The 123,367-nt window shown below is 28.0% G+C and overlaps 1 protein-coding gene and 1 long non-coding RNA gene across 5 annotated transcripts; both read left to right on the top strand.

The window, feature by feature from the left end:
* Positions 1 to 2,699: 2,699 nt before the first annotated feature.
* On the top strand, positions 2,700 to 89,621 carry LOC114130025 (neurotrimin-like). Of its 2 annotated transcripts, XM_027994908.2 has the most exons (10): positions 2,700 to 3,046; positions 31,331 to 31,437; positions 36,894 to 37,101; positions 55,872 to 56,030; positions 57,057 to 57,185; positions 67,118 to 67,411; positions 73,308 to 73,382; positions 74,720 to 74,800; positions 75,735 to 75,812; positions 88,407 to 89,621. In XM_027994908.2, the coding sequence occupies exons 1-10, from the start codon at positions 2,938 to 2,940 to the stop codon at positions 88,496 to 88,498; spliced, it is 1,332 nt and encodes a 443-aa protein (XP_027850709.1). In that variant the 5' UTR covers positions 2,700 to 2,937; the 3' UTR covers positions 88,499 to 89,621. The 2 variants fall into 2 exon arrangements, with proteins under 2 accessions (XP_027850709.1, XP_027850711.1); XM_027994910.2 differs by lacking the exon at positions 73,308 to 73,382.
* Positions 89,622 to 104,978: 15,357 nt separating this feature from the next.
* On the top strand, positions 104,979 to 109,275 carry LOC126549088 (uncharacterized). 3 transcript variants are annotated; one of them, XR_007603235.1, is made up of 4 exons: positions 104,979 to 105,161; positions 106,858 to 107,022; positions 107,640 to 107,742; positions 109,127 to 109,265. It is a non-coding gene; the product is annotated as an uncharacterized LOC126549088 (long non-coding RNA). The 3 variants fall into 3 exon arrangements; XR_007603234.1 differs by lacking the exon at positions 107,640 to 107,742 and having other exon boundaries at positions 109,127 to 109,275; XR_007603233.1 differs by lacking the exon at positions 109,127 to 109,265 and having other exon boundaries at positions 107,640 to 107,779.
* Positions 109,276 to 123,367: the final 14,092 nt, after the last annotated feature.

Raw genomic sequence — 123,367 nt, forward strand, 5'->3', positions numbered from 1 at the left:
AATTTTATAGTTGTATACTCGTATAAACCGAATTTTTATTAAAAGTGTATTGTTTACTTCTAATATTTTATTATTTTTTTTTTATATAAGAATATTTGATTAATTATGGTACATGATCTTTCACAAGTATTTGTGAATTCCTATTTGTTTATGAAAAAGAAGTTATTAATTTTCATTTTAACTTATTATAATATAATGCTAAACCGTAATTTCATATTTTCTACATATTATAATGTCAAAAGGTTAAATGGACCACTGAGTAGTAGATTTATATTCCTTGTTTTCCTTTTGCACAACATTTATATGATTGTCAACCGTCAAGTAGTTTTATTGTGTATCCATTATAAATTGTATAAAGTACACTTGAAAAATTTTCGTTTGACTTTAATTTATTGTATTTGTTTTTATTTCTTAAACAAAATGCGTGTTAAAAATTGTTTAGATTTATACTTAGGTATGTAATATTTTTATGAATACATTTTTTACTTTTTTTACTCGTTGTATTTTAAATTTAAATTCATTGCCTTTACTTTAGCATTATTTATGTTTAAATAACTCTTAAATGAAAAGTCAACTCGAGTGTTATTTTTTCAATCGCGAAAGCGTGTGTAACACAATAGGTAATCAAATTATATAGATATATATTTTTTAAATTTTTATTGTAATAATAGATAACATAATATAAAATATAATATGCAAATGGTTCATAATCTTTAGTTACAAAAAATATCTACCTTCTGTAAGCAATGCTTGTGGTAGAGGTGGAGAGTTACATTAATATGTGAGAACAAAATTAGTATTTTTGGAATAAATATCATTAAGAACTAAAAAGTATAAAGTAACAGACTACATGCATAGAATAAAATACTAATACTAATTAACTTATTATAGTTATATGAAAATAGATAGTAATAAGTATGGCTTGGATTTGCATGTGGTTCTTTTTAAATATATGAGATAGAGATCTTATTTTTATACATAAATTTGTTTCACGACATTCTGGTTCCAAATAAATCGATTTATTTTGCTTTTTTCGGTTATTGCAGCTGTAGAATTTTTATATGTTTTTTTGCTACTATAGTAATAATAAAAAAATTAATTAATAAGAAACGTAAAAACCCAGAATGTGGACTAAATATTATATTGGATTTATATTGTTTTCGTTATCGGCTTGTTTATTAAATATATTAAACGTAGAGATTATCGATTTACATATAGCCTGCAGTACCTATAGGGTCAGTATGCCTGTAACATCAATATCGATCGTTTCAATATTTATGATTTAGTGTTATTATTACTTCATTATGCTCCTATCACTTTGGTGGATATAGAGATTTCGTTTTCTATGTACCTATAAAAATATTCTGTCGCACAATAGAGTCAGTTTCCTTACTGTAAAGCTAGAGAGATATATTATAGTAAATAATTCTTTTTTTGTTATTTGAATTAATTTTTCAAATTTTATTTTTATTTTTTAAACTAGTTCATGTTAATTTTTGGTCATGTTTTTTTTTTTAAAAATAAATATGCTTCATTTTTGCATTTTTAAAACAATTGTGCGTGCTTTTTTGTTGCTTGTTATGCTTTAAAATCTTAGCCATAGTAACAAATATACTCGGATGATGACTCATAATAGGTACATCTATTATGCTATAGTTCCACATATATATTATATATTATATATAGATAAACAGATTGACTATATCGTAGTAATATAAACATAGTTTAAATATTTTGAAAATTGATGAAATTAAAATTATGTGCCTTCATGATCTATTCTCACTGTTATTAGGTGAAATTACTATGATTACAATTATTAATTATATTATATTATGATCTGATGTATAGGTATGTCGTTAATATTATTTATGTGTAGGAAAACATTTATGCCATTAATAATAGGCATATTATCGGCGGTACCTATAGGCTATAATAGTATTTGTTACGTGATTTTAATTTTAACGTCATTTAAAATGAATGCATCTTGATTAGACTCTGATTAAGTTGTCTTTCTTTCTTTCTTTTTTTTTCTTCTTTACACCGAACAAGCTCACGAAGGTTGACAGGATACTTTTTTTCGTCAGACATCGTGGCGCGGTAGAGAATGAAAAAAATTACTATAGTAATAATAATAATAATAATAATAAATAAACACATTAATAAGCGTTCAAAAAACGAGATCCGGTTACGAAATGCCGACAAAGACCACGGGACAGGGCTTGAAACCAGTGGTGTTTTAAATTTTTTTTTTATGTTTGTTTATCTCGATTTTTGCATCTTTTTCACCCGCCGACCACCGTGCACAGTGTCAATTTGTCTTTTTGCCCCGCGTCCACAAAATCGTAAACACACACACACACATATTCTCTCTCACTCGTTCTTTCGCACACACACACTCATTTACCCACACGTAGGTATCCGTATACACATATACACACACTCACACATGTATACGTACCCACACACCCACACACCCACACATGTACACACACACACACACAAGTGCGAGCGGCTCGTTGTCCACCGGCACCCGTCGCGGCCTCAAGTCGTAGGCCACGCCCACGCGACGTTTGCGCACCGCGTTTGTCGCCTGTAATTGGTTTAGCCGCCGGTGGGGCGACACGCACGGCCCGCGGCGGTCTCGTCTTAGGCAGTGTGGGTTGGCGGGGGGGCATCGCCTCCGGACCGCCACGGTCGCGGGCCTGTTAGTCGCGTGCCGCCGCGGGGACATTGTAGACGATACGCCGTCTCGTGGCCGACCGCCCGCTGCCGACGCCGTCGACGACGACGACGACGAGACGACAGAGATCGTCACTTTATCGCGCGAGTTCACGAGGCGCGCATGTTGTTGTAACCGTCCGCAGCAAACGTTATCAATTTTTTTTTAATTTTTTTTTTTTTTTTTTTTTTATTTGGTCCGCGGACTGCGATGCGACGATGAATAGTAATAAGCCACGTGGACGCCGCGCACCGCCGATGTGGTGCAAGGCGTTCTTCGTCACAGTCGGATTGCTCTGCGAGTTGGCACTGTCGGCCTCGCCACCAGGTCAGTGCCACTGCTATGTTCTCGTCAAATCATAATAATATAATACTATATAATAATAATTATCACTCCCTTCACACGTTTATACCTACATTATACATTTATACCTTTATACAATACAAAGTCTTGTTGTTATGTATCCGTTTCACACCATCCCGAGCCAATACGTGTGAATAGCAAAAGTATTAACTGTCACAAGGCAATCGCAAAAAACTCAAATTTTAGAGTATTAAAAAATAAGAATCTAACATTAAATCCATAAGTAGACAGTTGGAATTTAGAAATCACACGATATCTGTATAATGCCTATTTACGATTCCTCGGTAAAACATATTGTTTATAAAAAAAATAAGTAGGTACCTTTGTATGATAATATAGTTACATACGTATTAGGTATATATAATATTATGATAATTTTAGTTCTCATTTTACCTTTAATCTTTATATTAATACAGTATTATAAATTGTTTATTGTTGTAATATAATGTCGTTTTTATGATTAAATGTATTTGTTTTATTGAAAAAAAATTAAGTAGTTTTATTATACGTTTTGTTTTTTTTGTTAGAATTTGATAAAACTTCCATCAATCTATCAGAAATAACGCTAATTTGTATGACATAAATCCTATTGTATAGTAATCGTCGACTATTATCAGGGCATACAATACAACATGATAGCGTAATAATAACGATTAATTAAATAATAATTAAATTACATAATTTATAATAGATTACATGTTAGGTATTCAAGTTTTTGAACCCTTTTTCCAAAAAATAATTTTTATTCCTTGTTATATATTAAATTATGTTTTAAATTTTATACTAGGATTCCTTAAAACAAATTTATTAAAATTTAAAAATAAAAATTAAAAAAAGTAGTATTTAAGACTATTTAGAACGTTATTTTATGTTTATAAACTGTATGATACAATATAGTATGGAATTATGAAAACCACTGTAACTTAATTTGAAGAGAATTGTTGTTTACAGTGATGCATATGATATGATTATATGATTAAAAAATTAGTATCCTTCAATATTTATGTTAAACTTTTGAATAATATATAATTTTATGCATAGGTATAAAGTTAAAAATAACGTATGTATTTAGAATTTATAACTAGTACATTTTTTTTTTTTTTTTATATAAAAGCTTAGGGGATTTAACTTTTTTATTGTGGCTATTTTAAGTTATTATAATAATCTTGATAAGTAAATGCTAGTTAAATTATGAAAAAATAATATTATGTTTTATTAATTTAAAAATATATATATATGTATATATACATTTTTAAACTGAAAAGTATGATTTAATCTTGAGAAAAATATAAATTATTAAAATTGCTACCTTTATATATTATATATTTATTAATGTAAGTTAAATTTAATCAATTGAATGTAAAATAATTAAACAATATATAATATAATATATAATTATCAATTTATTGTTAGGCGAAAACAATAATAGTATATTATGTGTTGTATAGAATAGTTCACTAATATTTTTTAAACTAATTTACTAATTAAAAATAAGTGTTCTATTCATTCTTTTCTCATTTATTATTCATATTATTAAATATTCAGGTTATATTCATTTATTCATCAAGTAATTTCCATTTACGCATAATTCTTTCTGAAATCTACATACTAAAAAGGGTTGTAATTATTTTGTTATAGGTATCTTATAAAATTAAACACCATATATTTTTATCATACGTTTCGATGTAGACTTATGGCTAATATTTTATAGTCTTATATGATAACAAAATACTTACAGTAAATACCATTTTTTATTTTCAATTTTGTAATAAAATTTGTTTTTATGTAAAAATAGATAATTAAGTTACGGATACTAAATATCACGTGAGAGTAGTATGACATAGATTCTTATGTAAAAATGCATCACATATGTAAATCGAAAGGCATATCGGTAAATGGTAAAACTAAAAGATGGGAATTTGATAAAAAGTTTCAAATTATTCTTGTATGTTCTAAAATAATGTATATTGTATCATGCAGACATTCTTAATGTTTTTAAAAGTTTTTTTGTTAGATTTCCTAACTCTAATATGTTAATTTTTTTATATTGCTATAGGTTTTTCTTGTTTTTATTCCATATGTTATCTCCTTTTAGAACAGTAAAAAGGCTTCAATTTTAAACTGGTGATTTTGATTGAAATTTTGATTTTATTAGAACTTTAGGTGATTAAAAGTAAAAATATTTTAGTACTCTCCATCATTGGGAAAAACAAAACAAAAAAAAACTAAGAAAAAATGAAAATTTTTACAGAAAATCAGTTTTTGATTAAGTTGTTTTTTTTTTTTATTATTATTAAGATTCAAAAACGAATAACTGTAGAAACTTGAAATTTTCATCAAATTTTATGCTATAATTTTATAAAAACGGTACAATTTTTAAAATATTTTGAATATTTTTGAGTTACTTATGAAATGTATTTAATAATAAAGACCATCTTTCATAAGTATTGCGTATTTTGTATTTAATGAATCATTAATAAATCAAGGATTCAAATTTAGCACACGTATTACAGTTACTCACTTACCTACCATTTTTAAAATTAAAATTTGACAGAGGTTGTTATATTTAAAATATCTTTATTATTTGTAAAATATTTTTAATTTAACTTTAATGTGAGAATAATATTATGTTTTACTTTTTATTGTCAATCGGAGTTGTCATTAATTACAAAAGTTCTATAGGCAATTTAGAATAATATTTTAGATTAAAGAATATTAATATTTTTTTTTACAATAGGAGTACTTATATTTATTCAACTTATTGTATGTATGTATGTATGTATGTATGTATGTGTGTAACATGAATACACAAAATGCAAACGTCTCAGGATTAATTTAACACGAGCACAATGTAATATATGAAATAAATATAATTCCTATAGTTACATTCTCTGTAAGGAAAGTAGCAGGACTTTAAAAAAGGAATTAAGTCTGATTAGGTATGTCGAAACATCCCTTTAAGGATTAACGATAAACAACACATGTTAAACATTGTTTTAGCTCTTTTGGTCGAGTTTGTATGGTTTTATTTTACGAATAAAAATATTTATGTATATTGTATAGTATTATGATGATGATGGTATTCACGGACGTTAGTCGGTTGAATAGTATATACATATAGCATGAATATTCATTCACCACCCGGTGTATAAATAACGTGACCACTTTTGTGGTGGGTACTAGTTTTCCGGATGGAGCTCTTTTTAGAGGGGTTGATTTTTTTCTTTGGATTTAATTTTTTTACCTTATCATCATACTTTTTTACAGACTTTAAATAGTTCATGCGTGTCATCTGTATCTACTGTCTAGGTAGAGGAAACAATTTCTGATCTTTGTATGCATTCAAATTTAAAAACATCAGTTTTTTTTTTAATGTGTAATTGAATGTACTTACATATTGGTAATTATTTATACTAATAAAATTTGATTTATTATTTAGTAATTAATTTAAACTATTCTATACAATGTTAATGTTATAGTTTAAAGAAGTATTCTATCAAATAATATTTCAGGACGTTAATGTACCTAAATTGCCTAATCGAACCGCCGTGTATACAATTCTATATACCGATCATTAAAATAATTTTTTAAAATTATTATGAAAAGGAAAAGATAAAAAAGTTGAAATAATAAGACTTAAAGTCACACACCATTTAAATATAACTTTTGCTTACCTTTCTGACCGCTTTATAATAATACGATAATAACATGGACGGCCAAGGTCCGATCCATATATTCCCTTGTGGTCCAATTATTTATCTGTCAAATAATATGATTTTGCTTTTGTGATAATGCTGTTTAATGAAGTATGAAATGATGACGGATTATTTGGTATATACACACGAGATAATCGGCTTTAAGTGCAATACGCCAACGGCGTGTAATATAATGCCTTTCCCAGCCAACCCGTTTCCTGAAGGATTAACCAGGAAAATTACTAAAATACGCTTGTTTTATCATGCACGATATGCAGTTACACGGCATATTAGAGGGTTAACAAGTAATGCGATGATTATAATTGTACTTGAAATTATAAAAATAATAAATATAGTGAATGATTTATAAAAAAAAACGAAGTTAAAACGAACGTTTTTAAATTTGAGAGTTGATGAACATAATCATAATAAGTTGATTAACATATTAACATAATCAATACTGAACATAGCGACTCAACATTATGTAATCTAGTTATGCAGCTAGGTTTAAAATCCATAGCGTATATGTGTATGTACTATATTTAGTAATATAATTAATAAATGACAAATGTAAATTATAATGTTTATCGTAGACATATATTATATAGTATATTTTACTAATTAAATAATTTAAAATTATATATGATATATATTGTTATAGAGATTTTGTTATTTAGCCCATTATCAGTTTAAAATATAATCTTATCCTGATTTGTGTCTTGATACAATACATTAAGGTGTAAGAGTTAAAATATTGGAATTACTAATTAACTATAGATATAAATGAAATATATCAGAATCAATATTTTTTTATACATATTATTTTGAAAAATATTTTAAATTTATATTTATTTTGGTACTCTAAAATAAATTAATATTATACCTATACTTATTTTGGCCTTCGTTTTTTTCAAAACTGAATCATTACATTTTTATTACATTAAAATTAATATTTCGTTTCTTATGTGCATAGATACACTGAAAGTTTTTAAAATATAATCTGTAGCTGTGATTAACATTAACAAAAAAAAAAAAAAAAATATATATGTTTATACTCAAAATATTTATTTAATTCTATTAATAAAATAATATTATATATTTTATTATTTTATGATTAAATTGTTATTTTTTAATATTTTATATATTATTTTCAATAAAATAATGTACCTATTTATTTTTATTAAATAACAAAATTGATAGTATCAGTAAGTTCGAGTAAAATAAATGTTTCTTTTTCTTTTTTTCTGTGTTCACTTGGCGCCATAATATTGTGGTAATGTAGAATTTGTATATTTATTTATTTACTTTTTTGTACAATATTCTTGTTATAGACATTAAATCTGGTTTTTAAATTATAAATAGATGTATGTAACTTAAATGCATTAGATTTATTTTTACAATTTTATATTTTTTAAGCCTCGGAATACACAAGTCATAAAGTGAAACTCCCTCAAATGAAAAAGGTTTTTATTATTAAGGGGCCGCGTAGTTGCTATAAAATATATATCAAAAGACACTGACAGGACATTTTCAAAATAACGAGGGCACATGTTATTTTATTTTATTTTTAATACAGCTTTTAAATTGTTATAATATAATTTATTGGTCAATGTTATAATTTTGTATTTTTGTATAAACCGTATCAAGACTGGATAATTGTAATGTCTGAGTTGGTTCAAAGATGTATACATTTGTTTTTTGATATTTCATATAGCATGCATATTTTACTAATATTAATCAAAAATTGAATGTCAGCTATAAATTTAATCCGTTAGTTTTCTAATTCTTTAGTATTTAAATTAATATTTCAATTTTCGGTTTGACTAATTCTAGTGCAAATTATTGGTTCGTCAGGTATTTCATTGTTAACAAGTTTAATAGTAGTGGCTAGTAACAATATGAACTTAGCCACCCTTCCCCAGGGATTCGAATAGGCGTTAGTAGATATTCTGCTTTTGGACACACGCAATTTACATTTCAAAGGCACATTAGTTCATCGTACGAACCAATACTATTAATCAAAAATTGTAATATTCGTGGATGGAGGGGGGATCAAAAAGCTCTTTCAAACCTAGTCCCGAGGGATTTTTTTTGTTTTGGTGATTTTCAATTTTTTTTACTCTGAACTTTGTTTCATCGGTAGGTACTTATATGATAATTTTTACCCATATACATTTCTATTTTGTGCACAACATTGGAATACACTGGCAACTAATGAAGTTGTAACCAGAAAATTGTTATATTTGTTTTAAAATTATTTGAAAAAATAATTTTGACTCTCAATTTAAGCATGTAAATTCAACACATATTTTAAAGTCAAGTCTAATAATTAATTTAAATATATATATTTATATAATATATTATATTTCGATTAATAAATGTAATTAAATAATTTCCATTTGGTTACTTACAGGTTATATTTTTGTGAAGCTTTTTATCTCACAATGCTTTTTTCTTACCTATATAATTTAATCATAATATAATCATAAAATAACTCGTATTGGGCGCTATTAGATATTTTGAATTGTATATATTATAATTATGTATATAATATATATTTATAAAACATCTTTATGATTTTTATTTTTATTATGACAGTATTTAATTAATTTTCTTGATAATTAAGAATCAGAATCATGATAATTTAAATTTATTTCTATGTGAAAAAAAATGGTAAGTACTCATTCATTTGTCAGCAATTAAAACGTTGCACCGTGTCCGTTAAATATCAGAACTACGTGTACTTTATGTGCCATTCATATACCTATAGTTGAAATCTACGTAACAGGTGGTTGGAAATTTCCAATCCAAAATGATTATTGCTGTTGAGTTGTACTACTCATGTTTTACTTTAAGGCATTTGAACGAAATGTATTTTTAAACTCGTACAATATTCAGTTGCCATTTGTTGAGATCGTGTCATAAAGTAAATATTGAGAAAAAAATACACACAAATATTTTGTTCTGGAGAAAGGGTACATTTTCGATGTATTTACTTTACAAAGAGAATGCAAGTGCCGAAAGATTAAGCGGATACGGGAAGCATAAAGTGTTTGAAAAAATATGAAACATAATATATATACATGTTTAGACTTCTTATTTTTCCCAAGTTTCAACGTAGTAAGTAAACAACGTGTTTTCAAATTTGAATTTTCATAATGTAATATTTTTTCAAACGTTGTTTTTCCCCTTTATTTTACATCTCACTGCAAATGCTAAATATTGTTTTACGGTCAGACTACATAACGAAAAAATAGAGGGTTTTATTGTTTTTTATTTTTGTTTTTTTGGAGAATGTGAAGAGTGGTCGGATGATTTAAAATGAAGATATAAAATAAATAATATATTTAGTAAACATTCTATGAGTTTGAAGAAATGTTATGAAAATAATATAAATAGTTATACTCTATGGCATACATGGAATTAATTTTTTTTCTTTTGTGGTTTCAAAAAATAAGTACATTATCAAGAAATTAATTGAAAATAAAAATGCTTTCAAATTTAATTACTAAAATCATAAGAACTATGATTATTTCATTTTGAACATAATAAAAGTTATTTCTAAAAAGAAGTAAAATTATAATGAAATGTCGTAATGTACCGTAGTATTAGTTTCATAGTGAATTAACATTTTTATAGAATTATGTATCATAATAAGTTTGATACATTATATATTACCTTAATAAATAATAACTATTGACCCATTGAAGGATAAATGTCATGAAAATAATATGAGGTTTTAATTGGTTTAATGGTTTGAAATATTATAATATTTCTGACCAAATCTATAATATTATTTATTTGAATTCATTTATATGTATATTTTTATTTCCCAATATATTAACAGTAAAGTGATTGCTTGTTTAATTTTTATTGAAGATTTTGAGGAATTGATCATAATTAATATACACCTACTCAGTATTCATATATTCAATTACCTATCATATTGTATTCGTTATTTATCTAATTTTATTTAAGTTGAGCTAATGTTATTGACTGTATTTTAAAAGTATATTATAATCAATATTAAGCTAAATATTATAATGACAATTATTGTTTGTGTTTTACTACCATGATTAAGTTCAAATATCTATTATATTTTAATTTAGTTATGCTTATTTGGTATAAAATGGAATTAATATGTTGGGTTACATAATAACATTCGATAATGTGCAAACTAGATGAAATTAATTATTTTCGATAAAGTTGTTTTGTGAATATTTTGTCGGGCTCCTACCATAAGCAATAGTGAAATACTAAATATAAATTTGTAAAATCAAAATAATTTTTACTTAGCTTGGAGATTAAACTATGCATTGATAATTTATTATTATACTATTTTATAATAATATTGTATTATTAATACGACATTTAAGTATAACTATTGTGTTATATGTAATATCTAACAATTTAAATTTGAATTAATTTCTCATACAAGCAGTAGTCAATAGCTCATAACTGATAGTGGTATTCGAATTTATATTAATAATTTAATACGATTTAGAGAAATATAATATGATGCACTATTTTTGCGTCGACGTATATTAAATACTAATTACTAATGATGTTTAAAAAATCCCATGGTATAATATACTACGTCATCGGTAGAATCATATTCGAATACTATATACATTATACACCCTGCAGCATTAGCTGTCTAAAAATGATCAATTCCCAAATGTCAAAAAAATAAAAATAAAAAATAAAAAAAATAATATCCTTCTTTATTTCCACTGGGTGCAGTACTCTAGACGTATATTGACGTTTAAACGTACAAAACCACATCGTCGAGCCTATATAGTGGTAAAGGTCGTTCTCATTAGAGTGCACACGTACACACGCACGCATTATATGTATCTATACGGACCGGAAATAACGTGTAGGAGTGAATGGGTCGTAGTTGTCCAAAGGCGGCTGGGGGGAGGCAATGGGTTCACAGGCAACAGATACATCATATTATACTCCCCGAGGGTGTGTGTGTGTGTGTGTGTGTGTACGGGCACGTGTATAGGTTGTCCGGGATTGCGTTTTTCGCTTTGATGAATCGTACATTTGGGACGACTCAAGCGCGGGCACACATTCTACATTACATATCCCTTTCCCGATATAATGTGGGAACGCGAACAGGACGATTGATATGCATAATATTATTTGACTCTCAATAATAATGTGTGTCCATGTTATATACGATACATAATATCAATGTTTGTCCTTTAAAAACGCTCGTAAATTTCGGCTGACGGTGTGTGTGTGTGGTAGGGTGAGTTGTGTGTTGTTTTTGAGGTACCGGTAGCGAGCCACAATTTCCGTTCTCTCCGAGAGTTGGGAGACAAGGACGAAAATAAATAAGCTCACACCCGGACGTCTGGTAATGCGGCATCGGAAGGGGGACTGTGTGATGTATTGGCGAGACGCATGACGCCGGGTCAACTGTTTTCCCTAACTGTATTACCGACCCTGGTTGCCGGCCGGACTGCATCGTGAATTTTAATGCTGGTCGTAGTGTACAATTTTTCGGGTGGTGCACCGTGCACCTACGAAACGGAATAAATAGAACCACAAAAATGCGACACGATCACTTTGTATCCATCCGCAGAAATGGTTGGTTTTTATCATCGATTCTAATAATAGTGTCATTTCACCCTTTTTGCAAAAAGTAATTTTTTTTAACAAGCCTTATTATATTTATTGCATATTATATTATAGACATAAATGTTAACACATTATAATGTATAAAATAAGTAATTCTAAATTCTAATAAGATTACCTAGTGATTATAATTACTTTATTATATAATATTACAAAATGCATTCTTTTCTATTTTTTTTTTTTTTTTTAGTTTAATTCATTTAAAACTGTAATTTGAATATTACATACATACATTTAGATAAATATTGTGTAAATATTTAATTTTCAAGTTTATCTAATATGATTAAAATTTAAAAAAAAAAAAATCAAGAAATATGTTTAAAAGTGTCTATTTTTATTTAATATGTAAAAAATTATCTGTAGAATCATGACATATTTGCGGAATTTTAAAGATATTTTATATAAATATGTTATATAATGAACGTTATTTATGTAAAGCTCATATTTATAACTCTAGCTTTCAATATTTACGTAAAAGTATATCAGATTTCATACATAAGTTGTATTTATTTCTGGAGTTAAATTTGAGTAAATGGAAAAAGTTTAATACAAAAATAATGATATACCATTATTCTCATCAGTATGATTAAAGCGTGTCCAAATGCTTCTTATCCCTGCCGAACCTAGGGATTATCCGCCACATCGCGGTGGTTGTTGCATCGGCATGCACAACGCGCTCCCAAAAGATTGATGGTCTCTGCCACACGTTGCCGCCAAAATGTACTGCTTCTTCCATTCACTTCCGGTTGACGGACGTTTATTGAAGGATTTTTTTCTTTACACTTCCGGTGTATAATTTTATTCTTTTAAATATTTCTCAGTACTGTGGTGTTTTATTTATTCATTCGTTGAAACTTGTTCGTTTGGAAAAATATGAAAGAGCTAAGAGTATATTTCAGACCCGTCCGGAAGTCCGGCGTTGCGGCGAAATGCGTCAAAAACATTGCACTCCATGCTCTGGGCATTAATGCTACATAATATTATCGTTTTAGGAGCACGAGGTAGGGCGTTGTGGTTTTTAATCAAAACCTGTGCCATTTTATTCTACATCCCCTCTCTATGTACAGATAATCTTGCAGTATATCTATTTGTATATGGCAAATAACAGTCATCGTAATAAACGTCGTCTGCTCCCTGTGTAACAGTTTGCAAGACATATTATATATTTCGTTATGCTATTTCCACACTGGCAAATAAAAGTGGTGTTGAATCATTCAAATTAGTTAGATTTTTTAGATATGATTTATAGGTATGTTTTTTTTTATATCTTACAATGTTTAACAAAATGTATACAAACCATTTTTATAAAAACAGAATATAAAAATATTAGTTAAAAAACTAATGATTTCATGAATGTAAATTTAATAGAATTAAATATTTGTAATAATTACTTTTTTATTTGTTAAAATTAATATTTTTACTAATAATATAAATATACCAATTTCAAATTATAACTTAAAATCAATATTTTATGTTACATAGTTAAGAATTAGCTTATTGTTCTTATCAACTTAAAAACTTTTCAAGTAAGCATGGTTATAAGTAATATACGCGTAGATTAAAATTAATAAATTCATAATTATAATACAGAAAACAAGTCAGCCATTAAAATAATGTTGGTAATTTGATTATTTTAATTGTAAGACTTATATTATATTAGTATTATATTATACTACTTGGGTTATTGTGTTAATATTTTCTGGAGTTTTTAAAGTACATTAACGAAAATATTTAGTTTTTACAACGATTTTATTTTTAATAATTTTTATAGTTATTTACTATCTGTATAAGCTGGTGTATGGGTTTTTCTTATATTATATAATATGTATATGGATTGGTTTATTCAGCTTCAATGAATTTTCCTTTGAAAAAGATTATTTAATATATTTCTTTAAAAAATAAATGAGAAAACTAAACGGTATATTAAAATATAATGTGAATGCATTATATATGTAACAAAAATTTTTGGAAGAAATTTGAATTGAGAACGAAAATACCTGTATGATTATATTATAAATAATATTCATAATAATATTATGTTTTATATAAACCATACAGATATCTTACAATGTATATTCTTTTAATATCATTCTTTATTTTTAAGACCTAGCAATTTTCTTTATGTAGAATGTATTTATAAACGTTACTTAATTATCTTATTTTGAATTCATAATTTGTGAACATGCATTTTTTGCATACTTATTTTCAATATATTTTGAAGTTTTTCTGACGTATTGTTCTGGAATATATAGGTTTGAACACAAATGAGATATAACTTATAAGTGTAAGTCATAACTAATAAGCAAATAGATGAATGGTAACAATATAATAATGTAAATTTCCTGATACGCCTGAATACACATAAATATATCTTTATGTTGCAGGAATTGATGAAATATATTATTATTTTAGTATAAGGTTTCACAAGACTACTGTATTTCATGCCAAATTATAATTGGAAGATATTATTAACAAAACATACTTAACATACATATCCCCTCCATTGTTTATTAATACGAGTAGTGTCGTAGTAATAAACTGATAGAAAATAATGTTAATGGAAATAGCTTTGTGTTGGATTCAAAAAAATTGTCGTCTCTTTGATTTATTTTATTGTGTAATTTTGTATTTTATCTTTTGTTACCGGGTTATACATTGTTTAGCACTAAGTATTATAAATTATAATTGATAAAACCATAAACTTATAGCATTGAAGCCATGATATTTTATAACTAAATTGTTTTGTGTATACATTCATTGAAACAATTTGTTCAATAAACTATTCAAGGTTACTTTACAATAAGACTCATATTTTTACAATTATTAAGCATACTAATAAAACATACTACTATAATTGATTTTATATTAAATTAAAACAATGATGAGACTAACATTTGCATAGATTACTTTCGAAAAAAAAATCATATTTATAAACAATTTAATTATATTTTAGTTGATATTATATTTACACGAATGTATATCATATGAGTATTGAGTAGTGTTTAATAGTAAATAATTCCAAAACTATTTGTATCACTATGACAATGATAAATAAATCTCATAGCATTTGCATTAATTTCCTAATGAATAACGATAAAATTATGCGAAAGTGAGTTTAAAAACGTTTTACAGTGTATAATCGTTTTAAAAGCCACTCAAAAATGTGCTAAGGTGATATTTTCGCTTGTTAAGTTTTTTTTTGCACATCGTTTTCCTTCGCATTATTATTTTTTTTCCCAAGGAGTTGTTGACACCATTAATTATGGTACACGACTAACACGGAGAAAGATCGTCGTATGCCGTTTATGTTTTGTCGAACAAATGACATCCTCTTCTCCTCCTGTTCACACTCTTTTTTTATGTCTCCCTTGTCATTGCACAATTACCCCACGTAGAGGGGTAAAACTATCCATGTTTTCGTCCCTTCTTGTGTATTTTCGGTATGAGATTTAAGCAGGATTTGCTCGGTCCTGTGATTAACGAGATATTGTGGAAATTAGCGTTGTTGGCCGTCTAAGTAGAAAATGGACGTGCCTTTAAATTTTATAAGGAAACTACTGTTTATGTTTATTTTTTTGAAATGTGTATGGGAAGGAATGATTAATGTAACACTTGTTCCCGAGCGCTATTTGGACAAATTTATTTTAGAAATGTATAACTAGATATATAATATCCCACGTATATTGCTTATAGACTATATTCTAACATTTCTAACCTAAATTTGATTACAGTCTTTAACTGCTTTAAAAATAATATAATTAATATCAACTAATATACTTAATTAGTAATTTATTATTCTTTGTCTGTGAACTAGAGTGATGCAGTTTAACTGATAGTTGTGAAATTATTAATTGTTGTAATAAGTTATTATTAATAACTAATAAAATATTTGGATATATTTTTATTAAGTGTTTATAAATTATTAGAAACTAATTTTAGAAAAAAAAATAATAAAGTGACAAAATAATGAACATTTCTAACGTTAGATGTTAATGTATTTTGTACTGATTGTTGATTATTTGAGTATTTAATATTTTAATAACCATTTGAGAAATCGTATTAGAAATTTAGAAATTGCATTTAATACGAATGTCTTTATTTTTATTTAATCACGTTATATTATATATTTTGTATATTTACATTTGTAAATCTTAAAGCTTAAGATGTCCTACACGTCGCTTTAGAATTTTCTCTTTTCTATAGTTATCCTATACATACATGTACAGCGTATATACAGAGTCGACTACAGTAATTAATAATATAGTATTTTTGAAACTTTTTGTACGATTTAATAGTTGTTGTACTTGTATACAAACATATTAAGCAGCATATACTCTCTCGCCGAGAGTTCGTATACCGGAGGATGTTACCGAATCATTCGTTCCGCACCGTGATGCACCGTCAAATTTTGTTCCTCTCTATAGAAGGTACCGGTAACAGAAGTCGGTCGGTCGGGGGAGAGGTAAAGAAAGACATTTATTATAGAAAGCGACGGAAAGAGAGGGTTGTCGGACAAAGAGACGCGAAACGGCGAGGGTTGGAAAGATAGGGCGAGGGCATACAGAGCGACGATCGTGGTGTGTCGTCATTGCCACGTGCGTTGTAACATGCACACACACACAACAATCGCCTCCACCACCCAAAGTCGTCCCGCGCACTTTAATTTGCATAATTGAAATCGCCTTCCTCTTTTTGCGGTATCGCGACGTGTCGCATCCGCTGCAACAGCGACAACAGCTCGGAGTATTAGGGTCGAGGCCTTAAAATTATGTATTATAAAATGCCCGCGCAAGTCATGTATAATAGTGTGCACGAAGGGATGTCGGAGACCGCAATAGCGGATACGATTACGTCTGATCGACAGAACGACCGTTTGACCAACCGAACTTACGTCAACCGCCAAAACAACGACATCGACATTAATGCACCGTTGTCGCACACCGCCGCGGTAATTATCATTATTATTATTGTTATTATATATTATGTACCGATGCCAGGGAAATCTACCTCAACGTTAGCGGGGATAGCAGTCGCAACGGAAGTGGGGTTGCATGTTAGGGGATTTCGCATCCTCTTCGGCGTGTCAACAACGGAATTTATATGCGCCTCAGGGTGTGCAAACTTCCGGACTGCAGGGGCGCAGTGTGTATATATAAAGAGAACAGCTAGTGCGCGCGCGTGTGTGTGTGCATAGTGACGTGTATGCAGCGTACACTCATAAATATATACACGATATACTCGCATATCGGCATATTAGGTACAGTGTGTACTGTATATAATAACAGGACTTATCGTGATATTGAAATTATATATAATATGAGTACATTGCTCTGAAGCCATCGCCACGAGATCGATCGCATGTATACATTGTTTTTATCCTTTTTGCTTTTATAATATATACTTTATATAAGTTTATATACAACGTAAACTTTATAGTTTATATACTTACTTATACTTTGTTCTATAGTCGCGAGCGACGACAAATGCTCTTTATTATTATCTTTCCCCTTTCCGTTTGTGGTTTCGACGGTCGTAAAAAAAAAAAAAAATATAATTAGTATAAATAACTATTATGTTATATAAACACAAGCAAATCTATGCCGAACTCAAACCGCCGACTTACAGTCTCATCTCACACCGTCATCGATTCATCACAAACCCAGTGTATCCACGAAGGGTGCGTGTGTGCCGTTGCAGAATTTTTTTCGATTGCGCCTTTGAAAATTTTCTCGCGGCTAATAATTCAGCTACCACCGTCGACGGGTAGTTTCACGGGTATGCCACGATTTTCGTTTCCATCCTGCTGCTGCAGTCGAAAATATTAAAATTATCTGTAAAACGATATTATTTATATATAATGCGTTTATTAATTATAATGTTAATATCTATTAACGTTATAACTCTATTAAGTTATATCTTAGTTTTTAAGAGGTATTCATTTCAGTTCAACGCACCGATAAATGTCTGACAATAAATCAAATTTCAACAGATCGATTAATCGTTGCGTGATTTTTATCCTTTAAAAGTCACAATCGTTGCTTGATTATTAAATTGCAAATACATTCTAATCAGATTATAGGTTATCATATTATGAGGATTACACAATATTAATTAAATTACTAATAGTAATATAGTCATTATTATGATACAATTTATTCCACCATATATAAAAGCTCTTTTTAACGCGTTGAGTATATACTATCCATGTGAAATAAATACTTCATTCGCTTCATATGTAATAATAAAATGTAGTTTGGAAATGTATTGTTATCAAAATTCAAAATAATCATTAGTAAAAATGAGAATTATTGTATACATATATAATATTAGACCTCTCTTGTTAAATTTTTGTTTTATTATGCAAAAAAATCCAAAAATATACAAGCTGTTACTCAACTACAATATAATATATACAGACAACAGACTCAAAGTGTGTTTTATATGAAAGAGAAATAAAAACAGTAGTAGAGAATAAACCGAACACCAAGTTATTTGTTGCTAAAATAAAAATAAAAAAATCGATTTTAATTATTTGACATTTAAAATGTTATTCAAACATTTTCAAAATAACTTGAATACTAGTACTGTACTCCATATGATAATTAAAATAATAATTTATAGAAACTGTATATTTTTAGGAATCTTTAAATTAATTCAAATATTTGTTTTACATTACAGCTTAAGACTCGAAAGTAATAATTCAGCTGTTGTTTGTAAAACTATAAAAATGTATAAAAGATAATTTTTTGAAACTTAAAAATAATATCTATGTTAAATTTTCAATTTATACTTATTGAAAAATTATGGTTTTTGGTGCATTTATGATATCCAGAAGTACGAGTACATAAAAAAAAAAAAAATATAAAAATAAACAAAATACAATATTAAACCACCCACATAACAATACAATATTGTAAAATGTGAACATCCATTTGTAGGCTTAATTAAGAATTTAGAGATTTAAATTAAATATAAAATATATAATTATATCTATTGTACAAAAGTTGTTTTTTCATTAATTGTTAGAATTCGAACAATTTAAATTTGATTCTTATTATGGTATTATAGAGCTTGAATCGATAGCTAAAGAGGGTTAATTTTAAAACGTAATACCCTTTTTTAATAATAAATTCTTGTAAAATGTATACTTCCAACTATTCCAAATTATGAACGTCGAAATAACTAAATAACTGTCTTAAGTAATGTCAACGGGGTATTAATTTTGTATAATATTTTAAAGCTACGTATAACATATTTATATATATATATACAGTTTTAGGTAGGTGTATGTAATAATTAATAATATTATACAAAACATTGTTTTGTTAAAAGAAATATCATGAAGTCATATAGATAATATTATATGAGTAGGTATGTTAGAATATAATGCTTTAATTAAAAATATTAAAACATTTTTCAAATTACTTTTTTGAGAAATTCGTTTAGTAATCGGAATTTTGAAATTCTAATAAAAATAACAACGCAATCGAATCACTAAACATAAATAATAATATCATTCTTTTTTTTATTAGTATTACCCATATTTTTATGAATAATATCATATATTAATAAGTGTATCCATCCGATATGCTTATATTATATGGCATATGTATAATCCTACTTACTGAATGCGTTCAGAATAAAGTGATTTTTTTTTCTGTTTGGAATATTATATTAATTTTTTTTTTTTTGTACTTTCAATTTCGTCGCAAGGGGAAAACAAGTCGTTATCCGCGTTCGTATCGAGAACCGTATACACCATATTATATGAATACAGTCCACTCGGAAACATAAATGCATGGCAATACCACTGTACACATTTACTATTACCCACCTATATAACGTATGCGGAATTTACTGACTGGATGAGTAATCGATTTTAATTTCCGGCGTTATATTGGATCTCCTAGGGCAATCGGCTGTACCATTATTTCGTGAAAACAGCAGACATATGAAATGAAACCATTTTTTTACCGTGTTCATATAAATAAAAAGAGAATGATATACTTTTTTTCTTTTATGTAAAATTATTTTCACCGTACTCAGATTGTATTAGCTATACATTTAATATATTATTATGATATTCCTAACTTCATTATATCTAGTTAAATATCTAGTCTGAAACCTGCGAAACTCCTTCCGGCCTCTGAACACATTTCGTAATTTTTTCACCAAGTAAAGTTAATATGGTAAACTGTTTACTTAAGTATTGAGTAATTTCATATTGGGTACACAATATTTTAAGAATATGACTGTAAAATTGGAAACACATGACGTTATTTATTACAAAATATTGTAGTGTATGGATTTATTTTAATGTATTTTAGTCTGTTTAGATGCTGAGCAAAGTGATATATTGATTTTATAATTTCATGAATGATGAGTTTTTTTTTGTGGATAAGTAAATGCTTCGATTTTTAAAAACAGGGGTAGTTTTGTATACGAAATTATATCTAATTTGAACTTTAAAGATGTCAAATTTAAAAATTACAAGTACTTATTTTTATAATCAGAAAAACAAACAGGGTTAAATTAAATAAAAACGGAATATTTTACGAAAATCCAATTTTCGACAAAAAATTATTTTTTTTATGTAACTCAAAAACCAATAACTATATAGACAATTGCAATTTTTATCAAATGTTAAATAGTTTTTTAATTACGATAATATTATTAAAATATTTCAACTATTTTCAAGTTATTTAAAGATATAAGACATTTTTTATTTTATTTTTTTTATAAATGCTGATTGTGAGTTGAAATGCTAGAAAAATGTAATATAAAGCTTCTCATAAGTTGTTAATTTTTCAATTAAAAAATATCTATTAAAATAATTAGTTTATAGTCACAATACTCCTTTATGAGCGTTTAAAATGAGAATTTCAATAAAATTCATAAAATCACAAAGTGTAAAAAATAATTTTGTGGTTAAAAATGTATACAAAAATGTTCTGTTTATATAGTTTTATGATTTGAAAATTAAATGAAAAGCATTTTATAAAAGTATTTATTAGTTTTTCTATCTATGAATTAACAAAAAATCTGCTGGAAAACCAAATCAATTGTATATGAGCATTATAAAATTAAATGTTTACAATAATAATAAAACTAATAGATACACTTAATTTTCATCACTTATATATTATTGTTATTGTAAATATGATAAAGTTTTAATTTTTAGTTTTTATTTCTTTAAATGTCATTAAAAAATTATTTGAAGTTCCAATTTGGATGAAATTACTTATTTAAACAATAAATAATGATATGTTAATTATTTTTTTATGATTTCAAAACATAATAAATTTTTTTAAGCATTTATGTATTTTATGTATTTTATACTATTATGAATTTTACTATACATAATAATATTTTTAATTTATCTTAAAAGATTATTTATTTATATTTTATATGTACTATAAATCTATTTTTATTGTTTTATAGTATTTACAGAAATATGTTATTACATTCTGTGTTGTTTAAGTTGATATAATATGATATAAATAATAAATATATATATATAATATAATTAATACAATAATTTTGAAAAATTATATCAACTAACAATAATACTAAAAGTAAAATAAATTACTATAATTTCAAAAAAAAAAAAAAACAAAAACAAAAACAAAAGTACTTGATAATATACAAGCTGATAGACCGTTTATGCTCAGAATCATTTTTCGTATATAATAGTACATCATTGAATTCAAATTTAATACACCTATAATAGTGACCTACTCGACATCCAATGTACAATAGAATGATATCCATTTTTTATTATTTTTTTAATAGTAATAATAATTCAGATGTTAAAACTTCAATAATATACCTAATAATTATCATCCAAAACATTTTTAATTTTTAACTAACTCGTTTATTGAATTTATGGTTTATAAATATAAAATATATTAAACAGATCTATGTTGTTATAATAAATTAGTAATCACTGTATAAAATTACTATTTTCTTTTTAATATACAACATAATTTTCTCTTGCTCAATCTTACACAGTCCATTAGATACTTAGTGGTTCGTTGAATGGAAACATGGCATAAACAGTATCGTTTTTATTGCGTAGAATGCGTGAATAGTTAAAACCTGATTCTTGCGTACATAATTTCTATAATAATTCATTAGATACTCAGTATAATTGATAAAATAACCCAGCAAGATACTTGTAAGTTATAATATGTTACCTGACATTTTCGATTTTTGTTTTGTTTTTATTTTTAATTAAAAATATCCGAATGTATAATATAATTTATAATAACAACAATAAATCTACGTAATATCAGTATTAATAAACTCTTTTATACTTATAATCAGTCACAAGCAATCATACTATGTTATAATGTCCCCCTCTTTTCCCCTATACATAAGTGTTCGGTTAACACGATGTTTCCGCTGTTAGTCACCGTCGTTATCGGCGTGTTGCTTTGGCACCGATGAGGCACAGTAGATCTATGTTTGTATTTAAGTCCTTAAATATTGTAAAATTACTCATTCGACTTCGAAATTGGATCACCTTACTTCAACATGTTGACTGTACCTCATGGACTTACGGCAAAGACAATGAACTTTCGACGAGGCATTCTTTTTGATTCTCTTTTCACGACCGTTGGCCTGAGCAATAGTCACCTTTCAACCCGCCGTCGTTTCAACCACATTGTCCTTTGACAATAATGGTCTAGTTCAGAATTTCTTAAATTTTTTTATTCGTGGAACCCCTTTTTGTGTACACTTTTATTAGGGAACCCAAACATTTTTTTAATATAATTTTTAACTATTTTTATTTAGCTTTCAATAATAAGTTATTACTGTTTGATAATTAGAACCTCTACTCTGTTTCAATTGTTTTAATGCATAAAACATTTTTTCCCGCTAGCCACTACTAATTTTTAGTTAGATTTTTCAAAGCAATTTTGTTGAAAATTTTCTAAAAAGCGCTTAAGTTTCGTGGAATCCTGAAGTGATTTTCGAGGAATCCTAGGGTTCCGCAGAACACAGTTTAAGAAAAATTGGTCTAGTTGACCACCGTAGATCCTCAGTAAAGCGAATAGCTGGTAAACTAGTAAACTACCAAATAACTCAATACATCATCATCGACGTTTTAATATAATATATTCTCTCTGCACCTCTAAAAAATTATTATGACTTTTAAAATTGTTATTTACTATGTAATCACATTGTTGTTATTATTATTATTATTATTATACAAAGTCCATGAGTTCTACCTATGAATCCTTAGGGACACCACACAGATCGGCTCATAGGTTACCTTGGAATTGTTTCCTTACGTGGTGGGAAGGGAGACGAGAAGTAAGCTAGCCCCTAGAAAGGTCGAAACGTCACAAGATATTATGCTTAATCGTATAATTTACTTAACAGGATTAACATATTGGTGTTTCGTAATATTCATAAATGTATTAAATACATATATATTATTACATATTATATAATACACCGAAGTGCTGTATATTCTAATATCATAAAAGTATAAAACTGAAAAGTGTTTGAACGAGTTAATTTTTGGAACTATCATTTGTATTTGATAGCCCAATTTTCGAAGGAGGTTATTTAATATCACGTTACGGTTTTTAGGAGCTGAGTTAAAAAAAAAATCTCAGAAAAAAAGGCTAAGCGAAAACGAAGTAATAACGCGGGTAGGCAATAAGACGCAATGGGTCGAGATTCTACAATGTCTAAAATGTCAGTTAATGATGAAATGAGTTTTAAAAAGTTCTATATATGAGGTGGAATTATTTTATGGTCAACGAAGTGCACGAGGACAGTTAAAAAAGTATAAAATGAATACCGCTTCGTCAGCATATGACGAGTATTAAATGACGAATTGAACAACGTTTGAATCACATAAGATGCGTCATTTTAATGGGAAACAAAATTTACGAGGATAGCTAGTAGGGTATATTTGAATTAAATATATAAATATTTAACTACGAAAAGGGTCATAAACGAAGAAATGTAATTTTTTTCAAATTTTCTGATATTAATGAAAACTCATTGAATATAAAAAGATATCATTGACGTTTGTTATACATGCAATTTACTTAAATTCACTTAAGTATAGAAGGTTTTGAATTGAATCGAACGTTAAAATAGTTATTGCTATCTTAGGAAGAGTTTTAGAATTTTAGAATCATTTTTAAAGTTGACCAGGCTTTGACCAATTTTTGAATAACTTATAAATACAGTATTATTCTGGGAATAGCGAGTGGAAAGTACTTTTGATCTTTACTAGGAAATTTATTGTTTGTACATACCGAATTCAGAACACTATGTATATATAATAAATGCATGTAGATGAGTCTGGTGGCTTTAATATAGAGTTTGATATTTATAATCAAGAGAAATTATGTTTATTTTGTGTTATTGGTAACGAACGCGATATAGTTCAATAGGTAGTAAACATTCAATTAAATGATGAAAAGCAATTTGAATTCATATCTCAAGTGCAGTTAAAAATACTTAATATTTAGCAGTTACATAATACATAATTCATTTAAGATTCTGAATGAAACGAAGAATATATTATTTGTACAATGATATATGTTTTTGATTGTGTCTTAAGACACTTTTTCTAGTAGAAAAATGCTTGAAAAATGTATCCTTTAAAATAATCGTGGAAAAATAATTAACAAAATTAGAGAAAAATGTCGATCTTCACTCAATCCTATAGTTTTTGACTAAATCGATTTTGTATTTTTGTTTAACTCAAAAATGAATTATCATAGATACTTGAAATTTTTATAATTTATGTCTGTATTAAAATTTCATATACATAGCAAAATTTTCAAAATATTTTAATTCTTGCCATATATAGACATTTGGCATTTTTCTATCCTATAAAATAAGGATAACATTTTTTGATCAAAATCGCGACCATTTTCAAACTATTTTCAATTTTGTAGTTAAGAAATTTTTAAATTTTCAATTTTTATAGCTAAACAGCCTATTCCATATTTTACTAACAGTAAAATAAATGACTAATAACAATATAAATACATCATTAAATAATGATGAATAAAAAATAATATGGACTGACAAACCACCTGCATTCAGAGCAATTTTACGTATATGCAATGATTTAACACATATCTACATACAGTGAATTATTTTCAAATGGCGATACACATTTGAAACTTACAATGTATTGTACTAAAGAGCAGTTACATATGTTCGTCTTTTTTATATTTGTTATTTATATGTATTATTAATTACTACTATACTATGTAGCTTTATATTTATATAACTTATAACTATATGAAATAAGCCTAATAGGTAATGTTAGAGTATTTTTAGTTATTATTTTAGATTCTGAGCGAAGCGATAAATGTATTGATTTTACAATGTTGTTTTTTTTTTTTTTTTTTTTTTATTTATTTTTTTTTTTGTGTCTATGTACATGAGAACGTGTCGAAATAATGCTTCGATTTTCAACTTAAGTAGCTTTTCTAGTTAATCTAGTTGGTGCATTGGGGAGGTAATTTTTTAAATTTCCAATAGTTTTCAAAATCACCAGGAAAAACCAAAAAAAAAAAATTAAGGAAAATTTTTACAAAAAACCAGTTATCGACCAAATCGATTTTTTTATATTAATGTAATTCAAAAACCAATCACTATAAATACTTGAAATTTTCACCAAATGTTTATGTTAGTATTATCTATATACAGTTCAATTTTTAAAAAATTTTGATTTTTTTTGAGTTATTTATTAACCACTGAAATTTCGGAATTTTTTTTTGAAGTGTTGATAAAATTTTTTTGGCCCAATCAAAATACTTGAAAATGTAACACAAATTTCCTCATAAGTTATTCGTATAGTGATTAAAAATTATAAGAATACATAGGCACAATTTTTTTATTAGCATTTGAAGTTCAAATATTGACAAAATTTCGTCTAAACCATGAATATTTGCAAATTATTTTGTAGGTATAATTCATAAAAATGTTTGTATAAGTAGCTAAGAGTTGAAAATTCAATACGAGATTTTCCATAAGTTTAAATTAAAATAATTATAAAAGATTCTGGTGTATTCAGGCCATTAAAACATAAACCACATTTTTCATCAACCATTTGAAATGATATCCTAGGCTGACAAATCAAACGAAATCTAACGAAGGTTCAGGATCGTTTTTCGTATACAATGATACCTATCATTGGATTCAAATTTAAGTCTCCTATAGTATATAATAATGATCCTTACGGAACTTAATAATGTACAGCAGAGCGGTACCCAATTACCCACTTTTTTTTAAACTTGTGGCTTCTTGTAATCTTTCAGGTACCAAAAAAAAAAAAAAAAATATTGTGGCCTCTAGAAAAACTTTCTTGATACTTTCTGGTCGTCTATAAGGGAAATCCGAAATCCATCAGTCACGTAATGTTCTTTAGCCGTCATGTCGATATGTGTTATTACTTATTATCGGATATCCGGTGACTGTTATTTTTCAATACATACGCCACTCCACACCACGACGAGAGATATTAAACAGCGGTTTTGCTCGTAATAACTACCGGGTTAATCATACCGGGGATTGTGCTCGGTGTTAATAATTGCCGGCGCGTCCGGAAGTCCTTTTTGGGTGCCCGCTAAATCTCCCGCACGTACTGCAGCTTCCACCCATTCTCTCTCGCTCCCGCTTTCTATCAGCTCTACCCATTCGCACCGCCGCTCTGACCAACGATACCCAACCACTGCAGTATAACGTTGAATTCCGGCAATGATAATAATATTAGTTTACTCGGACAAACTTTGAGGTGGATTGCGAGCGGATAGAGTGCCCGAACTCTCCTCCGGGGCGTCTTATTATATGTGTATAATATTGTACATAAAGTCAAAAGACAAACGTCTCGGCCAATATTAAATCGAACCTTGGGATAAACCGCGATTAAATCATGCACCCGACCGACGATATTATGCGTGTTCGTAAACGCTATTTGCTACCGTCGGGTATAGTGGTTGGTCTCCGTATATTTATATATAATATATATGTATAACGGGACGACTGCTCGTGGTCTGCAAGACGTATGCGTGGGTTATCGGCCAAATACACAAGCACTGCCCAACCTCTTCATACATTATTATGCAAATCGATAAATCGGATAATATGTGTATTCGGCGTATTTATAGTGTACTAAAGGGACACCAACTCTCGACAGTCACCGCTCTTGTAATGTGAATTTGGATTTCGTTACAAAAAAACTTTTATAAGTAAACGCAATATTATAGGGTAGTTTACCCGCGATATGTCTTATATCTCTATTGTAGTGCGTATACTAGTGTTAAATGTGAAAATATATATTACGAGTACATCATAATATATGCTATAAGCACTATTTTGAGTAATCCATATAATAAATTGTATAGTTTATATTTATATTATAGGTACTATCTATTTATATACATGTTACGTTGGATTGGTTTCAATATTTACCATGCAAACCTTTAATATCATCTCATTTGAATTTGTAATTATAGAAAGTAAACGAAGATACTAATAATTGCTGACTAATAAATCATTTAGTATTATTACTTGCGTTATTTAGAACTGTAGTCATGGGGAGGAAAGGGTAAGGGGCATTGCCCTTGGACTTGATCGTTGCCCCCAAATAAGTATTAAACGTGTATATGTAGTGGGTGGTATATGTTACGATTTATTAGTTATTAGATATGCATTTTATTGATTGAACATTTCATTGGCAGAAGAATTACTGCTGTTAGTGTGAGAAGTTATTTTTAGCAGTGTTGTAACGTTAATATTGTTTTTTCTAGTGTCTTTCTAAAATTTGGTTTACCCCATACCTGATTATTTGGTCTGGCCACAGGAGTGGGTTTACCGGTAGTTGGGTTTTCGTGTGATGTGGATTTAAATCGTAGCTTAGGTTAGGTTGTGGCATCGTTCTCGAAAAACTTCGTCAGCGTCGAAGTCGAAGCGTCAGTTCTTGTACAGAATAGTATTGTTTTAAACGCCGCTCGGGACTATCATGTATTGGAACAAATCGCTTTTTACGAGGACAGCAATATGCGTACAATACTCGTGCCCGAATATAAAACTATATAATAATACCGCGAACGTAAATCGATTAAGGTGTGTGTTTTCCGCTGTTTTATAAAGTCATATATATATATATATATATGTATTATATACATTATACACTGTTGACGATGTTGACGATTTATACGATTTACGTATATATATTTTTTTATTATTATTATTTGATGAATGCAATATTAAACCGCTGGAGGAATCAACAAGGCAAAACGCACCGGGTGACGCACCGATGGGGGGGGGGGGCTGCGGGTACGTGGTTGAATAATACAACACAAATGTCGTTGTTCCGCGGCATTTTTTTTTTCTCTTCGCTTTCTGCTGTATAATGTACGGCGTCTTCCTCATTTCGCGTTCGTGCGAGATTGATGCATCTGTCGCACATGTGCTGCTGCGTGACTGACACATGCGCCCACGAGATCACCCGGTCTGGCATTCAACCGCCGCCACCACCTCTACACCTATGAGGTGGATGGTTCTCCCGCGTTTATTAAAATATGTAAAGCATTTATTGTTCCCTTCAGGTTTTTCGTTTGCGCACTGTTAAGCGTTCGGTTTTGTATTTTTTTTTGTATTTTTTTTTTTTGTTCGTTTTCTCTACGCTTCCTACCCTCCGCCTCACCGTTACGGCCAAATCGTCTAATCGCTTTTTGATAAGATTGGCGTTTTACACACGTAGTCTCGTATCATTAGCGCGATATTCATACGTGATGCTTTCGACTAAATACCGTGTCGATACGACCGTATTACTTATAGACACTTCCTATTCATTCAACAGCCTTACGATACATTTATCAAATCGATAACGTTGCATATGAATACTTCGTTATGCATATTATAGTAACCGGATGTTTATAACTTTTGTGTAATTATAAAGCCAGGACACCAGGTATACTGTATTGCGGTGTCCAAATAAAATTTATATCTACATAATAATAAATAGATCTATCCATATTATGTTATTGGCTTAAATGTATCGAATTTCCATAGTGTAACTATTATAGTGGCTACATACGCAATACGCATATATTATATACAGCGTAAATGCAATTCTATTTACAGTTTTCGGTCAAATTATATTCCTCTGTGATGCAAATAATATGTTATGCACCGAATTTATATTATAATTTATATCGTTTCGTGTCTAATGGAAAACTTTTTATTATTTAAAAAAAAATTCCAATTTGTGAAAATCGACGTAACGTTGTGACTTGTAAAAGCTTCAATACTAATTAGGTAAAAATGGTAGTTTTTATTACCTACTTTGAAATTGTATATTATGTTATGTCTCCTCAATCATTCAATCTGAATTTTTATAAATGGTAAAGAAAATAGTCTTGAAGTATGAGTTTCCGGTCAGCTTCGAACCACTAAAAAAGTAAAAATAGACACAAATTCTAACATTGACCAAAAAAATAATGAGTTGATAAAGGGTAGTTAAAATATTTACGAATATTAGGACTCCGTGTTGCTATAATTCTTATATACTTATAATAATTATAAATAATAAATTACTTTAATTTTTGAGCTTTAAGCTATTAATTCAATCGAACTTTAATTCATCGAATTATTTTGAGTATTTCTAATAAAAGATAATGATAAAAATATTTCCAATATGACTCCCACGGTAAAAATCCTATAGACACTAATTTTGTTTGAAATGTTATGTATCTATCACTCTATAATACGGTTAGTCCTTTTATTTTTTATAATTAAAATGCATATATTCTCAAAATTAAGCTCTTGTTTGTTCTGGACAATACTATGTGTCTGCATATATATTTTATAGATCCTTTTTTTTGTATCAATTGAATCAGATAATATTATTTATGTAAATTTTCAATACATAGATATAACAATTTCCAAGTTGTCGAATTTCAACTTACGTAATAATACTATAATAATAGTAAGTATTCGCATGCTTGAAATTCATGCTTAAATATCCTTAGGTACCTACTCGTTATTTTTAATTTTAAAACAATAATTATTATTCTATTCAGCATGAAGTCAGTTTTTTAACTCAATTTTTATGAAATTTGATTATTTTTTGTTGTTGTGTGTAGTATTTTAAAATGAATATTTTTCTTTTGTTATTATGTAGGTATATCATCAGATATTCAGAAAACAGTGAAAAATTATATTTGAAAAAAAAAACTTTATTTACTTTAAGTTTGTTTATTGTAAAGTATAAATAATAAGGATGTATATATTTCTAACACGTAATTCTATTGTATAAAATACGTAGAAAATGTCTATTCAATTATATTTTTGTTAATAAGTTCGTGAATTCGTCAATTTTGGTGGCTTGGAACTTTCTTTAAATTTTAATTATTTTTTCTACAACTTGCATTATTATTTATTTATGTTAGAGATTTATGTACGCAAAATAAAATTGAAAAAAGATAAAACTAATTGAGCACACCTAATATATTAAATTAAAATACATTATTTATACACCATTAATGTGTAAAAATAGTATGGTAGAAATATTGTCTTATTTTGTAATTAGTTGTTCATGCAATTTCTTAAAATGAAGTAAAAACATGTTTATTCAAATAGGAAAATTATAATGTTAAAGTTTGATGTATATTTCATTAAGTTTGCGACTGCATTCCACATTTCTATGCAATATTTGTTTAGAAGTTAAACAAAAATTATTACTATATCGTTAGATTTCACCAGAAATTTATTGAATATTTGAATACATTTATTGTGGCTGAGTATTTATTACACAAATTTGCTAAGGAAAAAACCCTAATGTTATGTTTATTATTATTTTAATAAAATATTGAAAATACTCGTAATAAGTACGTAAAATATTTTGTTGTTTCAGTGATTGTGGGTGATCCAGAGTTTACGGAACCCATAGTGAACGTGACAGTACCTGCAGGACGTAGTGTAAAGCTAGGATGCTCCGTCAGAAATCTGGGATCATACAAGGTTTGATACTTTTTTTTTATCATCGGAAATCGAATACGTGCTTAATATTACAGATAGGTACATGTATATATATATATATTATATAAATATGATTTTTTTCCCGTTCACCAAAACCGGGATCCATTATTTTGATTGAACCCAGCGAAGAAAAAACACTCTCTTCACACACTGTCACATTATCTGGATTTGCCGAATCAACTATGAGTATACCTATGTTATTTTTCGGATGGAAAGTAATATTATTTCAATCAAATTTACCATGAGAAAATACATTTTGTCACAAAAATGAAATACGGGTTCTGACCATTCTTCGTCTCTATAATACTAAATATTATTTATTTTTTATTTCATTTAAGTAAAAAACGTAATTATTTTAAGTAGACTCTAATAAATATATATTTTATCAAATCTTAATTCCGTTTATTTGAAAAAAAAATGAGATAATAAAGTAATACATAATTTAAAATTTTTTACTTTTATAATATTTATTGCTTTTTCGACCTAACTTTTTTAAAAACAAAAAACAACATATTTGTATATTATAAACAGTAGCAATTTGTATGTACAATTAAATCACTAGTTTTGTAGATGTTTGTTACCTAGATCTGTATATTCCACATGATCGGCTAACTATGTTTAGATTTCTTATCGCACAATGAATAAAATAAATTACATTAGTCGTTGGTTCTTCCGTGGCTTTCCCAGTTGTTAGTATTATGCTAAGTTTAAATGTTTGTTTTAACATTAAGTTTAATTAGTTTTTGTATTTTCTCTCGACGCCCATCTTGAACCAGAGAGCCCTTATTTATTAGCATTGTAGACTGTTATAGAGATGAAAAAAAAATAAAAATATTTTCATTTCTTATTGTTGTACGTTTTACGTAAATTCATTTTATTTTGGTGGCTAGTGTTACTGAGAAATTCTAAGTTTATTTTAATAAGACATAAATGCAGTAATATACTCGTATGATTGAAATAATATATCGATACCTTCACATATACTTTTAATTTTTTTTTGAACGAACATTAATGTAGTATAACATATGAAACTACGATGTTTTGAAATTCAATATCTACATAAACAAATGTATATACTGTTTATTATGTCGAAATACAATCTATATAATTTATAAATGAAAGGAAAATTTACTGAGAACATATTATACGTTTACATTTTCATTCATAAATAAATGTACTTAATTTCTAATTTCTATTACATTTAATACTTTGATTTATCATTTAGTTTTACCTTAATAATGTTACATTATTGTATTTATAAGTATAAATTATTATTTTTATTTGATTAGTGTTAATCCACCAGGTATATTTGTTTAGGTCACTATTGATAAAAAATATAATAAAATTACGTATTTGCATGTGAAAAAACAATACGACGTACCTACTTTATATGACTTACAATAAACTTATCTGTATTTGCTAAAGGTTTACACGATAAAAGGTATTAACAATAAATCATATTTGTAAAAATGGTTTCTGATTGCGTTGTATATTTGTATGGTTATTAACTGTGTATCTTATTGTAAATATAAAATATATTTATAAATATTTATTTTTTAACATTTATAAACGAAATAACCATAAATTAGTTTTATTTTTTTATTTTTATTTGATTTTAGTTTCGATTCTGAATAAATAGAAATAAATACAGGTGCTTTACATTAAATTTATAAAAAATACATTTTACAATAATATTTTAAACCACTATTTTCAAGTATTGTAGTGTACTATTTTTTTAATACTTTTTGGTTTTTTGAAATTTGTAGTACTTCAGAACTTTGTCCTACGTTATATTATACTTCAACATTTAACCTTCTTGAGGCCTTTGATCCCAAAAATAAACACACTCATATTTATGTATGTATGAACATTTTTCTCGAGTGTCACGTTACGGATGTTTGCATTTGAAAAACCAAAGTCGGTATTATGCACAGACATGGTGAACATTTGAGGCGTGTGCCAGAAAAAAGGCAATTGGAGCTGTATAAGGGTGAAAAAATCCGTTCAAAAATGCCAGAGATATTCATTCTGTTTTGCACAGCTGTATAATTCTCGTCTAGCATAACGCACGTGTGTCGAATTTAAAGTTTACGAATACACCCTTTTTTTTTATAGGTAATCTCTTTACCACACGACTCAAATAACTAAGCGAACTCATACTGTGGCCATCAATTTTGATTTGAAATTATTTTCATTTTCTTGTACATTGATAAAACCCACCTTATGTGATTTGTGTTCGTTATAAAACGCGGGTTAGTCTATTTAGGTTTAAGTTTGTATTCAAAAGCGTACTGAACATCAAAACGATTGTTGAACCCAAATTTTACGATGTATACAATTTACGAATATATTTACGATACTAAATACTTAACCAATTGAGTATATTTCGGAAATGTATGTATTTAACATTTGTTTTTTAAACTATTACTTACCTAATAATTGATATAATAATCTATACCAATGTTTGTTGCATACTTATTACTTAATAACTTTTTATTTACTGGTTTTATTTATGATAGATTTTATATTGGTAAAAATGTATCGATATATTTTCTGTTAAATTAAATCGCTTCACTTTTTTAATCAAAATCAATTATCTAATGTTTATTTATTGATATAATTTTTAGAAATTATACACAGTAAATATCTTTGAATTAATAGGTCCGAGAATGTACATAGATGAAATATGTAAGTTGTTAAATGTTAGTATGGTATAAGGTTATTTATATCCAGTTCAAAGTATCTCTCTGGAGTCTATGTTTTATATTTAAATTTTATAAAAATATTTGTGTAATATTCTGACGGTTAACTGAAGTATTGTTGACAAGTAACATACTTTATTTATCTAACTTATTTAACTATACTTTTCTTATGTTTGGAATGCTTAAGTTTTTGACTAGCGTAGGACAACTAACCGATTCAATATCATAAAGGTTATGCAAAAGTTGCGGTATTAAGGTAGAGAAGGGCACCACCTGAGAGTAATTGGCCAATTTGGCCGGTGTTACCCCTCGTTTTTGATTATTATTTTCGGTAGCTGCAGGGCCGTGGGCGTTGTACATTAGTTTAACCAACCAATTTCTACCCTCTTTCACTTATTTTTATCTTAAGTACTACTCCTTTTACTCCATTGCAATAATGATAAGAGTCATAATAATAATAATTTATAGCAATAATAATTATAATAATGATAAAATAATAATACTGCAAACCAAATGTTTTTATCTTTATTATTTCAGAATTCTAAAAGTTAAATCAACTTACTGAGTCTTTTACTTCCGGTTTGCAATGATTTATTAAAATACTATAGGGACTTAAAATAAAAAAAAGTATCAGGAATACAATGGAAAAATACTAAATTTGACATCATGTGTACACTGTACTAGTACAATCATGGTTTATATTTGTCAAAAAATAAAATATTTTCAAATCACTTTTTGTATTATGCTTAGGTTTTTTATAATATTATTTCCATTTAGATTGATTTATTTTTGTCAATATGTGTCGTTAATTTGTTTCTTGAACATCTCCTTTAGGGTTGCCTCAATAAATAATACATATGTGTCGGTAAAAAAGATCTTTCGCAAATCTCAAGTCATATATTTAAACCATATTTATTTAAATATTATCGTATTCCTTATAAAACAATAATATGATATTGCTATTATGAATACTTGGTCAAAAAAAAAAAAAAAAAATAGTCATAATGTGTATAAAAAAATAGTAATAATTCTAAAATCAATATTAAACAGATTAGTCTTTTAATAATATCATTTATTAATGTAAAATAAAAAATTATTAAAGAATACTTTTTGTCAAAATATTTAACTGTATTAAAGTAGTACAAGAAACTTTCAGATAATTTTTTTGTATAATATGATTATTTATTACCTAAACATTAACTTCACAATCAAAAAAGTTACTGGCTTACTATTCTTGTATATATATATATATATATATATTTTTTTTTTAATATATTATTTTATTTAGTTATAAAGTTAAAATAAAACCACATTAGTTTTTATAGTATTATATAATAATTGTAATTGTTAATTTTATTAATACAAAGTAAGAATCGACATTATACGTTGGTAAAATAGAAATAAAAACATACGCGTTGATGTTTTTAAAAATGAAAATATAAATTATTTTTAATTTTTATAAATTTTCATAATTTCTTTATATATTTAAGAAGAATTTAATCATACCGTATCTATTTCTATTATGATGATTTTCATTTATTAAATCACCATATTGAATGTTATATTAATGTTATTATTCGTTAGTCATTTTTTTCAATGCAACTGTGAATTTTTCCCACTTAAAAAAAAAAGTTTGTAGACGAGTTAAAGTGATGAAAGTAGTTTTTAAAAAATTCTATTAATATCGAAACACACGTATTGTCCAATCTCAGTTTAGCATTAACCTTTTTAAAAATGTTATCATGAAAATATTTTTATCAGAATCACGAAAAATGGAAAAAAATGGGTTAAATTTAATCACTCTTTTTTTATATATTATGTATATTGTATATGGCTAGAGTCTTCGGACCTATTTACTTTTTTCAAAGTTTGATTTTAATACTTATATTTTGTTTTCATAGGTAATTGTTCATAGAATAATAATATTTGATGTTAAATTTCACGAAATTTAATGTGTACCTATATTTAATTTCTTTATTAATAATAATTTATGCAAAACATATAATTTAATAGAACTATATAACTTTTATATAAATTATATAATATGTACAATTATATTATATTAAAATTTCAACAGTAAAATAATTTATTTTACATCGACGATGATATAAAAATATAGATATAAGTTTATAGATTATTCTTGATGTAATTTTATTACTTCAAGTAATACAGTATAATATCATACTTTATCTGTTTATCAAACCACAAAAGATGATTGGCACAAAATAATCGTGCTTCGTCATATAATAGATAGATAATGTTATGTCTTAATGATACGAAATTATTATTTTTTTTTTCTTTGAACGACACCTTTAAACTTTTGATAACAGTTTTTGATGGACAATTATTTATCAGAAAAATGTCATAACCTTATAAATTAAATGATATATTTCCCAAAAATAAGAAATAACTTTTTTTGTATTAAAAGTGTCGCCGAAACGTTCTTGTCAGAAAAAAAAAACAACACCAATTACTAGCACTAAAAGTCCACTTTTCAAAATCAAATTTCGATTAGTATCATTCTGTCAATGTTACATTTTTCTAAAAATAAAAGGTGCTAAATCATTATTTTTTTTAAATAGTTGTTTATAAACTCAATGATACTAATAATATTAATAATTTTTTATTATCGATGGCTTTGGAAGAAGATATTACATAACACAACAATTTTAAAAAAGTCATAAAATATTTCCATAACTTTATTACTATTGTTTATTTAAATATTTTGGTTCACAGGTAGCTTGGATGCACTTTGAACAGTCTGCCATATTGACCGTGAATAGCCACGTGATTACTAGAAACCCAAGAATAACTGTATCCCACGATAAGCACCGTACATGGTTTTTGCATATTAATAATGTGCAGCAAGAAGATCGAGGTCGTTATATGTGTCAAATAAATACGATCACTGCTAAAACCCAAATCGGATTTCTAAATGTTGTCGGTAAGTAATTGATATTTCCCTTGTATTTATATTTTAAATATTTGGAAACAAAATTATATAGTTCTTAATGGTGGTTTATTATAATAAAATATGATTGTTACGCTAAATATAAAAATTTAAATTCTAATTCTTAATACTGCTATGTACCAATATTATATTATGAATTTAGTACCAATAGTTTTGTATACTACCATATAGTCATACATTTTGTACGACTTTTTATAGCATGTGTTTGTTACGTGACTGGTCTATATAATAATAAATATATTAAGAAAATATTTTTTATTTATTTTTTAAATTGGTGACCCTGTAGTTAAATAAGCACTCAAATCTTAATTGATACATGGGCACGCAGAGAAGGGGTGTATGAGAGAAATTGTGTTTTGATGAAAATAATTTTCTAATTTAGAAACATCATGGTCCTATAATTGTAATTGGATAATTATTGACTTTGGTTGATTTAAAGGTCTATTAATAAGGATGAAAATATCATTATACAAATTTATTGGTATTTGATTACGATTATTTGTCTTTAGTTATTTGACATCATTTTAATTTTAATTGATTTTTCTTGAATATTAATGATATTTTATAAAATCCTTTTTAATTTAAAATAAATAATATATGATAAATGATTATACATATATTAATGATACATAAAAATATATAAAATATAATATATTATACACTGTTACTTGAATTCGATCAGGTTAAAATATTTTAAAATACGTGTTATGTACTACGGATGTAGCTATATATATATTACGTCTGTTCGTTCATTACCTGTTTTGAATTGTGGTTCAATTGATGATGTCTCGATTAAATTTGTCATTCGTACTGTAAACACAACGGGCATTATGTTGATATGTAGACATGTCACCTCGATTATTTAGTTGACCGCAAAATCATAATAATACTCATTGGTATAATGGGTATGTGATTTATGATTGGGAATCCGATTATAGTTTTAATATCATTAATTTGACCTCCAAACACAGTGAGCAGTGCAAACGAGTATTATAATAGATATGGCTCTAGTAAACTTAATTAATTAACATGATTAAAACGCGTAGCTTAAAGGTGTATAAGAAACCACGGTTAAGTACACATTTTATTTTATTATCGTTACAAAAACAACCCTTGAAACTTTAACGCCACTAAAACGATAAAAAAAGAAAATCTAACTGTTCAAGTCTTAAACAGTATAAATTATATTTTAGTTTAGCCAATTTTTGTTTATAATTTTCGTTCTACAATTATCACGCGATAGGTATATATTGGTATGAATCGTGTAAATACCTGCACCGCACATTTTCACATAATATTATTAACTTGACGTATACGACGATCTGTGACAATTTTAACGTACACTATAATACGTTTTATTTATAATATCATAACATTGTTATACATTCTCGTTGGTTTATTTTTCAATTCGCGGAACACGAGAACCTCGTAAATAATAATAGGTAATACGAAAAAGCTTAAAAAATCCTTCATTAGTAAAATATTTACCCATCGGTAGTACACCAACCATTATAATTATTATAGTAAAATCAAAAACACGTGTCATCACTTGTAGCTTGTACGCGCATATAACAATATTATAGCTCGTGCGAGCGATGTACTCGAGCTTACGCGAAACGCGGACGGTCGGTCGTTTTGAGGACGTAAAAAACGTGTAATAGGTAAAATAATAATAATATTATTATCATCTATGCCGATGATGATATTATTGTTATCGTCGTCGCATTGTTGTTGTAGTCTGGGGACGAAAAACCGGAACAAATGTACGTCACCGTCACCGGTCTCCGGGTATAATTATGTGGGCCCCGTTCGTGACCGAAAATAAAGACCGTCGGTCACGTTGTCCCATAAATAACTCACCGCCCCGCCGAGTGTCCCCCCCCCCTTAATTGGCGTTGATATATATTGTTTTCGGCGCGGCGTAACGTATAATATTATATATATGACGTAATATATATAAAAGTTCCGTTTAAACTTGTAAATCCCCCGTGCGCCTATTAATTCATAATTCGCTTTCGGCCGCCACCCGCCGTGGTCCTCGTCGGGGGAACCGTGTGATAGGATTCGGGCGAGAGGGGGCCGGGTGTGCGCGAAGATGACGGCGTTCCAGGGGGGGTGGCGGGCGGCGAAAAAGACTGCTGCTCGGCGCGGTGGCGTGTGGAGGGCGACGGGATTCTATAACTTTGAATTGATTGCTTGTCACCGTCCGCGTGATATATCATTTTCAGCCGCGTTGACAACCGTAGGTACCACCTGGGAACCGCCACCGCCAACCACCACCTCTCGCCACCGATCGTTTTCGGTCCGATCCATTGCTCATTTATACATCTCCGTAGTAGGTACACAGCACACGCACGCGAGCAATAAATATATATTATAATGACGTATTATATGGCGGTGCGCACGTGTGTAAGCGTTTTTTTACGCGACGCCATCGCCGCCGCCGCCGCCGGTGTGCGCCACAAATCGTGAAATCGCGAGTTTTTCCGGACGAGTGATGTAAAACGGTTTCCGCCGATTTATTCCGACCGCGAGTTTGATTTGCCGTATAACAAACAATAACAACGCGATAGGTATACCGTCTCGTAAATAATATAATATGTTTCGAGCGACGTATTATGGTACGCTAATAAAAAGGCGTCACACGACTACGATTGATTCGCAAACGTCGTTTTTGACGATCGTCTCGACTGTTATAACAATATACGAGTATGACGGGAGATTTATCAGACGTATATAGGTACATCGTGCCGTGTATCGTCACCGCGATCGAAACCGCGCAATGACCATTGCGAATCGACGCCGTAAATTATTCACGTCGTCGTGATGTATTGTACGGTCGTTTGTGGACATTTAAAACTTTATCAACGATCGGAACCGTGTAATAATATTACAACGTTACAAAAACTAACAATATAATCCAAATTTCGAATAAATAACTACACGCCGTGCAATGCTTAAATAGTTATATCCGTTTTTAGGATCAGTATGTAGTATATACAGTGTAAAATATTGTATATTTAATAGGTTCGCCGCGTATCTTTAAAATGGAAATTAATTTTGATTACTAAAACGAAGTTAATTACTTTATTAGTAGTAATTTGATTTCCGTACCAGAGTGAACAGTAAAATAGAATTTTATTTTTGAAATCGTAAATTTATCATTCCAATGAATTTTAGCTATCGCTAGTACAGATAATATAATATTATGTTTTCTTGTTATTGTAATTGAAATATAATATACTTAAGAATATTATGTATACTCGTATATTCATTTAAAATAAAACAAATTCTACTTACAGTTAACTGATTATCACATTGAATTTTAAAAATTCTTGTTAGTCTTGTTATTATAATTTTTAACAATAAAGTAGTTATGTATTGTTATACGTATATATATTATATATACCTATACTATTTTATTTGTTTAAGCATTTTCGTTCAAGTCACAGTATGTTGCAGGGAAAATAGTTTTTCAAACATAACTTAAAACAATAAAATCATTTTGTATTATTATAATAATTGTATAATATATTTCATATATCATATATTATGCTATTAACTATTTTTAATAGCTTTAAAATCAATACCGACTTATCGTAGAACAGTTTGAACTGTTTTGTTTTATAATATTATTGTACAGTAGTATAAAATTAATTTAAATATTATGAAAATGTCATTGTTTAAACTTGAGTAAATGTATTGTTTTATGTTCTCACTAATAATATTTTTTAATTACATCATAATAACTGAAATCGTTAATATACTTTGTTAATTTAACAAATTTTGTTAAAATTTGACTACAAATGTTTGAAAAAATGTGTTAGAATAATATTTATAGATTATTTTTGATTTCAGTTTAAATTTTCTATGAAGATTTTTGTATTAAATATTCAATCTTTATCAATTAAGACCGAATATTTTATCAACTCCAAAATAATTTGCAAATTTTCGTGAACTTTGTTAAAATTTAAGCTTGAAAATTGAAACTTTTATAACAAATAAAGTCTGTATATCTTATATATTATGGTAATAAAAATAACTTATATAATCTATCATTTTTGTGACCAAGCCTTAATAACATTTTTAACAAAAAAATTTCAATTGCTTATTTATTACTGCATAAATTTAGTCTGAACTCTAAATATTTATAGATAATTCTAATTTTATTGAGTGTCGAAAATGATAATTTAAGACTTAAGTAACAATGGAATGTTTCAAGTTCCTACGATTATACTTTTTTGAATTGCAATAAAAAAAATTGAAATTGTTTCATGCGGGAAATCGTTATTTATTACGCATGAATATCCAATTTCCTCAAAATTTAAACTTTAAACGCTTATAAAAAATATATATGGAAATTCAGTTTATTTTTATTTAAAGCATTATATTATGGTTGACTTATATGAGACCATGCATTATATTTTAAGGCTTTAAAAAGGTATTCATATTGAACATTTTATGCATTTTTAATACCAAAATAATTTGACAAATTTCGTCAAATGTGTCTACCTACGATTACTGATTTTTGAATAAGACTTGCTTTGTTCAAAATTTCCAGTTTTCTCTAACCTAAAACTTTTAGCATTCAACTAAAAAATCAAATAGATTTATTTTTTACTGCATAAGATATTTAAGTTGATAATTCGTCAGAGGTAAATGGATTTTCGCAAATTCAATCTTAGTAGAATTGTTTATTTATGTATTTTGATCTTTAGCCGGAAACCCCTAATATAAATCTTTATTAAAGATGACTAAACAGTATAGCAGAAGAACAAGCTCAATGATAACAACCTTGGTACAGACAACTTTAGGAGAAAACAAAAATAACACTTATAACTAATATGGGTATAATACTTACAATTTAATATTATATATTAGTTGTACTTATATGAATACAATTTTTTTATTGCATAATTTTACATAGAGCAATATAAAGAGTGTTTGTTATGATATATATGTATACATTTTAATCATACATTTATTTCATCAAAATTTTTGAAGTTGGCATAACGGATGTGGTTAAAAAATGTTTTAACCGGAAAACCTTAACGAAGTAAAATGTCCTTCAAAGGGGTTAGGAATGATCATATTATAACTACTAAACGGCACGATAGAACGGCTGTGTCACAAATCATTGTGGACAACTGAAATGTATCTCTAATTAAGAAAACCATAATTAAATTTTAATGATTAATGTATATTTTCAAATGTCAACTGCGTATTGAAGTATTGCCTACAACGTTTCTATTTCAATTTATTTACTTACTTAAATCATAAAAAATTATTGGTCAATATTTTTTTTTTTGTTTATTTGATAGATTATTGATAATATTATTATTATTCCAAAATAGTTATGCTATCTATAAATTACAATTTATTAACGTTTAACAAGTTTATTTATTCAATGGTAGACGTAGTAACTGCCTGTTCTACGAGATATTAATTTATACCATATCAATACAATATGTGACAAGAATTAGTTGTTATTATACATTTTATATGTTTAAGCTTTTAAAAATTATTTTCACAATGTAATAATTTAGCGGACTTATGAGCATCTGATAGGTAGGTTTAATAATCCATTGAACATAAGAATGTAGCTTAAAATCATTGACTTGTATGTGAATATTTGTCAATGCTTTAAAATTAAAAGACATTAATGATAAAGTGTTACGAATTAAACCCTATTCATATAAAATTCTTGTATTATCAATAACAACTAAAAAATTTCATTTATAGTAAAACACTTTATTTAAAAAGCAATAGCACATTTTTCTTTTGTTAGGAGACTATAATTCATAATTATATATTGATATTAACCTATATTATACTTTACAAAATTATTGAATAAATATAACAATTTTACTCCATACTGATATAGTATACTATACCTACTATAGATTCTAAAATTAAAATTAATAGCACTACTGAGATACATGTCAAAGCAGTTCTCGAAAGTAATATAATCTTACTTCTACGAAATGTATTTTAGTATTTAATAATTCATTTCTCATTCATATTTACCACGAAGATGTTGATTTTACCATAATGTATGCTTTTTTTATCATAATAATAATTATAATAAATAATAATTTAGGACAGTAAAAATCATTATATTTTCTATTTTTATTTTTCATTTTTATTTTGTATGGGTAGTTTCTAGTAAACAATTTTATCTAGTACTTTAAAGGTTTAAAAGTAAAAATGTTTAGAACTTTTCAAAAAACCGAAGGGAAAAAATTATAGAAAAAGTAATTTTTACACAAAATCAGAATCTGATAAAAATGATAAAATGAATTTTGTTTTTTTGGTGTAACTTAAAAAAACGAATAACCATAAGTACGTAATTTTTACCATTTGCTTATATTAGCATTTTCTGCTTATGATAAAGTGTTTCAAATATTGTTATGTTACTATATTATAACAAAATTAGATAATCGCTCTGTAAAATAATGCTTTGATTTCATTTTTTTTTGTATTTCAAAAATACAACGTACCTAGATATTTGAAATTTTTGACATATATAAATTATTATATTTTACATACATCATGACATTTTAAAATGTTATGTTTTTGTTGAAAATTAATTCAAACATTTCTATTCTATTGTTTTTACTATTAGTAAAATAAATTACTTTAATAGCAATAAAAATACATCAAAATAGTAATATAAGCTGACAAATTTATTTAATCGTTTTTAGTATGCGATGATTTATCATTGAATTCATATTATATTTTACAGTGATTTACATAATAATGAAGTACAATCAACACTAAATATACATACAACACCAGCAAACCGGTTACTTAATTATTTTCTTTTTAAGTTTCATATTATTTAGTAAAGTCTTTAAAAATAAATAATAATTTTAATTTAGTTTATAACTTTTTATTGTATATTATCATGTTTTGTTTAAACTAAAAAAAATTGCGTCGTGATTTAATTAAATATAATAACGATTTTAATAGCAAAAAACCATTGTAATTAATCATGATATCAACATTTTTCTACTGTTATACTTTTCCAATATTTTTTAAAAAATAATGGGAAAATGCCAAGAACTGTACTCACTAAAATGCCATAATCTGATGTATAGAAATAGTGAAGTATAAAATATAAATATTAAATAATAAAATTAATATAATTTTTTAATTAATTGATTAGCAATTAACTTTGATTAGCGTTTTAGTATACAGTAATATGCATTTATACTTAATATTATATATTATTGTTTATAAACATAAAGATATTATGCCATGATAGTATTATAACGTTAAAAATTATGTTTTCGAAATAGTCCTAAATATAAAAATTATGAACTGTTGTTAGGTATTGCCATAATTCTGACTATAGAAGAAATTTTTTCCAAAATTAGTTCGTCTAAATAGGAAGGTAAAAAAATCTTGAAGTCTTAAATGAATAGGAAGTCAGACGCTAAAACGTTTAATAAATAGTCGACTTGTCAATCAGTTAATTCTCAAAAAACTCTGGCTAGGTATCTTATGACGTTCGGATATTGATTTGAGTTTAAATAGTTCATTAATAAGCATAGAGTTATGCGGCGGGTAGGCTATACCTATTTATACTGTAAGCTGCAAAATTTAAGATTCGGTTTTGAACTCTTCAAAATCCTAGGCAATATATTATAGTCATTACGTATATGCAATATTAAAAATAGATTTTATTCGATTGTGAGGAGTAACTAAAAATATAATATATTAATACGTTATAATAAAAGCATTAAATTAATTGAAATTGGTTCGTTTTTCAAACACAAAACAGTATTAATTATTATTCAATTACCTCATTTTGTTCTGAAACCTGAACCGCCAAAAACAAATAAGTAACAACTAAAATGGATTGCGATTTAAATAATAAGGATATAATATAGATTGTATAGTCTAGAATAATAATGTAAACCATCGCTGGAAATTGTTATACAGCATACAATAATACGCACAGACTATTATGTATATAGTGCACATTTGCGTTCACTATTATAGTGCAAAATGTATTTATTTTACGGTTTTTCTTTTAACCCACGAAAGTGACCGGCTGGTAACGTATTTATCCGAAATATCATTATTAATCCAGAACTCTTTCCTATAGTAGCTTAGTGTAACGAATATTATTGGCAAATATTTTTTAGACCTCATGACATGTACGCTATACATGGAACGGCTTTTAAAAGGAATGTGTGTTATGTGCTATGTGCACGCGTGTGTGTGTATGTGTACACGCTTATGATGTACCAAAAGCTCTTTGATGCGATTCATAAATAAATTGGGTATCGTTATCCCGGTATACGGAGTAAAGGTAAAAATACAAACCGGGTCGGTCAGTATATTACATTACCGATAAGGGGAGACAAAAGTCACATTTCTCGAGAGACACTTAGATTTTCCGGCCAGTGTGTCGTATAAGTGCACTTGTACGTCTCGGCTTCGTGGTCTGTGATAATGGAATACGGTAAGGTGAACGATCGTAACGGAATTCAAAGATAGGTAAGGTATTATACCTATATAATACGTGTATATATATTATTCCAACTCGGAAAGCGCATATACCCATTTATAGAGCATGCATCCTAATGCATTTTTATTTTTTGTTTTTTTGCTTTCAAATTAGATTTTATACCCTAATGTGGGTTGACATCAACAATTACGATGACGACCAACACGTTTCGACTATTTTCAAGAGTACTATTTTAATTTAAAATCTACAGATAGTGTATTATATTATATTATATAATATACAATACAATATATATAATATATTATAATATAATATATGATATTATATCTTCGCCCAATATAATAGTATAGATATCAATACAAATGATGAAGCCGCAGCATGTTAATTAATATTTGATTTTCTAAATACACGGAAACTTAATACAAAACTTTTGATGTACCCGGTAACGTATACTGAAAGACCTATTTTATGCAAAATGTAATATTTCTGCATAACGAAGGTTTCCGCACGTTATATAATAAAAATGCAATTATAATATGAATAAAACCTCTGTTATTTTCCGTGGTGGCCAATGTTATAATAAATATATAACCACACTGGTCTGAGTTTTCATCGTGGGTTTCCATCTATAATAATAATATCCACTATAATGATACATCTAAAATGTATACCGCTGGCAACTTAATTTTGGATTTTTTTCTAAGGCTTGACAAAATATTACATTAATTAAAAAAATATCTTTGTGGTCATAAAATAATGTTATTTTAGAATTCAATATCATAAAAATATAAATAAATAACAAATAATAATATAATATTATTATGTTATGCATCTGATTATCGGTGTATCTATATTGGTCATATTTCTGATAATATAGACGCGGTATAATAAAATATGTCAGTAGGTCCTATATTATTATTACGAGCATTGTAATATTATGATTTCAAATAAAAATCTGAAACATGAAATTACTTTTATTTTGCATTACGTGATACATAAAAAAAAAAAAAAAAAAAAAAATGAAAAATGAATTGGCATTTTAAACATAGAAATCCTAAAAGTTTATTGAGTTCGATTAATTTGTCTCTTCTAGATGTGATTCGTAACTTGAAGTTTTATCTGATAAAAAAAAAGAAATAATAATAATAAAATTAAAATATGGATATAAAAGTTTTAAAAGTTTTAATATTTATTTCAGAAAATCTTTGCACGTTTATAAAAAGTACAATTCTAGAAAAATGAATGTTTCATCTATATTGTTAGAGTTTTAATATTCAGAGCAATTCAATAAGAAAAGATGAATAGTATTATAATTGTTCCATAATAATAATCATTTACTTGATTATTAATTATTTAATTAATCGTTGAACCTTACAACTATAATAGTTGTAATGAATTTCCCTTTAATTTCGCTGATTTGTTTACTTATGGTCTAAACTAAGTACCTATATACTAATTTTAAAATTCATAAATGATGTTAATAACTCAGGGAAGTGTCTTACAGCAGTAACGGTGTTATGTTTCATTTTTAAATAGTTTGAAAATTATTCCATTCTGACACAGTTAACGAGCTAACAGTGAATAAAAAAGAAGTATAGGTAATATATATAAAAAAACAATAATGAATCAGTAAAATTAATTTTAAATTGTATAAAATAAAATTAACAACCTTAATATTTACTAACATTTACTACCAAAATTTAGTTAATAACCATGCAATATAATATGTTTAACTATACAAATAATTTAATGTTAATGATTTTCAAAAACATAAAACATTATTCATAAAATAATATTGTTGATTGATATTTTTAGCATTATTCACAAAAAGTAAATATTTAAACAACTTAAGCTGTTGCATAATATTAATAGTATTTTTTTTTTTTATATATATATATAATTCAAAAGCAAGTAAAGTTTGTTAATTTTAAATAATGAACTCTGCTAATACACGGTTTAGCTTAAAAAATGCAGTAATCCGAATAGATTTTAATATGGCAGTATAAGAGCTTACATAAAAAAACATTGTTATAGGAATTTGTGGAACCTTTTCCATACTATAGGTAAATATGTAGTCTTTGGTGAGTTTTATCGTTTTAAGCGTGTAATAAGGAGTTTTTAGGAAGGTAAATAAAGAATGTTTACTAAATGGATAATTTGGTTTGCATATATTATAGTTCATTTGTACATCACGAGTCGCGTTATTATACACTTTGAAGTTATTATAACAAAGAAATGTAGTAATTGTTTCTAAGTAAATATTGTCTCGTACCGTTATGGTTTGAGGCATATCGCATTATACGCACATTTACATATCCAAATCCTAATTATAGTGTAGGTAAATATGATTGTTCGTTACATAATTTTATACCTATGGTGTTAAAATGTATTCTTGCTTTGCATATGTATTTTTTTTTATCCGACCGATACTGTTATTAATTATTATATTTAAAATTAAAAATAGGTAGTCACATTTATTATATTTTATATAAACATATTCATCTATGAATTAATAGACAATTGTATTATTTTAAATACATATTATACCAGAAAATGAATGAGTATGATTACTATATATTGAAATTATTGACTATTGTAATACGGTTGCAGCAAATATTATTATATTATATTTTTGTAGTAGATCAAGGCTTAAAAATATACAGTGTTAATTAGTTTGTAATAATTTTAAGTTTTCATAATTAAAAAAATTGTCAAGATCATATTATAATATAATAATAAATTAAAACTATGGTAACATTAGTATCTTTGATGCGTTGTTATATATACTTGCTGCGAGCTCGAAGAAATTTATATTATTTTATTCTTGTCCACGATCGAATGTTTCCTTAAACGTCATTGCGTTGCTATTTGATTTTGTTTAGCATATTGATGATAGTTGCAATTATTGTAAGTTGTTACTAAAGTATGCTTGTTCAAACTTGTTGCCTTATTTAATTAATAATTTTAATATTTATTTTTGCTAAATTATTATTTTTTTTATTATTATTTTAAATATCAAAATTTAGTGAATTCGAAGGAAAGAATCAGTTGGCGAGAGGCGATAGTGGAGAAGTTTACCAGTGGTAACACTTAAGGGCAAATCAACTTGATATTTAATATTATTAATAATTATAAATAGTTAATAAGACATAATAATTAAAAGTAGTATGATATTGAGTATGTATAAATGAAACGAGGTTTTGTTTGGTTTTATTATTTTTAGTTTAGATCGTTTCAACTTTTAACCTCTCTATAATTTTTCTGATCTCTTTCAGTTTTTATTATTTATTTGACAGATTGAGTTTATTTAAGTATTTTATTTTTATTATTATAACACGTGACTTAAACATATTAATATCCTTATTTGTATTGCGTAGGTATCACATATTTGTTTGCTATTTTTATTATTTCTTATTTTCTTGTGTTTTTGAATTATCAGCAATTATTAAATTTATAATTTTGGATAAAAATAAGTATAACAAAATTACTTATAATATAATGATTAACATTTCATCGTTATTTTGACTATTATACAAATGATCTTCAGATGTATACCTTATAAAGCACTGAATCAAATCCACTTCCGATTCAATGTATGACTTATAGATATTTTTCATGATTTCTTACGCATCGGTTGGTCGAATGAATATTGAACGAAATTCTTTAGAAACAGGGAAGTACATCGGGTACGAACAACATTTCAATAAGTCTCGTCATTCCGAATGGACCCTTCAAACTACAGATACCGACTGTTCGTTATCGTCTACACTTTCATAATATCATATACAACAAATAAAAATAAAGGACACTCAAACAGGAAAATGCGTCATTATCATTCAAAAGTCGAGTTTGGGGAGGGTACTTGTTATGCTTCGATGGTGTATTTATAACCATATATGTTCACCCCGTTATTATGTATTATTTATGCTCAGAAGAAAACCTATGGTTGTGACCTTTGTTTTTCAAAACGAAAACAAAATTGCTTACATTTTAACTTATTGATGAATACAATATACAAGTGTACTTGAATTAGGTATAATTATGATTATACATAAAATAAAAACAATGGTGAATACATATAACACGTATAAAATACAATACTAAAAAAGTACAATTATATCAATTGACTTTCAATAATATTTTTTTGTTTGAATTTTGAAAAAAGTGTATAATATCGATTTTCAAATTTAAATCATGTATTATTTATTATATTGGATCTAATTTTTAAGGTGAAAGTATAATTATAATTAAGATTGAAAGTATCCTTATAAAACAGATTTTAATTTTGTTGTTTCTCTAAAATTGAGTAAAACTTACGATGATTTTTAAAAACCAATTATATCTATAATACCGTTCAATTTTAGGAAACTTATTTTGGATTATTTAATAGTGTTGGTTTTTAAATTTACATTCAACAAATAGGTACTTTAAATTTAAAATAATGAGATGTATATCTAGTCGAAGGTATTTAATATTATATATTTAAATTATTTTTTTAGTGTTTTATTTATTTAATTATTAAGTTATTTTATATTTCTAATGAATTTAAATAATATTTTATAGTAACCAATTCATAATTATTTTTATAATTAGTACAGTTGAATAAAATATCTCTCTTTAATCATTCATATTTCACTTATTCGTTAATAGTTTATAATTATTGCCGATTTGTCTCTATTATGCATACTACTTATTATGATTGGTAAGGTTAGTCAGATTTTAAAGCAGATTCTTTTTTTTATATATGAGATAGAAATCTAATTTTTATACATAAATTCGTTTCACGACATTCTGATTCCAAATAAACCGATTTATTTTTGCTTTTTTCGGTTTTTTTTACGTAAATGCTTTTTTTTTTTTTGCTTTTTTCAGTTATTTCAGCTGTCGAATTTTTATATGTTTAAGTATTATGCTACTCTAATTATAACAAAAAATTTGATTAATAAGAAATGTGAAAACCCAAAATGCGGACTAAATGGTTATATTGGATTATAACTGTTTTCGTTATCGGCTTGTTTATTTAAATATATTAATAGTGTATAGATTATCGATTTACATATATAGGCTGCACTACTTATCTACACGGTTAGTATACCTGTAACATCGATCGTTTCAACATTTAAGATGTAGTTTTTTAATTTGAAATGTCTTGTATGAAGTATGCATTGATCACTTCAGTGGATGTAGAGTGTTCGTTTTTTATGTTAAATGTTAAATATAAACTCTATAAAAAAAAATAAAAAAAAATATATAGTTAATATTAAAATATTAACTCTATAGTCAATTTCACTACTAAAAATCAAGGTAAATACACTGTAGTTAGTTATTTTTTTAGTTTAAATTAATTTTCCAATTTTCTTTTATTCATTTTTATAACTAGTTCACGTTAATTTTTGGATTATGTTTTTTTTTTTAAAAAATAAATACCTATACTTTTTTTGCTTTTTTAAAACAATTGTATGCTTTTTTAGTTGCTAATTAAAATCCGAGCTCTAATATATAATATACTTATCTATGTATCATAAATTTACTTACGCCTTAGTTAATATTTATGACCAACTTGTGATATTATGTTTATTTTAAATGCTTACATTGAATATTTAAAATCAAATAGAGTTTAATTTTATAATTGCATTCATTAAATCTAAAATCGTTATCATAATATTCCAGATCATATGAAAAATATACGTTATAGTCTCTACTACTTTAGTGCAGTATTATTTTTTTTATGGGCAAAACTTAAATATGAATATATAGGTATATTTTATTATTCTCTCGTGTTTTGACGAAAATTTTATTTTGTAAAAATTAAAACTATTAGAAAAAAAAAGAGAAAGTAATATAAAAGTCTGAAAAATATATAATTTAATAAAAGTTTAGTTCTATACAACATTATTGCGTATGTTGAGATACATTTCATATACATTTATGTGATTTTCCAAATTTTCAAAAGACCGTTGTCGTCAAAAGAAAACTCCAAGGTAAAAGTAATATGATTTTTGACCATTACGCAGTTCATCTGTGTCCGAGACTATTATAGTGCTTTTCTTTCCCTCTCTTTACCCTCACTATCTCAATGTATCTCTCTCTAGCGCAGTAGCGCATACTATTTTTCTCGTAAAGCTCTCCGGTAGATTTTGGCCGTGGGAAAACACATACGAGATATCAAAACACGGCAATATTGCGAAACGATTTTTTGGTATTTTTTTCATTTTATTTCATACGCATTTAGAGGAGAGGAGCAGCGTCGGTCGGCGGTCGACGTGTAAAAGTCCAGAGGCCAGTAATAAAGAACGATAAAGGGGGAATAAAAAATAGATTAGTAAGTGAGGCACGTTTTGCATTAAGGCTGGCAGTGTATGTGGAAAGAGGTAACCACCGTCGCCGACGCCGTCACTGCCGCTGCCCCCTAAGCTACTTCTCGCCATCTGGCATATGTGTGTATTATATATATTTGTGTGTGTGTGTGTGTGTGTGTATACACACGTCTTATCGAAATGCCGTGCACACGTCTCTCTATACGGTTTCTGACCTTTGGAAAGGGGGAAAAAGAAAGAGAATATATATGACACATCGCTAATCTTTATTGCCAACGGTGCTTACACTGCCGATATGTAATATTAATTATTTTCCTAACGACATATTTTGTCTCAATACTAGCTCTATAATATTATATAAATGTAATATTTACGAGTACCACCTATCCAGGCACGGTGTATTGCTGTAACTTAGCAATATCAGCGTGTTGGCTTATAATTATTATAGAAAAACGTATTTATCAGAAGAAATTTGCATATCTATATTATAATAATTAATAATATTTTTTTCCGAATCGTCAACTTTCTATAAATTACCGATAGTCAGTGTATTAATTGTATTCGGTAACAAATATAACATAAACATAGTATTTTTTACGCAATAATGTAATTTTTAATTTAATTATAATATGTGACGTTTAAAGTGTTATCATAAGTGTACTATTTTTTTCAACGTGTCGAAAGGAACTTTGTTCATCACTATAACGTGTATATATATATAAATTATACATATATATTGTACACAGCTACTAACAATGCTGAGCGAGACCTTATTCGGAGTTTATAATAAATTAAATTAAAACATCACTAATTTTTCGAATTAAATAATTTTTATGATACAGTTCACAATAATGTTTTCATAAAGGATACGTGATGCGCGCGTTTATTAAATTGCTTAAAATGCGTTAACCAAAAAAAAAAAGGAAACCTTTTTAATTGAATAGCTAAAAGGCTTATTATATATCATGTGTGACTTTGTTATTATCACGTGTGTACAGTTTTTCACATTGTGGTCAACACTAATTCTGTATACATTTTATTAAATTTGTACTAGCTTCAGGATGTAGACCATCCGTAATATATAGGTAGTAAAGTAATGGTTATAGTTACTGTATAGTGAATATTGTGTATAATATACGAATATGTGATATATATGTTAATATATAATATATAAAACTAATGACGTTTGTATAGGTTTTTTAGACTTAGAAAATACTAAACTAATTTACACTTATAATTGTTCACTCTTGTTTCTTTAGATTCGGCAGTGTTCATAATTTCGTTGTTCGATCATTATAGGTCGTATCAATAGTTTATACTAAGTTCAAACTTAATGGAATATTTACCAAACGGTATAATATTTATAATCCTGTGGTAGATTGTCCAGCTTGGTTGAATTAAATCACAAAGAAGGTATAATAATATCGACGAGAATTATTCGCTCTTGAACTGAAAATACACCGAGATAAAGATATACCTATATAGGCACCCATATTTTATACTTGTTCATTCTTTTACAGTGGAGGTCAGGTTATAAAATAAGTATTATGATGTATTGTACTATGCACATACAAGTATTCACTATACACAATTAGTTATAAAATAGAAAATATCATATTATGTGTATAAACAAATATATTTAACGGTTATAAAAATAGTATTGGATTTATTTTACTTTGTATTGTTTGTAATTTTACGTACTGCGATCAAAAATTAATGACATGTGCTGTCTATACAAAAGTATTTTTTTTATCTAAATGATATGGTTTACCTAAAAAATAAAACTCATACATAATATGTACAAAATACATAATATTATTGTTAAACAAAGTATTCGAGCTCTGTTTGCTGCAGAGCAAATTGAATATTCATAAATTAGGGTTTACCTAGGTAAGGATTACTGAGGACTAAATAATTTGAATTTAATATATGTCAATAAAATCTACATTATGTAATTGGTTTTTCAATTATTAGTCATTACATATTATTTATAAATATAGGTTTATATAATATGTATATTTTGTATAAAGGTACTTATGTGTTACATATGGGGTGAAACACTAAACTCAGCGTTTTATTGTATTGTTATGATTTATAATTATTTTTTCATTAAACTAAGCTATTAACAAACATTATATTATGGTTTCATGTTAATTTATATCCTTTGTAATATTTGCATATAACATGTAATTTTTTTTTTTAACTTGATAATCAAAAAGTTATTGTATATCGAATAATGTCAAAAGGATTTAATAAAATTCGTATAAAATAATGTAGTATGCTTAACTTAGTGGTATATCTAAGGTAGCGGGATAATAAAGACATTGAGAATGTTTAAAATAAAATAAAATGTTTGTTTTTATTTTTCGATGTTAACAGTTCCATACTTTTCAATTTTCGTTTAAATCACTTAGATAATTTGACAAGTGAATCGTTGACTTAAAGTCAGTAGTACAATCATAACAGACACATAATATGAAATACATACAAAACATTTGTTTTTAAACTTATTAGTTAGCTCTAGATTATCCCCAGAATTTATTAGAATTAATTTTCACTAACTAGTAAAGTTTTCAAACCTTTGTGCTACCAACAGCACAACTTTATATTTTCGAAATTTTTTCTGGTTAAAAAATATTGTATTCCTTTTTTATTGGATACTGTTAGATAACTCCAAGAATATTTGGATATTATTTTTACTGGTAAAGCTTTTTTAAAGTGTTTTTTATTTTGTACTGCTAACAGCATAACATTTTGTTGCCAAATTTTGCCTGAATAAAAAATATAGAGTTCGATTTAATGGAAATCGTGATCTGAAGTCAAGATTCATATCCATCAAAGGTTTATATTTTATAAATACACCTTGGAAGTAGTCTCGAGAGTTGAGAATTATTTACATATGCTAGTAATATAATAATCACATGTGTAAATAACTATATTTTTGATTTGATCGAGTTCATATATTATATTAGACATTGTGGCTACATTGCAAATTTTCTAGAATAAGAAAGATTCCATTTACTATCATTGATGTTACCTTATACGCTGAATTAAAAATATTTTAATAAGTTAATTTTAATTATACCATTTTTTGTATATCACGCCACATGCATGAATTATATTAATTAATAATATTTTTAAAATAAAGATTAAAAACTTGAATAAGGTAAAATATAAGCAAAGAACGGTTGGTTAACTGAATATTACTTTATAGATATAAAAATAATTAAGTTGAAAATAGAAAATAATCATATTTGCTATTAAGAACTATAGTTTTTATTTAATAATTTAATACCAATAATAAAGTGTTTAATATTTTGCCTCCAATCTCTTTGTAAATATTAGTAAACAAAAATAATTTCTGGCGATACTTATACGATTCGAATTCAAATGTCTAGTTACGCTTATTTCTATTCAATAATATACTAATATAATAATAATATTATAATACTATCATGATAATAGATTTAATGATATTAGCAATCCCGTTTTAGTGTCATTGTCCATACAATATTTGATTTCACAATCAGCTTAACAAGTTATGGTAAAGTCAGTGATTAGATTTACCGTTTATAACTTATGTATAATTTAGTATACCATGAAGACATAGATCATAGTTGTATTAAATTCTCTATTACGTGTATATATTATAAAGAAATTAACAATTATTAATAACAATATTATTATACTTTATGGTATTTCTAAAAAATATTGTTTGATAACAGTAAAAAAGAAAAAAAGTTTACGGACCAAATTGAATACCCAACCATTTTATACTTACCAGTACTAATAACATATTATATAAATATATTATTACCTATAGTAATGTTACCATTATGATAATTTTTTTGATATTAATAAAACAGAAAATAGTTCATTAAATTTTAATTAAACACATGATTGTTTATATAATATTTTAATAGTCGTGTTATTATTTTTGTCAACAGTACCACCATCGATTTCTGACTCGTTGAGTAGTTCAGACGCAATAGTTCGAGAAGGGGCGAACGTGTCGTTGACGTGTCACGTAGATGGTTATCCAAAACCAGATATCAAATGGAAACGCGACGATGGTTTGGCAATCAACATCAATAAAACTTTGAACGGTAAGGATTTTTGTAAAATGTCCACACTGGCCATCTGCAGATAATATTATAATCTTGGAACTATTGAATTTGCATTCGCTCTTATACAAATACTACGTTTATAATACCTGTACAGCATAAAATATTTATACAAAACCACAGAATATTTGTACTTAAACGTATTATTATATGCACTCGACAATGGCACTACTAGCCACGGTGGGGATAGCCCCATCGGCGGCGGTCAAAAGTTTTAGGCGCACGTCTTCTTCCGCGCTCTTCGCCTTCCCCCCTCACACCGATCGTCTATACCAACGAGCTCACAATACCTACGGAAACAAATGGAAATATTAAACGTTAACAACAATAATTATCGCTCTTCTGCAGGTTGTATATTATGTATATATATATATATATATATATACGTATAATAATAATGTTTTTGCGGGGAGGGCTGCCGATCGGGACTACAAGGCGGAATATTTGCAGTCTTATTCGCTTCCCGGTCCCCATTTAATTGGAACAACAATAATAACACGCGGGTGGTGTGGTAGCAGGACATTTTAATAGCGACAATCCTTATTGGTAGCAATGAATCATTGACAGTGTATATATACAGTCGGTCCTGTTGTACACAAAGGAATCCGAAAACTTTTCAAACGCGCGGGCCGGCAAAAGTTCGCCTCACGCGTAAACCCGCCGCCACCATTACTGCTGTACCTATATACCTATATATCTATCCCACGACATTTATATATAAGTTATAGTATTCGCGCGTGTATAAGATTTGTCGCGACAACGTTATCTATATATAATGTACACACATATATATATATACCTAGTTCACCTATACACACAACCCCCCCCCACCCAACTCGCACGCGTTTTGCTAACTGCTCCGTCCACGAAATAAGTTTTCAGTTATTATTATATCAGTTATAATTATTATTGTTATTATTAGTTGTTTTATTACACCGAGAATTCGGTTTTTTTATTTGCTTATTGGTCGTAGTATTCATTATAAAATGTGTTTTATGTATATTTAAGTGACCGAATGGGAAGAGCCCACTTTGGAACTCCATCGGATCAGTCGGCTGGACATGGGTGCCTACTTGTGCATCGCCACAAATTCTGTACCTCCGTCGGTCAGCAAACGGATAAAAGTCAGCGTAGACTGTGAGTATACGTAAACATATGTCATATTCATATAAAATGCCCAGTTAATATATTATCATAATAATGAAAAAACACTGTTACTCACAATCTCTATATACTTCGTCATCGTAACTACAAAATATACTGTAACGTGGGTATTAGGTGTATATAATATAATTGTCAATATTTAAACACTTATGAAGATTTGAATACCTGTCCAAGTCGTTGACGTCATATTTTCACGATTTTCTATTTACTACGTAAATTTATGTGTATTATACGATATAAGAAAGTTATTAGAATATAATATTATTTAGATCGTGTTTATAGTATTTACGAAAGTCATAATATTATGTGCTCATATTATGTAGCATACTATCTATAGTATATTATACATTTATGAACTTCATTCCAAGAAATAAGAATTATGAAAATTAAAATTATTGTGTTTAAATATAACGATATTATAATATTTAATTACTTTAAGGTTCCTTTAACATCATTATTTAGCCGTTGGCTTTCAGTATATTGAAAAAAACCCGTTGTTTAAGTTTTTCACGGTCGTAAACTTTCAACGACCGGTCGTGATAAAACATTTCACATCTTCACCATGATTGTGCGAATTCCCGCTGGAAACTTTTTTATATGAAATGTTTTCACTCGATTTCGCTGGTTTCCGTAAAGTCTAATAGTGATTTTTTATTTAATGCTTGATAAAAATTCTATAGGCACTATAACTACTTTTGAAAAAGACAGTCACATAGATATTCAGATAAATATCGATTAAATCTCCTTATTATATTAAAATTTAAAATTAATATTTTCCTCTATTTATGGCAAATATTTACTTACGTTTAAAGTATAAATGTGAGTATAATATTATACATAGCTCATTGTTATCATGTTATTATTTGTTATTTACTTATTTATTTTTATTAAAATATTTATAAATTAAAAAAGCTGCATAATATTTTATCAAAATAAATAATATCTATGGCCTCTTTTCAATATCAATCATAAATTAGTTAGTAAGCCAAAGACCTTGGTAAATTGTTTTATATTTAATCTACATTTTCATACAAACCAACAGCGTAAATAATAAATATATACTCCAATATTTTATAATAATAATTTCACACTGAGTCAAAAATATGGAACCTTATACCTGAAGAATAAATCAATTCATAAAACCCCAAAGTTAATAATAAATAGAATTTGTGAGACTCGGTGAACTACTGAAGTGTGGATGATGTCATGATGAATCAATTCGTTTTCGTAAAATGTTACCAGTTGTGACTTATGATGATAATATTATAGTATCATCATAATTATGTTTAAATTGACATTTAAAACTAAATAGAAGGATTCGTGAAAACAACTTGTACCTATAATCAGTTATTATAACTCATCCAAAGGCGCAGTTATTTATCTTTCATAGGACGCACTAAATGCCACGTGGCCGTTATCGTCGACGTATAGTGTTAATCGATGTATCAATTGAGCGTGGTTACATATTACATAATAGAAAATAGATATTAGATTGTAACTTTCAAACGCTAGGGTAATATTTCGAATGATGAAATGTAAATTTGCAATAAAATCAAATAATATAATATGATGGATATCGTGTGTATGGTGTTTTTTTTCGAAATAAAAAGAAAAACAGATCGGACGTACATTACACTTGCTATATTCTCTTTCGAAATCTAATCTAATCGTATCCATTGTACCACGAAATATTTCTTTCGTTCTAAACGCAATTGATACTAATAACCTATACGCAATTAATAAACGACGCAACATCCGTATTCAGCGCGAGACACGCTGGGCGCACAATTAATTATCATCATTATATTATTATTATTAAATTATTACTGTTTACTAACCTAACGCGTATATCGTCGTCGGTGTGGGATATTATTAGTCATAGCGGAGGCCTTGTAACGACGACATTGTGGTCCTTTACATTGCGCAATGTTGTACGCCGCTCCCCTTCGAGGAATAATGTTTGCACACGCCGCGGCCGGGGTCGTATAAATTCGTGTTTTCATCATTTTTTCGTATTATTTTAAACACCAAAATTTCAATTGTCCGTTTAGAACAAAACGTTTTAAAACGCACACGCCCGTGGCCGAAAACCGCACAATTAATAAAATGAACGATCACTCACTATATAGTCGCGATTGATATCTGTTGTGTTTAAACGCCTCGTCGAGTTATCATTATGCACGTATAGGCACCTAGGCAGTTGAAATACACGCAATTCTCCACGTCTTTATACAGTTGATTTTAGTCCGTCCTAAGCCCGGAGAACAAACGAAAAACGACATGTTCGTGGTACAGCGACAACCTGTGCTAAAATATGCATGATATACGCGTATTACTTTGCGATGTTATTAAAAAATCCGTTTCGTTTTTAATGCGCCGGTTTAATCCCTCTCGCGATAAAATATTTATGACGTTATTCGTGATGTTTTTCGATTATTCAATGATGTTTGGTTTGACGTGAAATAATGAAATAAAAGAAAAAAAAAGAGATCGTTTATTTGCGAATTTCGCGTGTGGTACACACGCCACCGACCACCTTTTTTCCACACTACGCCGCTTCGTCAACGACTGTACCATCGGGGGCGATTGACGTGCGTTCGCCGTGTAATTGTATTTTGTTCCATTAGGGCTGGTGTGGATTAGCCGCAAAATGTCCACCGCACATGAATAATTCTGTCAACCGCCGTTTACTCCAAATGTTAATTTTGCTGTAACGATAATAAACACACATTATATTACCCCGTACGAAAAAGAATATTGTAAAAAAAATTCACCAAAGCCTCCTCTCTTTCCCAATTGACATCCTACACAATTTTTCCCAGTATACCTCTATTCGATATTTTTTTTTCTTTCCCGTTATTTTGTATACGTATACCTAATATATATTTTACGATGTCATTTGATCTACAATTCCCAGTATTTCATTAAAATGTTAATGCGCTTCCATTATTTATAAAATACGCGTAAAAGAATTTGCCAGAAATATAAAAAATAACATAAAATATAATATTGTCGTTTGTTTTTTTATTTATTTACTTATCGTATTGAAGTGGATGTTCATATCGTTTAGCATATATTATTAATTTTATACTATCATTCGTTTTCTTGTACATTGTACTGTACTCAATAATAAATTAACATGCAATTAAATATCACTAATTAAATACATATAAATAATAAAAATTAATTATTATTTTAATTATTGAGTCTTTGTTTGTATATTATAATAATAATTATACGTTGTAGGTCAGTAATTAAAACGTTCATATATAATAACCATGACATATTCAAATGACATTCTCACTCGTTGTATATGTAAGTCGGGGAGTCATCATAGTATATATCAATACGTATATGTATTGTATTATATACATTATTATTCTAGTGTACAATAATTATTATCATACACATATACCTATCATAAATGGGTACGTGGTTTACATTACATGCGATATTATGTAGGTAAACTGTGTGTTTGTATTTTCTAATGAACTTGTTTTAACATTAATTCAAATCGGAACTCGATCGTACTCAACAGGTTTCAAAACGCACTCTGATATGTCGTTGATGTACATTATTATGATCTATACGAGTACGTATACGATTGCAATTTTACGCGGATAAAATACATAAATTAATTTATAAAATAATCGCTGCACACGTCTTATCGATATTGTTTAAGAAAATATGATTTAAAAGTCATTCGAATACGACGTCGACGGGTGTGACATAAAGTATCAAAATATAATAACACTAATAATAATAATATGGAGGGTGGCGCGTTGTATTACTATCATATTATTCAAAAAAAAAAAAAAAGAAATGAGGTTATTAAAGCGATCTTTACTTTTTACTTCCGTTTCGGTGAACTGCTGGGGTGACGGACGGCCCCAGACAGACGTACAATTTATTATTCGCGAATATATATATATATATAAGGCGTGGTTGTCGATCGTGACGGAATTTAGCCTTGGGGTATATACTTGCGCGGGGAGGAAACGGCGACGAGATCGCGGGAATATAATAATAATATATCAGTATTCGTCGAATGTCATCCACGCGCACAAACGACCGACGACCGACAGACCGACCTCACAGGTACCAGAAACGATATTATAATAATATGTATATATTATAGAGCTGTCGTGTCGCGTGGGGGAGAATGCCGCTGATGCTGCCACCGATGCTTCAGCAGCGAGCGCGTGCGGAGCACCGAAAGACAATAGCGTCCATTAATAATCATTAAAAGGCGTTAGCGCTCGGTTCGCGTATAATATATTATTTATAATAGTAATCATAATAATAATAATAATAATACTACACGAGCTCGCGCGAGTGTTATATAATAATAATAATAATAATATAATAATATAATATTATAAAAGACGCGACGTTATATGAATATCTTTGGGATCGTCAGGTATTACCGGCGCGGCGGCGGCGGCGTCACGTAAAACTGCGACCCGTCGACAACAAAGGGATAATTAATCATCGGTTAAATAGCTGGTCGTCAACCACGGTCGACCCCGTCCCAGAGATTGTACTTTTTTTTTTACATTTTTTATTACTATTATTTTTTGTATACATACATATTATTATACACGATATACATTTTATATAATATATATATATATATATTCGTATATACATTATACACCAAAACGGCCCTCCGATGATGCCATTTAGTCATTCCTCCCTCGGCCATTGTCTCCTTATTGTTGGGAAAAAAATAATTATCACGGCCATTACAGTGCAATTGTTTTGATAACGGAAAAATGTAAAAAATATAATAGTAATATTTTATTAAATGCCTCGAGTCGCGGTGTACGGATGACTTTCAAACCTTCGGTGAACATTTTTCACAACGCGTACGAATATAAAACGCGCGAACCCGCTCATACGTCACGAGCGCTGTCGGGATTATATATATTACGTTTAGGGAATGTTTAGGATCGCCTCGTGACATTAAAGAAAAAGTATGTTATGTAAGTTCTACACATATATAATATTGTGTGTCTTGAAATATTATGCTCTAGAAGCTAAATTAAATTTTGACCGTAGTTTTCTTGATTATTATACTCGCATTTAATGTCACTATAATTTTAAACGATATAAACCCTACAAATTGTATGAAAATTGTAAAACGTATTTTAGGTAATATATTAAATCAATATTCTACCAATAGATTGTAATGCACTTCGCAGTCACAATAATGGGTATTAGTAATAATGACTACCTAAGTATAATTATTTGTAAATATGTTAACTAAAATAATATTAATACAGTACTACAGTAATAAGTATGTGATACTTTACACTACATCTACATGATTGCAGTGTATTTTTGTCATCAACAAAACGTGTTATTTAAAAACAAACTTTGAAATTTTTTCTTTAAATATATTTTATTCGAGTGCCTTTACTTTGCAAAATTCATAGTTTTTTTATTAGAACGTAACTGTTTATTATAATATTAACAATATTCTCCATTAACAATAATTAAATATCGTTTCTTGTATATTTGAAAACTTATCAATATTAATCTCGACAAATAAATTAATAAATATAAATCATACTTCTTACAGATCTGTTGTATGAATTTATTAAATGCAAACAATATCATACACTGCTTTTTGAAATATTTTCGATCATTAGTTTTTCAGTCATTATGGGGAGTAGTAAAAATTGTTTGGACAGTTTACAAACTATATACAAACTTCAACATGGTTGTTTGTAATGTGATAACATGATATACATCCATGAAACGTAACTTATAACAGCAAACTATAAGTTTATACATGATTAAACTTAATTACTTTGTGGAAACTTGGATCGGTCAAATCGATCAGTATCTAAAACGAAAGAGTCCATAATAATTATTCCGGTCGTGTACATAGAATATATACATTGCATATCATACTTCATACGCCACGAATATAATTAATATATAATATTACACTGCACTGTGCAATATAAAATGCGCGCAAAACAGCGCATGTACTAATTTATAAAGCGCTGTATGTACGCGGGTGCTTAATAATTTTTGGACAGAGTTACGACAACTATAATAACCTTTTAATGCAGAATGTGTGCGCTTAAAAATCATCAAAGGAGTTATTATAATGGATACTTGCACGGATGAGTGTGTAATATTGTGTGTGTGTGTAATGCTCGCGCAATACTATTTATATTAAAAATGATAAATTTTTATGTTATTATTATCGGCGCGGTGAATTAAAATATCCGGAGCGTTGCTTTTGCCAACGCTCATCGTCGTAGTAGTACAACGTACACAACGGTCTAAGACAGTGCGACGGGGTATAAAAATAAAAACAGATGTTCCGAGAAAATTGTACGAGTAATATAATGGTGTATAGCTATAATAGTGTATAATATGTAAATAGTCGCCTTAGATAAACATAGTGTAATATATTATAGTACCTTTATACGTAAAACGGGGGGGAAAAAAAAACACGCCACGGCGGCGTCACTCCGAAAGCTCGCAGAACAGATCAGCCGGATCCGTTTACACGGATAGGTAATTTCGTTCCGAATGGTTCGTTAACCGTAATACGCTTTTAAAAACTTGTTTCTTATCTCCTAATTGGTCTGGTTGGCAATCGTCCGCGAAACGGATGTTTTTGAGAGAAACTAGTCAAAGTTTGTCGTGTTTCGACACGCCGCCAGGAAATTAGATAACATCAATAGTTTTAATTAACTGGTATACAATATGTAATACGCTTTATTATATACAAAGATATTAAATCGTTTTGTGTGATGGTTCTAGTCCGGCGCGTGCTTGAAAGTTTTAATCGCATTTTTCGTGAATCGGATGAAAATTGAAAATTTTTGATTTTAAAACTCGTTTTATTTAGATTTATAAATGTATGTGTCGATGGCTTATAATATAGTTGATGTATACCTACAATAAATTAAAACCACAGAATGTACATAATGAAATTCTGTCCACTGATATTATCGTCATTCTGTAAATTTGTGTTCAGACGTTTTTAATATGTATATGTTTTCTTTTGTTTTAATATAATTTATCATCGACCTTTTGTGTAAAACTCTGTTGCTGAGAATATGATATTTTTGTTTTGTACATTATATTTTTTATGTATACGCATTGCAATATCAGAATTAATTTTTCCCTCTGTGTTTAAGCTTGCTTCTATGTCATACTTAACTAAATAAGAATAACTTAGTACCTAACTTACTTATCTTAACTTTAATCTATAATTGAACAGAAAATACAATTAAAACTAATACTATAAATATTTTCTTTGTTGTGGAGTACATTCAAACGTTATAGTTATAGTAACGTTAAGTTTCCTTGTCAACAATTAATAGTTATGTATGTGAATATTCTATAATTTCTATTACTTGATCCAATATTATAAATAAATACAATAATTTCATTTTTGAAGTTTATTTAATTTTATAAATATATTGTTTATTTCTTGTAAAGTATAATATACTTAACGTCAAAAGAAAGTTGAGAAACAGTGGCATTACGAGTTTATTATAAAAATATATGATAATAATAATAATTATAAAATTGTATAATATAATATTATATATACAATATACATATTACTATCTAACCATTGTATTACTGAAAAATATATGATTTAAAAAAAATATATTTTTTTCATTGTAATCTTGTCGATATTTTGTTACAAATCGTGAATTTTGCTGTACTATGAATGTTACCAATGTATAATATAAAATCTCATTCATTTCATGTCATTAATTTTAAACACATTAAAAGTACATTTTTATCGCGATTAAAACATTTAAATAAGTTATGTATGAATTTTAAATTTTGCCGAATCGAGTTTAAATGTTTATAAATAAATTGCACATATTATACCTAGTCAAATATTATATTATACACAAAATATTAAATAATTACTTCATTTAATTTCCTTAAGTTTTTTATACTTAAAAATTACAATAAATAGTAAAAAAAAAATTTTAATCGGTTATTAAAACATAATGTGATTATAACGCCTAATACAATTATAACAAATTAACATTTATTCTTATTTAAGAATTTTAAATAAACATTTTACTGAATGTTAAAACATATCTTTACTATATTGTATATTATATAATATAGTTATTCATTATATAGATTGTCATTTATATATGATATATCCTCTTTATAATTTAAAGTTGATAAATTATATCATATTGTCGGTCAATTATGATTTATATAAATACATCCTACAAATGTATAGTTGATAAGTTTTATTATGTTTTTGTTTTGAATATATTTTTCCTAAGACTTTTCAAACAACATATTTATACAACGGTCAATAGTTTTTCTTACTTTTTTTTTAAAAATTGTTACTGTTTCAGTTATTCATTTTACTTTTTAGATTTACTGGATAGGATACTCAATGAATATCAAATAGCTAGTTTTTATCTATACGCCATTGAGTTGTGATAAAATTATGCGAACATTTAACTGCAAGACGTTTACGTTATCGCGTTTCGCACACGAGACGCATCAACCATATAATATTCGTCTCAAATTAGTTTAGGATATTTTAATATGCTATAATAATTCTAGTAAACTGCAGTATTATAACGGTATATAACGTCATATTTATGTGCGTAGCCTGGATTAAATCTATATATAGATGCATATATTATATATTATTATTAGTATGGGTTGTATAATATTACATAGACAACAACTACACATAATGTTTGAAGGAAAAGTGCCCGTTGTACTATCTTAAATTATCTGCAGTTGACTAAAAAATGTTATTAAAAGTATAAATTAAAAAGTAATAAAAAACATTCATATAATCACTAATCACATATAGTGAAACATTCTATTGATTTTTGATATTTTATAATATGCTCATAATATAATAATATCATAATAATTTGTTATACATTTTTACTTGCAAATATAATTTTTTTCCCCATAATTTATGATTGACTGCAATAACCATATAATATTCATATTTAAAAATAAATAAAATAAAAGTTTATATAATATATTTAATTACATCTATACATTCTTTATGTTACATTCTGTATTTTATTATGCAATTCAACGTTATAATAATATAAACGTGTGGTATATTTATTTAATTGAGTATAACATAAAAGATAAATAGGGTTAGATAAGTTTTAATCATCAAAACAAAACGTACGTCGTTATAAAATTAAATTTAGTTTGATTTCTTTCCTTTATCTTACGAAAGAGAAATTCAAAAGTTAAATAATATATTGTAATACTTCATTATTTATTATTTGCAGGTCTGTAACCTATATATTTATAAGTATATATGTGGGTGACGACATTGTTGAGTTACATTGTGTTCGTTGTTAACCGATTTTCGGGTAAACGTGACAGCATGTTTCCCAGCATTAACGTCATTGTTTTCCTTCTTTGACCGACGACCGTAACATACACGTTTTTCGTTCGTTTATCATCCGGATATTTATTTATTTATTTATTTATTTTTTAGTAAAGTTTAAGTTTGCGTTTTATTATAATAAACTAACTTATTTGTTTTTGCAATATTGACAATAAGTTATAAATACAATCTCGTGAGCTCTTATTAATTCTAATCCCTTAACTCGATCATGATGGGGTCCAAAGACGCCCCCCCCCCCGCAGCCTTCACCCCAAAATAACACTTACAAGTGTACGTTACAGTACTACTAACGGAAAATTTGACGTCGCGACTTATCCGTGACGTATGTAATATTTTGTCTAGTTTTTAAAATATGATATTTCTAATCAAAAAATATTAGCGATTCAAATCGTGGCTATCCGTATATAACCTCGTAGACTTACGGGGTTTTCTCTTACGCCGATATCGTTTACTTTACGTGTACAATACTGCAGTATAACAATGTTTTGTGTTTGCTCGACAGTCCCGCCGATGCTGTGGATACCTCATCAGCTGGTCGGCGTGCCGCTGGGCTACAACGTGACGCTGGAGTGTTACACCGAGGCGCACCCCACGTCCCTTCACTACTGGACCCGGGACAGCGGGCAGATGTTGCACGACAACAACAAGTACAAGGCGATGTCCATACAGGGCGTGCCTTCGTACAAAGTGCAAATGAAGCTGACCATCGTGGACGTGTCGCAGACCGACTACGGCGTGTACAAGTGCGTGGCGAAAAACTCGCGCGGCGAGACCGACGGCACGATTCGGCTGTACAGTGAGTGGTCGCACTTGATTACTATAATATACGTACACGCCGCGTATGTTATAATAATATAGTAGTTATGCGTACGTAGATGTACGCGAAAAACGTTTTTCGCCGTTAACCTCCCCGCCGCCCCGTATTGACCTCGGTGTACATAATATAATAATATTATAAACCGCAGGGAGATTTGACGACCGCCCAACGTTTTGTACCCGCTTTAATATAGTAGTGCGTTCATTTTAATTCTGATTTTCAAATTTTTAAATATATCTACCTACTACCTATTATACACATAGGCATTATATTTTTCAAATTCTTGAGATTTATTCTACTACTTCGAAACATCCCGTCGCCGTAACTTTTATTTTCAAAATGAGAACCCGCCTTTTTTATTGTAAGTTATTATGTATGGTACATACTTTTTTTTTTTTTTAAATTTCGATGTTTACATTAAACATTTGAACCAGTAAGTTTTCAGTTATTACCTATTAAAACGTGTATACTAAGGATAGTACAGTCTTTAAAAAATATTAAGTATCCGCATTCCGCGTGTAATAATGTCTTTAGGAGTGGTTAAACTTGGGCCATTTTTAAAAATCATAAATGTTAATAGACTGATATCAATTACTAAAATGTTCAGATCTTATATCTTCCAAACCTATTATCCTTAGTATACAACGTTAAATAACCCAAACATTTTAATTTTGATACGTTGAAATTTTTAGAAAAATTATTTGCTAAATAATTTATAGTAAAATAAAAGGTTTTCATTTAAAAAATCAGAAGCTTATATTTACTTGGATACTCCTTAATAAGTAAGTTTAGAAAATCTCCTGAATTTTAAGATATGGTTTTTAAATATATTTGAAAGTTCTGAAAATTAGATTTTGAATAACTACGTTATTGAATAAATTATAAGGGATGAGCATGCTTGGTGAGTTGTCATGTATTACCAATACAAACAGTATGGAGTTTGTATCATTTGTAGTTACTGTACAATATGTTATGCGGGGATGTACGTAAATTAGAGAATTTCTCCAAAAATATCCTCATAAACGATCTTACTCGCAAAGTCTCATTTAGAAACTATTTTTGTTATACATTGTTAGACGCATATTGAATGAAAATGTTCAATATCAAATTATAGTTATTTAAAAAGCAAAATAAAGATTACTATTCGATCTCGTTATATTTTTGCAACATATTTGTGTTTAACCTTTAAACAACTTTCGAAAATGGTTCAATGAATCCATTACACTTCTTCCAATAAAACAATTACGTCCAACGGTATGTTTTCATTTCTTATATCGATATTTTTTTTTATCATAGTGTTAATATTTCCATTACAGATATGATATAAAAACTAATTAAAATAATAACTAGCACTATTTCTTTCAGCGTATTTTGGGTCTCAAAAATATTTCTAAAATATTCCTATTAATAAGATAGAAGATGTATTAGTTAAGTTAAAATTTCATTAACCATTATTAATATTTTCTTTTCCAAAACACAATTTTTTTAAGTACGCATACACTAATAACACATTGTACAACAACAGTCGCTTTTACTACCCCCGCACTACTATTATACCATTTGTAGAAGCTTAGCGTATTTATTGCACTTATTTTTCCTATTGCAGTCCAGATCTATAAGGATAACACAATTTAAAAACCTTTATATTATTGTACGTCGAAACATGAAAATCAGGATGGCTGAATTTCGAGAATATAAAATTATTTGAAAAATCTCGACATGTAATTATAGTAAAATATAAATACATTAAGTCGAGTTCATATTTCGTGAAAACAGATTTTCAAAAACATAATCAAATTGATTGCATCAATAAGAGTATCTGACACTGACATAATTTAGTTAATATGCCTATTATATACATAGATAAAATATAATATATTATAATATAGTATATACATTCATGAGCTGTTCGTGCTACCATTCAATGTAGTCGCCTTCCATGTACCTTTGCTCTTCATTCGTGCGACGTCTGTTAGTTTGTTCACCCAAAGAGTAAGCTGTACTTCTGAACTCCCACAGCGATTGCATTTAATTTCGTGTATATTTTTTATCTTCGGGGTTAAGACAGTTACAAATTAATAAAGAAAATGCGAAATTATTAAATTTCTTTATTGCTTCCATTTCAGAGTTTCACACGCCAGTGTATTATACTGTTCTGCGTATACGATCTTATAATTACTTTAGAATTCTCCGGATTTCATCTTTGTTTCGTTCGTTTCCGGTATTTTGGTTTTTAACCATCGTCTGTTTTATTTCTAAATCCTCCGTATTATTTAAAAAAAAATGCAAGATCATAACGTGGGGTTAGAATTACTTTGTGATTCAAAGAATATAAAGTAAACTTTTTCAACAGGAATAAACGCACCAAATACTGAAATATTTCCTTAGAAACTTACGGTGTACGAAATTGAAAACGAAAATCATTTCGACAAATTTCTTTTGTATGTAAAAAACATAAGACGGTACAATTATGAATATAATATTTTTAAATATGATATAATGCTTCAATCAATTTTCAACGATTTTTTTCTCATTTAATATGGTAGGTATTACATTTTAATTATAAAAATGTATTCTCCTTCACATTTCAACACATGAAAACTAAATATTTTAGTATGAAAAACAAAACAGAAATGTCATCCATCGTTCTGTTACATTATATAAGTTATTTTCCAATGTAAACATCTTCTTTTAAGTACGTTTCGTTATAGTTTAAACCAAACACTTTATCACTACATAATTATTTTTAGTTTATGAAAATACTTCGACACCACAGCTAGTAAAGGATTACATCCGAGTACTTAATGTGAATGGGTCGGGTGTATGAATAGGCGTCAAGTGTTCTTCGTTTGTAATTCACTACTGCTCGTCCATTAATGCTGTTTAATGTATTCCTCGATTTACGCTTATAGAAAATAAAAATGTATGATTTTTCTAGCGTTAAATCTATTCCAATTTGCATGACAAGTTTTTTTCAATAATTTTGCTTGCATTTAATTTACTTTGATTTTAAACATCGTAAGAGATTTATTTCAGTTTTTATTTAAACAATAATATTCGTGTTATTACTCATTATTGCTATCTCCGGGGACGGATGTAGGGGGAGGAGGGGCAAACCGGCGTACTTTCCCCAAAAGTCTTAATCGGTGGAAGGAAAAATTACCAAATAACAATGGCATAATGAGAAGCCGCTGATTTTATACTTTGCTCCGGGTAAAAAATATGCTAGATCCTGCTCTGCTATTTCTATGATGCACTATAATTTAATTAAATGTTATATTGAAACTTCTATTGAAACATCTATTAACATTCATTAAAATATATTTCTTCGAGAAGTTGATTTTGAATTGATGAATAATTTAATGCATTTGAATGACAATTTCAATTAATACCATAGTTATTTATTTTTCTAAAAATACATATAAAATAAAGTCATCTTATAAGTATTGTTTGTATAACCATAATTATTAATCATAATATTATAAAATATATTGAAAAGGTATTCTGATGACTTCCAGATCCCCGTGTATCCACCGTCTGTAAGTGAATAATTACATCCGAGAATTTGAATGAAATTATAATAAATACAATTTGACCACAAATCGATATTGCTACGGATATCGCTCAGCGTGTAACGGACACTTCTCGTGTTAATAATTAATTTCGTTCTGCGACGTCGTACACCGCACACCACCGTTGTCACACATCATCGAATCACAGTCGAATCGTTTTCCCTCAGTCGCTGCAGACCAACGTAAAAAAATACGCCTACACATTAATACTATAATAATAGGTACCTATATACAACGTCAATCGTCGCGATCCGAAACAGACCGGTGACCACACATACCGCGATTACACGCACGTCTTCCTCGATCGACGTCACCGGAATCCAACTTTTGCGGTGCTATTACATCGGTTTGTCTCCATGCGGACGTGTAATTATACACAATATGTGCGGGCGTATAAGTGTGTCGGTATAACCGCATCGGTCGTGTTCGCGCTTTATTATGCGACGGCAGCGGGCAAAGGGTTTTAAATAATTATTATTCTCGGAGAAAATGAATATTATCCAAGAGCGTATAGCGGTGGCATTGCTCGTTTCCGTGCTATCGCGTGTGTGTGTCTCGTACATTTGACGTATTTTAAAACCGCCGGTCTAGTCGGTAGTGGTACCTATGTCCTATACGTGTGTGTTATAATGTATGTATATCTACCAAAACTATGTATATAATATATATATATCAATGTAGGTGTATATATATATAGTATATTATATTATGTATATCGTCGTGGAAAACTCGGTGGTCTTCGGATATACGCCTGCGGTCCGAATAGTAATTAACATATGCAGCCGGCGGGCCGTACATGTGGCTGACCGCCGGTTGATATCCATCCGAAAACGGATGTTAAAATAATTAGTTTCCACGACCACCGGTAATGAGCAATTTCGCAAAAGGACTTGTGTCCTCCGGGCTCATCGGTCGCGACCGCGTTGTAAGGCTACCGATGGTAATAGTTTCGACAAGAAATCGTTTTACGCCGGTAAACGAGCCCTGCACAAACCGTAAACGCGCTATACATATTATTGTCCTACCGCAAACCCGCCCATCTCGTTTAACCGTAAACTTTCCAACACACAAAATTATGTAGTGGGCGACGGGATAGGAGTAGAAATGTATTTATACAACACCGGCGCTTGAAAATTATTTTACCAACCGTTTGATGACGATGGTCAGAGAATAGTCCACAAAAGTCAGAAGTGCATTTATAAAGAAAAATCAATCGAAACCTATGTAGGCGATCATTTTCATACACATATTTTGTGCAAAATTGTTATAAAATGAAAAAATATAATGTCATCTCAAACAGTGACTATAGATTAGTATTATTCCTTAACAAATCGTTAAATATTACATAACTCTACTTTTAACACATCGCAAATCTTAGAATAATATAAATATTTAAGGTTTTTAGATAAGGTTATTTTGGAAAAAAAATACTTAAAACTATTCAAACCATTATAATAATAAAAACAAAATATTAAATTGTAAAAATGTTATAAAAAGTTTGCTTTTTCATTTATGACATAAACAAGCTATGGATAAATCTGGGAACGGCAGAAAAAGAATCGATGTTCTAAATGTGAGACAGATGAATAAGGTGCATAGGGTAAATCAATTTAAATTTAAATCGTTTTAAAATATTATTTTATACTGATTTTGTATTTGCCAACTTTGCGATAAATAAAATATTACTACTTTAAAAACTTTTTGGGTTAAAAAGGTCAGTGGGCGCCACGAGAAACAGTTGAACAATAATAAAATATGTTTTAGATTTATATTTAATAATTTGAACATTTACTTTCTTTCAAAATCAAATGCGTGTTTGCTAATGTAGTTTAATATAAGAAAAATCAATTACATTATTTAATATTTGCATGGAATATTACTGTACCTATGTATTATATTTTGTAAACGAAATCTTCCACCATATTTTAATAAATAAAAATAAACAATGTTTTGTATCTTAAAATTGACAATTTTATTTGCTTACGTAATGTAAAGTATAATAGTGCGTATAAGTATATACAACCCGCTTTTTTCATGGTAGATTCCATTAAGTAATTACTCCGAACTAAAAATCTCATCTGTAAATTGTAATATACTGCAACACATCGTCTTTAACCACATTTATAACTTCTACCTACATAAACTTTGACACAGGACTGAAAGCATGTTTCGTTTAAATATTATCGTAACATACTATAATTATATTACAATGTGCATGGAAATAATAATAAAACAAACATTAAACGTTTCTAGCACTGTTATTCTTGTCTAACACTATATATTCTTGTCTATCTGTTGCAAAGCTTCACACCCACCCACTCTGGCACCAGAACTTCAGAGCACGGAGAATCCCTCCCCTTCTGGCATCCCAGCTTTAGGTAAGACGGATAATATCGTTTTACCCGCTTACATTATACGATATTAGATAACATTATTATATTTAATAAATAACATAAATTTATTACAATGTATATTGTTTATAAACTAATAACTTTGACATGTAATTACATGTATTCAACTGTAATGTGTATATATTTTTTATATTTTTTTTTTAAGTTCCAAATATTTATTTAAGAAGTAAGTAGGTATCTAAAATTATTGGAAATTATCAAATAGCATTACATATTTGATTCATAGAAAAGTAAAAAAAAAAAATCTAATAATGCATATTATTTTATTTAAAATTGATATTTTAATCATAATATAATTTAATTAAAAATGAACTTATTTAATACCTATCATATTATTATATCTTAATACGACGAACTCTTTATCATTTTTACTATTAAATTAAATTCCAGCAATGTGATTTGGTTAAAAAATGTCTTCATTTTTCAATATGAGAAAATTATTATTATTAATATAGAAGCTGCATATTTTATTGTAAAACATTTAAAAAATTTAAATTAAATCATTGAGACTTTTTATTTTTCAACCCTCTGTATTTTACCGACATACTTACGTTATTTATTTTTCATTCCAACTGATGAATACCTTAACAAGGAAAATCAATGTTAAATTTCAAATAACATATAACATAATAAGCATTTAAAATGAAAAAAATATATGTATATAATTTGCTTGCAAAAGCATAGACGTAATAATTTCATTAATTTAAAATCTTAAAATGTGTAAATACATTTTATAAAACTGGAAAATTATTAATAATTTGATTTTAAAAATATATTTAGAGTTATAATATTTATGTGTTGTGTATAATACGTTAAAAATATTTAGATCATCTTTAGTTGTCTATAAGGTATATATTTAGAACATATTTCGTCAATTTATTAATAATGAAAGCTTCCAATTATATTGGTTGGGCGTTCCATTTTTATACTTAAAATAAACATTTTTACTTTTATGAATTATATTCCATTTTAAACTTGTCAAAACGATTAAGAACGTTCATCAGTTAGTAACTTGTAGGAACGTATTTGATTTCTAATCAAAACAACATTGCAATTAATATAAATGTCAACAAAAAAAAAAATGTATTTTGTTGTTCAACAGGTCTATGAAGTGCAGGTAAAAAATAAAAAATAAGGGTTAGAAAAACTGTAATACACTACTCCCCTCACCTATGAAGTCAAATGGTAGTCGTTTTCGATGTCTTAATCATGTTATTTTTTTTTTTATCTTATTTTTTTTTTACCAGTTTTGCCTCAATAACGTTTTGATATCAACGTTGGTTGTGTGTTTTTAAATGTTTCAGGTCCACAATGGACGACCGATGGGAGTAACGATTTAGAAAACGGTACGTCGAACAACACAAACGGAAAAGGAGGGAAAAAAGGTAATAATAAATGAAAGGACTCGGAGGAGTTTTAGCGTCCGCGGGGTTGGGAATTCGAGGTGTATGTATAAATACACACACACACATATATATAATATACATATTATAATATAATATGTATATACGTGGGACAAGGCTTGCGATGTATAGCCATACTATCGGCGGCGGTCGCACAGTTATATCGGCCGACGACGGTTCGCTCGCGGTACACACTCTCGTACTTACATATATATATATATATATATATATATATATATGTATGCACACAGCGATATTATATTATTATAATATATACGAGCAATATAAATATAATATATATGTGTATGTATGTGTGTTACGAGGGACGCACGCCGACAGATGTTGCGTTCATTATAATAGCGGCGCGGGAGAGAAGGAGAACAACCCTTCGGGTAAACCTTCGACATTCGATTATGGAAACACAACCCCTCCAACTAACCTCCCCTATATACGTGTGTATACACATATATATACATACCTTCTTCCCTCTCATCGCCGCCGTCCGCTCGTGTCCGCGGCCGTCTTCTTGCCCTCGCCCTCGAGGGACCGATCGTGAAGTTTTCAGCCGTGTCTGTGTAGTCGGCGGATCGACATCATCGCGCGCCCGCCGAACCACGTGCGTTTAAACGCTTGCTTTTATTGACCGCGGACTGCGGCAAAATAATATATGAAATCGCTCTCTTTGAATCGGTCGTGAAACTCGTCCGATGGGAAAAATTGAAAGCCCCTGCACCACCACATTATAATATGAGGTGATAGGAATAACAATATATTATTATATTATGGCCAGTCCCGACGGGACAGCCGCGTTAACGAAACGACAGCGTTTTCGCGTATAACAATCTATTTGTATATGAATAATATACGAATGAGTGCACCCGAATGTCTCGATAATGTGTTTTATTTGTTTTCGCAGACGATGATTCCACTTTGAACGAGATCACTCGGTCTGGGCAAACGTACAACAAACCCAACAGACCAGGCATTATAAAAAGTAAGTCGTTTTCTTGAACATTAATACGCTCGAAGCGTGTTTTATAATTTGTAATAACGAGAAGCGATTATAAATAATAATGATATATTGATGAAACGGGTATATTTAAGCACCGATAACTGCCGATACATGCTCGTTTTATTTTTGTTGATCGAGTAATAAGGCTTACAACAACGAAACAGTTACCAAACCCCTCCTTCCCGAAAGGTTTTAACTTTACCAGTATTATTATTTCGTACTTGCATGAACGAAATGTTGTTGTTTTAAATTTAGTTCTACTTTTGCATTTTTTTTTTTTTTTTTTTTGAGTCAATAGTTTTCAATAATTCATCTATTTGAAATAACATTTTTCTAAAAAATATTTTTGGGTTACTGTTTGGCTTGTTACGAAAAAAATATTATTGTGTTAAAAAAAATGCAATACATATAAAATTATATTCACAAATTTACATCTTAGATTTTGAGCGGAGCGATGAATGTATTGATTTTACAATAATGAGTTTTTCCCGTATAACATGTTACATGATACGAGGAAGTAGTAAACAAAATTCTTTAATTTTAAAGTTTGAGAGTGGTTTTGTATAGAAATTTTGAACTAGTTTGTACTTAAAATATGTTTAAATTCAAAATTCCCAGTATTTATTAAACACCAAATCACTTATTTAAATAATGAATAACGGTAATAATTATTATGCTTATGTTTAGAAACATTTATTCGGGACATTGTGATTTAAAGAATATTATTCTATTTTACGAGTATATACACAATGATATTTTCAAGTATAATGTTTTTATCGAAAACTAATTCAACATACTTGTTTTACTAATAGTTAAATAAATTACATCACTTTATAGAAACGTCAAAAATGTAACTTAATAATATATTATGCTGATTGGCCATCTCCGATTAAAATCATTCGTCGTATTTAATGATATTTCATTGAATTCAAATTGAGCACATAAATTTCAGTGAATCACTCGTCACCTACAGTACAGCAGAGTAATGCACTTGGCTATTTTTTTTTTATTTTTAAATTTTTTTAAATTATATATATGTTTTTATGTTATTGTTTGTTATAGTATTTTATTGTTTATTGACAATATTTTATTGGAAGTAAATGGAAGACAACTTTATAAAACGTTCGTTTTAACTTGTTTAAATAACCTTGATCAAAATAAAAGCTACTGTTCACTCTAAAGTTACACTATATCTACTTACGTATTACATTATTTAAATTATTAAAATATAAATAATATATCATTCTATGTTTAATCATCCTACGAAAATATGCAAAATCTTCGGTAAAAGGATAATTGTATCTTTGAGACGACACATTCCAAATTTCAGCGGATAATTGTATTACTTTCTACATTTTCTCATTGTACCCAAATTACGACAATTTTCATAATATGTATTAATATGCAAAGTCGAAATGTAATTAATGTTTTTTGCCTTTTGTTCGTACACAGCAATGATAAAAATTCATGATTTACGTTTAGTAAGTTCACATATCTTTAAAATATGCTATGTACCTTTAATGTTTAGGCGTCTGTGAGTGAATATAGTACCATAACTTCGCAATAAATATATTTCGTTATAATACTTCTTTAATAATATTAAATAGCTAGAGTTAAAAAAATTATAATTTTCATGAACAACTATTTAAAATTGTAAAACTAGGTTAAGTAATTACGTACAGTTTAATAATATACAACTGATAAACAATTTGTTCGTAACAAAATTTCAAATACTTTAAAGTTTAAATGTTTAATTCAATTATAAATATTCAATAAATAAAAAAAAAAAAAAAAAATCATTTTATAATTACAAATATTTAAAGTAGTTCTTAGAGAAATAGGTCTAGAAGTTCACCACGTATTTACTTGTTTTAACCAAATAGACCAAAAAATTGATAATTTAATAACAATTAGAATTAAAACTTTACAATTCAAATACAAAATTTAATATTGCACATATTTTTAGGTTTTTTTTTTTAAAATTATTCTCAAATTTCTTAATTTTTTTTGTTTTTAAAGCATAATATTAGAGTTAAATATTATGTTATTGTCAATAAATTACTTCTAAGACTCTATCGATAAATAAAATATCAAATTTATCAATAATTGTGTTTGATGGTTTTATAATGCTGGTCAAAGTTTTTGATTGAATTGTAATGTTAAAAAAAAACCATCATTTAACAATTAATATTATTTTGTAAATTTTACTAAATTTTTTTTTTTTTTGAGTAATAAAATAATATTTTAATTACGTAACAATGAGTTAGAAACTAAATGTTGTTATTAAAAGTAAGTTTTTACTTATATATATATATAAAAATTGTAAAAAAAAATGTTTTAAGCATATTTCGGTGTTTTATGCGCATAAATACATGCACATTTTGGTAATTTTTTAGTGCATATTCCAAGCCCTAGTTATACGTACTAGATTAAAATAAAAAATAATTTATATTGTTTCATGTCATTTTTACCGAAAACTTGTATGCATTATATATCACAAATCACTCATATTGTTATGAGGTAATGAATTAATAAATACTACTGCAGCCCTCGTGGGACAAGATAATAAAATAAAAATGTGAAATTGTAAAATAATATGATTAAGGATCATTTATTATAATTATTACAGCAAAATAAATTAATGAGATAAATGTAATTCATAAGATTATGTCAGTATTTAATTTATGAACTATAACATAAAAAAATAAAACCAGGGAAGTCACTCTGCTATGTAGCAGATGTAGAGTGTTCACCGTCATTAAGTAGGTTACTGTGATGAATATGTTATACATCATTTTAATTCAATATTTCAATAATATATCTTTACATAGGATAAATTTCCATAAAAACAATGCTTAGCAGAAAGATAGTATGTTGGCTCTTATTTTGGAGCATATTCTATATTAAATCTATACTTCTACTAAAAATGTATTTTTCTGTAAGTAATAAAATGTATACTTAACTATTTTTTGCCAAAAACAAATGAATAGCTATTATTAACCATTATAAGGCAATACCATGTGGTGCGTGTTGTAGGTTATAAATGGTATTATTGGTATAAAAATCAATCCAAATATTTTTTAATGGTAATAAACTCAGTGGTGAAAACTATCATCATAGTAAAAGCAATATACTAATTATTGGCGTTATGGTTCTACTTAGAATCTAAAATATTTAATAGTGATAACTGTTAACAATATAAAAAAAATCCATAATTTTGAAAATTAATGTGTTACGTATTATTAGTTATAAATATTTTCATATTGGTATAAACTATAAATACTCTCAAATTTAATCTTATACAAAAAAAAATCAATTTTGAAATATTAATTAGCTTAATAGCCGCTAAAATGTCTTCCCGGGATAATTTGTGGAAAATTATTTGAGTAGATTAGGGTTGCCAGAAGATTGATGATTCCCCATCTTGAAAGATTTAGCCGAAAACCCATAGATAATAGTATTTTGATTTCTGTCAACTACATAAACCACCCATCTCAATAGGTGACATACTACATCTATCAACTACTCGGAATCATTATAATGTATATAAATTATTATGACCTATCAAATTACTTAATAAATACGCATTTTATAATTAAATTTTTAAAACTTTCAAATACATTTTTTTGTAACTTGCAAGAACGTTCAGAATTCCAATACTTAATTTCTGGTGTTGAAGTGCCAGTTCTTAGTACTGTTCAAAATTATTTTTATAATTTGAAATATTTACAAAATTTTGTAACTAAATGTGACTTAAAATTCGAAATTCCTAACATAACTCGTATTCCGTAAAGAATATTTCAAGTTCGCCGAGTGCCAGCATGACTTAATGTTACATATTTTTTTTAATTTTTTAATAGATATTAACAGTTTTTCAGCTAAAACAATAAGCAAATTTCTACATGATAGAGAGGAAAGGTTCAAATAAATGAATTACGGAGAAAACAGTTCACTAACGGTATCTCAGAATTGAACTTATATTTTATTTTTTATTATGATATTGTTATTTAATTATAATTTAGAGTACATAAGCCGGTTGTGAATTCAAAGAATGTTGAACATAATTTTATATTTTACTATATTTTCTATACATAATAATATTTTTTTAAATATTTAGATTAATTTTAAGCAATTGTCTATTTATACCTACTACAAATATATTCACACTGTTCTTATACGGTGAGTCGGTATTTACTCAAAAGTTAATAATAATAAATTATATAATCCTGTACATTAAAATAATTAATAATCTAATAATTGTAATGCTTTTCAGAAAAAACAATTCAACCTACCATATTACTATTTAGTAAAACATTTAGGTTGCAACATTTTGTGGAATTTTAGTTTATAAATTTAGAACTTAGGGTATCAACATGACATAAAATATACAACCCTTATTTTAATAATATTTTTAAACTTCGAGAATAGTAAAATTACTATTTATTCAAATTAAATTACTCTTTCAGTGTATTTATTTTTTACTTATTTTTAAATATTTATTAATTTATTTTTTTAGAGAGGTGAGGGAGTTCTTAAAAATATCTTTAATAGTCTTTCAATATTCAGGTCAAGAAGAACTTAAACGAGTAAGATCGATTTTAGGTTCCTTCTATAGTAAATTTATTTTAATAGTTTATATATATTTATAATATAAATATATAAATATTGGCTGTTTTCATAATATTTAAATTTATTTTATAAATAAAAAGATTTAATTAGCTTAGTAAATCTAAAAGTAAATTAACAACGTATTTTAACGGAGTGTTATTTAATTAAAGGATTTAGAGAAATATTGTATTATGTTATAGACCTTAATATTTTTATGTTTGTTTTAATATATTATAATGGGTTATATTACTATTAAGTATTTGATATTCAAAAAAAATATATTAAGGTAAAAATAATAGGAACGGTTTTTAATACTAAAATTCAACTAGAAAGTTATTTTATATCAAAGAAAAAAGGACATACCTAAATTTTAAGAATTCGTACGTTTATAAACGTTTTTAATTCAATAAAATGACCTTCCAAGTAACTTTAATATAATTTTTTTAATATTGGATTACCTTTTTTAATATTGCATACATAACATATTTTAACCAACAGTACTATGGAAAATATACAACGATTAAGGTTTTTTAATTTGTTTCTAACAAATAACATTATTTCCTTGAAAAAAAAATTACTAATTAAATAAACTACATGTTTGTAATATTTCAGGTAGATCATTATTCTTCGAAAAAAAGACATTATTTATATAGTCTTTTTAACTTGTAAGTTGTTGTACATCATTTAATATTGTAAGGGAATCCGTAAAGATCCAATAACATGACTACACAGAAGTATATGAACACCTAAATTGTAAATATACCTACAAAAAGAAAAGAAAATACTTTTTTCCTGGCTGTATAACTAATAACAAAAAAAGGCTTGTATATTTAAAATGTATATCAGATAGTAGATTATTAAAAAGAATATTTATTTTTAATTTTCCAACGGTTTAAAAAAATCAAAATAATAATTGTGAAAACATCCTACAGATGTCTTTTCTATATTGTTTTATACCAAAATCGTTTTTAATGAAACCTATAGAATCTTGAAATTTTCATAAATTATTAATTTTAATATTTTATCACAATTTATAGACAATATTATTTTACATCATATACTAGCTACCTAGTATCATTCTTAGTAATTGAAAACTATTAGGTATATATTTGGAAATTTCAAAAAATTATATTTAAAGCTACATTTTTTACTTCAAGTTCTACTACAATGTCATTTAATGTTGTACTTCAAATAAAGTATATTATTTATATCGATATGCTAGTAGGTCAAGATACTACACTAATATTGATTTATTTTTATTTTATTTTTAATAGGAAATTAATTGAAGCAATTCAATTTATATTTGATTTATTTATTCTACTGTAAATTAAATTATGTACCTGCACCATATAATATTATATTAACGAAAAATTGCATAATATAATGTCAACTCAACTTTACTCTCGTGTCTGAAATATAATTTAAATAAACAGTTAAATTATTATAATTTAGTAAGTCTAAGAAAGTACTAACGAAGTTATCAATTGATTCAGAATATTAATGATGAAAGAAGAATACTATTCTTTTTAGTTATATATATTGACATAACTATACTACAATCGTCAAAATAAAATAAAACTCGAGCGGAAAACAATTTTCGTTAGACCTGTTGAATATATATCGTCATCGCGACTACAGTTTATAACTCAAAGTATAATGTGGACCGTCTCTATCTATATACATGTATGTACATTCAACAACTTATATCCATCATAATTTTACCTGCCAACGAAATTTTTTTTAAAAAACTAAAAATAATATAATTATATCATATTTCTGTATCTAAAGTATAATAATAACTCCAAAACTATTACGCCGGGGAATATGCTGTTTAATTTTTAAAAGTCCCGTCGAAATTCGTACGGCTAATATATCAGCGATGTGAGTGTGAATTGCGTGGGGATGTCCTCTAGAAAACGAATTACATCCGCTGAGACGCGCGCCCGAACTTGTATCAATTTTGTCCGCAAGTCAACCGTGGACTACCAGTTTCCGGTCTCGCGTATATCCGATATAATGGATCACTACACACATGCAGCGATATATATGTATATAGAGGTGTATAGAAAAATGTCGACGGGTTTCGACCCTCGTAGAACATGCGATAATCTGTAGCAAAAAGCTTACGCTGCACCGTCACTTGTCAGGTGTGGTGGCGCGTTGTTGTCAGCGTGTATCGAGGTGGAAATAAATCTGAGTAGGTAGGTTTGCAGTCATAATTTTTGATGCTGTAAATACGCGTTTTGTGATTATAACTCGACATTTAAATTTCCACACACACATACAAAATGAAATCTTTATAATTTATAATATCAATATTACCTTTAAATATATTAACGGTGAAAATTGCTTGCGTAAAATTGGCGAACCGATTTTTCAGTATCAATTGATCTTCATCAATAGTTTACGATTTTACTTTTAAAATTATTGCATTTGCGTTAGCTTTTTTCTAGTTATAGACGTGGATGGTTGTATTAACTACACATAACTTACCCAAGTTGTCTTCAAGTTTTAAATTTATATCAAACGTTTAAGTTTACTCTTTAACCACATTTTTAACTTAAAGTTGGCCTGAAATCCGGAAAAATATGGCACTTTTATTTTATTCACTACAGTCTACGAATATACTACCTATATACCAATGTTTTTCAACTATCTTACAAATATTTGTAACATTCATATTGGTATTCTTGATGTGTAGGTTGGTTATGTATTTTCATATAATAATAAATTTAATGACGTAGATCAGATGTTAACCTAAAACTTATTGATAAGATTTCAAGTATTGCTTGTTTACCAAAAACTATGGGAGTCCGAATTTTAGTTCGTAAAAGCTTATCAAATTTTAAAATAGTAATAATCTTATTATAGTAATGTTTATTCCTTACTACTTTCAAAATTTCAAAATTTCGATAAATCTATTAAATAAGAGTATATTAAACTTAATTACACTAAAAGAGTTGAACTAAATAAGGTAGGTATATAGTGAAAAACTGAGATTTTTGGATACAATTAATTTGAACGACAACCAAGTGAAGCTTAAAGTTCATCTATTAATTTTAATGTGCATCGTAATAATACGAGTTATACCCATAATATCAATATAACATGAAATCCTCTTCTCGATCCTCTTATAAATATCATTAATTCGAGCTAAATCGTATCGATACGCTATATACGATAAAGCAGAGCATTTAAAAAAAAAAAATTAAATATCTCAACTTTGGAGTTCGCATATCATACGATTTTACGATGTGGTTGAGAAAACCGGCCGCATACGATCCTAGACGAAGAACGCGTCGAATTATATATATATTCTGTTTGATAAAGGGTTTGATGGCAAGCTCGTTGACTGATTTGAAAGGCTAGAAAGCTAGGGAACTTACTATTGTAAATCTTCTCTCTAACGAATCAATCGCATAGTCGCGCCGACGAGACTGTAATCTTTAAAAGGAAACCCCGGCAATAATAACGTGCAGCGAAAGGTTTCGCCGAGAAATATCAAGTATAACGATATGCTAATATTGCTAATATGATGCGTATGCCGGTAGGTATAGTCTATATTATTGACGTTGTAATTTGCAATAATATAATAATTGTCGTCTGTCGTATCTAGCAGAATGACGCATAATGAACTGAGCCTATCGATCGTTGTAAATACGTCGCGTATTATATTATTATCGTGTATTATAGAATGTAATAATACCTATTTAATATGAAAAATTCCCCGAAAAAGTAAAATCCTGCAAGTTCTCGTTGATTAAATATGTTACACGTATGTAGTATGGATGGATGTAATAATATATAGGAGCGCCATTAAACGATATTCGCTGAAAATCGGATCACTTCGCGTAAACTGAGACTCGGAACGTGCGTTTGTATTGACATGAAGTGCAAAATAAATACTGTTTCAATCTGCATAAATAATAATCGTTGACGTGTTGATTTTGAAAATATCGGTTTATAATCCTCTCGAATCGATAAAGCCGTTGTATAAGTATACTCTCTGTGAATGCGTCGGAACAACATTTTCCCCATGCGAACGTTTCATTCATCTATTCCATTAATTTGTTAATCATAAATCGATATGCAAACATATTATGCTTCACTAATGAGGTGGACGTGATGTTTGGAGTGCATATTATATAGGTGCGCGTAAATATATAGGTACACGTGTTTTGGGTGTATGGGATATAAATTGTTATTATTTAAACTCCTCGTACGGCCGCGGAATATAATATTCGATCATACTCAATAAAATAGATAACAAAAACGTTTTGAATTTTCCTTTCAATATATACCTATATGATAAAACATTATATATTATGTATATTAGATATAATGTGCATACCATTTTAATGATTAATAAATATTTATCTCATATAATATCATTATTAAGTAATATGTTCATTCATATGCGGCGTCTAGGGATTAATCAAAAATTATATATATATTTATATACGAACAGTGTGCACCACACATACACAATAATTTATAATTCCAATCAAAACATTAAGTTTAATCCGTAATAACAATGGCTACGAGAAAGGCCCTAGCTATACTAGTCTAACTTTCCACTCCGATTTTCCAATCCCCAGTATCAAACAAACAGCCATCTATTTCTCTACCCGTTGACTCTATTCAAATCTACTACAATCCCTTTATTGTAAAATCCACTGAGAATCTTCTGTAAACTTCTACAGAGGTCTTAAGACAAACACAAATAAAAACATATATTATTTATCCTTAAAGCTACAATAAATGAAACATTTGCAACGATTAACTAAGTAAACAACTTACACCTATTTTAAATATAATATTATGATTCATTTTCATTTTCATTTTATTTTTAAATATTCACCTAAAACATGATAATTTCAAGCTCTATTGTAAGTACGCAAATCCACGAGTGCTCGCGATAATATTAAATTTATGAAACTCTTTCATTTACGTAGATACCTATAAACTCACTCTGCATTGCGTTTAAAATAAATAACTTTATTTCTAATTTGAAAATAATAAAACACTAGGTACCTAATTTACAATAGTAGTATTTTTTTAATATGTTTTATAAAAAAACTTTATAAATCCGTTAATTTATAGATTTACATAATACATAATATTATAACGTTAATGAGTTTTTTAATGGAATGTTGGTGTGCAATAATCTGAAAGTAAACTAACGGTAAACCACAATATTAATTGCTTAAATTTTAAGCTGAAGAAATACAAATTATTAATTTAAAAACAAAAGAACTCTCTACCTCCCTCTGCTATACGCTAAGTCTTAAGTACATCTTGTCATTGAATACTATGGACCACTGTAATTTGTCAATTTTGAAGTCAGTGATAAATCATTACATATTTATAATTTGTACACAAAAATAACATTACATAATGAAGGAGTCAGTGGTTCATCTTCTATGCCTATGAATAGTTTAACAATCTTATTTTATGTTTAATTATTATTGATATTATGTTTAATATTTTCTTAACTAAATAGGTCGAACAAATGTTTTGAAATTTTCATTAAATACAGACAATAATTATAATTTAAGCGATATATTAATATTAAAATGTTTAAGATTTTACAAGTTGATTTTTTTTTTTTGTTTTTCAATAACAATAAAATAACTAAAATTGTTAATTTATGTTCAAATTTATACAATTTTTAATTTTAATTATATATTTTGTTTAATGAAATGTCAGAGAAGAAGATGAAATGGCCAAAAATAATAAAATAATAATTTTTGTCTTACTAACTACCTAAATGTACAGCTTGAATTTTAAATGAAATTGACACTTAATAAAGTATTATCCAAAATTTCATCATTAAAACAATATCTGTATTCATAAGACTAAATAATAAATTTATATAAACAAACTTATAACATGAAATTTTTGTTTCCAGATTTTATAAGATATAACAATAAAACTCGGTACAATTTATGATTTAATCTTCACTTTAAAAATGGTTTTACGTTCAAATAAATTTCCTTGTACATTTTTATTTAATATTTATTGTGTACCTAATATATTTTATAATAATGGACGACTTCAAGTTGGTTTTAATTGTTGAATAAGTTCTCGAGATACATGTAACATGTGATTTGGTTCCCGTAAGTATACCCATAATAATTTCGTTAATTAACGATAAATATAAAATCATACATTTTTTTTATTCCTTAGTGGGAAAGAAAATTAACATAAGTATAATCATTTTGAATACTATAATAATTGTTTTATATTAATCAAAATTATTGTTAATCGAGAAAATTGACGGATATAGAAATAAATCACAATCAATTAAAGTGCTATTTTGTTATGAACACAAACCAAATAAAAACAAAACTTCATTGTTTTACCTGTCAAAAAGTGTTAAGATTAAATCTACTATATGTATGTATGTACTTTATGTCATTCACGTTGCACATCTATCAATTTTATCAATAGAAATAAGACCACTTATGGTCGATTTGAAAAAAAAATAGTAATAATAATAATAATATAGTTTCAAAATAATATAATCTTTGAGGGGACACTTGGACACATTGATATATACGCCAAACGCCAAACTGACCCAGAACTTTGTACTTCGAAGAGTTTATAAACCCTCTAAATCCGTCTGACATTTTCGTATAATAGACAGTCTCTTGACGAGATTTATAAAGTGAAGTACTTCATAAAAAGTTGAACTCCGCAAAAGAGTTTTAACCGGACTTTTATTCGTTTATTACTATTCCGACTAACCAGCTTAAGAAAATAATCATATTTCCACAGTTCGTAAATATAACAAGTTAATTATAATATCACCACGTCGTGATTAGCTCAACACGTGTATCGATATACACAATACACGCCATAATATCTACGTAATATAATACAACTCTATACATATTATAATTATTGCTTATTTTTAAAGCCACGATAATAGAAATTTTGATTGATTAGACATAAATACACATAGAGTTGTTATAGTTTACAAGTTTTTTTACGCAATAATATAATATAATATTGCGATAAAATTAAGTAGCTGAATTAATTAGAAAATTTTAAGCCCGTACAATTCTGCGTCTATTATAAGTATTACTTGAATTATTTCTTAACGTCTGAGTATTATAACAGTTGGTCACAGGAGAATAGAAGAGTCATTATTATTATTTCACTGCTGTACTGAATACCTATCGTCATTGTCGTCAAACAAACAATTCTACTACTAAGCAATATATTTGAAAACACGAATTAATTTTAAATACTTTACGGTATACGATTCAACAAAGGCCACACGACACCACAATATATAATTAATATTATGTTATGTAAACGTTTATCCTTCAAAATATGTGTTTGATCACAACACTGCAGTTTGTTAGACACACACACACACACACACACACACACATGGATATAATATTATTACGTCATCGTCATTATAAATGTTTTGTTCTCGTTATTTAAATATATTCATTAAAAACGGTAAAAAAAATATTTATGAATACAAATATAATGTCTCTGTTATTTTTACAGCAAAAATAAATACTACATAATATATAAGTACATTATTGTGTATAAATAAATTATATATATGATGATTGTGCGTCATATTTACAGTGCGTTTTATAAAAAATGATATTATACAAATCACATCACGCAAATACATTTGTTCCGCATCGACGACGATAAAATAACAATATGATCTATAGCAGCGAATACTACCACAATGTATAATATTATATTTTATACATTCAAAAATTTTCATGCGTTTATATATATCATATTTTGTTTGCCTTATATTTGGCCGCAAGGAATACGACAGATTTTGTAATCGTCGCGGAATAAATCGATATCGTATTATATATTTGTGCTGTGAATTGTATAATAACGTATAATATATATATATATATATAATAATACTGAAAGAAACGTGATCGGACTGCTAATTCGTTATGGCGATGTTTTTATTTTCAGATTCGACGCCAAGACTGATTCCGACCATAACTGTGCTGGTCTTGACGGCCGCTGTCCGACTATTGTCCAAGCGACAAGAGCTGTTGATATAAATGGTATTCACACTTTTTTGAAATATCAAAATGATAAAACGTAAAAAAAAAATAATAAAACTAAATTATCCAAACATATAACAAAAAATATAATTAATAAGCTCAACTTCCTCGCCCATTTTATCCTTATCCACCACATATTATGATTATTATATTATAACATGTAATACCTCCCCCACGTGGACAACCCTTCACAATCGTTCCAAACTGTTTACCAGACACCGCTATACATCCAATCTGATGGAGTAAACAAGGATTATCCTTTTTTCCATCACACCCCGAAACGAACTTTACCTCATGAGGATCGACGCCACTCACGATCTGCAGTCATAGCCCTGACGCATCTGCAGTTACCCATCATGGAATCACGAATCACGTATTTTTTCATATAATTATTGCTATTATTACATATTATTATTATTATTATTTGTATTTATATTATATTATATGATCATCACAATATTGTATATTTGGCGATTTTTAAGCCATTTTTACGTAGGTCCACTGGTACGATAAGATCGATTGAACCGACACTGTAACAAAATCGTTGTCGCGTATTTATTATACTGTAATATAATATTAGTGCCTCGCACTCGACTTTTAAAGTTATGTACGTAGAGAATTAAATGAAAGATAGACAGCGAGACGGAGTGAAGATGAATGAGGGTGGGTGAAAATGTGGGAAATGATGTTAAAAAATAATATATTTGAAATAGATGTATGTACGTTAGTTGATTTAGACGATTTTGTTGTTTTGTACATACGCGTTTAATTTAATGAGACTACACGCTGAGTAAATAAAAATAAAAAATTACATTTTCAATGATTCTGATATGTTATGATATTATATTCATCTTTAAAAATGTCGAGGGTTATAATTTGTATTTTTTTTTTTTTTTTTAATGTAATTTATATAGTATAATATAGTACCTATATATGTACCTCGAGAATTTTTTTCCCAATACAATTATTTTTATCATAATAATTATTGTTCCCATTTTTTTAGAGACCATTTTTATTTGTTATTAGTCTTTTCTGGTTTTGTTAAGTTTTTTTATATTATTGTAAAATGTACTATGATTATTATTATTATTATTAAAAAAATGTGTTGATTATTTTGTAATTCGTTTCTCCTTCATAGTTCTTTTAAGTCAAGATACAATTTTCAACTATTTAATAATAAAAATGATGGTATTTGTTACATTTTGAGCTTCAAATATTTTACTTAAATAATAAAACGTATTCGGATATAAAATGAATGACAAATATTTATCCTTTTTTCGGATAAAAATGTTTATTAATAGTATCAAAGTCATTTAAATTTTAATAAAATTTCTATAATTTTAATCCATTTCTAATAAATAACTATTATTGTTAATTCAATTGAAAAATTATTTAAAGCTAAATATCTCAAATTAAAAATAAATAGGAAAAGATAACATACAAATATTGTTATTCAAAACTTACCTATTATTGTTCTGTCATTGAAATATTTCAATTTATAGGTCAAACTGAGAAAAACTCCGATGTTTTGTTTTGTTGTTTTTGTTGGAGAAGTTTATTTGCTGTTTTTGAAATTAAATTAGTAAGTTTGATATTACCATATTGGTTACATAAATAAATATTTTTTTAAATTCAATAAACACACATATATATTAATAATACTTTATGTAGACTGTAGAATTTCTAAATTATACATCTCAAATAAAATAAAACTATATTTTTATAAATCAAAATATAGATATAATATAATATATTATGATGAAAATGTTGTAAGAATATTATTATGTCCCATTAATTATAATATTAATTTTGTAATATTAACCTGATTATTATCAAAGTGACCAGAATGTGTTTGAAAATCAATAACGCACGAAAGACTTATTTGATGGTATTGAAAAATTATATATGTCTGACCCACATGTCAGTAAAATAATAAAATCCTAAAAGAACGATTTTTATTCATATATTTTTTATGCGGCGTTTGTCGCAGATGGACAGGTAAACCTTTTATAGCAAATTTTATATAAATAAAATTGCTCTTTAAAAACGTACACAGTGTGTACACACTTCAGTTGTTTATGATTCAGTGGTTTCGATGCAGTCATATAGAGTGTCTTTATATTATATATTTGTAATAGTAAATTCTTGGTTGGATGGACGAGAAGAGTAAACAGCCATCTTCTAACTGAACATACATAATCATTTACATAAATATTGATATATAACAATGACTATTATTTATCATTGAAAGTTTAAAAAAAATATGAAATCAGACATTAATAAAGTGTACAGTGAATCAATTTATCTGTATATTGTATGGTTAAGTATGCATTTAATTATGTATTGTAAATTTGTAAATGAAAATTACGGTGAATAACATTTAACACTAATTAATATTCTATAATTCAATTTTATTAATAATTACTTTTTTAATTGTAATAAAAAGTTTTTAATTTTAAAATTTAGCAGATTATGTAATTTATTTTTAAAAAAATATTCTTTTAATAAATTGTTATATACACAAAAATTGATATTTATACTTTGTATAAATAATTTTAAATTAATTTTTAATTATTATAGTAAGTTTTTTTTTAATTTAGACCAATCATATAATATATATAATATCTTATAATTTATGACGTATAAATAATTTTCCAAAAAATGTCATATAAATAATATAAAAATGTAATAATATCGTACTATTACCTACTATATTTAATACCATACTTTTATAGTAAAAAATAAATGTATATATTCATAAAAGCTAAATTTACAGTAAAACCATTAATTCCGTTCTTATATAATAGGCCCAAATTAGAGTAAAACAAATATTATAATCTTTATAGACATTTTTTTTTTGTTTTGTTTTTTGTTTTTACAATAAAAATAATGCTTTAGAATTCAAATAGAGAAAATAAATTTAGAAATATTCACATACCTTGTGCAAAGAAATAATTTTCAATTAATTTAAGCATAATACTATAAGAATAGAATATTGTATTTTAGTGTGTTTCATAAAATATTGAATAATTTTTTATTGTATAATGTACATGTTAGAGTTCTGATAAATTCCCACTATAATAATATTTGCTAAAAATATATAAAAATATATCAATCTAAATAAGTTTTAAAATAAAATACAACATATTCTACAATGTTATTGTTTTAGTAATTTGTTAGAAAAAAAAATAAAAGAACTACATTTAAATGAAATATTAACTTACAAAGCTAATATAGTAATATGTTTCCGTCGCAGTTATGCGTAGTTAAATCAACAATTTATATTTTTCAAATAAGAGGTAAAACAATAAAATCAACCTTGGATATTTAATAACTTTACTTAGGTTTTTAAAACAGTCTACATTTCGCCACGTAAAATCGTTTTGGAGAATCCTTAAAAATAAAAACTGAAGAATTCATAACTTAGTAATATTAACACTATTATGTTTCTCACGCCACTCGGTTAATAAAATATAATATGTAAAAAAGCATTGAGTTGTGGTTGGAAAAGCTGTACTATCGCTTCACGGAACAATTAAATTATATCGGCCAACGACGTAACACATTTTGTCTTTCACTGTCACGTCCGCATACCAACGACAACCGATATAACCGCGGATCCCAAGAGCAGATGTTAACGACTATTCATTCGCGTGTTTTTATAACGATCTTTTCGGGTGCAGTATTTTCGAATGAATACAACAAATGCTGTGCCGATATCGCGGGGAACATTGACGAGGTAAGAACTTTTATTATATTATATAAGTTTTAAACGATTTTCGACGGACTTGTTATGACTTCTTTTGTCACGTTTCGAATGTCGTTTCGTTGGCGTAGTTTTCACTAAATCTCTTCAAACGTGCACGCGCAATACAACACAATGAGTATACTTATACAAACATACAATCTCAATATTATATTCGTTCGTAATTTTCACAGAGGTGTACGCCAAATGTTGTTCTACCTTTTGATCGTGTTGAGTTAAAATAAGTTATTTGTTGACGCTTTCATCTTCGGTTCTCGTTTTATATCTGAGTATAAAAAGCGATCGAACGGCCCTGTACCCACGTCGCCTATGGTGTACAAATGATATGCTACACTTTTACCGATAGCAATAACCTCATAAAACGCGTATTTCACTTTCGTAATTTTTAATGTCGATTAAATTGTTATTGTTAAAAAAAAAAGTTGAAGTTGATTCGGAACACGAGTATACCACGCCACAGACAAATGGCTAATATACTGTCGTTGGATATTTATAACTACTACAAGCAACATGAGATATACGAATATATACGAAACAATAATGGTTATGATATAGTGATTTGTTTTTGGTTTTCACGATGAAATTTCGTATTTTCTCATTTTCTGTTACTTTTTTGTTTCGCGTTGTTTCTATTACGCTATAAAAATAACAAAAAAAGAAAACTTATGGTCGGTCCGGTATGAAGAGGAGGAGGAGAAGGAGGAGATGGTGGTTGTTAAATCGGAACTCACCGTGGCCATGGGCGAAAAGCGGGTCTGCGGGTGGTGGCTGACGGCGTGGTCGGGCGTATGTATTATATAGTCCCAGCGATGAGACACAACAAATTCACCGCCTCAAACACGTGCGCGCTCGTATATTACTGTACGTGGGTACATAACACGAGCGAATGAATGCTCGTTTACGTTTTTGTTGCGTTTGAAATTGAGTGACGTTTTGCAGGCGAATTTGTCGGGCCCACGGCGTTTTTCCCTCGTCGCACATAATATACACATATATATACACACACACACACACTTGTAGGAGCTGCACCGGAACTAAATTGTTCGTGTATACACACATTACACGAAAACCAGACTACGAAGTGTACACGAATACACACACACACATATATAGTTTTTGGTATGCGCATACAGGGTGGTAAACTCGTTTCTTCGTTTTCCGGTGTCAGCTTTTCGAGAAAACGTGGCGAACTTCTACACTGTATATACGCGTAACACGTGTATTATACGTATAGATTATAGTGTACTACTACCACTACGATTGCTACCTCGGTACTACGCCGTATAGCAATAAAGTGATGAGCGTACAATGCACACAAAGACGGTTTCGAGACGACGGCGGTGGATACTGCGGTGGTACGCAGTAAAAGAGCTGCGTGGATGGGAAGCAGCAGAGACTACATTCTTAATGAAAAGCACAACCGTAGGTACAATAATTATACGAATTGGTTTTCTGCGGAACTACCCCTCGCAACCACCCCCCCCCCCCCAAACCAGCATTCGTCTTGTGACGATGCTGCAGCGAACGACGTGATGTCTGAGGGCGGCGGGAGGAATCAAGAGCGTTGCGATTGTCGGCGGGACGAGCGTTGCATCTTCGCCGAGACCGACGGCTGTGGGCCCGTTTGCGAATTAATAAAGGTCGTGGACATTAATAATTCGTCGCGAGAAATTAATTTTTAGTGTCAAATATTGACTCGTAATCCAACGTAATGATAATGGCGCGCGTTACACGCGTCCCGGCGGCATAGTACGACAAGTATACCTACGGTGGTACGCGTGTTTAATAATATTATATACTAAACGCAAACAGCGCGTCGTACCATACTATACAGGGTATACGGTATGTATATATGTAACAGTGCGGGGACGGTGGGTGGTTGTGAGGGGTGGTGTAAGCGCGCATACAGACAATGGGTTCGGTTTACATCCCGCCAAAATGAATTATTCAACTTTGGACGACTGTGGGCGGGCGGACGGCTGTCCGTGTCGCGGTGGAACACTTAAAACGCCGGAAGCGGGATAATAATTTAAACAGTTCGCGTATTCAGACCACCTCCAAGGTATTACAAGAACAATAATAATAATAATAATAAACCGAGTTCAATGGGACGGCAGCGTCGGCGGCGGCGGCGGCGGCGGCAGTGTTTAGAGAAAACTATATTATAATATATATGTTGAGTATATATATATATATAATATAAATATGTGTGTTTATTATTATAATATTCTATATTTGCTCGAGCAAGGTTGAACGCGTAGGCAATTTCTCGGTGATACACCCCAAAAACGGTCTTTTGAGATTTCTGAAGTCATTGCAAACCACTACCAATAGGTATGTATACAAATGAGTAAAAAAAGTGTAGAAAATCTTTTTGCGTGAGTGTTTCGTGTGTATAAAAGTGTTTTAGTTTTTAATAAGATCAGTCGAGATTATGTCCGATTAAGCGAATTGGACCAGAATTACTGCTGGACAAAAAAAGATGAGTAAGAGACTCGTGTAATGACTTTTCGTCATAATAGCAATCACATAGCATACATGCACCTGTATAGTGTATACAATGATAATAATATGTGAGTATTATTATTATCATTGTTAATAATTTTTTGAAATTAAAAACACGTGGGTGTTTTGTAATGTTTTAAAGCTTATAATATCATAATAATATTATTAATTATTATAAGGTATGTATTTTGTTTTTATGTTTTTCACAAATAAATTTTAGACGAACCGTGACAAATGAATGCGACAACCGCAGATTAAAAACAAAATACAATAATAATATAATATAATAAGGTCTATAATACCTGAAATTAATATTAATGTATAAAAATTATGGACATTTAAGAGTAAACTGTGAGCAAATTGAAATAATTAGGCATATTTCATTAATATTTTATGAGTTTTAAACGATTTAAATAAAAACACGCTTTTATCATTGGTTTGAGTCTCGATAATGAACGGATTCGATTTAATAATACACCAAGCATTTAATATGCTTTATATTATATTATACTTAAACTAATATTGTTCTAACGTCACAATAAAAACATTTTAATCTATATATAACCATTTAAATGTGTAATATTGCTATCCAATCAAAATGATTGGGACATAATGTATATTAATATAAACTTAATGTTTCTTTTAAAAAAAATAAATTAAATCTCAGCGATTTTTTTTGAGTTGTGTTAATACCAACCTACATTCTGAAATATGTATAATCCAATTTATTCTTTGTATTCTTAAATTGTATTACGAACTGAGTTTCAGAGAAGTGTATTAAGTTTTTAATATTTTCATAAATGATTGGATTATATAAATTAATAAGAACTTACATCATGAATACTTAAATAATAATCATTATGGTTCCTTTTAAAGAAATGAGTTATTATATTGTATATTATCAAGAATCAAAAACTAATCTAAAAAGTGGTAAATTTTCTTTTGTAATCAAATAAAGAAAATTTTGAACTTAGTGCAAACTTTCAGTTCTACTTGGATGTAAAAAAAAATACAAAATTCGGGGTTTCCAATAAGTCTATTGTAACTTAGGTGAGATTTGATTCCGTTTTGTTGAAAACATTTTGTCCATAAAATATAATAAATGCATGTATATGTTAGTGTGACATATATTTCGATAATATGAATGAAAAATATTGCATCTTGTTCTTGTATGCATTATATTGTATACAATAAGTGCATACTTTTGAGTCATTTTTTTTCCATTGAATGATTTCCAACTTTAAATCTTTAAAACTCAAAATTGTTATAAAATATATATTTTGATTTTTTAAATTCTTTATAGAGCAATGCATAGTTAAGCAATACTTTTTTGGTGTGTGTACCTATAAACACTTTTTATAAGTAAAAAAACAATGTTTCAATATTTGATTTAAAAGGTTGATTCTAGTAAAAATTGAATCTTGTTGATAAGTTTTGTAGATATTTTAAATTTTCTATTTTTTTTTTAGTTTATTTTTGATTTATGTATAGTTTTATTTGAAAATTTAATGTAAGGTTATTTATAAAATATTATTATAACAATAACTAGTTTCTTTTTTTTCCATTCATTTGAAACTAAAATCTTTACTAAATCCATCATTTTTTTTAAAATATGCAAATGTTACATAATATTTTATATTAAAGTGATTTACTTTATGACAACATACACTCAATAACTACTATAGAGCAGAGTAAGTTAATTTATTTTCGTTTTTATTTCTCTATTTCTATATACATTTATTGTAAAAGTTCAAAAAATTGACGTACCCGACAACTGACATTGGTGACTGTAGTGTTAAGATGAAAATATTCAAATATGATGATTGTGTGATATTCGGTGGCGCCGCCTTTAATGCTTATTATCACACTAACAAAATTCTAATAGTTTATAATATTTGATTAAAATATAAAGATATATTTAAAATAAAGATAGAATATTTTTTTTTATTACAAAATTTAATTATATGTAATTTTAAAAGTCCATTTTTACGGCGATAGTGTTCTTAAAACAAACAATAATACATGTATATTTTACCTATTTTGTGTCGATTTCTTAATATAATTATAAGTGATCAGAACCGCACAAATCTATTAATAATAAACTATCATATATAAAACTATAAACTACACATGTATGAATAACAAATACATGATTTGTGAGCTCACATCATAATTAATAATATCTGTCGTACTTTAACTCTATCCGTGCTGAAATAATAATAATAATAATAATACACTATTGTTATGTAGCCAACATTCGAGCATATACGATACAATATCTACTTACATAATATTATGAAATAATATGCACACGAACTGTACCTAACAATATGTTTTTTACGCCAAAACAACGCTCGTGGAAACGATCTACGACTTAAAATTATCGTACTTATGTATGTGTTTTTCTCTCTCCGTATATATACATATATATTATGTAATACGTGGTATAACTTCCACGCCCGTATCTCCGTTATATTATTATTATGGCAATTGACATGTCCCCTACTACCGCAACACAAATACCACGGCCTGCCCCTCACCGCCCTTATCTGCTTGCCTGCAGCGGTATATTATATATATATATATATGAGAAACAGTCACGACATCGACTCGCTCGCGTATCTTGACTTTTGTTACGTACGCACATTTGTCACTCTGAGCTCGCTACCCGAACAGAATAGTTATATGTTTATACAAACACGCGTATATAATATACTCTACGTCTCTGTATTATAAAAATATAATATATTATATATATTTCTTTTTTTTTTTTTTTTATGTCACATTTCAAACCATCGAAAAACGATTGTATGTGTCCGTTCCGTGTCGTAATAATATTACGTACCTAAACGTATTTATTATATTATGTAGATAGTCGTGACTAAGCCACGTTCATTTTCGCATTTTTATCGGAGAATAAAAACGTACAAACGCAGTGATTTACCGTGACGACGATATATCGGGACTTTTGCTGGTTAGTGGTGGCTGTTCAAACAAATAATAATAATTCCTACGTATTAAATTAATATTAGATTGATAATCGACGGGGAAAAATCCGAGTCTATTATTAACAGACTATTCATACAGTACCGAAAATTAAAAAAGAAAAGGGTTGTTTCGACTAATTTAATATTTATCAAAATTGATGAAAAAAAATAATAGTATGAACGATTTGAAATATCTCTATTGAAATTAAAGCCTAAACGTAGGCGCAATGAACGACAACCTCTAACTAGCACAATATGTGTTGCTTACACTTTTAGCCGTTGAATGTTATTTTATGTTTTAGGTCTACAGAAGTTAACTAATGATATAATAAGTGGTATTATAATAATCATGATAAATATACTTCGTTCGTGTATTCTAATTAACATACTTTTATGAAATTTTCAGTCAAAGTGCTTACATTACATTTTTATTATTCTGTTTTCTAATTTATAGCTTATAAAATTTAAGCCTTATATGGATTTATTTTCGATCGAGGACACACATGTCGTAGATTATAAGGTTATACGTAGTGTAATGTACAACGACAATAAATGGTTTCTAGTATTTAATTTAAATTTATGTAATAGTTATGCATTATTATAATGTTTTCTGGTTTCCTGCGAAAATGTACCTAACGTTCTGATTCGCACACCTGTACTGCTGACGTACCTGGGTGTATAATATAATATGAGTTTTACAAACACTAATTAAAATCTTCATAACCCTTTTCGGACTTTCAGTAAATTAATTTAACGAAATACGGTAGTATAATATACTATTATTCAAAGTATAACTAGTAGTACTTAGTACATAAGTGTATATAGATAACAGGTAACACATACTCCTATTAGTGTTGGTATGTGCATATCGGTCACCAAAATCCAGTTTGAAATTTTATCGTACCGATATTTGATACTATTATGTGACCATTATTTGTAATGAAACCGCTTGTTTTATCGCGTTTACGTTTTTCAAGTTTTTCATAGAAAACTTCGAGACGGACGTGCTCACCACCCGATGTACACCGAAAAATGGAATGATATAAGGTTATAATGATTTATCTAGCTCCCTTACTACATTTCGATGTCTAAAAATGGCAATAAAGTAAGTAGTTTATTACATAACTTACCAAAACAAATATATTAAAGTTATTGGGATTATTTTGTATAATGCATACACATATACCTATAACCACATCATATACAATATACATATATACATAAATATATTATATTATATTTACGTACATTTTGCGTCGTCTACAGAAACTTACTTGTATAATTAACTGCAAAATGTATTCATGCTATGTAGTCGTATGCAGTGCATTATTAAGTGTCAAAAAACAAAAAATGTAAATGTAAATGTAAAGCACTGCACTTTTGATTACCAACTTTCATTCGAACTTTTTATTTTTTGGTTAATTCTGTATAAATCATAGGTCAACTCCGTCATCTTTTAACGAAATAAAAGACAATGTTAAGATGTCCATTTGAATTTTATTATTAGTTTTTTGATCAAAAACATACTATAAATCTGTGATTTATTCATCACATATTTTAATATTTTATAGCGAAAAGTAAACTACAAACTAAAAACACATTTTTAGATTCTGAGTAGAGCAATGTATTAATTTTACAATAATTTTTTTTCTATCTGTCATCACCTTTTAGTAAGGTAAGAATGTTTTTATTTTCAACTTTGATAAATTATAAAAATTTACAAGTTACAAGTATTTTTAAGTGAAATTTTTATAGTTTAAGTATGAAAATATCCTTTATAAATATTTCATATAGAAACTAAAAATTTTTATAAATATACAAACATAATTGTTTATATGTATATATATATATATTTTTTTAGTTACAATTTATATAAAATTACGTATTTCAAATATTATGATTGATGATCAATGATGTGAATTATTTTGTTATAAATCAAAAACATTATTCGTAGGGATTTAAAACTTTTAAATATATTATATTATAATCATGCATTTTGTTATAAACGATGACATATTTGATTTATTTTTATCTGTTTATACTACAAATAAATTTTTATTATTTTAGGGTATTTTCTAAAAATATATTATTACATTTTGAGTGTTATAATAAGTTGATATAATATGGTATAAATATATATTATTATAATAATTCATTACTTATAAGTTATAATATAATAAATATAATATTTTTGGAAAAATTATCATCAATCTACTGTAATACTAAAATTAGCATAATTTACTTTAATACAAATAAAATAATTTTTTATAACTTAATGATATAGGCTGACAAACTGTCTCCGATCATAATAATTGCTTTTTGTATTCAATGATATGTCACTGAATTAAAATTTAACACACACATTATAGTAACCCACTGGAAACTTATAAACAGCAAAGCAGTACCCACTTGCCTAACTTTTTTATTAAAAAAAAAAAAATTTAACGTATTAAATCCAAATGATATATGATAATAAATGAAACGAACACTAACAATACCGTTTTTGACAAGTACTCAGTGTAAGGCGGCGTTACGTATAGGCAAATTAGGTACATGCGTGTGTAGAATCGCATTTTTAAAGTATTCAATATTATTATTGATTCGTATTATAATTAATGTATTCGATAAAAATTATAGATCGAACTATCGAAGTCATTAATGAAAATGAATCAGACTACGATTTTAGCTAAAAAATACTGAATGAAAATAAACGTTACTAAAAAATGTATATATATATATATTTATGTAAATATAATAAAAGAATTAGGTGATAGCTTAAAATATTAAATTAAGTGATAGGTATTATAATATTTTTAGATTTACATCATAGATGTCTTAATGCGTACTTCGTATCGTAATTAAAACCAACTCGGAAAATTTAACGAATTCAACAATAATACTATAATGTATGCGTCCTATAGTATACGCAGGTATGTATTATTATTATGTTTCGTCATACCGTAGGTACACGTAATACGATCAGTAAAACGTCCAATTATTATATAATATATCATATCACGCGAATAATATGTGCGTGAGGAAATTTCCATTTTCCGGGAGAATATAATATGATACATATTACATACGCCGTTTGGACGGTTTATGGGTTTTCGCACGATAGCGTGTGATGGGAGTAGGGGACGAAAGACGACAGACACAGATTGTCCGCCGCATGTTCGCGCTTTCCCGCCGCGGATAATGATTTACAAACGGCGTACGAGTTACCGTGCCCGATAACGGTACTTCGGGATCACGTCACTCTGACAACCGATTAAATTGGCGTGCCTGCCCGCGTCATCCGTCAGCGCAGTTAAACCTCTCCTGCACGACGACTTTTCCAAAACGACTCGGTCATAATCCGTCTTTCGATTTTCACCCTTCCGCCGCCGACCATCGCATTATAATATTTATAGAATAATTTATACATTATGATGTGCATAATACGTTTTCGATTTAATCGACACGAGTGCGAACCACGATGGCATCTCCCCGATATAATATTGTCGTATGTTTGTGGATCGCGAGACGACCGGTTAAAATAATAAAAAAAAAAACATTTTGCGATAAATCTTTAGTGAGTTATTATTATATAATATGCACATATTACTATACCGATCTTATGGCCGGACGAATGCTCGCTCGCATAATAATATTGCGTCTAATATAATATGTCATTCGTACAAGTATTATTGTATAATTATTATGATACGGTTTACTCCGTAACTCAACCTGAATCTAAACGTGAAATAATGTGGTTCTCATTTAGTATCCCACAGCGAGCAGCAAATAACAAGAAAAAAATAATAATAATTCCTTGTCCCATTGAATTTTTTGGTATAAAGAATATAATACAACGCGATTCGAAAATCTTTTATTTTCTTATTGTGTTTCGGCTTTTATTACGCGGTCAGTAGTAAATTTTCAATTTCAAACTCTTATGATATTCGTTCAATTCAAAGAAGCCTTCTGAATATATTTTTTTCGAGATAACAATACATTTCAAATAATAATACATATCGAAAATATAGTAGTGCGTCGCTAATGTTTGATTTCAAACCTACTATTATACTCATAAACGCATTTCTTGTTTCTAGTTTTGAATATAAAACATATTATAAGTTCAATTTGCAACTGCTATAAATACTTCCAAAGTTATTCGTTATTACATAGTAATATCATAATATGTCAGTAGAAAATAAATAAAAAAAAACACATAGTGATTCGAAAAAATTAAGATCGTCCCTCCAAATCATATCTTTTTTTTAGATTCTGAACGAAGTGATGAATGTATTGATTTTACAAATGGAATGTGTTTTTTTTTTTTTTTGTTTTTGTGTCTGTGTACAGCATAACTAGTCGAAATAATGCTCCAATTTCAAACAATGGGGGTGGTTTCCGATGTAAAAGTGAATATCCTTGGTGCATTATAGAGGTAAAAAGTTAACATTTTCCAACAGTTTTCAAAAAAATCGAGAAAAACAAAAAAAAAATGACGGAAAAACGGCAATTTTTACGCAAAACCAGTTTTCGACCAAATCGATTTTTTTTTATGGCTGTAATTCAAAAACTAATCACTGAAAATACTTGAAATTTTCATCAAATGTTAATGTCAGTGGTATCCGTATATAGTTAAACTTTCAAAAAATTTTGACTTTTTTTGAGTTATTTATAGACCACTGAAATTTTCGATTTTTTTGAAAAAATGTTTTTGAAGTGTCGATAAAATTTTTTTGGCCCTATCAAAATACTTGAAAATTTAATACAATAAGTTCCTCATAAGTTATTCTTATAGTGTCGATAAAAAATTTTTGGATGACCAAAAAGTTTTGAAAATTTAATACAAAGTTCCTTATGAGTTGTTTTTAATGTAGCTAAAAAAAATTAAAAATCGTTAGTCACAATTTTTTTTTATAAGTGTTTTTAGTTCAAATTTTTACGAAATCTGTCGAAAACGCGAAAATTTGCAAGTAATTTTGAAGTTGAAAAATCATAAAATTTTTTTTTTATATAACTAAGTTTTGAAAATTTGGTACAAGGTTCTCCATACATTTTTCTTCAAAAATCTGTAAAAAAAACTCTACCGGATTCAGACAAAAAATTTTTATGAGTGTTTGAAATTTAAATTTTTACAAAAACCGCGTTAAATAACAGTTTAGCCTCAAACGATTTTTGATATTTGTTATTATTCAAAAAGTATAAGTCGTAGATACTTGAAAATTTTACCAGTTATTAAGATTCGCGTTTTCTTTACTTGATTTAAATTTCAAAATATTTTGACTTTTTTTGAGCTATTTATAGACAACTGAAATTTTCAATTTTTCTGAAAAAATATTTTTGAAGTGTCGATAAAATTTTTTTGGCCCTATCAAAATACTTGAAAATTTAATACAAAGTTCCTCATAAGTTATTCTTATAGTGATTAAAAAATTATAAGAATACATAGGCACAATTTTTTTTTATTAGCATTTGAAGTTCAAATTTTGACGAAAATTCGTCAAAAGCATGAATATTTGCAAATTATTTGAAGTTGAAAAATCATAAAATTTTTTGTGTTTATAACTAAGGATTAAAAATACAACACTAAGTTTTCCATAAGTTTTCCTTCAAGTAGCTATAGAGAAAACTCGAAACATCATTATAGGAAAAATTTTAAGTGCGTTTGAATTTTAAATTTTAACGAAATAGCGTAACGATAACGATTTATCCTCAAACGATTTTAAATATTTGTTTTTATTCAATAAGTATAAGTCGTAGATAGTTGAAAATTTTACCAATTATTAAGATTCGCGTTTTCTTTACGTGATTTAATTTTCAAAATATTTTTAATTTTTTTGAGCTATTTATAGACAACTGAAATTTTCAATTTTTTTGAAAATTGTTTTTTTATGTGTCGATAAAATCTTTTTGGTCATATCAAAATATTTGAAAATTTAATGCAAAGTTCCTCATAAGTTATTATTATAGTGATTAAAAAATTATAAGAATACATAGGCACAATTTTTTTTTATTAGCATTTGAAGTTCAAATATTGACAAAAATTCGTCAAAACCATGAATATTTGCAAATCATTTTGTAGGTATATTTCATAAAAATGTTTGTATAAGTAGCTAACAGTTGAAAATTTAATACAAGGTTTTTCATAAGTTTAGCTTACAATTATTATAAAAGAACTTAAATTTTGTTGTATTCAGGCCATTAAAACATAAACCACCTTTTTTCACCAACCACTAGAAATTATATCCTAGGCTGACAAATCATCTTCGTTCAGAATCGTTTTTCGTATACAATGATAACTATCATTGGATTCAAATTTAACACTTCTATAATATAAAATAATGATCCATACGGCACCTAATGTACAGCAGAGCGGTACTCACTTGCCCGCTTTTTTAATTTATATACCATCTATGGCTAATATATACCTCTATGGCTAATATATACCTCTATGGCAAATATGTACCCTCTATGGCAAATATATACACTCTATGGCAAATATATACCCTCTATGGCAAGTTTATACACTCTATGGCAAATACATATACCATCTATGGCTAATGTATACCTCTATGGCAAATATGTACCCTCTATGGCTAATATATACCTCTATGGCAAATATATACCTCTATGGCAAGTTTATACCATCTATGGCAAATATATACCCTCTATGGCTAATATATAATTCTATGGCAAATATGTACCCTCTATGGCAAGTTTATACACTCTATGGCAAATATATACCCTCTATGGCAAATATATACCTCTATGGCAAATATATACCCTCTATGGCAAGTTTATACACTCTATGGCAAATATATACCTCTATGGCAAATATGTACCCTCTATGGCAAGTTTATACACTCTATGGCAAGTTTATACACTCTATGGCAAATACATATACCATCTATGGCTAATGTATAATTCTATGGCAAATATGTACCCTCTATGGCTAATATATACCTCTATGGCAAGTTTATACCATCTATGGCAAGTTTATACACTCTATGGCAAGTTTATACACTCTATGGCAAATACATATACCATCTATGGCTAATGTATACCTCTATGGCAAATATATTCTATCTATGGCAAATATATACCTCTATGGCATGTTTATACCATAGAACACTATAGAAGCGTCACTCTCGGGCGGCCAATGTTAATGTGTTTAGAATTCTTAACGGCCTTGAAATGGTTCGTAACTTCTTGTCTTACCGCCAAGCTTACAACATCATTCTTGTTGTTACGCCTAATCATACAATAAATATGTGATTGTGATAAGAGAATAATAAATTATATTTTAATTTTTTTTTTTATGTATAACATCAATTTTTTTATTTTATATAATACGAATATTGAATTTATGATGGCTAATATATTTTTAAGATATTTATTCAATAAATTTGTAAGTAGTTTGTTTTTCGGACATGATTTTATTAATGCATTATTATTTAACATCATTGACAATCAATGTTAATATATACAATGAATATGAATTATTTACCTTCTATAACACAATTTAACAAAATATATACATAATAATATTTATAAATTACATAAAATTTGCAATTTTCTATTTTTCATGCGAGGTATTTGCAAATTACGGTTAGTTCTGGTCAAAGTAGTATAAATTCTAAATCTTATATATAAGTTTAACAAATAGTCATGGGGGAATTGTTCACAGGGATGTTCAAAGTATACATTTAACATTAAAGTTTTAAGTTTTTGCCCAACTTTTGGTGATGGTGCTAAAGTAGGAAATTGGTTTGTAAATATAATGTCTAATTCAAAAATATATTGGTAAAAATTACAATCTGGAGTCATTAATGATGAAAACATAGATATAGAGCTGTGTTGATGTGATTTGAAGTGTGTGAAAAAAAGTTCATCAGATAACTTTGTGGTAGTTCTGCCATATCTTATGCACGTTTCACAAGAATGCATGTTATAACACTTCATTATTAAATAACCACATATATATGTAAAAGCATTTCTTTCTGGCAATTCTAATGATCTGTAATTGGTTGCATCAATGGGTAATGGATTAATTTGAATTACCTTTTGGTTTTCAGGGAATACTGTTTTTAAATCTTCAGCTGGTATTTTATTTAAGTTACTCAGTACTTGGTCTATGTCTTCCAAACAATTTGCACCTTCATTATATTCAAAATAACTTAATGAAAATAATTTTTTGAAGGTACGCTGTAACTGAATAGTTGTGGGGTTTATACAGTTACCATTCTGAATTCGCATAGTACCAAATAAATTTTCTAAACAATCTTGGTTCAATCTCCTTGTCATTAGTTCAATCTCTTCATCATATTCTTTTGATAATATATTATGTAATTTAATTAATCCTGCTATTGAAATCATCCAACCTGTCAGAAATTTTATGTTGTAGCTTTTCTTAATGTTGTGCCATTGCTTTGTTGATGTATTAAATTTTTGTAAATTAACATTTTTAAAAAAATTAAACATATTTAATAAGAAATTATTTTGATATTCAGCATTTTTAAAAGGTAAGCAAAATCGTTTTGCCCCCTTAGGTTCTAATTCATCGTCAGATTCAACGTCGTCTTCTTGTGGCTTTATTTTCATTCGAGAATTAAATATATCAAATAAATTATCAATTTTGTCTATAAATTCTATTGTACTAGCAGCTGTATTTGGAAGTGATCCATCTGTCATGCATGTTGTCATTGCACAGACAACAGTTTTACTGAAAACTTGAGATGCAAATTTCACTTTCATCTTTTGAAATGGACCAGGATTCATATGTTTTTCAGTCAATTAGGAGCTAGGCGATGAGTTCGTTGTGCATCAGAGTTGTAGAATTGTTTTAAATGTTTGCTCTCAATAATTTTGTCTTCAGAAACTAATCTATAGTTAAAAAAGTTATTTCTGGTTGATTTTAGTAAATGCGGAGGGTCAAACATGTATATAATTTCTTTTGTTCCGACTTTAAAATAAGGGTTTTCAGGTGTTACTCCCACATTATCAGCGAATGATTTAAAATTAGAACCCATATCAGATATCATGACTCTAACATTAAATGAAATACTAGTTAACTTTAAAATACACTTATATATTATGTTTTTTAGAGAAAAACCAGAGCAAGTTGAACCAACAAAATAGTACCCTATTGGCTGTTTCCACGTATCATGTATACCTCTCATCATCAAGACCATTACAGATTTTGCAACATCAGTGGTTTTATGTGTCTCTACATCATGGAATCCAATAACTTCATCTTTGGCATAATTATAGTAAAGAAAAGTTTTTAATGACATTTCATCAGCACATAATACGCAATCTCTTCCTTTTTTATTCAATGTTTGTACTTTTAAAGAAAGTACTTTAAAAACAAAATCACTGAGTCCAACACCGATTTCCCAATTTTCTGTAGCCCTCTGCAAGGTTCTTAAACTTGGTAAACACCACACTTTTTTAAGAAACCGATAAGCCTTAGCACCATAAAAATGTACCATCAAAGCAAATTGTTTTTCTTCTGGTGTATACCTTCTACCTTTTGCTTTAACTGTACATAATCGAGCTTGATTTTTTATAAAACTACACATTGTTGGCTTACCAGCAAATAATGTGTCACATATATTGTTGAAGTCTGTCAACGTCACTGGTCCATCTAATCGGTCTTGTAAATTTGAATTAATGGTTTTGAGATTTGCACATTCTTTTAAAGCTGATTTCAATTTAATTTCAGTGTACTGTAATCTTTTTTTCAGTTTCATTTTTCTTGGTGTGTTTTGAGATAAAACTAGTCCTGTCTGAGTTTCAGAATCTGTAATAAAATATTTTTTGTTGATTACAATTTTAATTTAAATGTGTAGCTTATAGGTACCTAATACATATTTTTTTAATTTAGGAGATGTATATGATGTGATATAAACTACCTGAACAAGGTGTTGAACAACTTGATGTAGGCCTTGATGAAATATCTGATGTTGAATCATTCTTTGAACACTCAGGTAATGATTCTGGTGTTTTAGGAAATAACTCAACTGGACTTAAGAAAGAATCTAAAATCAAAAACTTAATTAAACACATGTTTTGAAAATTGTAATGTTTTAATATTTACTCTTACTGTTAGTAACATCAATATGTTCTAAAGGGTGAGGAGTAGAACATTGTGGTAGATCTACATTCTCACTGTTCATTTCAACAGAAGTGATAATTTTTGGAGCTGCATTTAATTTTAATCGGTTTGTGTTAAATAAATAACAAGCAGGATCAAAATGGTCAGAGCAGATTCTTTTTTGGAAAGTCTTAATGTATCCTTTAAACCAATATTATGAATCCAAGTATTACAACTATAATTTAAATAAACATTTCAATTAGAAATAAAACAAAATAATAATATGGTATAATAGTATAAACTAGAGCTAATGGCATGCTCGCATGCTCGTTTTTTTTTTCTTAATGTGTGTTTAAAACAAAATTGGGGAAAAAAAATATTATCTAGATAATTATTTGAATAAAAATTGATCAATATTCTTATATTAATAGTGGTCTTACATTTTAAGTGAATAGTGAATACAAACATATACAAACATACGTGTACACGCGAATGTAACAAAATAAAACACGTATGATTAATATACGTCAATTAATAAATGAAAATTGCTAAAACACGTGAACCCTTAAAAATCGTAATCACGTGAATAATTTTAATTTGTATTATTTACAGTAGGTAACACGAATAAATTATTCGATAACAAACCCGTTTTTTTAAAACGAAATCGAAACATTTTACAAAAAAGTAGTTAATAAAAAATAATAAACAAACGAAACTCGCCAATTTTTTCTCGATAATAAATTAAATAGATACCTAAATATAATAAATATTTAATTAATTTTTTTAATACATTATATAGAATATGAAATATGTAATTATGTAAAAAAAAATGTAATTCTATTAAACGAATTCCTCTATATTACGATTTTGTTTGTCCCTTTCTGTGACTTTGTTATATTATGGAAGTTTCATTATATTTATTATTTATATCATAATAAATTAATATTAATTTTACAAAAAGAAACAATTGTCAACTAACGATCTTTCTCCTACAAATAAAAATATATAAGAAATGGGTCTTATAAATCAATCCTTAATATGAAGCACTCAGATTTTCAAAAATCAATCGTAAAAAAGCCAATTAAAAAAAAAACAGTTAGGTATTTTTATTAAGGGTTCCTCGATTTATAATTACTATATGATAATAGTATTTATTTTAATTCAGTACCTTAAAACACATGTTTAAAAAATAAACGAGCACTGGAGTTAACCTGCATTACGTAACGAAATGCAGAATAATGTAACATAATGGTTCAACTAATTTAATATACTTACAGGTTTTCATCTTTAGGAAAACGATGAAATGTTACTTTGTGTTGACCTTCCTTATTTTTGCAAATAACACAAGTGTTCGGCATTTTGTAAAATTACAAAAAACAAGATAAAAAATAATTGCAAAAAAACACGTGTAAATAATCAAAAGGCGTAAAAAACAACCGTTCAGACCAGAGTACAAGACATGTGTCATCGAAATCGAATACCGCAGTTCGCAATGTTGACAAAACAAACAATTAAATTTTTTAGTTAACAGTGTGACCCATAAACATAAAAGACGGGGCGTATTGGTGGCGCTCCTGGCAAAAAATGTTGAGTGCGCCCTCCTAAAAAAAAAAATTTCAAGGAAGAGGGGTTGTACAAATCTTATTAAGTGGTAATATGCAGTGACCTTTTTTTTTTTAAAAAATGGCGGGCTGATCTCGAGCAATGCATTTCGATGTTAAAAGTGTTCGTAACATCATGTCTTACCGCCAAGCTTACAACATCATTCTTGTCGCTCCGAAATGAAGAAAATAAAAGTGGAGGGGTGAGTGTCGCTTCTATAGTGTTCTATGTTTATACCATCTATGGCAAGTTTATACCATCTATGGCAAATATATTATACCCTCTATGGCAAATATATACCCTCTATGGCAAATATATACCCTCTATGGCAAATATATACACTCTATGGCAAATATATACCTCTATGGCTAATATACAGTGTGATCACGCTAAGAGGTACCACTATTTAATTATGATTTTTAAAATTGTCAACACACTTTTTTTAAAAAAAAATAAATTACTTATGTAATTTAGAAAGAACTCTGTGATGGAACAACTTTACTTTTTTTTTTTGATTGAGAATGACTCATTTATTTTTTTGTCTAAGTTAACTTTTTTATTATTATTATTTATTTATTTTACGAATAACCATAGCTTTTGTATCTTATTTTAAACCTATTATCTTTGAAAATATTAGTCATTATACATAATGCATTAAGTTGAATGACTTTGGTTTAAATTTTGAGTTTAATTCAACAATATTTAAAAAACTTAAGTATTAAAAATGTTCTGTAATAAGGGCGATTTTCATTTTATAAAACTCATTTTTATCATAGTAGGACACTCTTTGTAAATATTCCTGACATAAAATTTTAGTGTTTTAAAATAAACCATTTACAAACAAATTCAAAAAATCTAAAACTAAATAAATACACAATTAACAAATAAAACTTAGGCAGTTAGATGAGTATGTTTGATTATTTTGTATATTACATAATATTTAACTCTGTTGATAATTTCTTTGGTCGAATAATGTGCATTTTTTTTTTATTAAATCTCGTTTTCTTTAGTGTTAAAATTACGCGTTGTGTTTTATTTATTTTTTATCCTGAATCTTTTAAACAGAAAGTTGTTTCGGCTATTAATTCAGTGTTGTGTATAATGAGCTTAAAAGATTATTGTGGTGAACGACTCGTGTTTTCTCGATGCGAACGAAAATAATATTACAAAAGACAGTATCATACACACACACACACACACACACACACACACACACACACACACATGCACATATATGCATAAATAAAACTAAACAACTACGGGTTTATTATTATTATTATTATAATATGTACACATTTTTGCATTAACGGTCTGTGCGGGAGAATCATATATAGCACGTGTATAACGCGCGAAAGATTCAAAACTAAATCTCCGTAATCTCGTCAAATCGAATGCAGAAGTTTATTTGTATAAAGTTCATGCAAGTATAATTTTAAGAGGTGTTTTACGAGTGCGAGTACAATAACAATACGAAACGAGTGCGTACACGATTTCGTTTCTTTCAAACATTTACATAATAATATTTAATATTATTCGCACCCGATAAAATGTGTATAAATATATGTTTCGTTAGCAAACGCTCGCTGTTTACTATAGATATATTATATATTATTACGATACGTTCAACTGCGATGTATATAATATAATATACACTCGTTCAAAAAGCGCGCGAGTCTGTATACCCGGCACGGGGTTTATGACTGGCAGCAGATATGATACCAACTTTTTCGCGCTCTTACTTTGTCCAACGCCGCCGACCCCCTCGCCCGCCCGACTACCGCCGACGCGGTCGTACGCGACTGTACGACCGCGCCATCCGTCCCCAAGCGCGGCGAAACAAAAGTTGCCAAAGTTATAAATCACCAGAGAAATACTCTCACCAACACACAAAAGGTATATAATAATATAAACGCGCGGGGTGGGAGACATTTCTCGGCGTGCTGCGTAACACGCGCCTGCACACCCACACACACACACACATAATCGTGAGTTTAAATTGTTTCGTACATTAATTATTGGGGCGATTCTAATATGAAGAACTTCCCCTAAAACAATTGCATTTCGTGTCTCCGGGCGTCCCCCCCCCCCCAACGGGCGCCATCGACGGCGAGGAATCGATCTGGAGAAAAACGTTTGAATCCGCTGCTAATAATATCAAACAATACAAAACTATTATCGCGGTATTTGTGTTACAATAATAATAGGAGATTAATGCGCGTTGTAGGGAAAGTTTTCTTATAAACGTATATTACGTATATAATAATATGATGGGATGACGCGAGTGTATAGATACGCGAAAATAAAATCAAACGTACCTAACTGCTTATTGTGCGCGTGTTTTATTAATACGTAATTATTTATAACGCCATTTACCGGCAATTACTTTCGACTATAACAGTATAAATGACGTTAAAATAGCGATTAAATCGAATTACGCAGTAACTGAAAACGCCGCGTGTTTTATCACATTATACGGCGTTTAAGTTGTAACCGATATCGTGTTTCAAACAAATTCCACGCATAATGCATTGTGATATTGTATGAAATTCAAAGAAAACCGCGACACAAACATTTCATTTTTGTTTGGGTCAGTTTTAGCGGTTTTGTACAAGAGCCAAAACTATCCATAAAATATTGCCCGGCTCTGATAAGTAAAATTTAAAAACAGCATACACACAATATTACTATGTATTTTAGGCCGATGATTTAAACGAAACAATGGTTTGTTTTCGATGTTGATTTATGTCCCATAAAAGTTTAATGCGTACGTTTACGAGGGAATTGCCCGAAACGATGTCTGTACGACAACGTTGATGTGTATGCGTTAATTGCGTTAAAGTTTCCATAAACCGGACAAATGTATCACACGGCTCCGTTAAGCTGTTAAACGTCGAAACGATAAATCCATTTGCAATGATACCAGCAAAACTTAATAGATATGTTTTATGTCGATAATTATTATCAATTAGTGTTTAAAGTTCAGATATTTAAACTCCGTTTTATAACTATTAAAGTACACTTAAAATTTCGTACTGACTTAACGGAGATTTTATTAGACTGTTAACCGTTTAATGCTAACAGCTAGAATATGATACTGGAAAATTTTAGATTTTTTGATTTACCATCTATTTATACTAATAATAAAAATTATACACGAAGACGTATTTTGAAAATCAAATATTTTAGCGAAAATAAACTTTTAAAGCAGCTAATTAATTTAATTTACTTAAGTACTTTCACTTTAGATTATGGTGTATATATGGTACAACATTACAACGATTTTAAACGAATATGGATGAATTTAACGTAACATAGACACCAGATAAATACTATAATAATAAAACATTATTTAATTGTCTCGATGATGATTTATTTATAAATGTTTGAAGTTCTATCAAAACATCCGGTCTTCTAAAAAATAAAACTCTGGTTCCCCCTTCAAAAAGAAAAGAAACTGGATACGGAACTGGATGATAACAATAAACTTGTTTTTAATGATCGTAAAAAAATAATATATTTTTACAGTATTCTTAGCCCTTAGGTAGATTGTATATTTCTATTGTTCTACGAACGCCAACATTCGCACGCTAATAATGCAAATTAAACTGTAGTAGATACGTATTCATACGGAATAGTCGTACTATAAAGTATGCTATACGCATCGTACATTGTTTTTTGTTTGATAAATAATCTCTCAAATTAATTTGACTAATTTAAATCATAATCACGAGACATTACGGTTGATTAATATTCGCTAATTATTTATTAATTAAATCCTGTGTTCAATGAGTCACAAAAATATCGTATACATCGTGTGGAACATTCAAATATTAATACTATATTAAATTAATATAGTATAATATAATATATTATATTTGGCATATTATTTAGTATGTAATAGGATCTTGACTTTTGTCTAGGCTAGTTGTACATTGTTATGACCGTGTAAAACTCTTTTACACGATTACAGTGACACGCCAACAAGATTTATTTATACTAGTTATTAATGTATCTTTAAATTTGTATTACTATTATTATTTTATTTTGTTATTATTATTATTTTTTTTTTTTTTTTTTTACATCGTTTATAATGACATCCAACTCATTTCTTTCGGCGTAGTTTTATGATAAATGAGCAAAACAAAAGCGCGCGTTTGCTAGTGGCGGAGAAATTCTCTTCGGCAATAATTATAATCTTTGGCGTGTATAAATCATTTGGAAAACGAACTTTCCGTTTAAATTGCTCACCCGTTTCGCCTTCTGCTGTTGTGCCACTGACGTCGTCGGCCGAGTAATTGCTTCACAAGTGTGTACCAGCACAACGGACGGATTTAATATTAAAACATTTAAATATCCCCTACCCTATACCCTCCTACCACAAACACCACTGCTTTTAACCGTCTGCTCGATTTTCTTCTGTAACCCTTTTGCGGTTAAAATCTTATAAATCATTTAGAGATATCACGTATAGAGTAAAGAGAAAAAAATCGAAGATTTGCCACCTTATCTTAACCAACAGCAATGCAATAACATCAATAAATAGATACAACAATATTATAATTGAACTGTTGTCGTTAAATAAGTGGACTTAACAATGTACACGCGTCCCGTCAAAGAAAAAATAAAACACTTGCATACTGATAAGGCAATGGTGTTGTTAAAAACATTGGAAATAATGTGTGTATAAATGTTCCACTAAATTAAAGTTATGCTGTTTCAAACATCATAAAATATACTACCACGACGTAAACTAGCTTGATAAAATTATCCTAAACATATATATAATATTAAAATGTGTTTCATTATATTATATTTATTTTGAAACAATATTTAACAACAACAATTTATTTTAAATACAGTGTAATTTTAAAACAAAAAACTATTAGGTACATAATATAGGTACACACGTTGCAGGTCTGATGACTAAAATCCTTCGACTTAAACAAATGATTAATCACTTACGAGCGTAAAATCTATTAATACAAAACTGGTCAATATTTTACTAAAATTTACAGCATGCCTACACATATTTTATTAACTATTTTGCTCAATTTTCAACTTATTTTCAACTAATAATCAATTTGAGAAATGACATTCGAACATATCATAATATTATTATACATGACACTAATCCATTCGCCCACGTCCTGTATTTGAACAAATATAATAATATAGTTTCCTCTTTTAACCTAAACATAATTAATTGCATTATTTTCACCCACGATTTCACGTTCAACTATAAATTACAATGGTTCCTTACGTTGTTAAATACGTAGTTAATGCATTTAACTCCACGCCTCATCCATATTAATAATATACTCGTTCACCCTCTTGCTGAGTTATGTATTGATGAAATTAGTGAATTGCCCGTTAAAATATTGCATATCATGTTGAAAACCAGCGTATAATTATTAAAACGTACTGCATTTTTTGTTTTCTTTAACATTGACTCATCGTTTTATAATTAATTGTGCGTATGTTATTTATTATATGTTTCGTCTACGACGCATACCTTTAAAAACCATCTTTAACTAGATTTTTAACCGATATACAATATTTATCTAACTTTTAAATTCTATTTTTTTTTCGTTAGTAAAAAACATGGTATAATTTTTATATTACTAGTGTGAAACGATGCTTATATACAACAATAAAAACATATATTTTGAATTTTGAGGAATAAAAATTATTAGATTACAAAATGTATATTTTTTCGCTACAAATTATTATCAATAATTAAGTTCTAATCAATTTTCTAAAAATATTTGAATTAATACATCTTACTGTAGGATACCGTTGCTGACAAATCTATCAAACTAATCAATACATTTCAGATAAACCAACTGTTGATACAAACACTATAAATGTTACTTACATACGTTATATTTACATTCGATTCTATGACTATATTGATAAAAAAAATTACTCAAGTTAAAAAAATCACTATTGTTACTATTGATTTTATTATTATTATCATCATTTATCATTATTGTTTTACGTATTTGTCGGTTGATAGCCAACAACTTGTTTTTCATAATCTATCGTGGTCTCGTCTACGTTTTTCGTAAACATCGTCGTATACTTATAGACGAGCGTACAAATCTGCGTGTAAAGTTTTATTGTTTCGGGTGCGTAAAGTGGGAAAATATTTAAAAGCAAAAAAAAATTATCTTTACTGTACATTCGTGTGTATATATATATGTATGCTTCTAAAATAGAGGAACGACGACAACGGGGGGTGAAAAGGGGGACTTACCGTATAAAATCTCGGCGGCAAAAGGGCAATTCCGGCTAATGGAGAATTACTCCGTTTGCCAACTTTGCTCTTTCCGGTAGTCGTCGTTGTCATCGTCGTGTACGCACAGCGGTGGCGTGGCGGGAAAAACCACACCACCACAACCGCTTCGGCGACGACGCCTGTTCTCTCTGGTTGTTTATCGTCTCGCCGTCACGCACACCCCGCTCGTCCAACGCATTCGTTTTCGACACTCGCACAGACGCCTAAACGAGACGGTGGCGTCGACAGTAGTAGTGGTACAACTTAAACGAACGCAATTTACCACATCGCATCTGACTAGACATTAAGATTGAGATGAGAATTTGATCCGCCGTTTGGATGTTTATAAATTTCACTACGTCCAGTCCACTATATTTATGTCCTGACCTCTACGAATCCCGTTTTCGTAGTGAAACTACAGATGATGTTCGGAAGATCCTCGTCGAGATTTGATCGGTTTTTGGCACACGCAACCGGTGTGTTTTTAGCTGTTTTCGTGTGACTTTTGATTTTTACACCGTGGTTTCGTGATTCTAATCGACTCTGAGAACCTGCTGACGTAGAGTACTCGATCGCACACGCTTTAAGAGCGATTTATATGATACAATTGTAAACAGATAAAATTACGCACGATTTTTTTTATTTATTATTGATTATAGGTACAGTAGTTATTACCACCGTTATTTTACACATATTTTTTAAAATGTAGACATAACTATAACACCACATGTCTTATTGTAATTACGACTTAGATACACTATAAAGGTTACATAAAGATACCTATATGACCTATGCGAGCTGGCTCTTGAGAAAATAAGCAACATTTTACAACGATATAGAATCAACTCGTCGACGTATGGCGATGGTATTGTGTTATTATTTATAATGCATTATTGAAATTCATGATGAAATCCAATATTTAATTCTAATATTTTATTTAAAGATATTATATATATCATTTGGGTAATCAATAATATTTTGTTTTTAATTAATATCTACCAATTAAAAAATCATGGTATGCCAACATACTTGAAGTGCGAAAACACTGAAATATGAATATTTTAAATTCTCACATTTTTACTAAATACTTTAAATTTAACTCTGCGAATAAATGTAAGCTTCATTTAACAGTTTATTTCAAAATAATTGACATTTTGTTGTATTTAAAACCATCATCATTCACAAAAATGTATTCGAAATCGTCCTTATTGAATGATCCTGTTCAATCGCTTGAAAATGTTAACTTAATTAAATAATGGAGACATTTATGGCCTCTTGGATTAGCTCAATAATGTATTATTCTAGTCTCTGTAACAATGATGACCTGTCTGAATTTCATGGTATCATTGTTTATTGTGTGTGCATGTTTCAATGTTTGTATATTATGTACTGTGAATAAATTTGGACTAGTAATAATAATAATCATAACTACACAAGAGCAGTATAATACAATTATACCGAACAATGGGAAAAACTCAAGATGTGGTTATACGAAATTGTGGAGGGTCGAAAAGAAAATATGAATATAAAAAGTACCCAATAATAGTTATTATTCAACGCAATGTACAAATAATAATAACAAATAAATACATTGTTAGCCGCATTTGTTTTTTTACTCAATTTTATTGCATTAGAATAAATAAATCTAAGTAAACACACATTTTCAGAATATAATATTGTATTATTTTAAATATACATTTTTAATTTTATCAACAACTATTCGGTTTTTGTATCATAAATATAATTTCAATCACTTAACAATTTCAATCATTTTAAATACTGTAAATTTTTTTTATACCTATTATATTTTATTGGTGCATTTTCATTATTTTAACTATAATCTACTGTATTGATTTAAACGTGAAATGGGTAAACCGAATTTTGGGAAAAACTATTCTGATAGGTATACAGTTATAATATAACCTGACCAGCTATATATTTTAAAATAAATAATTATGTATCAATAAATTAAATATTAAAATCCATCCAATATTAGTTAATACTAACTAATACGACTAACAACCTCAATACCATAATATGCTTTTGAACCTTATTTTAATACATACATTATATTTATTCAAACTTTAAATTAAATCATAATTATTGTATCCGTATTATAAAGGTTGAATACACTGTTATGTAGATACGTAACTATCTCACGTTAGACTGTATTTAGACCTACAGGCTACATTTAAAATGAAGATTTTTTTTGAAAATTCGGTCGTAATATTTAAATAGTATATTATAACAAGATATAATTAAATACAATTTGTTATAAATTAACTATGTTATTTGAATTCACTATTTATTTTTAAATTAATACAGTATTATGTATATATATATTAAAGCCATTAAATAGGTAAATATGTTGTATAATATAATATCGTAATATCATAATATTTAAAACAAACAGTTTAAACATAGTTGACGTATTCGGTGCAGTCATATATTCTACATTCTACACTAATAAACTGGTTAAAGACCACTCAGTCAATTAATATACTCTAACGAATCACTCTTCATTAAGTAGAATATTATACACCGCAGTCGTGCGAGATGAACGTCAATTTGGGCTCACGTTATACGTAAGAGTAATGCGTTTTTAATTTGTTTTAACTTTTATAAAAATAAAAAACCGCTAGGTAGAACACTATTAATTATTAGAAAAACAAAATAATAACATTCAAACTGTATTATTCGTTACTTTTATGCGTCAGATTGAATAAATTCATATGTAAAAGGTTAAAACTTTTATAACGACATTATGTACTCGCGTATTTCTCCAATTTTAAAAACATGAAAACGTACGACGCGTCATATTGTAAAACGTGTTTTTACACGCAAACCACGTAATCCGTTTCAATTATTTAGATTATTTGAAAACATGAAAAAAGAATTGTTAAACTATAGAATAATAATTACAAATATATTATTTAGTATTTACCTATGTGTTTGTGACGTACATTTTTTAAGCAATAATTTTATTCAAAACGTCTAAAAATTATCCAAAAAATAAATTCATCATATTATTTTGTAATGAAATATAAAAAATTCCATTCATTAGAAATATTACAGCTCATATAGATTAGAAAAACATCTTAACCATTACGCTAGAGTACTTTTAGTAATTTTACAATACTATGTAAAGCGCAAAGCTATAATGCCATACACTATCATACATTATTATAGTAACTTCCAGAATAAAAAGAATTGAGGTTAAAAAGAATACATTGGCCAAGTGCCAAAATACTTAAAACGAATAAATTTGTTTTTTTTTTTTTTAATTAAAAATCAAAAACCTAATATTCTACAAAAACAATAAATATTACAATGTAGACTATTTTTCAGTTTCAGATAAATACTTTTTAAAAATACATTTGACTAGACATGCAAAAAAAATAGTACATGACCATAAGTGTTTTTATTAATAGGTATATATTTTGTAATGAAATAAATAACTATTGCAAATATTTTATTTTATGTTTATCGTCTTTATTTGGATTTATTTGTTTATACTTTTTTGTATAAAATCAATCAAATAAAATCAATTCAAATGAAAAAAGTAATTCCAAATTGTGTGAGTCTTAAGAATAATTTTTAATTTTCAATACGAAAAAAATGTATATTAATTTTATCGTAGTAAAAAATAGGTACTACCGCAACTCTCCAATGAATTAATCCTATGCATAGATAATAAAAAAAGATCATACTAAATAAGTACATCCAAAATGTTGGTACCTAATATACTTATATATATATTTTTACTTATAAATAAAATATCATCCTCTTATTGTGAAATCTCTAAGAGTACCTATATACATAATAAGATATGCGTTTTTATTTTGTTCATTAAGAATAAAAAAAAAATGTTTGCAACTTCAAAAAAATATGCGGTATTTCGCTCAAAATAAACGAAACCTGAGAGAAACGTATATATAATAATATATACAATTATATAAGCACACACACATATGATATATATAATATATATATATATCACTCCTATCATGGCGGTATATTATACACTCTCACTACGGAGTGTGCAGTGCATATCATATTTAAATCGACTGAGTTTGTAATAATTATTATCGTTGCGACCGTTATACGGTGTATGCGAGGGGCGTGGAGGATATAGTGAAAAGTAAAAAAATAATAATAACTATAAAAAAAAAAAAAAAAAAAAAAAAACAGGAGCTGAATATATTTGCAACGGTGGCAGCGGCCGAGGTAATGATAATGACGACAACGACGATACGGACGAGGAGGGGGGTGCATAAAAGTCACGGGCTATGTGTGGAGCACAATGTCGGAAAGTCCATTGTGAACTGCGGTGGTGCCGCGGAGGAGGAGCAGAATTTTCAAACGATCGCGAGAGCAGAAAACTTGTAACACGTTGATTTAAAAGCGCCGTCGTCGTTTAACGGCCTGATAATGACCCGAGTCTTTCCCTCTCTTTTGTTTTTGGTTAGTTAACTTTCTGATTATGCACAGTGCCGTGCGTCGTCACCACAGTCTCTGTAATGTATAAATATATATTATGTTTATTGTGTGTGTATATAAATATAATATACTATCATATTGTGCTTAAACGCCACTGCGGCTGTCGTCTTCGTCGTCGCCGGACCGATTAAATAACCGTACGCAAACACCGTAAACCACTAACCCGGTCACCGGCGCAACCACCGCGCATTGGTTATATCGTTCGTGTTTAATACACGCACATAATGCACCTACATATTGTATAATAATACGCGATATTAGTACACGAAGTATACGATAAACGCGTTTAATTCTTTTTGATGTTTTCCCTAAAGCATTAGCGAGTAATTGAAATGTTAAAAAAAGTCAGGTCAAAAACTATTTTATTTTTCGTTATCTTTAACTCGACTGTGTATCGTACAACAGATACGAGTAGATTATATATATTTCATGTATTATACTGATATAGTAACATTAAAATATTACCATGCAGGTTATAATATTATATTTTAATATTAGGTATTTAGCGTGACTATAATAATGTAATTTGTTAAATATAATATCAATTAAAACGTATCTTTTGTGAATAGCCATCATTAGGTATCTATATTTTCATCAATCACTTGCAGTGTAATAAAAAAAAATAACAATTTACCACTGTAATGAATTACCAATTTTTGCGATTTCGTCAGCAGAATATTGTATAAATAGTTGTTAAGCCACTGTGGATGTCTATGATGCTATTAATTATTGTTTACGATTCGATCTCTGTTTATTAACGTCGATTTTAACAACTTTTACGTGTATAATATAATATAAAAATAGGTTATTTTTTCACGAACATATATTATACAGCATATAATAATTTTATCTATTTGCAATCATTTAATATTTTTTTTTTTATACATGAGCTGAAATGCTTAAATAGATTTTTAAGTTTATAAGTAGATTTAAATCGGAAATATAGTTATAAAAGTGGTTAGACTTCTATAAATACACTAATGCGTCTACAAAATAGAAGCAAAATGATTTTTTTATACCTATATATATTCATAGTCATCAAACTACAAAAATTTCCCTGTGAACATGAGTTAGCTATAATAAAACCGATAGAGCTTGAATGAAAACAAATTTGATAACTTTTTTCAAAAGTTCCTTTTAATATATTCATAGAAGGATTAAAAATTAAATCTTCACCTGAAGTCCTTGAAGCCGGTTTATATATTGATCTACTATAGTTAGTTAAGTTCCATTTTAAACAGTATATTATTAAACTGAACAAAACACCACATATATGTATGTTGATTTTATTTTAATATTAATGGTTTTACATAAATACAATGTTTAACATTATTTACTAGATACTTATATTGATTTCAATAATTATGAATCACCGTAATACTTTCTTACCAAATGAATAATAATAAAAAAAAATGTTATTTTTGTTGAATATTTTGCTAAGTAGGGTAGATATTACGTAGTTTAAAATGCTTGCCTATTTGTCAATAGCAAGATAATTTATTATTACTCTCAACAATTGTAACAAAATTATATATTCTCTTGAGTGATGATATTTTTATTTGTAACATCTTAGCATTGAAAACTGCTTTTTCTTTTGTTATTAAATAAAATACATTTTTATTATCAAATAGTTTCCCCAACTAAATTTTAATATCGAATATTTATCATTTATTATATAATTATACATAGGCACTAATATACTACACTTAACTATTTTTTTATTGTTATCGTTGGAACAAATATTTGTCTAATTCGTTTATTATTAAGTATAATATTATAAGTATACCTGTGTACACTTAAATTTTTTTCTAAATAAATTACACGGAAATTATTTCGTTTTTTTTATATTTTATGTTAATATGAGTATACATTCATCGTTGACTGCATCAGGTTTAACATAAGTAAACATTGAATTATATTCAATAGCAAATAAGTATAATAAACATATTACAAAATAAAGTACAAAATATGTTACACTGAAAATGATAAATATTATGTTGTAAATAATAATAAATATTTAATAATGTCCATACCTCCTGTAGGCTATTTAGAAAAATACGATTACACAAATATGAAATAAATTTTTTTACAAATCGAAGAGTAGGATGTATTCTTTGATTTCTTTATATAATTAGTTTGTACGTCAAAAGCCAATATTGTTAATTGGCACATGTCAGCTGTAGGAAAATCAAATTAATTATATTATGTGGCCATTACTGTACGAATACGTATGTGAACAAATTAAGCACGTTTATTCAAAATACGTTCAAACGCCTAAATACATACATTTATTGCATTTCGTACAGATACTAACCGTATTATGTACATCTATTTACAGTTTTACAATATTGTTCAAAGCTGAAATTTTAATAAACTATGGATAGTATTACAGTGGAATCCTTTTGAAGTTTTAACACATTATTTGAAGAGGAGTGTGGTAATTTCTAAAAGGTAATAATAATCAATGATTTTAGTGTAAATGTGAAAAACATTAAATAGCGATAAAAAAATATATACAAGATTTTTGTTTAGAAAATTCTTAAAAGCAAACACATTACGTCGAACCTCCTAATGCACTTCGAACTAGATTATTTCTATGCCGGTCCATTGGTGCATGAAATAGAAAAAATCCGATGATGTTCCGATGAAGTTTGATGCAAAGCATTTATTTTTATTTTTTTTTACATTGAGTAGTATACCATCACAACAAAAATCAAGACTTATTACTATACGCAATACTTGGTAGGTACTACTCGATCGTTATAAAAATAAAAAATAATAATCTACGTTGGCGTGGAGTTAAAAACTGATAATAATAATAATAAAAAAAGCATTTATGATTTAAATATACACACACGTCGTATAGTGTTTACTGTTAAGTACGCATGTTGTACATGCAATAGTGGTAAGTTACTCGACACGTATCAAAAGTACAAAATAAATTCAATACAACATTAAGCAGAGTCAAGGAAATCATAAATGTGTATATTTATATCAACTAAATCTTAATAGATTCGTTTATATGATATCTAAAACCCAACAGTCAATACGCCGTTATCAGAACACAGATATACGACCATGAAAACGAAAGATACGACCACAAAATGTTGATTCAATAAAGTTTTCAAAGTCAACAAAC

The sequence above is a fragment of the Aphis gossypii genome, chromosome 1 (genome assembly GCF_020184175.1).
Source record: "Aphis gossypii isolate Hap1 chromosome 1, ASM2018417v2, whole genome shotgun sequence".
Classification (NCBI taxonomy): domain Eukaryota; kingdom Metazoa; phylum Arthropoda; class Insecta; order Hemiptera; family Aphididae; genus Aphis; species Aphis gossypii.

Excerpts from the sequence above, each read along its gene's own strand:
- LOC114130025 (XM_027994908.2), top strand. The coding sequence starts at position 2,938 with ATGAATAGTAATAAGCCACGTGGACGCCGCGCACCGCCGATGTGGTGC. Across the intron at positions 3,047-31,330 it reads ACTGTCGGCCTCGCCACCAG|TGATTGTGGGTGATCCAGAG; the intron begins GTCAGTGCCACT and ends TTGTTGTTTCAG. Across the intron at positions 37,102-55,871 it reads CGGATTTCTAAATGTTGTCG|TACCACCATCGATTTCTGAC; the intron begins GTAAGTAATTGA and ends TTTTGTCAACAG.